The sequence below is a fragment of the Oncorhynchus nerka genome, linkage group LG6 (genome assembly GCF_034236695.1).
Source record: "Oncorhynchus nerka isolate Pitt River linkage group LG6, Oner_Uvic_2.0, whole genome shotgun sequence".
Lineage (NCBI taxonomy): Eukaryota > Metazoa > Chordata > Actinopteri > Salmoniformes > Salmonidae > Oncorhynchus > Oncorhynchus nerka.
This window is the reverse complement of record NC_088401.1, coordinates 24,404,880-24,512,880: the sequence shown is the minus strand read 5'-3', so window position 1 is coordinate 24,512,880 and position 108,001 is coordinate 24,404,880. Positions and strand designations below refer to the sequence as shown.

The 108,001-nt window shown below is 41.8% G+C and overlaps 2 protein-coding genes across 4 annotated transcripts in view; both read left to right on the top strand.

Moving 5' to 3' along the window:
- Window positions 1-21,337: 21,337 nt before the first annotated feature.
- LOC115130208 (guanine nucleotide-binding protein G(olf) subunit alpha) lies at window positions 21,338-94,133 on the top strand. 3 transcript variants are annotated; one of them, XM_029661107.2, is made up of 12 exons: window positions 21,338-22,152; window positions 41,617-41,689; window positions 42,851-42,905; window positions 43,056-43,175; window positions 59,862-59,959; window positions 78,556-78,610; window positions 78,840-78,913; window positions 88,064-88,122; window positions 90,468-90,588; window positions 91,104-91,234; window positions 91,761-91,828; window positions 91,950-94,133. In XM_029661107.2, the coding sequence occupies exons 1-12, from the start codon at window positions 21,711-21,713 to the stop codon at window positions 92,094-92,096; spliced, it is 1,443 nt and encodes a 480-aa protein (XP_029516967.1). In that variant the 5' UTR covers window positions 21,338-21,710; the 3' UTR covers window positions 92,097-94,133. The 3 variants fall into 3 exon arrangements, with proteins under 3 accessions (XP_029516967.1, XP_064875492.1, XP_029516968.1); XM_065019420.1 differs by lacking the exon at window positions 21,338-22,152 and adding an exon at window positions 33,103-33,136; XM_029661108.2 differs by lacking the exon at window positions 21,338-22,152 and adding an exon at window positions 41,080-41,386.
- Window positions 94,134-105,786: 11,653 nt separating this feature from the next.
- The window catches only part of impa2 (inositol monophosphatase 2), a 6,431-nt gene continuing 4,216 nt past the window's right edge, over window positions 105,787-108,001 (top strand). The window contains exons 1-2 of the mRNA XM_029661106.2: window positions 105,787-106,476; window positions 107,409-107,542. Coding sequence (XP_029516966.1) covers window positions 106,399-106,476; window positions 107,409-107,542 — 212 coding nt within the window. The 5' untranslated portion in view covers window positions 105,787-106,398. The remainder of the gene's footprint in view (window positions 106,477-107,408; window positions 107,543-108,001) is intronic.

Here is a 108,001-nt window from a genome sequence, read left to right as displayed (position 1 = left end):
TAACAAAGTTCACCTACGGGTAGTGTATGCCCATGGGCGACTTGTCTTGGTTTCCCCCTTTTCCCACCAGCAACAAACAAACACCATAACCAAAAACAATACTCACAGGTGATGACAAAGTGCTATGGAGGTGTTTAAACAAAAGAGAGGTTAAGACACAAAGCGAGAGTGAAACACAGAGACCTACAGACATGGCATTTACAGAGAGATTGAGCTAGAGATTGCTACAGAGCAAACAAATGATGGGGTTTTTAAACCATGGGGAAGGAACTGTGATAGGGTAGGAAATAGGAGGAGGTGTGTCTTCTGATTGATGATTGATTGTTGACTGATTGGGGAGTGATGGTTTTCACCTGTGAGGGGAGAAGGAGTGAAAAGAAACACACACAGGATACACACACACACAGGATAACTGTATCCGTAACAGTGCTCTCCCGTCCATTAGATATTTTGTCTGCGAGAACTCGCTCTTTTTCACTCGGTCCGTGTGCCGATGCATTTGTGGCATGATGTGACCAGTACGAACTTGTCACAACCAAAGTCTAATGGTTTTAAATGACTGTTTTGGATTGTCTGGAAACTCGTAGAATTCACTTGCAGCAACTCTCTTAAAAAAGAGAAGCCGTGCAAGGTTATTACAGAGGTGCCTAGTTATTTTGTTTATCAGGCAACGTGCAACCTGGTCGTTATATGCAATTTCTCCAAACCCCCTCTGATTTTAAATCTAGATCTGGTTTTGGTCATTTTCATTTCAATGAACGTAGCCGGTTGTCAAAATGATGGGGTTAGGATTTGGCCAAAATCAACAGATGCTGATGCAATTGTGTTTTCTGAAACCTGGCTCAGCAAGTTTGTTCTTGATAATTGTATTTGAAATGTTCATACTGATCGAGTTAAGGTGGTGGTGCGGCTATATATGTAGACTAAATTCCTTGTAAGTGTGCCAAAGTCTGAAACTATTGGTAAACCGTTGGAATTTCTTGTTTTGAATCCTGAGGTTTCAAAAGGTCTGTTATAGACCCACCTCCTGCTATCGGTGATGCCTTTACTTGTCTGATTTTTCTAAATGTATTGTAACGACCCTGTGTTCATAAGCACGGAAATCGACTCTTTCTCTCGAGCGTGTTTTTGCGGCACAGTCGATAGGGCGCCGGGGCTCGAAGGTCGAGGGTTCGAGACCTGCTCCCTGCCTGTTTCATTACAGTATTATAATTCTATGAATCTTACCCAGGTGATAAACTCACCCACCCGCCCAAATGTCCAGAGAAATATACCCTTATTGATTTGATATTGACAAATGTTCCACATAAATATTCTGCGGTTGGTGTTTTTTGTAATGATGTATGTGACCATTGTGCTGTTGTTGCTGTTCCTAAGATTCCTAAAACAAACCCACGCTTTATTCGTAAAATACATTTTTAGAGTTTTAATGAGCAGGCTTTCTTTCATGATTTGTTTTATTGTGACTGGAGAAAGATTGAGCTTATTCCTGACGTGGAAACTGCCTGGAAGTTCTTTCATGAAGGTTTTTTCCCAAATAGTAAACAAACATGCCCCATTTCGCAGGTTCTGAGTTTAAATGGGAGGATAATCCATGGTTTTCTTCTGAGCTGTTTTGTATGATTCACAAACGTAATCTAACCTGGGCTAAAGCAAGGAAATCATGTTCTGATTGGGTTCTTTTTAAACAGCTACGAAACAAGTGTTTTCTTCTCAGGAAGTCTGAATATTTTATGTCTGTTACCACTGATAACCTGAATGACCCTAAAGTTTTGGAAGGCGACTAAGTCGGTCTGGTAACAGTAATGTTAATGAATTACCATCACGCGTATTGAAGTACTCTGTTGCTGTATATGACAGCTGAATTGTTTCAATGAGCACTTTGTATCATTTGGTAGGCTGCTTAATTCAGTATCCTCTGGCTCTGTACAACCCTGTGTGCATAAACCAGTGAGAGTTGGTCAAACTTTTAGCTTTTTGCTGTTCTCAGTGCAGGAGGTACATAAAACCCTGAAATCCTTAGATCAGAGAAAGCCTGCAGGTCCTGATCTTGATCCCAGCTTTTTAAAACTGGCAGCTGATTTCATAGCTGAACCACTTACATATCTGTTCAATCTAACCCTGGAATATAATGAAATTCCAAAGATCTGGAAATCAGCATTTGCCCTACCACTTTTAAAAGTGGGAGATCCAACTCTTTTAAATAATCATAGGCCAATCTCAAAGCTGTTACCCCTGGCGAAAATACTTGAAATGCTTGTTAGCGAACAGCTAATAGTTTTTATATACTATAATTTATCAATGTACCAATTGGGTTTCAGGAAGAAGCATAGCACAATTACAGCAGCCATGAAGTTTTGAAATGATATCACTGAAGCCCTTGACAAAAAACAGCACTGTGTCTCACTTTTTATTGATCTCTCTAAGGCTATTGATACAGTTGATCATGCTATTCTGAGGCAGAGATTGTCGCACGTAGGTCTTTTGGAGCATGCAGTTGCATGGTTTGCTAACTGTCTGATAGAACTCAGTGCACTCAATTTGATGGGCTCATGTCTGTTAAATGGTCTAATGGTGTGCCCCAGGGCTCTGTACTTGGTTCCCACTTCACTATTTATATAAATAATTAAGACAAATTTGCAAAATGCGCAACTTCACTTTTTTGCTGATGATACTGCTATTTCTTGTGCCTCGTCTCTCACAAAAGCTTTCAAGAACTTGCAAACTGCTTTTTATACTGTTCAACATACCGTGTCAGTTAAGGCTTATCCTCAATACTGACTAAACTAATGGTGTTTTCTAAAGCAAGAAATAGACCTCTGAACCTTTCACCTATTACTACGTGTCAGGGTAATGAGATTGAGACTGTAACCTCATTTATATCTTGGAATTTTAATTGATGACTGACTCTTTTAAATTGCATATTCAACAACTTACAAAAAAATTGAGTCTGAAGTTGGGATTTTATTTTAGGAATAAGGCCTGTTTTTTTTGTTAAGCCAGAAGGAGGCTAGTATCAGCTACATTTATGCCTTTACTAGACTATGGGGATATTTTATATATGAATGCTTCCGCTCAGTGTTTGAGATCAATTGACACTCTATCATGGAGCGTTGAGATTTTATTTTAAACTGCAAAACCCTTACGCACCACTGCACTTTATACAAGGGTTGGCTGGCCTTCTCTAGTCAATCGTAGTCTCAGTCACTGGTATACTTTTATTTATAAAGCCATTTTGGGTTTACTATTTTATTTGGGCATTTTTATTTTTCAGAAATGTGGTGGGTACTCTCTTCATTCGCAGGACTTTATCCTGCTAGATGTTCCAAATGTCTGAAATGAATTTGGTAGAAGGGCTTTTATGTACTCTGCGTCATCTGCTTGGAACGCCTGAAATACTTTTAATCTGGAAGAACTTGTCCCAATTGGTGTTTAAACCATTGAAGGATTTTCAAGCTGATTCCCTGACCTGTCATTGTTTTTAATGATCTGTTTTATGATTTTGTTATACTCTTGTCAATTCTTAAAAAAACATTTTTTTTGTTACTAGATTACCTGTAGTTGGAGGGCACCCCTTTTGATGGGTATCATTATTGACACGCAAAGACCCAAACGGGGTGCCATGTTCTAGCTCGGGGGTGGCAATTCTGTCCATGCCGTTCTGTTAAGTGTTTTTATGTAAACTTAAATAAAATTGGTTCTGCAAATCCAATAAGGTGTGGATATCAAGTTGTTTAATTTCAATTTACTTTAGAATAAATATGAAATTGATTAAAGTGCCAGGGTGCCTATACAAAGTATTGTGGAAATTGCTGATTGAGCTCAAGATAACACTATGACAATATAGGAATTGAGGGAGCTTTCACACTTATATCTGAACACGTGGAAGTGCAATGGAAATTAGCATTGTGTACAGTACTGTTACGAATTCAGTGTCAAGCTTCAAGGAAACCAAAAAAAGTATTTGATACAAAAATGAAGTACAAAATATTCTATACAAAAATGCTGAGTTGGAGCGATATAGTAGTCACTGCATAAATAGATTCTAGTAGTGGTTGGAGTCGTGATCTTGCCATCCGGGTCTGATGACTACTGCCTTTTCTTGAGGCTGGTGCCATTGGTCGAGGCGGAGTGGCCATTTGGATGACTGGACTTGATGTGGCTCTGCTCAAAAGTAAGCTTATCGTCTTTGCTGGGCCGTCTTTTTCTGTAGGTCTAGGATCAAAGCATTTGGACTCCAGTCAACGTCGAATCATTGAGAAACCAACAAACATTCAGCAATGCCTTTAAATCAAGCCCTAATGTAACAAAGACCATGGTTGTGTTTGTTAGGCACCAAATGGACAAACAGGGAGGGACTACCTGGACTTTTCCAATAACACATTTTCTGTTGCAAAACATAAAGCATTTTTCTTGTAACATGACCCTGTTTAAATCCACTGGCCATGTGAAGTTGGCCCCAGTCATTACTGTACCTGAATGTAGACGTTGACAAAGAGGATGACGAGGGTGGCCATGTAGGAGACCTGGATGAGCAGGCGTCTGATGGGAAAACCACAGGGGACGATGACTGCACTCAGGGTGTGTATGATGGACAGTAGAAACTGGACCTGAGGCAGAGGGAAAGTAAAGAGTTATCATTCCTCTAACATGATTGGATCTTATCATCCCATGTTGTTGGTTAATGAAGACACTAAAAAGCATTTCTTAGTCTAGAGGGGTTCCTAAACTAGAGATTAGAAGGGTAGCTCCCTTAATGAGAGTTAAGGGGTTCTTGCATCCTGCCTAAATGCTGCTTGTTGACAGGATATATCTTTTTTTACATCCATGTGGATGCTGAAAGAGGGGCATCATTATCGTTCAGACAGAAAAGTGAACTAGAGGGACCAGTGTACTCACCAGCTGAGCCTGAGTCAGGTAGCGCTTCTACCAGAGGTAATTCTGCATGGAGGGTGTTGTGGACAGGCTGTAATAGGAGTACATACACACATGGATGAAACTGTTCAGAGTTGGCCCAAAGAAACCTTGAAAGAAGACATTGGAGATATTTGACCAACCCTTTCATTGAAGTCCTTCAGTTTGGTCTGTCACTGTCACAAAGGCAACAAAATGTGAGAAAGGGAATAAACCAGAATTTGCAAATTGCTTGAAGCAGGGAGGGACATTTTTTAAATATATTTTTTATTTCACCTTTATTTAACCAGGTAGGCTAGTTGAGAACAAGTTCTCATTTGCAACTGCGACCTGGCCAAGATAAAGCGTAGCAATTCGACACATACAACAACACAGAGTTACACATGGAATAAACAAAACATACAGTCAATAATACAGTAGAACAAAAGAAAACAAAAAGTATATATACAGTGAGTGCAAATGAGGTAAGTTAAGGAAATAAATAGGCCATGGTGGCGAAGTAATTACAATATAGCAATTAAACACTGGAATGGTAGATCGGCAGAAGATGAATGTGCAGGTAGAGATACTGGGGTGCAAAGGAGCAAAATAAATAAATACCAGTATGGGGATGAGGTAGGTAGATAGATGGGCTGTTTATAGGTGTAGTGATCTGTAAACTGCTCTGACAGCTGGTGCTTAAAGCTAGTGAGGGAGATGTGAGTCTCCAGCTTCAGAGATTTTTGCAATTCGTTCCAGTCATGCGCAGCAGAGACTTGGAAGGAAAGATGACCAAAGGAGGAATTGGCTTTGGGGGTGACCAGTGAGATATACCTGCTAGAGCGCGTGCTACGAGTGGGTGCTGCTATGGTGACCAGTGAGCTGAGATAAGGCGGGGCTTTACCTAGCAGAGACTTGTAGATAACCTGTAGCCAACCTCAACCAACGAGAGAGTACAGGTCGCAATGGTGGGTAATGTATGGGGCTTTGGTGATAAAACGGATGGCACTGTGATAGACTGCACCCAGTTTGTTGAGTAGAGTGTTGGAGGCTATTTTATAGATGACATCACCGAAGTCGAGGATCGGTAGGATGGTCAGTTTTACGAGGGTATGTTTGGCAGCATGAGTGAAGGATGCTTTGTTGCAATATAGGAAGCCGATTCTAGATTTAATTTTGGATTGGAGATGCTTAATGTGAATCTGGAAGGAGAGTTTACAGTCTAACCAGACACCCAGGTATTTGTAGTTGTCCACGTATTCTAAGTCAGAGCCGTCCAGAGTAGTGATGCTGGACGGGCGAGCAGGTGCAGGCAGCGATTGATTGAAAAGCATGCATTTAGTTTTACTTGCGTTTAAGAGCAGCTGGAGGCCACGGAAGGAGAGTTGTATGGCATTGAAGCTTGCCTGGAGGGTTGTTAACACAGTGTCCAAAGAAGGGCCAGAAGTATACAGAATGGTGTCGTCTGCGTAGAGGTGGATCAGAGACTCACCAGCAGCAAGAGCGACCTCATTGATGTATACAGAGAAGAGAGTCGGTCCAAGAATTGAACCCTGTGGCACCCCCATAGAGACTGCCAGAGGTCCGGACAGCACACCCTCCGATTTGACACACTGAACTCTATCAGAGAAGTAGTTGGTGAACCAGGCGAGGCAATCATTTGAGAAACCAAGGCTGTCGAGTCTGCCGATGAGGATGTGGTGATTGACAGAGTCGAAAGCCTTGGCCAGATCAATGAATATGGCTGCATAGTGATGTTTCTTATCGATGGCGGTTAAGATATCGTTTAGGACCTTGAGCGTGGCTGAGGTGCACCCATGACCAGCTCTGAAACCAGATTGCATAGCAGAGAAGGTATGGTGAGATTCGAAATGGTCGGTAATCTGTTTGTTGACTTGGCTTTCGAAGACCTTAGAAAGGCATGGTAGGATAGATATAGGTCTGTAGCAGTTTGGGTCAAGAGTGTCCCCCCCTTTGAAGAGGGGGATGACCACAGCTGCTTTCCAATCTTTGGGAATCTCAGATGACACGAAAGAGAGGTTGAACAGGCTAGTAATAGGGGTGGCAACAATTTCAGCAGATAATTTTAGAAAGAAAGGGTCCAGATTGTCTAGTCCGGCTGATTTGTAGGGGTCCAGATTTTGCAGCTCTTTCAGAACATCAGCTGAACGGATTTGGGAGAAGGAGAAATGGGGAATGCTTGGGCGAGTTGCTGTGGGGGGTGCAGTGCTGTTGACCGGGGTAGGAGTAGCCAGGTGGAAAGCATGGCCAGCCGTAGAAAAATGCTTATTGAAATTCTCAATTATGGTGGTTTATCAGTGGTGACAGTGTTTCCTATCTTCAGTGCAGTGGGCAGCTGGGAGGAGGTGTTCTTATTCTCCATGGACTTTACAGTGTCCCAGAACTTTTTTGAGTTAGTGTTGCAGGAAGAAAATTTCTGCTTGAAAAAGCTAGCCTTGGCTTCTTCTAACTGCCTGTGTATAATGGTTTCTAGCTTCCCTGAACAGCTGCATATCACAGGGGCTGTTCGATGCTAATGCAGAACGCCATAGGATGTTTTTGTGTTGGTTAAGGGCAGTCAGGTCTGGGGAGAACCAAGGGCTATATCTGTTCCTGGTTCTAAATTTTTTGAATGGGGCATGTTTATTTAAGATGGTTAGGAAGGCATTTAAAAAAATATCCAGGCATCCTCTACTGACGGGATGAGATCAATATCCTTCGAGGATACCCTGGCCAGGTCGATTAGAAAGGCCTGCTCGCTGAAGTGTTTCAGGGAGCGTTTGACAGTGATGAGTGGAGGTCGTTTGACCGCTGACCCATTACGGATGCAGGCAATGAGGCAGTGATCGCTGAGATCTTGGTTGAAGACAGCAGAGGTGTATTTAGAGGGCAAGTTGGTTAGGATGATATCTATGAGATTGCCTGTGTTTAAGGCTTTGGGGAGGTACCTGGTAGGTTCATTGATGATTTGTGTGAGATTGAGGGCATCAAGTTTAGATTGTAGGATGGCTGGGGTGTTAAGCATGTTCCAGTTTAGGTCGCCTAGCAGCACGATCTCTGAAGCTAGATGGGGGGCAATCAGTTCACATATGGTGTCCAGAGCACAGCTGGGGGCAGAGGGTGGTCTATAGCAGGCGGCAACGGTGAGAGATTTGTTTTTAGAGAGGTGGATTTTTAAAAGTAGAAGTTCAAATTGTTTGGGTACAGACCTGGATAGTAGGACAGAACTCTGCAGGCTATCTTTGCAGTAGATTTCAACACCGCCCCCTTTGGCAGTTCTATCTTGTCTGAAAATGTTGTAGTTTGGGATTAAAATTTCAGAATTTTTGGTAGTCTTCCTAAACCAGGATTCAGACACAGCTAGAACATCCGGGTTGGCAGAGTGTGCTAAAGCAGTGAATAGAACAAACTTAGGGAGGAGGCTTCTAATGTTAACATGCATGAAACCATAAAATAGCATCAAGGTATAATGTACAGACAAAGGTATGGTAGGATGTGAATACAGTGGAGGTAAACCTAGGTATTGAGTGATGAAGAGAGAGATATTGTCTCTAGAAACATAATTGAAACCAGGAGATGTCATTGCATGTGTGGGTGGTGGAACTAATAAGTTGGATAAGGTATAGTGAGCAGGACGAGAGGCTCTACAGTGAAATAAGCCAATAAACACTAACCAGAACAGCAATGGACAAGGCATATTGACATTAAGGAGAGGCATGCTTAGTCGAGTGATCAAAAGGGTCCAGTGAGTAGAGAGGTTGGTTGGGGGTCACGGCGATTTAGACAGCTAGCCAGGCCATCGGTAGCAAGCTAGCATAGGATGGAGGTCTGTTATTAGCCACCTCTTGCATTTCGTCAGTAGATTAGTGGGGTTCCGTGTGGTAGAGGGGATTAATGCAAATCACACAACAACAAAAAACAATAGATATAGTTATAGAGGCCCAAGAAGAAAAATAAATAAATAAATAATAATAAAAATAAACAAATAAATTGTAAGATTGTCTATTCAGATTGCAGCCGATAAGACAGCTAACGGTGCGCCGTACAAAACTGGCGATAGATTTTCGAGCTAAAGGATAGCTGATGACCACAAACCGTGGTTAGCTGAATACTAACGATTAGCCAGTAAAGAAGCTAACTAGCTTCTGATTAGCTTCTGGCTAGCTCCTGGCTAGCTTCTGGCTAGTTTCTGGCTAGCTTCTTGGAGGATTACAGATTTGAGGTAAATAATACTTTTTTTATAAATATAAATTGATGAGGCGGGTTGCAGGAGAGTGTATTGAAGATGAGTTTATGGAAAAAAAATATATATATATACATTTACATTACATTTAAGTCATTTAGCAGACGCTCTTAATATAAAAAGGTATGTTTAAAAAGTTGTAAATATATATATATATACGGGACAAGACGAGGACAAAAGACGTCTGAACTGCTATGCCATCTTGGAATACTATACAGTGCCTTGCGAAAGTATTCGGCCCCCTTGAACTTTGCGACCTTTTGCCACATTTCAGGCTTCAAACATAAAGATATAAAACTGTATTTTTTTGTGAAGAATTAACAACAAGTGGGACACAATCATGAAGTGGAACGACATTTATTGGATATTTCAAACTTTTTTAACAAATCAAAAACTTTAAAATTGGGCGTGCAAAATTATTCAGCCCCCTTAAGTTAATACTTTGTAGCGCCACCTTTTGCTGCGATTACAGCTGTAAGTCGCTTGGGGTATGTCTCTATCAGTTTTGCACATCGAGAGACATTTTTTCCCATTCCTCCTTGCAAAACAGCTTGAGCTCAGTGAGGTTGGATGGAGAGCATTTGTGAACAGCAGTTTTCAGTTCTTTCCACAGATTCTCGATTGGATTCAGGTCTGGACTTTGACTTGGCCATTCTAACACCTGGATATGTTTATTTTTGAACCATTCCATTGTAGATTTTGCTTTATGTTTTGGATCATTGTCTTGTTGGAAGACAAATCTCCGTCCCAGTCTCAGGTCTTTTACAGACTCCATCAGGTTTTCTTCCAGAATGGTCCTGTATTTGGCTCCATCCATCTTCCCATCAATTCTAACCATCTTCCCTGTCCCTGCTGAAGAAAAGCAGGCCCAAACCATGATGCTGCCACCACCATGTTTGACAGTGGGGATGGTGTGGTCAGGGTGATGAGCTGTGTTGCTTTTACGCCAAACATAACGTTTTGCATTGTTGCCAAAAAGTTCAATTTTGGTTTCATCTGACCAGAGCACCTTCTTCCACATGTTTGGTGTGTCTCCCAGGTGGCTTGTGGCAAACTTTAAACAACACTTTTTTATGGATATCTTTAAGAAATGACTTTCTTCTTGCCACTCTTCCATAAAGGCCAGATTTGTGCAATATACGACTGATTGTTGTCCTATGGACAGAGTCTCCCACCTCAGCTGTAGATCTCTGCAGTTCATCCAGAGTGATCATGGGCTTCTTGGCTGCATCTCTGATCAGTCATCTCCTTGTATGAGCTGAAAGTTTAGAGGGACGGCCAGGTCTTGGTAGATTTGCAGTGGTCTGATACTACTTCCATTTCAATATTATCGCTTGCACAGTGCTCCTTGGGATGTTTAAAGCTTGGGAAATCTTTTTGTATCCAAATCCGGCTTTAAACTTCTTCACAACAGTATCTCGGACCTGCCTGGTGTGTTCCTTGTTCTTCATGATGCTCTCTGCGCTTTTAACGGACCTCTGAGACTATCACAGTGCAGGTGCATTTATACGGAGACTTGATTACACACAGGTGGAATGTATTTATCATCATTAGTCATTTAGGTCAACATTGGATCATTCAGAGATCCTCACTGAACTTCTGGAGAGAGTTTGCTGCACTGAAAGTAAAGGGGCTGAATAATTTTGCACGCCCAATTTTTCAGTTTGATTTGTTTAAAAAGTTTGAAATATCCAATAAATGTCGATCCACTTTATGATTGTGTCCCACTTGTTGTTGATTCTTCACACAAAAATACAGTTTTATATCTTTATGTTTGAAGCCTGAAATGTGGCAAAAGGTCGCAAAGTTCAAGGGGGCCGAATACTTTTGCAAGGCACTGTATATATACACACACAAACACTTTTTTGGTTACTACATGATTCCCTATGTGTTATTTCATAGTTTGATGTCTTCACTAATTGTAAAAATAAATCAAAACCCTGGAATGAGTAGGTGTGTCCAAACCTTTCACTGGTACTGTATATAAATAAATGAATCTAATAAATCTAATAGGATTTCTATGACCTTTACACACTGTAGATTCCTTTATTGCCAGAGGGCCTTTTCACACACACACACACACACACACACACACTGTAGATTCCTTTATTGCCAGAGGGCCTTTTCACTCACACACACACACACACACACACACACACACACACACGTTTGGAGGGGTGAAGAAACATCACTTTGAGGCATCATCTCTTTGTTTTCAGAGTGAATAATTTATCGAAGCATCAGCATCACTTTCGCCCACTGTATAATACTAGGATGTTTTTAATATAGATGTCTTCCGACTTGTCTGACAGTCAAAGGCTCTTTTATACCTACAGTTTCTCAGTAAGACACACTCTACCACCAGATATCCATTCTCGGGGTATTGTTTATTAGGGCATGCCATGGAAAACATTTTAAAACATTTTGCAATGTAACATTTAAATTAGTCTTTCTTATTGGAGAAGTCTAGGTAATTCCTGTTTCAGTCTTTTTCTTCCGTTTGATCCCTAATTAACATGACCCAGGGTATCAAGGCACTCAATAGCCCCAACTCATCCACAGAATTCTCTCTTCATGCGGTTTGTCTTAGAACAACTTACCTCAACCAGCATGTAGAGGGAGAGCATGGATACAGAGAAGTTGTACACTAGTAAAACACCCTTGAGTGAGTACGATGGTATGTTCCTAGTGTATTTTGGTCCCAGGTATACTATGAGGAGGTAGACGATGGTGAAGGAGAGGGTGGGGAGGTACGAGTCCAACAGAAGCCATCCTCGTACTCTGGAGTCTCAGGAAAAGAAGGAGAACACAGTGAACGATCGCCGTTTGCCACACCCTAATCTGTTTCACCTGTCTTTGTGCTTGTCTCCACCCCCCTCCAGGTGTCGCCCATCTTCCTCATTATCCCCAGTGTATTTATACCTGTGTTTTCTGTTTGTCTGTTGCCAGTTCGTTTTGTTTCGTCAAGCCTAGCAGCGTTTTGTCCCGTGCTGATGTCTGTCTCTAGTGCCTGTTTTCTAGCTTTCCCGGTTTTTGACCATTCTGCCTGCCCTGACCCTGAGCCTGCCTGCAGTTCTGTACCTTGTCACACCATCCTGGACTACTGACTTCTGCCTGTCGTTTACCTGTCCCCCTTTTTTTTGTAAATTTTGTTACATTGAAACTGTCTGCATCTGGGTCTTCTCCTGAGCCTTGACACCGCTGGTATTGTCATCCAATCACATCTCATTATTACTCCATTGAAACCGTGACTGCTCAACCGGTCATAGGCAAAAAGATCTGATATTAAACTCTATTTGAACTGATTATAAACATATATAGTCTGTTGTTAATATGATTTTTATATGATTAGAGTCCCTTATAGTAGCCTAGTTGAATGGTTTATAACTAAATACAAGATACTGCTATAAAGGATAACAAGACTGTTGACGAATTGTTAACAAACTTCAATATAAATAGAGTCGTGTTTATACATGACCAGAAACGTCCTACACATGATCTATGTACCAGATAATGTACATTCAAATCAGTTTATTGAATTTCACTATGTCCTTGTCTATGAACTTAATGGTTCATAAATTGAATATGAGAAAAATCTATAAAAAATAACAAGACGGACTAATTGTTAATATAAATAAAGTATGTCACCATGTTCGTGAACTAATGGGGCGTGAACAAGCTGCTTTGCAATCTGTCACTGCTTTTATTTTCATAGTTATGGGTGTTGTTTTCCTACTATTGGGGGGGGGGGGGCGCATTTCTTTTCCATAGCAGCTTCGCCTTGACTCTGGCCAATGGATCTTGTGGAGCTGAGTGGAGGCTATGACTATAAACTAATTACCATCACAACTTTCAGGCAGCACTTCTATCGTAACTTTCCTTGAACCTGTTATGTGCAGATAGGTAGTTACATATTACGTCTTTATCAAAAGTAAGTATTCCATAAGTGTATGTATTTACTCCTCTATTAGAGTTATGACATAGGCTATTACACCTTAATTACACAGGTATAAATCCTAATAGGTTTACTTAACAAGGTGATAAGGCACCGCTGTGGAGATTCCTAGTATTCAGAAGGGCCAGTCTGATGACATACAGTTTCCTGGATCTAGACTGCTACTCTCCTGCATGAGGTGAGCCTTGAAGGACTCTGTAATGTCAGTCACACATCAGCTGATGCTACGCTGTAGTCTGAGCAGACTTATTTTTTCAAAAAACATATTTGTAGTTTTTCAACAGCCATATTTGCAGTCTTCCTTGGGAAGTACATACCTCTCGCTCCAAACACGTAGTACAAAAACGTGTTTAACCGCTTGTCCAAACTTTCTAAATGGTTCGGAAAGCAAAAGAAAAATGAAGTCACTTGCAATAATTTTAAGTCAGTTAAGAACACATTCTTATTTTCTATGACGGCCTGGGAACAGTGGGTTAACTGCCTGTTCAGGGGCAGAACGACAGATTTGTACCTTGTCAGCTCGGGGGTTTGAACTTGCAACCTTCCGGTTATTAGTCCAATGCTCTAACCACTAGGCTACGCTGCCGCCCCTAAATGAGTGCGTATGTGCCACCGTGTGTCTGTTTCTATGGCATTTATCAAAATAATGCACATTACATGATAGAACCCATTTTCATGTAAACAGTCTGATTTTAGATGCCATTATGCATTGGATTACAAACGCATCAAGGTCCTCAAATGCATGGGATAAATGCCTAAAAAGTGGTCTATGTCACATTCAATGATGACTCCTGTTCTTTAAGCATCTTTGGGTTTTAGCAAAGCACTATATAAATGCTATGTATTATCAAGCAATGGACAACATGGACTCTAGCCATGCAGGAGAAGGAAGTCCTTCCTTCCTGTCTGACCTCCCACTCCTCTCCTCCGCTCTCCTCTCCTTTCTTCTCCTACCCTCTCCTTCGCTCTCCTCTCCTTACCTTTCATACCCTCTCCTTTCCTCTCCTACCCTCTCCTCCACTCTCCTTACATTTCCTCTCCTACCTTCTCCACTCTCCTTTCCTCTCCTCCACTCTCCTTTCCTCTCCTACCCTCTCCTCCACTCTCCACTCCTTACCTTTCGTCTCCTACCCTCTCCTTACCTTTCCTCTCCTACCCTCTCTTTTCCTCTCCTACCCTCTCCTCTCCTTTCCTCTTCTACCCTCTCCTTTCCTACCCTCTCTCCTATCCTCTCCTTGCCTCTCCTCTGCACTCCTATGCTTTCCTCTACTCCATTCTTGTCTACTCCTCTTTCCTCTGGTCCAGGGAGCTGGCCAGACTAGGCCTACACTCTGGACAAGTGACCTTCAATTATCCATTGATCTATGGCCCCCAGCTCTGACATGAGCATAATCAGGTTAAAACACCTGCTTATTTCCATGAAAACGATCTCCCACGTATAAGTGAAGTGTTATCAGAACAATGCATTCCACCTCCTGTGGAGAGATGACCCAACCGACCAAAGCTGTTATGGGGTGATGGATTTCTGATACAGAGGTGAGGAGTACAACTTGTGGCCTGTCCTCGGCTCTTTGGTGTCACCATATTGACAACTCCTGTCCTGTCCTGTCCTGTCCTGTCCAGCAGCACTTAGTGTCACTTATCTCATTAAACTAAGCTGAGAGGTTAAACTATCCCTTAGGCCTACAGACAGACAGGCAGGCAGGACTGGCCACTTCGATAGAGAGCCATCAATGAGAGTCAGAGCACACCATTCATTTTACTTTCTCCGAATAACCAGATTTCATATTGTTGATAAGCCATAACACAGTTCAGCAAGAACTATTGAGCATTTTGTGAAGAAAACAACTGGGTTATTCAAATAATATATCAATGAGAAATGTCATCTCAGCACCCAGAAACAAATCAGCTGTGCAGTCACGAGGAGATAAGTAACTTTTTCATACATTTTGGTACACATGCCTGTGGTATTGGCCTGAAATACATACCTTGTTGTGAAGTAGGTCTAGGTATGAAACTTTGCCATATGGTGTTCTCTTTTGTTCTCAGATTCTTTACATTGTTACTTGGCTGTCTTGTCTACTCTTTGTCTTTTTTTTTACCTGGCTTAGCTTCTAGCAGGTACTCTAAGCTATAACTACTCAAATTTGGTTCAGATTGTCAGTGTCTCTCCCTACACGAAGTGCAGTGTTTCCGTAAGAATTCCCCCATGGGCATCGACAAGGTAATAGTTAGCCCAATTTTTTTCCTTTGTATTTTTAATCAAGGAATGAAATGGTGGTATGTATTGGTAAGAACCTGAATTGGTGGTCACATCTGAAGGGCCAGGATTTAGGATTAGCTGTGACTGGAAGGACAGGAAGCATTTTAGTGTGCATCTCAGTAGCCCAGAGCAGCTTTGTAATTCCTGATTTCCCAGCTCCTGGCTGACAGCATCTACAGTATGAAGTCACTCTGGCTCTTGTTTAAGGTGTTTAATAACTCATTCAGATGGATTTGGAAGTATTGTTGTGTTTGAACAGGGTTTGTTGTCAATGGTCAACCAGGCCATAACCAACAAAAATGTTGATTCCTTGAAACAATGTAATTGGTTCTTGCTGATAGAAGCACTCAACTAAAAGTGACCAACAAGCAATACATTGCAAGGCATGATTTTAAAAAAAATACTGTATTAAATGTTTTCATCATATCTAGTATTTTATATCTGATAGAAGACTAGTTGACAGTGAGCACACTGCACGGATTAATAGGCTACATGCCTCAGCAAAATACATATGATCTATGCGCCATGCAATAATAGCAGGCTACAACGTACACGTCTTTTAAATCAAATATGAATAGGCTAATTAATATATTTTTTATATGTTCAGCCTTCTACAGTAAACAAAATCAGTGCCAATGTAATAAACATGTAGCTAAGTATTGATTCGAGTTTGCAATTTGCACTTCCTATTACCTGCTTCCCAATTGCCCTGACCCTCTTTCAAGTGAAATGGGAGGTCCACATTCCTTGCTGTGACATTCAACTTTTCAAAGTGTTAAAAAGAGATACTGACTCTAGTTCAAGTCAGACAATACTTCCACCTATTCAACGCACATTTAGACAAGCACAAGAATCCAGAGCAATCAAATCCCTTAACAGTACCCCTTGTTGATGTGAGAGTGTATCTTCCCTAGAATATGTGGGAAGTCTGTGCCAAACATCACTTTACGCCCAAACATTTCCAATAGATGCCGACAGTAGGCTATAGCCTATAGGCTAGTGTGCTTACCATCTCTTTTTGCTGGGTGTAAGAAGACGAGTATTTGGTACAGCGGAGGTCAAATAGCGTTAAGATTGTGAGGCACGTTACCCTGAAGAGAGACAGATAAGCTAAAGGAAACAGAAGGTGCGCTGTTCGGGGTATCTCGGGATCTGCCTTTATAGCTCGCTGTGGCACGCTTCCACAGACCCTACGAAGTATGGCCCATCATATGCCGGTCTGTGGAGCCACGACTGGGCGGTTGGGGGATGCTGAAATGACCGACAGGGACCAATCAAGGCGCACGCCAGCGTGGGCGCGGTTCCAGCAGCGGCGGCAAGGCAATCTAATCATACCTTGGAGGCTGCCGGGGTTGGACATGACGGAACAGAAGGGATGGATGGGACGGCATTGTTTTTGTATTGACGTCGATGATGCTACTGAATCGGGTATTCACGTGTGAGAGAGAACCACTGGATGGATGACACCTGAGCATAGGCTGCGGGCAGGAAAAAGGCAACGTTATTGACCCGACAAAGACAGGACACTTTGCGGGATAAACCTACTATGCTCATTTTCTGCAATGTGGGATGTGAACGGCTGTATCTCCCCTGTAATGCAACTAGTGCATTCAGATGGCCTTATCCAGCAATGTAATATACTATATTTTTCAGTGCATTCAGGCAGCTTAGCGTTCATACCTCCAAATGCATTTCAGACTGTTTTCGACTGCTCGGGGAATATGAAAAATTAATGGAGAAAACATGATGATGATGTGGGCTATTTTTGCAATAGGAATATTTTTTCTAAATTCTCTTACACATTCCATGGCTTAATATCGTCCTTTAGGATTAATTTGAATAGGCAAACTTCCCAAACATGGAATCTTTACCCATGACCAACAAAATGTCCATTGACCAATGAATCGAACTTCAAGGTGTGGTTGTTAATTTGAAAACACTTTGCATAGTGCCAAGTGTTGCCATAAACCCATTCTCAATGCTGTCAATCAGTGTAGTTCTACCCCGACAAGACAATTACCAACGTTTATAATATATTAGCCTAATATGATTGGCATTAGTATATATGTTTAGAGTTTATGATTTATTTATGAAATACAAGACTAAACATAATGGAGAGTGCATAAGAAAATATTTACAAGAAAGTATGTTCCACTAGGGCAGGGCTCTCCAGCCCTGTAGGTTTTTACTCTAAGCCTAATCTACCATACCTGATTCTAATATGTAGCTGGTTGATAAACTGATTCAGGTTATTTACCAATTGGGGTGGAGCGAAAGCCTACAGGGCGGTAGCTCTGCAGGAATAGGGTTGGAGAAACCTGCCCTAGGGCCTATGCACGGAGGTAAGATCTTAATTGGCTGTCAGTTGTTGCTGAAAATGACACTGCACTGCGGGAAATGCAGGTGAGCTTTGTGATTTACATAAATGAACTGAAAACCCGCACTCACACGCTGTTGTATTAACACTATTGCACTGTTCATGTAGTCTACTTTTGGCCGGCTAATAGCCTAACCACCAAAAAAAGCAACATTATGGACTAAACGTTCAAATCCTGTTGGTGTAGGATTATTTTGCTGTGAAAATATAGGTCAAATTAAGATCCTACACCTGTAAATGCTGCAGTGCAGGCTGGGCTGATCATAATGTGTGCGAGCTGATTGTAATGATCTGGGAGGAGTATATGATCTGTAGCTTTGATGGTGCTGCCACCCTGTGGATATGCAGCTGAAGGTCTTGTGGTGGTTACCAGTTGACAGTCACATGCATTGGAAGTGATGTGTTTGGAATGAAACTCAGTTGTCGGTCAACTTAGCCTGGTCCCTGGTCCGTTTGTGCTTTTGTCTACTCCGCTGTCATTGTCAAGCCAAACATGTTAATTGACTACAGCTCAGCATTCAACAACACAGTGCTCTCCAAGCTAATCACTAAGCTAAGGCCCCTGGGACTGAACGCCTCCCTCTGCAACTGGATCCTGGACTTCATGATGGGCCGCTCTCAAGTGGTATGGGTAGGCAACAACACATCCGCCACGCTGACCCTAAACATGGGGCCTCTCAGGGGTGCGTGCCCCCTGTACTCCCTGTTGACCCACGACTGCATGGCAGCGACTCCAACACCATCATTAAGTTTGTTGACAGCACAGCGGTGGTAGGCAGTGTGGTGCCAGGACAAAAACCTTTCCCGCAACGACAACAAGATTAGCAGCCGATCGTGAATTACAGGAAACGGAGGGCCGAGAATGTCTCCATTCACATTGATGGGGCTATAGTGGAGCTTGTCGAGAGCTTCAAGTTCCTTGGTGTCTACATCACTTAGGATCTATCATGGTCCACACACATCAACATAGTCGTGAAGAGGGCATGACATGGCATATTTCCCCTCAAGAGGCTGAAAAGATTTGGCCTGTGCCCTCAGATAGCTGCACCATTGAGAATATTTTGGCTGGGTGCATCACCGCTTGGTATGGCATCTGCTTTGGCATCCAATCATTACTCATTGTGTATTTATTATTAGGTTTTATTATTTTTCCATTAATGTTCTCTGCATTGTTGAAAGGGCCCCCAAGTAAGCATTTCATGTGACAAATACATTTTTATTTTATTTGAGTTGGCAGGAGAGCAGAAACAGACTGGGGCCCAGGCTAATGTAAACCCTCATGAGTAATTCATTTTTGTTTACTTTGGACAATTATTCTCCTCCGTTGCGTTCAATGTGTTGCTTACAAGAAGAAGTGTGCCTTGACATGTAGAAACTAGGCTTGCATGTACAACATTTCTCCACAAGGTGACAACAATGTATCGTTTTAGAGCATGCACCTGTGATGGCCTCACCACAGACACAGAATAGCCATTCCATGGGAATCCCTTTATGACCTTTGTACTGTGACACACCTCACTCTCTGCACTGCACTGGCCCATCCACACAACATAGTTTATTTTCCAAGATATGAGTTATGGTTACCAATCAACAGGACTGTATACTGTCTAGTCATGGAACTGTTTCGATAAGGAAGCTACAGTGCCTTCAGGAGGTATTCATACCCATTGACTTATTCCAAATTTTGTTGTGCTCAAAGGGATATTCAATGTCTGCTTTTTTGTGTGCCCTTCTATGCGAGGCAAGGGAAAACCTCCCTTGTCTTTGTGGTTGAATCTGTGTTTGAAATTCACTGCTTGACTGAGGGACCTTACAGATAATTATATGTGTGGGGTATAAAGATGAGGCAGTCATTAAACAATTGTGCTAAACACTCTTATTGCACACAGAGTGAGTCCATGCAGCTGTGACTTCTTCAGAATTATTTTACTCCTGAACTTAGTTATGCTTACCATAACAAAGGGGTTGAATATTGATTGACTCAAGACATTTTGGTTTTTAATTTTTAATTCATTTGTAAAAAATTTGAAAAACATAATTCCGCTTTAACATGATGACTTATTGTGTGTAGGCCAGTGACAAATCTACATTTCCTCCATTTTGTATTCATGCTGTAACACAACAAAATGTGTGTGATGGCCCCATGGACTCAGATGATTATTCTTTCTGAAGTAACTCAAGATATCTAGAAAGATGACGTTTATTTTTCTTAGTAATATGATATCATCATAGTCTTATAAAACACCCCCGATAAATGTATGGTCTTATGAGGAAAATGAATTGGTGCCAACCTCTCACTTATTTTCTGAGTGCTTAAATTGCATATCCAAAGAGATCAATCCACAGACCGACTGAGTAGAACATCTATTCTCAGAGGTGTGGGTGTCACACCTCTACCAGGCAATACCAATCCCTTTGGCTCCAAGTTGCTCTTCTTATCTGTTCAAGAGTCTACTGCCCTGCATTACACAACTAGTTGCTCACACTGTAAAAAGTCAAGGTAGTACATATGTGGTATCATAATTTGACCTATATTGCCACAGCAAAATAATCCTGCAGCAACAGGATTTTAATATTTAGTCCATAATATTGCTTTATTGGTGGTTAAGTTAATAGCTGGCCAAAATTGTAGGCTACTTTAGGTGCAGGACAATTCTCAGCAACAAAAGTGTGATCAGATTAAGATCCTGCACCTGTAGACAGAACATTCTGGATATCTCCTTTGGGGAAAGTTCACAGACAATTCAGGCAATCAACACCTATCAGTATTTGGTGCTGACACAATGTTTTATTACCCCTGCATTGTACAGTCTACTTCAGCCCTGTGGTATCAAATAGGCTTTATTGGTGAACTGCCCAATAAATGTTGAGATCACCATTCAAGGCTGACAGCCTGTGCTGAGCTGGAACTTTGGTCATTGCTACAGTAGGAATGGTGTAGACCTACACATGAATCTACACTCATACATGTAGTGAGAAGTGCCATTTGAGTTTTCTGGTAACATTTGACTTTAAGCTGACCTGTATAATGCATTGGGATGCTGTTATCTGCATTGTAATACTTGTCATAAGCATGTATGATCCCCATAATGTCTTAAATACCACCTCATAATGTGTTAAATAACATATATTTTCACATTTCTATCTTTGGGCAAGGTACAAATGGAAACTAAACCAGCAACCAGAGAGCTGATGGTAGGACCCTCATCCAAGATAGCCTACCAATCACTGCCATTGTGCCCTTGAGCAAGGCACCCTACACTTTATCCTGAAATATGTGTGTGGTTGGGTATTGTGACAGCAGAATTATATATTTCCATAGAAAAATATGCCGTAAAGTGTGTATATATTCTGTTTTATTATAAATGACCTATTATTTCGGTATATAATAAGATCATATGGGCTCATACAAATAACAAGTAATAAATCATATCTCTTGATAAAGTGTTACCAACATATTTAGGTTAGGCTATTGTAGGAGAGCATTTGAAAACAATTCTAACAACTGAGCTTTTACTTTGTCCTGGCACACGAATAGTTAAAGTCCATGACTACACCAGTAGTGAATTTAACGCTGACGCCTCACACAATGAGGGGGATGCACATACTACTGGCGCCCCTAGAGAGTATTATAATTCGAGAGCCAGTCCTGGGCGCACACTACCTTGCGTATTTTTGGGGTTGTACTTTAGATTTATTTACGGTAAGGTGGACCAGCGGTGGCCACTGTCACAATCAGGTTATCCACCAACTACAGGCTGGCATTGACAGACGGGACAAAATGCAAAATGGCTCACATGGTGACAAGTCCAGGACCGTGATTAGATAACCTCTGCAGTTTGAATTCAACAAGCATCCCAGGACAGGGGAAATGCCACAATGAGTATAGGCGAGCAGGTAGGCCTACCATCTCTCGAGGAATTTTGCGCTTTTCACTTGAAAATTTCCCTTCCATTTTACTAACGGAACAAACCCCACAATGGGACTGTGCTACAGCCTGCGTCTTAGTCTTGACGAATCCAGTGACACCGAGAAACCGGCGGACTGCTCTGTATCGTTACGCTCCAAGGACCTTGACCACGAGGATACAGAGGCATATAATGACATGACACTGCTCCGTGGTTGTTGGTGTCGCAGCGGGGGCCCTAGCAAAGGCAAGCCGAATGCACGAGATGCCGGTAGAGGGGACACGACTAAAGGCGTGCCCATACAGAATGGGGACAATGTTGGAGCTGACCGCAGCCAGCGGCAACATTTGCTGCAGAAGAAGCTCAGCAAACAGAAACAGAAAACCTTGGACAAAAAGTTATCGGAGGAGAAGGAGGTCAAAAAACAGGCGAAGAAAGTCAGTAAACATATTGACCGAACTCTGAAGGAGCAGAAACGGGAATACGAGCAGACGCATCGTCTGCTTTTACTCGGTAGGTGTGTGAGATAGATGGCTGGGGCTAATACATTGACCAGCCCAGGCTATGTTATCCTTCTACAAACCAATGAGATGTATGTCAGGTCATGAATAGGCTATAGGCTAATTTATTTAATCTATACACTATCTTTATCAAAATAAATAAATTAAATGGAATAGGCTATGTCCACCAGGTTCGAGAACCCCTCAACCTTGTATTCCCACGCTATGAAAATTAACTGACAGTGTAATTAACCCTCTACTGCGCACATTTGTTTTTCTGGGAAAATAAATATTCCATCCTATTTTAATTTGATGTATCAAAAGTAATAAAATACTTTTACCCCCCCCCCCCCCCCCACCCAGAATTAGTTGTGTTGCCTCAGGGCAATGATGTGCCATAAGGGTACTAAAAAACAAAGAACATCTTGATATTTTAATATATAAATTCAAATTGGGCATAAACTAGTATTTCACTTCCTCTCAATCCTGATTCTGGGGCCCATTCTTCCTTGCTGCCACTGTAGTCAAGCTCACTGTTCTTACTATCAGAGGATATGAGCGAACTAACTGATTAGGGTCCTATCAACTATATAATGTCCCCGTGTCCACTGCCTGTGAATGTCAGTGGATATGTTGGCAAAAACATTGACCAAGGCCATAATTTTACATCAAATTGCTTTCAAATGGTATTTCATCGAGCATGATATTTCCCTGAAATGTAGCCTAACTGCACAATGTTGCTCTGAATATATATATATATATGTGTGTATGTGTGTGTGTGTGTTCAAAACCTATCAAATATGCTTCTTTAGAGGTTACTACACAACTTGACAATAGGGTTGGAGCGAGCAGTCGCATCCGCACTTCGGTCTGCACTTCGGTCTGCAGGTAGTATAACTTTTCATTACATTTCATTATAGTACAACGGTTTGATTTGTCTAATCTTAGCAATTTCTTCTTAGCTAGCTACATAGCCGTCTTTGTATCAAAGATAATTGCGTAATTATCGTATTTCGTCGTCCTAACGTATCTGCCCAGCAGCTAGCCAGCTAGCTAACGCCCACCGTCTACATAGCTAGCTACATAGCCGTCTCTGTATCAAAGATAATTGTGTAGATAATTGTGTAGTCTAGAGCGATTTTCTAGGTTACCTAGCCAGCTATTGTCGTTCTTTTAACGCAACGTAACGTAATCAACACTGCTAGCTAGCTAGCCAGCTAGCCCCTGAATCAACAACGCAGCCAGCTATTTGTCGTCCTTAACGTAGGAGACACTGCTAGCTAGCCAACAGCTAGCCAACGTCTACCGATTAGAACTCAACAACCCGGTCGCATTCCGCCTCGCTCCACAGGTAGTATCACATTTTCATTTCATTTCATTACAGTACAACGGTTTGATTTGTTTGATCGTAGCTAGCTACATAGCTAGCTACATAGCCGTCTCTGTATCAAAGATAATTGTGTAGTCTAGAGCGATTTTCTAGGTTACCTAGCCAGCTATTGTCGTTCTTTTAACGCAACGTAACGTAATCAACACTGCTAGCTAGCCAGCTAGCCCCCGAATCAACAACGCAGCCACTGCCAGCTAGCCTACAAAGTCAACAACGCAGCCACTGCCAGCTAGCCTACTTCAGCAGTACTGTATCATTTTTAATCATTTTAGTCAATAAGATTCTTGCTACGTAAGCTCAACTTTCTGAACATTCGAGACGTGTAGTCCACTTGTCATTCCAGCCTCTTCTGTAGCCTGTCAACTATGTGTCTGTCTATCCCTGTTCTCTCCTCTCTGCACAGACCATACAAACGCTCCACACCGCGTGGCCGCGGCCACCCTAATCTGGTGGTCCCAGCGCGCATGACCCACGTGGAGTTCCAGGTCTCCGGTAGCCTCTGGAACTGCCGATCTGCGGCCAACAAGGCAGAGTTCATCTCAGCCTATGCCTCCCTCCAGTCCCTCGACTTCTTGGCACTGACGGAAACATGGATCACCACAGATAACACTGCTACTCCTACTGCTCTCTCTTCGTCCGCCCTCGTGTTCTCGCACACCCCGAGAGCTTCTGGTCAGCGGGGTGGTGGCACCTGGATCCTCATCTCTCCCAAGTGGTCATTCTCTCTTTCTCCCCTTACCCATCTGTCTATCGCCTCCTTTGAATTCCATGCTGTCACAGTTACCAGCCCTTTCAAGCTTAACATCCTTATCATTTATCGCCCTCCAGGTTCCCTCGGAGTTCATCAATGAGCTTGATGCCTTGATAAGCTCCTTTCCTGAGGACGGCTCACCTCTCACAGTTCTGGGCGACTTTAACCTCCCCACGTCTACCTTTGACTCATTCCTCTCTGCCTCCTTCTTTCCACTCCTCTCCTCTTTTGACCTCTCCCTCTCACCTTCCCCCCCTACTCACAAGGCAGGCAATACGCTCAACCTCATCTTTACTAGATGCTGTTCTTCCACTAACCTCATTGCAACTCCCCTCCAAGTCTCCGACCACTACCTTGTATCCTTTTCCCTCTCGCTCTCATCCAACACTTCCCACACTGCCCCTACTCGGATGGTATCGCGCCGTCCCAACCTTCGCTCTCTCTCCCCCGCTACTCTCTCCTCTTCCATCCTATCATCTCTTCCCTCTGCTCAAACCTTCTCCAACCTATCTCCTGATTCTGCCTCCTCAACCCTCCTCTCCTCCCTTTCTGCATCCTTTGACTCTCTATGTCCCCTATCCTCCAGGCCGGCTCGGTCCTCCCCTCCCGCTCCGTGGCTCGACGACTCATTGCGAGCTCACAGAACAGGGCTCCGGGCAGCCGAGCGGAAATGGAGGAAAATCTCGCCTCCCTGCGGATCTGGCATCCTTTCACTCCCTCCTCTCTACATTTTCCTCTTCTGTCGCTGCTGCTAAAGCCACTTTCTACCACTCTAAATTCCAAGCATCTGCCTCTAACCCTAGGAAGCTCTTTGCCACCTTCTCCTCCCTCCTGGATCCCCCCCCCCCCTCCTCCCTCTCTGCAGATGACTTCGTCAACCATTTTGAAAAGAAGGTCGACGACATCCGATCCTCGTTTGCTAAGTCAAACGACACCGCTGGTTCTGCTCACACTGCCCTACCCTGTGCTCTGACCTCTTTCTCCCCTCTCTCTCCAGATGAAATCTCGCGTCTTGTGACGGCCGGCCGCCCAACAACCTGCCCGCTTGACCCTATCCCCTCCTCTCTTCTCCAGACCATTTCCGGAGACCTTCTCCCTTACCTCACCTCGCTCATCAACTCATCCCTGACCGCTGGCTACGTCCCTTCCGTCTTCAAGAGAGCGAGAGTTGCACCCCTTCTGAAAAAACCTACACTCGATCCCTCCGATGTCAACAACTACAGACCAGTATCCCTTCTTTCTTTTCTCTCCAAAACCCTTGAACGTGCCGTCCTTGGCCAGCTCTCCCGCTATCTCTCTCAGAATGACCTTCTTGATCCAAATCAGTCAGGTTTCAAGACTAGTCATTCAACTGAGACTGCTCTTCTCTGTATCACGGAGGCGCTCCGCACTGCTAAAGCTAACTCTCTCTCCTCTGCTCTCATCCTTCTAGACCTATCGGCTGCCTTCGATACTGTGAACCATCAGATCCTCCTCTCCACCCTCTCCGAGTTGGGCATCTCGGGCGCGGCCCACGCTTGGATTGCGTCCTACCTGACAGGTCGCTCCTACCAGGTGGCGTGGCGAGAATCCGTCTCCTCACCACGTGCTCTCACCACTGGCGTCCCCCAGGGCTCTGTTCTAGGCCCTCTCCTATTCTCGCTATACACCAAGTCACTTGGCTCTGTCATAACCTCACATGGTCTCTCCTATCATTGCTATGCAGACGACACACAATTAATCTTCTCCTTTCCCCCTTCTGATGACCAGGTGGCGAATCGCATCTCTGCATGTCTGGCAGACATATCAGTGTGGATGACGGATCACCACCTCAAGCTGAACCTCGGCAAGACGGAGCTGCTCTTCCTCCCGGGAAGGACTGCCCGTTCCATGATCTCGCCATCACGGTTGACAACTCCACTGTGTCCTCCTCCCAGAGCGCTAAGAACCTTGGCGTGATCCTGGACAACACCCTGTCGTTCTCAACTAACATCAAGGCGGTGGCCCGTTCCTGTAGGTTCATGCTCTACAACATCCGCAGAGTACGACCCTGCCTCACACAGGAAGCGGCGCAGGTCCTAATCCAGGCACTTGTCATCTCCCGTCTGGATTACTGCAACTCGCTGTTGGCTGGGCTCCCTGCCTGTGCCATTAAACCCCTACAACTCATCCAGAACGCCGCAGCCCGTCTGGTGTTCAACCTTCCAAGTTCTCTCACTTCACCCCGCTCCTCCGCTCTCTCCACTGGCTTCCAGTTGAAGCTCGCATCCGCTACAAGACCATGGTGCTTGCCTACGGAGCTGTGAGGGGAACGGCACCTCAGTACCTCCAGGCTCTGATCAGGCCCTACACCCAAACAAGGGCACTGCGTTCATCCACCTCTGGCCTGCTCGCCTCCCTACCACTGAGGAAGTACAGTTCCCGCTCAGCCCAGTCAAAACTGTTCGCTGCTCTGGCCCCCAATGGTGGAACAAACTCCCTCACGACGCCAGGACAGCGGAGTCAATCACCACCTTCCGGAGACACCTGAAACCCCACCTCTTTAAGGAATACCTAGGATAGGATAAAGTAATCCTTCTCACCCCCCCCCCCCCTTATAAGATTTAGATGCACTATTGTAAAGTGGCTGCTCCACTGGATGTCATAAGGTGAATGCACCAATTTGTAAGTCGCTCTGGATAAGAGCGTCTGCTAAATGACTTAAATGTAAATGTACTTCTCTATTTAAACATGTCAAATAATGAAATGTGTTGTACCCTTCACTCACACCATGCACTAACATCGCTCTGCTTTCCCTGTAAGAAGGTTCCTGCCCCAATCCATACATCATACCAACTTCTGCACCTCATTGGATTGTTTACAGACATGTCATCACATATTGTCATGTATAGGATTTTTTGAATATGGTGGGCGGGTGAGGGGGGGAAAGGGTTTTCTGTTGCCTGAGGGCGATGATGTGCAGTAGAGGGCTAATGCACGGCATACTTCCAACACACGTCATGATGGTCCCTGAGGCCTATGGTCTAGTTCTCCTCTACCAATTAATTCAGCTGTAATATTTCATATATATTTGCATTAATGAATGGACATTTTTCATTAGGCCTGACAATATAGCCTACCAGTGATTAATACAGTCACAGGAGTATGGACAGTAATGCATTGATAACAGAATATTAACTAGGCTACTGGTTCTCATTCCAGGTTGAAGCATTATACGTGCAAAATGTCCTTGAAAATGCACTTGGACTATAGGACAACAGATAAGCGATGGGTTAATCATTATAGCACAATGCCGTACAAGACACACAGAAGATTTTAAAGGGACACTTCACCCCAAACCTTCAAATTATATTTTCAGTTACTAAAGGAAATTCTACCCTAGGCTAATGCATGTATGCTAACATATGTATTCCACATTTTGTTGTGTTACAGCCTGAATTCAAAATTGATTAAATATATTGTTTTCTCTCACCCATCTACACATAGTGCCTCATAATGACAACGTTAAAACATGTTTTTAGACATTTTTTCAAATGTATTGAAAATTAAATACAGATATCTAATTTACATAATTATTCAAACCCCTGTGGCAATACTTTGTAGAAGGACCTTTGGCAGCGATTACAGCTTTCAGTCATCTTGGGTATGTCTATCAGCTTTGCATGTCTGGATTTGGGGATTTTCTCTTATTCTTCCTTGGAGATTTTCTCAAGCTCTGTTAAGTTAGATGGGGAGCAGTTGTGAACAGCAATCTTCAAGTCTTTCTACAGATTTTCAATGGGATTCAAGTCTGGGCTTTAGCTGGGCCACTCAAGGACTTTCACATTCTTGTTCTGAAGCCATTCCAGCATTGATTTGACTCTATGCTTGGGGTCATTGTCCTGTTTGAATGTAAATCTTCACCCCCGTCTAAGGTTGTTTGTTCCCATCAAGGATGTGTGTGTATCTTGCGCCATTCATTGTTTCTTCTATCTTTACCAGTCTCCCAATCCCTGCCACTGAAAAGTATCTCCATAGCATGATGCTGCCACCACCATGCTTCACGGTACGGATGGTGTTAGACAGGTGATGAGCTGTGTCTGGTTTTCTCCAGACAATGCTTTGCATTCATGCAAAGGGGCAACATTTTTGTCTCATCATAAGGCAAAAGATGATGTGGTCCCATGAAGTCCAGATTGGTTTAGTGCTATAGAGACTGTTGTCCTTCTGGTAGATTCTCCCATCTCAGCCAAGGAACTCTGTAGTTTTGCCAGAGAGGTCATTGGGTTCTTGGTTACCTCCATGACCAAGGTTCTTCTTGCCCAGTTGCTCAGTTTGATCGGAAGGCCAGATTCTGGGCAGTTCCATATTATTTCCATTTACCAATGATGGAGACTGTTCTCTTGGAAACTTTCAGCATTCTAGAGATTGGTTTATACCCTTTCCCAGATACACTGAGTGTACAAAACATTAAGTACACCTGTTCTTCCATGACATAGACTGACCAGGTGAATCCAGGTGAAAGCTATGATCCCTTATTGATGTCACCTGTTAAATCAGTGTAGATGACAGGGAAGAGACAGGTTAAATAAGGATTTTTAAGCCTTGAGACAATTGAGACATGGATTGTGTATGTATTCCATTGAGGGCGAATGGGCCAGACAAAATATTTAAGTGCCTTTGAACGGGTTATGGTAGTAGGTGCCGGCACACTGGTTTGAGTGTGTCAAGAACTGCAACACTGCTGGGTTTTCATGCTCAACAGTTTCTCATGTGTATCAAGAATGGTCCACCACCCAAAGGATGTCCAGCAAACAACAGATCAGTAGACAAAAACAGGTAATTGATGAAAGATGACAAAGGAGGCTGACACAAATTGTGCAAAGCAACAGACGGCTACAGTTAGTCAACTGACAGTCCAGTACACCATTGATGCCCAAAGACCCATAAAAGAATGCACAACCCGTCGTGCCTTGACACAAATGGGGTATGGCAGCCAACGACTAAGAGTTCCACTTCTTGCAGAAAAATACAATAAACTGTGGTTATAGTGGGCTAATGATTGAAAACTCTGGACACTGGAGAATTGGAAAAACATTGCCTGGTCTGGTGAATCCTGGTTCCTGCTGTTTCACGCTGATGGGAGAAAACCACATGAGTACATGCATCCACCATGCAGCGTGTCAACATTGAAGGCTTGTGATGGTGTGTTCAAATTGGAGCAACGTTTGAGTGCCACAGTATATCTGAACATCATTACCAATCAGGTGCATCCCATCATGACAGTATCCATTTGCAAATATATATTTATTTCAGCAGAATAATGCCCCCGTGCCACAAGACGAGGATTGTCCAGGAATGGTTCCACAGTCTAATTGAGCGTCTATGGGATGACATGGAACGAGCAATTCGGAGTAGAGATCCACTACCAGCCAACTTCGCACAACTGTGGGAAGAATCGGTGTCAACATGGACCAGCATCCCTGTGGAACGCTTTCGACACCTTGTAGAGTCCATGCCCTGACGAATTGAGGCTGTGCTGAGGGCAAAAGGAGGTACAACTCAATATTAGGAAGGTGCTCCTTATGTTTTTACTGCCAGTGTATATGCCTCATCACAGTTCTATCTCAGAGATCTACAGACAGTTCCTTGGACTTCATGGTATAGTTTCTGTTCTGAAATCAATCAATCAATCAAATGTATTTATAAAGCCCTTTTAATTTTTTTATATTTTTTACATCAGCCGATGTCACAAAGCGCTGTACAGAAACCCAGCCTTAAATGCCAAACAGCTGGCAATGCAGATGAACCTTATGTAGACAGGTGTGTTTCTTTCTAAATCGTGTCCAAAGAATTGAATTAGCCACAGGTTGATTCCAATCAAGTTGTAGCGACATCTTAAGGATGATCAAAGGAAATTGGATGCACCTGTATTTCTGTATTTCATTTTCAATAAATGTGCTAAAATGTCTAAAAATCAGTTTTCACTTTGTCATTATGGGGTATTGTGTGTGTGTGTGTGTGTGTGTGTGTAGCTGGATTAGAAAAACAAAAAATTTGAATTCAGGCTGAACACAACAAAATGTGGAATAAGTCAACGGGTATGAATACTTTCTGAAAGCACTACATGCTATCCTGAAGTTGTGGCTCACAGGCGTGAAGCACACCAATGGCAATATGCAGTCACTAGTCATTTGTTAGTGACAGTTATAGCCTACCTCACATCCCAATTCATCATGAAACCTCTGATATAACATGAGGTCTAACCATGTCATAATGACAGCCCTTAGGATACCTAGCCTAGCCCCAGATCTGTTTGTGATGTCTTGCCTTAGCGGGACAATTATCATATAGCTGTTGCAAGACTGCGGTAACAGATCTGGGACCAGGCTATGTGTAACCGTCACAGTGGTAGTATCTCAGCATTCCAAGAACTAGCTTATCAAAGACCAAGAAGCACACATCAAGAGCTGCTTAACTAGCCATAGCAGTAGGCTAGTGCATGTGACCTGCTAGTGTCCTGGAACATGGCAATCGGTCAGTCAGTCAGTTCCCCTTATGACCTCAGATGGAGTCTGGATTTTAAATTAGGGTAGCAATCTGTATTTACTGTTTTTGAATAAAAAATTAATTGAGAGCTGGCAGTGAATATCAGAAAATACATTGCTGACTAATAAACTCACATGGGCTATTGAGAAATGACCTATACCATGATACTATATATCTGAAGCTTAGTTGGCAGTGCATGGTGCTTGTTATGCCAGGGTTGTGGGTTTAATTTGGGGTGGCAGGGGTGGTTAGAGTGTTGAACTAGTAACCGAAAGGTTGCAAGTTCAAATCCCCGAGGTGACAAGATACAACTCTGTCATTCTGCCCCTGAACAGGCAGGCACTGTTCCTAGGCTGTCATTGAAAATAAGAATTGGTTCTTAACTCAATTGCCTAGTTAAATAAAAAAATCCTTGGACCACCCATATGTAAAATGTATGCTGTAAGTTGCTTTGGATAAAAGCATCTGCTAAATAGTTTATATTATTATATACAGTATATATTATACAGGAAAGTGGCTTCCATCTGGCCATAAAGGCCTGATTGGTGGAGTGACTTTTTCCACACAGACAGTTCCTTGGACTTCATGGTATAGTTTCTGTTCTGAAATCAATCAATCAATCACATTTTTCCACATTTTACAGCCTTACAGAGGCAGGGTAGCCTAGTGGTTAGAGCGATGGACTAGTAACTTAAAGGTTGCAAGTTCAAATCCCCCAGCTGACAAGGTACAAATCTGTTGTTCTGTCCCTGAACAGGCAGTTAACCCACTGTTCCTACACTATCATTGAAAATAAGAATTTGTTCTTAACTGACTTGCCTGGTTAAATAAAAAAATTCTAAAATGTATTAAAAGATTTTTGGGACACACCAGTCTACACACAATACCCCATAATGACAAAGCGAAAACAGGTTTTAGAAATGTTTCCAGATTTATTAAAAATAAACAGCAACACCTTATTTACATAAGTATTCAGACCCTTTGCTATCAGACTCAAAATTGAGCTCCGGTGCATCCTTGAGATGTTTCTACAATTTGATTGGAGTCCAGCTGTGGTAAATGCAATTGATTGGACATGATTTGGAAAGGCACGCACCTGTCTATATAAGGTCCCACATTTGACAGTGCATGTCAGAGCAAAAACCGAGCCATGAGGACAAAGGAATTGTCCGTAGAGCTCCGAGACAGGATTGTGTTGTGGCACAGATCTTGGGGAAGGGTAGCAACATTTTTTGCAGCAATGACGGTCCCCAAGAACACAACGGCATCCATAATTCTTAAATGGAAGCAGTTTGGAACCACCAAGACTCTTCCTAGAGCTGGCCGCCCGGCCAAACTGTGCTATCGGGGGAGAACATCCTTGGTCAGTTAGGTGACCAAGAACCTGATGGTCACTCTGACAGAGCTCCAGAGTTCCTAATGGAGAGATGGTTGTCCTTCTAGAAGTTTCTCCCATCTCTGGAGCACTCCACCAATCAGGCCTTTATGGTAGCATGGCCAGATGGAAGCCACTCCTCAGTAAAAGGCACATGACAGCCCGGTTGGAGTTTGCCAAAAGGCACCTAAAGACTCAGATCATGAGAAACAAGATTCTCTGGTTTGATGAAACCAAGATTTAAATCTTTGGCCTGAATGCCAAGTGTCACGTCTGAAGGAAACCTCAGACCATCCCTATAATGAAGCATAGTGGTGACATCATTGTGTTGTGGGGATGTTTTTCAGCGGCAGGGACTGAGAGACTCGTCAGGATCGAGGGAAAGATGAACAGAGTAAAGTACAGAGAGATCCTTGATGAAAACCTGCTCCAGAGCACTCAGGACCTCAGACTGGGGTGAATGTTCACCTTCCAATAGGACAACGACTCTAAGCACACAGCCAAGACAATGCAGGAGTGGCTTCGGGACAAGTCTCTGAATGTCCTTGAATGACCCAGCCAGAGCCCAAGACTTGAACCCAATCAAACATATCTGGAGAGATGTGGAAATAGCCACTAGACATAGACACTAGAAATAGACACTCCCCATCCAACCTGACAGAGCTTGAGAGGATCTGCAGAGAAGAATGGGAGAAACTCCCCAAATACAGGTGTGCCAAGCTTGTATCATAGCCAACAAGACTCGAGGCTGTAATCGCTGCCAAAGGTGCTTCAACAAAGTACTGCGCAAAGGGTCTGAATGCTTATGTAAATGTAATATTTCAGTTTTTTATTTTTTAATACATTTGCAAAAATGTCTAAACCTTTTTTTGCTTTGTCATTATGAGGTATTGTGTTTAGATTGATGAGGAAAAAAACAAGTTAATACATTTTAGACAGGCTGTAACGTAACAAAATGTGGAAAAAGTCTAGGGGTGAGTACTTTCCGATTGCGTGTGTTTGTACATTTTTATATATATATATATATATTGTAGTTCATTTTGTTATACAGTGCAGGCTGTAGCATTTTATTGCTGGGACTATAAGGACACTAGAAATGACACCATTCCTCTGCTTTTTATGCAGAATGGAAATCGAAGGAAGTTGACAACTTCAGCTGGGTTTATATGACTGGCGCCTAGCAACCATGGGTGTCAGGACGTTAACATATGGAATTTAACGTTGAGAGTGGTCAGAGTTCTTGTGTGGCTCAATTGGCAGAGCATGGCACTTGCAACACCAAGGTTGTAGGTTCGATCCCATGGGGGAACAGTACAAATTTAAATGTATCCACTCACTGTTGTTAGTTGCTCTGGATACATGACCCTTTCCACACTACTGAGCTAACCCAAACAGAGTTGTACTGCGCTAGCCTGGTTACTCATCCACCATATTGCTGGAACTGTGGTGAGAAGGGAAATGTGAAAAGAAAATATCAGATTTGTGGTTTGTCTCGTAATAGTTAGAAAATGGTACAGACATGAGACCTGTTGGTACTCATATCTCTGGGTTGCCTGTGTGCATCTAACCCAATTTCTCACCCCACATGTTCTTTCAGGTAGGGGAACAAGGCCACAAATGCAGCCTCTAGGAAAACTGACTGAAATGTTTAACACTTCATTTGATCCTTTATTTGAACAGCTAGCAATTTTATCCTATGTGGGTGGGTAAGTGACATTAACTGTTAGTGTATGTTACACATTATCTCCCACTCTCTCTCTCTGTCTTTCTCTCACACGCACACATCGCCCTGTCCCCATTCTACTACTCTGAAAAACTCTATGATTGTGTATTTAGGCATTACAGATGTAGGATCTTAATTTGATCACTATTTTGTTGCTGAGATTGCAGGAAATGCAAACTTGTAGTGTATTAGAGGTTTAAAAATCCTTCTAAAGTTAGTCATTTCCACTTTTAAATGTCAGACTTGATTTTGCCATAGTGAAACATTTATCAAATCCTACAAAAATGTCCATGAATTATAATCCACATAATAATTTACAATTCCCGTTGCTGCAGGATTATTTTCCTGCTGTAGCAAACTGGCTCAACTTAAGATCCAACATATGTACCCTTCACTGCATACAGTACACTTGTCCTGGCGGGTATGTATCAAAGTTTTACAAATATTGCTACTTTACCTTGCTACTGCTAGCATACGTTACTGCTGGCATGCAGGTCTGTCTGAAATTATTACGATTAGCCCTATTCTTTCCTTGACTAAGAACTCCAAACTCTCATTTTGTAATGCACGTGTCATTCTTATGATATTGTGTTTATTGAGAGTGGGGTCCATCCTTGTGTCATGATGCCATATATAAACTCAAGTGGGAATAGTCCAAAGTCTGTGCTATTTTTGCTGCCGGCCCATCCCATAAACCCTTCCCCACCTTGCTTTCTCAGTCTCATGACCTGAACATAGCTGCCACGTTTTCAGCTATTGTAATCTTTCATATCTGGGATGACCAATGGCCAATGATAAGAGATTGAGGGGAAAGGCTTGGCCTCAGAGCGCCATAGTGCATGTTCATTGATCATTCATACAATACATTTTCCTTCGTTATTAATATGGAGTTTGAGTTCAAGTGTGGTGTGTGTGTGTGTGTGTGTGGTGGAAGATGTTTGTGAGGCAACAAAGGGAAGAGTAAATGCGTCTGAGTGCAGTTTAACATGTCTGTGCAGTGTAACACGTCTGTCTGCAGTGTAACACGTCTCTGTGCAGTGTAACACGTATGTGTACAGGGTAACACGTCTGTGTGCTTTGTAACACGTCTGTGTGCTTTGTAACACGTCTCTGTGCAGTTTAACACGTCTCTGTGCAGTGTAACACGTCTCTGTGCAGTGTAACATGTCTCTGTCTGCAGTGTAACACGTCTCTGTCTGCAGTGTAACACGTCTCTGTCTGCATTGTAACACGTCTCTGTGCAGTGTAACACGTCTCTGTGCAGTGTAACACGTCTCTGTGCTGTGTAACACGTCTCTGTGCAGTGTAACATGTCTCTGTGCAGTGTAACACGTATGTGTACAAGGTAACACGTCTCTGTGCTGTGTAACACGTCTGTGTGCTGTGTAACACGTCTGTGTGCTGTGTAACACGTCTCTGTGCAGTGTAACACGTATGTGTACAGTGTAACATGTCTGTGTGCTGTGTAACACGTCTGTCTGCAGTGTAACATGTCTATCTGCATGCATGTGTTTTTCTGCACGCTAAGGGGCAGGTTGGCTCTGTTATCATTCCATATCAGAGCTGCAGAGAGAGACGCTCTCTGGGGGGGCTATTTTTAGCCCAGATGGAATCTGGGTTACGGAATTTCAAGATATGGAACAGAGATGCTCTCAAGCAGGTTCAGGTTCCATCCAAATATGCAAATGTTCAGAGATCATTTGGGAAAGATCCTATCCCCTCAAGTAGCTGTGATTTACCTGAATGGATATAGCAGCCATCTTTTGAAAAAGTAACATTAAAGTAATATACATTCAACCTTCTAAGTGAGAAAGTAATCAACAATTGAGAGCTCTTAACAACACCACATTGTCAGGGCTCGGCTAGCTAATCAGTTCCGTGTTTCCCGGCGTCACTTAATTGCAATATTCATTAAGGATAGTTCTGAGCTAAGAACTTGCCATGTGAAAAGGCAAAATATGTCTCCAAACGGTTTTATCTATTGTTCATGCCTTCTCTGTTTGTTTGGTAATAGGACAAATAGCACTGTCATTTTATTTAAATTTTTATCGGCATGTACTGCCGGTCTGGTCATTGGGACAAAAGCCTCCTTCTCACTGCTGACTTCTTCTAACGTCCTTTAATGTTCTTTGACGTCAACGTCCCTAATCAGTTTTCACCCTCAGTCACTAGACCAGTAGAACTGACCTGGGATCCAAAAATGTTCTAAGATCATTTAGTCAGCTATTTAGGCTAATTATCAAGGCTGACAGACATGCACACAGTTAAATGTTATTCTCTGTCTATATATTGAAACGTCTGCTGGTTACACTTAAGTGGAAATCTCAGTCACAAGGGTTACATATAGCTGTCCCTTACAGAAAAACATGTTTTCACATTTTTATTTAGAACAATTCACATGTTTATACATGTAGCTTCATGTTATCACATTTTGCTTTACATGTTGTCACATTGTGATCACATGAAAGTGTGTTTTTGGAACACTGAACATGTGTTCACATGAAATTCATGTGTTGTTCCGTAAGGGGTGCTTATGTCAACTGACTTTACTCGTGACATAAAATAGCACCGAGGTAAGCAAGTTGGCTATCATTAAACCTTGGGATTAGTTCTGTTTGCAAGCTGACAGCAATCCAGCAGACAGATATATTTATGACATCCGTTACATAATTACTATGTCAGTGATATGTAGCCCTTCCTATGAAGGGTTCATGTTAAGGTGACTTAATTCTGGGTGGATGTTTTTGTAAAGTTATGTCTTCCCTGGAAATGGTTTCACTTTCTCAGTCCTGTGCCGCTCTTGTCATACAGACAGTGGTGGTGAACCTACCATTCAACCCACCAACCAGCAGCTATGACCTCATCTTGACCTCATCAGACCTCTCTTACACCTCCCGTTCTCTGGGGAGAAAATGTGCATCCTGTTTTTTTTTTTACTCTCGTTTTCTAAATCGGGCCCCACGTCCTACGGAAACTAGCCCGGGGCTGTCCAGCGGGGTTGAAAGTTCACCCCGAACCAAAACAAATCAAAAGATCACGCACCAGGAATGTGTGACAAAGGACAGTAATATCCCAAATTCACTCATTTGGCCACCAGCCTGCTGACAGACTGCCCTACTATGAAAAAGGAATGATTGTCTTAGATGCACTCTCAACTCAGTTGACCGAAAGCAGTTGCTTTTGCAATTTGCAAGTTTATCTGGTCAATACTAACCTGCAGATCTCCTCGGTCATGTTCAGTAGGGCACACCATAGCAAAGCGTTTTGAAAACCGAAAACAAAAATGACTGTTTGTTATTGGACAAGTCCAGGTAGTCCCTCCCCTTGTCAAGCCGTTTTATTCCATTTAGTGCCTAATGAACATGACCCTGCACTGGGCCTTTGGGAATGCCATGTTATGACTACGGAGAGCTTTTAGAAAGCTAGCTACCATTCCAGGTATCCTCTTAATCTCTAACCTTCTCTGTGTACTCACTGGAAAGAGAAACTAGAATACCAGTTTTCCAGCCTAAGGTATGACCTGAGCTATATACTAACTTATCATACACAAGCTATTTTTATCCAGGCAACAGGGTACAAGGAGGAAGGGTGAAAGTCATACAGTCATAGCTTTCTAGTAAAGGATGCATGTATTCTTGACCATTCCTTTGTTGTACATGCATATTTTCATCAAGCACGCGCACACACACACACACACACACACACACTGAAGTGTATAGTATTAATCTAAACCACAAGAGGGAGACAAATGGCAATGTAAGACGATAGTCAATGGGCTGCTCTACGTTGACACTATAGAGAGAATTCGATAAGATGATGGTGATCATTTCTAGTGACTTTAAAAATATGTTTGTTACTTAACTCCGTGTGCCTAACAGGGAAAGAACTTTGGCTCTGTAGTTCACATAGTTGTGACTGGGAGCGATGCAAACAGGTGACAAAAACCAAAACAAGTGAAAGCAAAGATTGTCTTAACTCCCCATGGCATTGTAGGGAGACATACAGTAAATTACTCATTTCTGAATAGTAGAACGGTAGGTTAGCCTCGTACAAACCATCCTGATCTTGTGAGTTTACATTCTGTAACAGAGCGTAAGCTCATGAGATCAGGATGGTTTGAACGAGGCTAGAGGTAGGTAGAGCCGACACTCTCAACCAACACACAACATTAACAGTTAGTAAGCTCCGCGGGCTAAATTTGCATCCAGAGGAGCCACACACTGGCCAACTCGACCTATAACATCACATTTGCATCTTGTTTTCATATTTTTTTTGTACTGGAAAATCTTTCCATTGTTCTGGAGGCTGCTAATGTTCTAAACAGTGACACACCACGACAGATAACCATCACATATGGCCCCTCAGTTGCCAGTTTGCCTCACACTACTTTTGATATAATCCATGTTTTGATATGTCTGATTTATTTTTTAAATGTTTTGAAATCAATCAGTCGTTCAATTGATGTAATTAATTCTAGTCCTTCCGAGTCTGGTTTGCCACTGAAATGGTCAAACACATCTACCTCACTTACTTTAGATCACAAAGTACTACTTTAGTCATTGTATCTGTCATCTTTGAATTAGTTGACTACATCTTATTGGGGTTTGAAAGGACTTCATTAATGATTCATTTTCCCAACAATGCTTTACTTTGAGGATGGCTTTGATTGGTTGTCAGGGCATGTTCATCCACACTAACCTTAAAATGACCCAGACACCACCTCCATCCTATCATATTGGGAGATTGTCTTTGGCTCTCACTCACTACATGGATATACTCTCCACTGTTGATGGGAGCACTGCCCAGCTGTGCTGCTAGAACATGGATGCTGATATGCAAACACATGAACTCGTTTGCATATATTCCATTGCATTTGCATTGTGACTTTTTTTCTCAAAGCTTGAGGTGATGTTATATTCACACCTTTGGATTCTCTACTAAACTCAGCAAAAAAAGAAACGTCCCTTTTTTAGGACCCTGTCTTTCAAAGATAATTTGTAAAAATCCAAATAACTTCACAGATCTTCATTGTAAATGTTTTAAACACTGTTTCCCATGCTTGTTCAATGAACCATAAACAATTAATGAACATGCACATGTGGAACGGTCATTAAGACACTAACAGCTTACAAACGGTATGCTAATAAGGTCACAGTTATGAACACTTAGGACACTAAAGAGGCCTTTCTACTGACTCTGAAAAACACCAAAAGAAAGATGCCCAGGATCCATGTTCATCTGCGTGAACGTGCCTTAGGCATGATGCAAGGAGGCATGAAGACTGCAGATGTGACCAGGGCAATAAATTGCAATGTCCGTATTGTGAGACACCTAAGACAGTGCTACATGGAGACATTACGAACAGCTGATCGTCCTCGCAGTGGCAGACCATGGGTAACAACATCTGCACAGGATCGGTACATCCGAACATCACACCTGCGGGACAGGTACAGGATGGCAACAACAACTGCCTGAGTTACACCAGGAACGCACAATCCCTCCATCAGTGCTCAGACTGTCCGCGATAGGCTGAGGGAGGCTGGACTGAGGGCTTGTAGGCCTGTTGTAAGGCAGGTCCTCACCAGACATCACCGGCAACAACGTCACCTAGGGGCACAAACCCACCGGCGCTGGACCACAGGACTGGCAAAAAGTGCTCTTCACTGACGAGTCGCGGTTTTGTCTCACCAGGGGTGATGGTCAGATTCGTGTTTATCGTCGAAGGAGTGAGTGTTACACAGAGGCCTGTACTCTGGAGCGGGATCGATTTGGAGGTGGAGGGTCCGTCATGGTCTGGGGCGGTGTGTCACAGCATCATTGTTGTCATTGCAGGTAATCTCAACCCTGTGCGTTACAGGGAAGACATCCACTTCCCTCATGTGGTACCCTTCTTGTAGGCTCATCCTGACATGACCCTCCAGCATGACAATGCCACCAGCCAGACTGCTCGTTCTGTGTATGATTTCCTGCAAGACAGGAATGTCAGTGTTCTGCCAGGGCCAGTGAAGAGCACGGATCTCAATCCCATTGAGCACGTCTGGGACCTGCTGGTTCGGAGAGTGAGGGCTAGGGACATTCCCCCCAGAAATGTCCGGGAACTTGCAGGTGCCTTGGTGGAAGAGTGGGGTAACATCTCACAGCAAGAACGGGCAAATCTGGTGCAGTCCATGAGGAGGAGATGCACTGCAGTACTTAATGCAGCTGGTGGCCACACCAGATACTGACTGTTACTTTTGATTTGGACGCCCCCTTGTTCAGAGACACATGATTCCATTTCTGTTTGTCACATGTCTGTGGAACTTGTTCAGTTCATGTCTCAGTTGTTGAACCTTATGTTCATATTTACACATGTTAAGTTTGCTGAAAATAAAAGTAGTTGACAGTGAGGACGTTTATTTTTTTGCTGAGTTTATTATTGTAGTGTGTCATTTTGTATTGCTACAGATTAAAGAGAACCTACTAGGTTATAGAGTAGGCCAATGTCAAGTTAATAGGCTACTTCAGGAGAAATTTGAATAGCAGCAAACTACAGTGTTATTATTTGGTTTTGTAATATGATCCATATGGTTTGTGTGATTATACGCTGGTGCGCGGCCCCGATTGTCTACGGTCGTGCTCTCTGGTTAACCTCCATTTACCGGTGTTTGCAAGCACCTGTGAAATGATTTACGCGCGCAATGTGGATTGGGAAATGATTTGTGTAGGAAACGTGATTAAAGTGTTTGTCTGGATCAAACATATACCCGTTTTTGGAAACAATTGTACTATATTATTCACCAATTATTTTACACTGAACAGCATATTGAAACGAAACTTTTCGGCGCACATTTTATTAGATAAACGCAGCCTATATTTTTGTTTGTTGTACATGTGAAATTAAGAAATGTTGTTTTAAACTGGGTATTCAAACAGTGGCAAGGTGGCGCGCGCTCTGTGAGGTGTTTCTCTTTCGGTGCAGTGTGACTTCCTGGTGCTACAGAGAGAGGCAGTGCTGAGTTAAAGGGACCGAAACACAAACAGAATTTTAGACCGGAAAAATAGAGAGTGGGAAGCAGGAGCGAGAGAGAAGAGCAGTTGGCTGGCTTCCAGATTCAGCCCCGCTCCACTCTTTGCATATTTATGAAGTCAATGTATCTTTTTGTTCTATTTATGATGCACATATTTATTAGAATCGACTGAATCCACCGGGTTGGGTTTGACAAGGGGTTAAAACGAAATTGTAACGGGGAAGATTTTTTTTCTGAGCGACGGAGAAGTGGCGCACGGATTTTTCGCCCTATTTCTTCTCCTTTTATATTGAAAGTAGGAATTGCATTAGCTGTTATTTTATACTTTCTTTTTACGAGAAGAGCTCAGCGGAAGATGGGGTGTTTGGGCAACAGCAAGACTGAAGATCAACGCATCGATGAAAAGGCACAAAGAGAAGCGAATAAAAAAATCGAGAAACAATTACAAAAGGAAAGACAAGCATATAAAGCCACACATCGACTGCTTTTATTGGGTAAGGTCCAGAAGGTGGATATGATAACGGATAGGTATCATGTATGTTTTCAGATTCGCCCCCAGCCCACATATGTTGACAGGTCTCGCAGGCGAGCGCTGACTGAATCGTCAGATGGATTGTACAATTGGCATGGATTTTAAACACCAGCATATGCGGCACCCAAGTACATTCTTATATTTTAGCGATGGCTCCATTTCCTTATGCTTCATCTGTGTTTTATTTCGAAGGGGCCGGAGAGTCTGGGAAAAGTACGATTGTCAAGCAGATGCGGATTCTGCACGTCAATGGCTTTAATGCGGAGTAAGTACCCGTTATTTCATTTATTTTAAATTATTTACGTGCAAAATTGGACGTATTCCTGTTCTATTTTGATAGTGTTGAGTATTAAAATATATTTTCTTGTTGTCATTTTGATTTGTTTGATGTAGGATAAGAAAAGGACCGAGGGTTGGGTAGACGTTTCTTTGCTCTGTAGCACTGCAGTGTCCATCGGGCCCAATGGTTTAACAACAGCATGGCAACAAGCCTGCTATGTCCAACTGATTTCAAATAGCTGTCACAGTGATAAAGACGACATAGTAGCAGATTTAGGCCTACTTGTGGTCGAGATTATGTGTGTCAAAACACTGACATATACATGTTACGCTTATTTACAGTTGCTATTGCATTATAATGTGGACCGAACAAACAAAATCTCAACTGAATTCATGTGTTTAAAAAAAATCTGTTCTGCGACAGTAATGTGTGCAGTGGTATTTTAAAACGGTGCTAAAACGATGTATCTTTATATGTATGTGTCAATGTATCCCACTGGGCACAGGCGTCAATTCAAGGTCTATTCCACGTTGGCTCAACGTAATTTCATTGAAATGACGTTGGAACAATGTTGATTCAACCAGTGTGTGCCCAGTGGGATCTTTCTATGGTTTATGATATCCTACTATATTCAATCTAGACTTTGGTTACATTGTGCACTGAAATATATGCTTCTGTATAGACTGTAGTGTACTGAATACGTTTTTTAGGAAATGAATGAATGAATGAATGATACCCAATCCTAAACTGTCCTCAATATTTATATCTTTAATAATACATTTGATATTATTTGAGGAAATGGACCAAGTAAATATAGGCTATGCTTAATTTCTGTCCACATTTAGTTCTAAATGAGACTCATCTCGTTGAATATTGTTGTAGCATAGGCTTGCCTAATGTAATAGCTTAAAAAGTAAACTTTCAAATAACATTTTAGCACAAAACATCCTTACTGTTAATTTACAAATAGTGAGTATTACTAAATAGGCTATTAGGCCTATGATGGTTTGCATTAGTGGTGATATGAGACAACTTTTCCTTTCTGTGGGGCAGCATAAAGATTCATTTAATGAATGCAATTATAATTTTTAAGGTATTTAATTCATGTTTAACAGACCCATTTGTATATGTTGTTTCCCCATCCAGAGAAAAGAAACAGAAAGTCCTGGATATTCGGAAAAATGTGAAGGATGCCATTGTGGTAAGTTGATGATGTGCTGAGATTTGTATGATAGAATATGGTCACACCCTATGAGATTTTTTCCTGCAATCCCATTTTACTGATTAGACTGGCTTATCCCACATTTATCCAGCTTAATGTCTAATGTTTTTGTTTTTATCTGCTTTTTAGACGGTAGTTTCGGCGATGAGCACGTTAATACCCCCAGTTCCAATAGGCAACCCATCGAACGAGTCCAGAATTGACTACATCAAAAGTATAGCACCTCTCTCGGACTTCGACTACACAGAGGTAAGGGCGACTGACCGAACACTGTCATTAATGCTTTATAGTCTTTGAAGCTGATTTCTGTCTTTGTCACTCTACAGCCTGTTAGTTATGCCCTGAGAAGCAACTTTAAGGCATTGATCAGGCCTGCTATTGATAGACTATCCAACTGATTGAATTTACTCATTCAGTGGAAACTCTAATACAAACTTTTTCCAAGTTTATTTATAGTCAAGTTGTTCAATGTGGAGTCTAAATGCTGATGCCAAATATACGGTCACCATGAAAAAGTGGTTATGTAGGCCTATACTCCAAGAGCAGTCATCTAAATTAGCCACATTCACTAGTGTCCTTTTTTAACGCTGTAGTCAGACTAGTTTAGTAGGCCTGGTGGATGGACATTTTTGCCAATGGGGAGGAGTCATTTGCTTCAGACAATCAACCACAGCACTATTTGCAATTACTTCCTTGAGGAAACAACGAGAAGCGAGTTATTCAAGTTTGTTCAGAGAAGTGTTCAGATCCTACTCACAAAGGATCAGATTCCAGTCAAAACCACAAACTTCTGAGCCATAAGCTACATGATTTGGTAATTTATAAATGTATGAACCATTGCAGGGTTGAATCATTAAAAAAAAAAGAAGTTGTAAATGCTTTACTAAATTGTGTAATATGTATGACTACCTGAGCTCTGCAACAGGTTCTGCAAATGCCCAGTAGTAGGCTACGGTGGATACCTTGATGTTTTCTTTACTTTGGATTTGAATGAAAGGGCCTCATGTGGGCAAATAGATGACATCACTCCTAGTGTTTGCTTTCAATGATATCTCCCAGCTATGAATTGAATTGTTGTATGAACTTAACAGTACTTTGAATGAGTACCCAAGAAAATAGATAGACCTGTATTTGACTCCCTGGAAATATATGATATTTTAGAAATGTGTAATTTTAGAAGATGCTGTTATCCAGAGCGATGAGGGGTTATGTACATTACTCAAGGGCACATGGAGGGGGTAAAAATCACCTTGTCAGCTCTGGGATTCAAACCAGCAACCTATCAGTTACTGGTCCAATATTCTTAACCACAAGGCTACCTGCCGCCTTATACACAGTATATACCCTATAACGTAGGGCCCAGGGGTTTTGTTTGATCATGTCACATGACCTTGAGCTTACCCTTATCTTTAAAGCTTTTTCATCGAACTGTTCACTATTGCTTTCATTAAAAAAATATGTCGCTCTGGATAAGAGCATCTGCTAAATGTAAATGTTATTTTGTGGTAATTCTCATTTCTGGAAAGGCTTGAAATAAATAACAACGGGTAACATGACATGATTGAACTAAAACAAGAGAGTTACTATTGGCTGTGATATTTGTTGTTACGTCCTCCCATTGGAATGTCCACAAAATAGGACATGTCCAAAAGTTTGCTCCAATCAGTAATCTTGTTTTTTCAGACAGTGAGTAAGGGGAGGCTGGCCCAGTGTGCAATCTGGGCACATCTGTTGGACTAGATAAATACTAATCAACTGTTACATGATGAGTCTGCTTCCTAGAAAAAGCTTTTAGTAACCTAATTTGCCTTTTTTGGAGGAGGGGTGAGTTTGGGGGAGCGCATCGTTAGACATTTAAATTAAAGCGTCCCTTCTTCCTCACAAGGAATTGTTTGATGCCTTCTCTGCGTTCACTGGGTCAAGGCAAGGCAGACAAAGCGTTGGTCTGTTGGTGCCGAGGTGTTACGAAAGAATCCAAACAGTAGTTTCTTTTAGTGTTTTAGATTCCCTGTGTTAGTTCTGAGACGTTGCAGACGACATGAAACGGATGACGAGAGTGTGGTTCTGCTCCAGGTTGTGTTGATGCTGAGTTATCTAATGCTTTTAACTGTGTACTGTACGAGCCCTGATGAAGGCCGTTGTGAATTTGACATTGGCTTGCTAATGATAAGCACTGGTTGTGATTGGCCGACAAACTTGAAATATGGAACTTTCAAAAGTTTATTTGACCCCAAGATGAGGATATTTGTTATTAAGAGCTTACGTTTCCTCAGTTTATTGCATTGTGTCTCAAACATGTCCACGTTGTTCAAGTCAGACATTTTGAGTTGGATCGGATATTTCAACCGAGTGCTTTTGCTTTGGCGTTCAAACTAAAGCTGTTTAGAACGCCATTTCAGTCCTATTCTCTCATGTTGCCCAGTTGTTGGAGGTGTCGGTCCGTCCGTCTGTGTATTTATACTAGTGGAGATGCATACTCTATACTAGTCTGTCAAAACATGGACAGTAGAAACAGTAGATGTTTTGGCTGCAACACACAGGCTTCATTAATTAGGCCTATTATGTAATGGCACATCGATTTCTCTTAGTAAACATGCTGGCTAGAGCCTGAGACAAAGAGAGGCCCTCCCAGCAACCAAACGACTTAATAATTTCCCTCTAAAGCAGGTCTGTGTTTTATGTCTGGCCTCCCATGTCACATGTACGGCCCTGTTTCTGCTGGGACTCAAAACCTCCTTTGTCTACCACAGCAGAGATTCAAAATGCCATTTTTCCTCATCTGATTTTTTTTTTAATTACAAAAATAAATTTCAGCATTGGCCTCTGCTGAAGATTTGACATTTGATGTGATGTCTTTACTTTCATGCTAGGCTATATAGGCCTTTAGGTAAATCATATCATCCAATTAGCTTTTTAATGTTGCTAAAAACAGACTTTAAAAAGAGCAATTGTCCAGTGTTTAAGTTGAGAAATAAATGGGTTTAACCACGTTTTTTCTCATTTAAACCTGAATGAATGAAATTATGCCGTCAACTTCATTCACCATGCCCGCAAGCACGCACTTTCAAAATGGTTCCCTTCAGATTATTAAAACAATAAAATGCAGAGTCTGCATACCATACTCTTTAATCTCTACCCACCCGCATTCGTTGATAATTGAGAATCACAGTAGTCCATTTTTTCATACTGCAATATGAAACCGCAAACAGACGTGTTTATTTTATTCATAGATTGGTCAGTGATTATTTAGGCAAAAAAAGAATATAGCACAATATATGGCCTGTGTTGCTGTGGCCCTGGCTCAAATGATTATTTTGGCAGCAGGTGACATACACCCTTGGTTAAAAACCACTGCTTTAAAGGCCCAATCAACAGTTGAAACAATAATAAAGTGCATCACCCCACATCTGTTTTTTTTTTAAAGCTGAAGGATGGTCCTGGAGAAATGTAATTACTCTCAAATTCATAGATAGCACTATGGACTGACCATCCATGATATCAAACATTGGAGTAGAACAATCTTATACCTTGGGTTCTGACCGGGTGCCGCAGTTGAACTAAGTTCATGAGGAATTTATAAGTTATATATATACCCATTGATTCTTGAAAAATATATAATTAATTTATAAGTTTAAAAATGGATGTAGCAACTACAGATTGCCCCTTCTTTAAATAACGCCTCAGCAGTTGAGCATTTGATTGTGGTTACATAATTGAAGAGCATTAATTTTTTCATCCATTCCAAGATTTCTTGACATGGTGCCAGTAGCGGCTAGACTAGAATAATCGTAGATAGTATTTGGGGCCTGCGACTTGGCTCCAATGCATTCTCGTGTTCAGTTTGCTCTGCTTTTTGCATTTGCCTAAAGTTGACATGTGATTCTTCATTATGCAACATCACGACTACACTTTATCTACTTGTCTGTCTATTCTATTTAGGGGAAATATTGATGGCAGATGCAGATAGCGGAAACTATCAATGATATAAAACGCACGTTAATATCTCCTGTAAATTGCGGAATCTACCAATGAATACATTTATTTGAGACAACTACATAATTGTCAATACAAAACATAGAAATATGGTGAGAGTGTGGTACCCGGCCAGAGGTATGAAACGGTTAAGGAGACGTAAGCTAAGTACACATTGTCCCGTTTGCTGTCTTTCATGGGCCCCTCCATTAAGAGACCGTAAACTGCACACTGCGTTTATTCAGGCTGTGTCACGAGCCTCCCTAAACCCGAGCCCTGAGGAGTGTCTCCTGCTTCTCTACACACACACAAACAGCTTGATCATATTAGGCCTCCTTTGTTAAGCCATCGGAAGAGGAGAGAGAAGCGCCAGTGGGTTTTTAGATTGTCGGCTGGAGGGACGCTCCAGAGTGTAATGGACGACAGGGTTGGAATGGTGAACGGGATTGATACCATACAGTACGATATGGAGTGAACTGCCTCTCTTTAACTTCATTAACCCTACATAGTATACATACAGTATATTGGGCATTGGTCACCACGAACCAGAATAGCTTCAATGCACCTTGGCATATATTCTACAAGTGTCTGGAAGTCTATTGGAGGGATGCAACACCATTGTTCCACGAGAAACTCCATTATTTGGTGTTTTGTTGATGGTGGTTGAAAATGCTGTCTGAGGCACCACTCCAGAATCTCTCATAAGAATTCAATTAATTGGGTTGAGATCTGGTGACTGAGATGGCATATGGTTTACATCGTATTCATACTCATCAAACCATTCAGTGACCACTCCTGCCCTGTGAATAGGGGCATTGTCATCCTATGGGGGCTTAGCCATGGTAGCAAAATAATGGCCTGCCCACTATCATATTACATGACCCTAAGCATGATGTTATTTGCTTAATTAACTCAGAAACAACACCTGTGTGGAAGCACCTGCTTTCAATATACTTTGTATACTCATGTGTTTCCATTATTTTGGGGCAGTTACCTGTAGTATGTGTAAACCGTCAGATCAGTCCTACGTGCTTTAGTAGGCCAATTGAATGGCAAGTTGAAGACCGATATGCTTTAAAATCCAAATAAAATGATCATATGAGAGACAGACCTCTCGTCTTCAGACATGCCTCAGCAATGGCGTTTTGTAAGGCTTGTTGAAGACACTGAATACTACTGTATAATTGTGTGCCCTCTGAACTTTCTGAAACTCGATTAAAAGCGACCATTGCTAATTGTGGATTAATCCTGAAGTGCTGTGTGACATGTTGGTAAAATGTTACCTCATATGGCTTTTTTGGTCTAAGGGGTGTGTATGTCAGGCTAGCATTTCAACACATTGTCACCAACAGATCCATTTCAGTGCTATTCTTCTCTTTGTCTGCCAGTGAAAAATTCATACATCAAGAAGAGTTGGTAACAGGACCAGATGTTCTCTTACTCTCTTCTCTCGTTTTCTCTCTTGGGCTCCCCTTCTCTCGCGCGCTCTCTTGTTTTCTCTCTCTCTCTCTCTCTCTCTCTCGCGCTCCCCTTCTATCGTGCACTCCCCTTCTCTCTAGATCTCTTCCTGTTAATCCTTTGTCTGGGGCTCCTTTGCTCTGGCCTGCATCACCATTTCCTGACGGCAGCCATTTACACCAGATTATTTTAGTGACAGACTGACAGACAGGCAAAAGAGCAGAGAGACGTGTGTGTGTGTGTGTTTGACAGGAAGGGGTGTTTTGAAGTGTAACAGGACGTATCTGAGAGACGCAGGATCATGCCTCGCTGGCGTTTTGACCAGCATTATGTCTCCCCTGACGGTTTTGTCTGAGGGTGTGTGTTGTGTTCGAGAACTATTAGGAGCTAAAAATATCCTCTTCATTTTGTTGATGACTCATCGTAGCTTTATGTGTGACAGGAAAGCTAAACCTGGGGCAAAAAAGCAGGCTCTGTGATAGAGTGGGATTCCTGAGAAATTGCATAATGCATAGCTGTGGGTTGACAAATATATCTAAGAATTCTTTGTCTGATTGTACTCTGAAATTTGGTTTCTGAGCAGAAATTATTTCAAGGGAGTTGTTCTTGGGACTTCTTGTTTTGATGTTGTTTTCATAAAGTTGATGAACCATCTCATTCAAAAAAGGATGGCCATGACTAACAATGTGGAAATTGCAACGTGAGTTTTATGGAACATGCATACAATTGTATTCAACCCTGCATCCATACGCACAAACAACTGAAAAACTTGAACATTTAATTGAGCATTTAGTGACAGCAAACCGTAGCTGACAGGCAGGCTACCAAAAAGGCTTTTTATTTCATTGTAAGTGTGCTCATTACTTGTTACACATGGCTGAGGATGTCGTCTCACCAGAATTTAGATTCGTCTGTGAAAGTTACCATAACATTGTTAAAGTGTTGCAGAAGACACGGCTAGTAACCCCCCCTCTCCCTCCAACCACCCACACACACACTTGTTTTGAATGGAACATCTCCAGTGAAAACAGCCTTCCTGGGTTCTCGGTCAGGTACCAGACCACAGCCACTGCCTGAACCCTGCCTACCCCATCACTTAGCACCCACCTGGACAGAACTGTGGCCCTAAAAATGAACAAACACGCCATAGATTGAGACCCTGCCCTGGGAGCTCAAATGTTGTGGCACTAAAGACAGTGGTATCCTAGCACAATCTCCCTCACTGATCCACTGGAGGGTATACAAGGGGGAGTGTTGATAACTAGGGTAGCGGTGTGGAGGGACTGGAGGAAGCCCCAAAGTAGCCAGGGACGCCATTAGCCAAAGCTCCTTGGCACAGGACTAGCTCTGTTTAACACACTCCTAATTACTCTTTTTGCCATTGCTTCATCGCTAATGAAGGCCTAGGTACAGTAAAGGACATACTGGTTAAATGGGCATCAGGGTTTTGTTAACGTGTTTTTGTGTCACCAGGTGTTCCCCAGGGCTCAGTGTTGGGCCTTGTGAGTTTTGACTGTGGGGACCCACAGTGCCGCTTTAGTAATCCCCAGCCCTGTGATATGCTGCCTGCCACAGGCTACATACGTTCTTTACAGTTCCTTTGTTTTTAGCTCAGGTGTTTTTCTAGCAATTTAAACTGGTGTAAATTTGGATTTCATAAACAGCGTTTAGACAGGCAGCACAATTCTGATATTTTTTCTACTAATTGTTCTTTTGACCAATCAATCGCATTAGATCTTTTCACATCAGATCTTTTTCAGAGCTGATCTGATTGGTCAAAAGATCTTTTTGTGAAAAAAATATCAGAATTGGGCTGCCTGTCTAAACGCACCCCCTCATTTCTACACTCCACAATGCTTGATCATTCACTTGCTATGTCAAAAACAATTTGACAATTTTAGAAACAGATGGGCTGTGTGTTTGTCACTTGGAATTAGCAGTTGTAAAACATTTTAGAGCACCCTCATTGTGCTCCCTGTTTTGGTCCAGTGCAAGTAATAACTCATTAATTTGGGAAAAAACATATAATTTTCCTCAGTCACAAGACAGATAGAACCTGGCTCAGTGTTGCTGTAACATAATAACATGGCACACATTAAAGCAACATCCCTGTATCTTCTGATACAGGCAGCAGAGCATATGAACTGGCTCGGTGTCCTCCCGCTTCTTTCCTCCTCTCCACTTATCAACTTCCTGTTCCCGCGGTAAGATCATCAGCCTTGACTAGGAAACTGCCCTGGCAGACAGACGCACTCTTGCTTTGTGGAGAACGAGAGATCCTGACTCTGCTTTGCATGTGGAGAAAGAGATCCACACTCTGCTTTGTGGAGAGAGCGAGACATCCTGACTCTGCTTTGTGGAGAGAGCGACTCTGCTGGGTCAGTACATCAAAATGTCACCTGGGACTAATGGAGGCAAAGAGGAAGTCAGAGAGGTGCGGTTGTGATCATATACAGAGCTATATTTCAGTGGAGACATTAAACCTGATAAGTGACGCTTAGTAAGTCGTTTTTGGAGCGTTTTTTTATTTATGAAATATCATAGGAACTATGTAGGAATTTTTTCTTGCAATTTGCACATTCCAGTGTGTGGAAGGATGTTTTGTTTTCCCTCTGATGGCAGCTTTGAGGCGTGCGTGTTGAAAACCTTTCTCTACCACCGTATGAAAATAAACTATGACAATATGACTAAATGTCCTCCTACTGTGTTGGGTTTCTGGGGAATGGTTGACACATGGTAGATAGTAGGGATGTCCATCTTTTCCTTTTAAGACCAATCGATACGTTTCTAGATAGATGGGCTCTGATATGATACAGGAACGATACGTTTTATACTGAACAAAAAATATAAACACAACATGTAAATTGTTGGTTTCATGAGCAAGAAATAAAATATCCCAGAAATGTTCCATAAGCACAAAAAGCTTATTTCTCTCAAATGTTGTGCACAAATGTGTTCACATCCCTGTAAGTGAGCATTTCCATCCACCTGATGTGTGTGGCATATCAAGAAGCTGATTAAACAGCATGATCATTACACAGGTGCACCTTGTGCTGGGGGACAATAAAAGGCCACTCTAAAATGTGTTACACAACACAATGCTACAGATGCCTCAAGTTTTGAGGGAGCGCACAATTGGCATGGTGACTGCAGGAATGTCCACCAGAGCTGTTGCCAGAGAATTGAATGTTAATTTCTCTACCAATGTATTTTTAGAGAATTTGACAGTATGTCCAGCCGGCATCACAACCACAGACAACGTGTAACCATTCCAGCCATGACATCCACATATGGGAAAAAGTATATTTGATTGGCCTGGCCTGGCTCCCACCCATGGCTGCGCCCCTGCCCAGTTATGTCAAATCCACAAATTAGGGCCTAATACATGTTATTTAAATTGACTGATTTCCTTATAGTAACTGTAACTCAGTAAAATCTTTATGGTTGCATTTATATTTTGTGCAATTCGTTTTGATTAGAGAACGAATCGATGCGATATGATTCGATGCACTAACATTTGTTGCATAAACACATTTTCCATTGTACATTAACATCTGCTTCTGATGGAGCTCATGAGCTAGGCCTCTCTGAGCTGTGTGTGTGTGTGTGTGTGTCTGTGTCTATGAATTGGGAAAACAATGTCTATGTACTAAGTAGGCAACTGATCTGAGCTATAAGGTAGACTAGGGATCTACCAACCCACTACCAATCAGATTAGGGGGGGGGGCAATGTTTTTCTTGTCCCCCCCCTACTTTGGTTCTGAAATCACCATCACCACTATATGTAAATATTTGTTTACAAATTAGCTATGACATATGAATATATATATAGCACACCCCCATCTCAAAATCTAATTGTTTTGACTGTTTGGAAGTTTTAATGAAGTGATCTTCTCTCCCTTCGGCCATGCAGTGTGCCCTTGCAAAAGTGATCGTGTTCCCCATTATGAAATTATAAGCTTTACCTTGTACAGTATATCTAAAAAAATAGCATATACACTGATTTGTTTAAAGCAAAACTACCAAAACTATTGCCTATGGTAAACCTGAACAATCCAAATCAAATATATTGTAAGTCCTGATCAGCAGGTATAGCCAGATGAGTTGTCTCCGATAGCTTACTTTTAATTACGGTAAAATATCATTTTCAACGGCACATAGATAATAATAACCTAGCAAATAATATAGGTTGTCACTCAACTAATAAAGCCTAATATCACACAAGCCATTTTGGGGTGCAACACAGATGTGCAAGATCAGGAACAGGCCGCCTATCTTGCACTGTTCAGCCTGCGAAGCTGGGCACAGTGCGCAGTTTGACTAGGCTACTGAATAGTGAAAATTGCTTTGGGTTGTTCAGCATGCAGAATTACTTGTAGATTAATGACTATCAACAGATACATGCAGTTCGACACTAAAGGAGAGAAAGCATCAGTTGTCACAACATAAGATTGAAAAAACAACAACAATTGGACGATAGAAAGAATGTAATATGAGAAAAAAATCAAGTGAATTGCATGCTACATTTGGATCGGTTTGGGGGCTGCGGACCGGTGCACTTGTAACTTTAAATATTTGAATTGGGAAAATAATGTTATATCCCTAGTAGATAGCAGATACATGGTCGATACTGCACAGTGGTTCAGTACAGACTGTTTAGCAGAATCGTGAACAAGGCTGGATCAAACTTTGCTCAAGTCCTTGTTGCATCGGTGTCAGCGACTTTAGCAGGCCTTGACATCAGCACTTGTCTGGGTCAATTAAAACAAATTGTTGGACAAGCTTATTTATTTATATATATATATATATATATATATACATACAATAAGAAAAATAATAACGAGACATTGGATCACCTGCCGTAGGCTACATATTATACATTACGTGTGAAACATTATGTGAGGATTATATATAGATTCAATCAATGAGATGTGGGGGGAGATTCTCCATATAGTCAATAAAAGGTTGCCAAATTCTGTAAAATGTCTTTAACTTATTCCTCAAGCAGTAAGTGATTTTCTCCAAAGGGATACAACTGTTAACTTCCGATAGCCACATTGCAACTGGCAGGGAGGAATCCAATTTCCATTTCAAGGCAATACATTTCTTGGCAATCGCTAGCAATATTTCTGTTCGCTTTATAGTATGGCTTTGCCTAAGATTGGTGTTAGTAAAGTTGCCCAGTAGACAGACCTCCGGGTCTAAAGGGAATGCAACCCCGTGAATTGAGGATATGGTATCGCATACCCCCTGCCAGAAACCGTGTAGTTTTGAACACTGCCAAGTGGAATGGAGGAATGTTCCTTCATCTGAGCCACATCTAAAACATAGGGAGGAGATATCTGGGTTGAACTTGTGCAGTCTAGATGGGGTGCTATAGAGCTGATGGAGGAAATTAAACTGGATCAGTCTGTATCTGGAGTTCAATGTGGATGTAACACCATCCCTGCATAGGTCACTCCATAGATCCTCATCAAGATCAATACCCAGATCTTTTTCCCATCTAAGTCGGGGTTTATCTAGCCCAGGCAGTGTTAGTCCTGACATAAGAGCATCGTATACACAGGAAATGGTCTTGAACAGTGGTTGGTCTGCGTGGCAGAGTTGTTCAATAGGTGACATCTTAGGTAGGTTCCATTGTCCCTTGAGAGTCACCCTTTGTAGTTGTAGGTAGCTAAAGAAGCTAAAGAAGTCCCTGTTAGGCAAGTGGTATTTCTGTTTCAGCTGATCAAAAGACATAAGAACTCCCTCCTCGTAACAATGTTCCAGAAGAGTGATCCACTTTTCAGACCATGGTCTAAAGTTACTATTCTGGAAAAACATAGGAATCAATCTATTGTTCCATAAAGGGGTTTTAGGGGAAAGGAATCCCCCTCGTCCGAACAGCTCAGGTAGTTTGCACCATGCCAGGACAGAATGTATGATTAACTAGTTGCTCCTACCCTCTACTTTTTTGAACATTTTGTTAAAAATCGCGCAACATTTCAGCGCCCTGCTACTCATGCCAGGAATATAGTACGTTCATATGGTTAGAATGTGTGGATAGGAAACCCTCGGACGTTTTTAAAACTGGTTAAATCACGACTGTGGCTATAACATAACGTGCGTTACATCGGAAAGCGCAGGAAAACCTGATCACAGAAAATGGAAATAAATATCCTTGCGCCACTTCCAGCAATTGTTAACAGTGAGCCGAATTAGATAAGACCGAGCATTCAACTCCCACAGCATCCCCATGTTGTCTAGAGTCTTGTGAATTGAATCATCTTTGATTCTTGGTTGAACCGAAACAGGGGCACCACTTACCTCCGGTCTCCGCCCAGATCATTCCGGAAGAGCTCTCTCGTGAAATTTTTTCCAAGACGACAGCTAATGATTTTTACATCGCCTACGGATGATTTTTATCGCTTATTAACGTTTACTAATACCTAAAGTAGCATTACAAACGTATTTCGAAGTGTTTTGTGAAAGTTTATCGTCTACTTTTTGAATTTAAAAAAATGACGTTACGTTGTGAAATCGCTGTTTTTTTCGTTTATCACACAGTCTACATATAACGATATCTTGGCTTTATATGGCCCGATTTAATCAAAATAAAGACCCAATAGTGTTTATGGGACATCTAGGAGTGCCAACAAAGAAGATGGTGAAAGGTAATGACTGTTTTCTATTTTATTGTGCGGTTTGTGTAACGCCGAAATGCTAATTATTTTGTTTACGTCCCCTGCTGTGCTTTTGTGTTGTAGTGTATTGGTGCATGCTATCAGATAATAGCTTCTCATGCTGTCGCCGAAAAGCATTTTAAAAATCTGACTTGTTGCCTGGATTCACAACGAGTGTAGCTTTAATTTGATACCCTGCATGTGTATTTTAATGAACTTTTGAGTTTTAACTAATACTATTAGCATTTAGCGTAGCGCATTTGCATTTCCAGAGCTCTAGTTGGGACGCAAGCGTCCCAAGTAGAAGCAAGAGGTTAAAGGGTTGTCTGTGATGGCATTTATAGATTTTCTGTCCCATTTGTAAAACAATTCTGCCCCAGTGTCATCATTTACCTCAAGCTTTTCAATGTTCAACCATGAGGGAGAGGGACCATTGTCAAACCTCTGAGCCAGAAACCTAGACTGTGCAGCCCAGTAGTACATTCTAAAATTGGGGAGGTTTAAGCCCCCTTGACTGTAATCAAGGGTCAGTTTATCCAGGCCAACCCTAGGGGTTTTGCCGTGCCAGATAAACCGTCTGGTCAGCTTGTCGAGAGAGGAAAAAAATGCTGCGGGAACAGGGATAGGGAGAGATTGAAACAGATATAGAAACCTGGGCAGGACATTCATTTTAATTACATTGATTCTACCCAGTAGAGTGAGAGGTAAGTCCATCCATTTACAAAGGTCACCCTCCACCTTTTGCAACAAACTGGCCAGATTGAGTTTATAGAGTTTGTTCAGATTACCATCCACAATTATGCCCAAATATGTGAAGCCCATAGGCGCTAAAAGGAAACTTGTGCTTGATGGTATGATGGTCAAAGACAGACAACGGTAAGATTTCGCTTTTATCAAAATTGACCTTATAGCAGATTATATATTTAAATTGTCTGAATGGACAAGTAAAAAAAAACACATCACAATATCAAAAATGTGGCTACCCCGGTCAGAATCGGATCAAAGTGCGACGTGTTCAAATCAAATTCTATTAGTCACATGCGCCAAATACAACAGGTGTAATGCTTACTTACGAGCCCCTAACGAACAATGCAGTTTCAAAAAATTACGGATAAGAATAAGAGATAAAAGTAACAAGTAATTAAAGAGCAGCAGTACAATAGTGAGACTATATACAGGGGGGTACCGATACAGTGTCAATGTGCGGGGGCACTGGTTAGTTGAGGTGCGGGGGGGCACTGCAAATAGTCTGGGGAGCTATTTGACTAGATGTTCAGGAGTCTTATGGCTTGGAGGTAGAAGCTGTTAAGAAGCCTCTTGGACCTAGTCTTGGCGCTCCGGTACCCGCTTGCCGTGCGGTAGTAGAGAGAACAGACGTAACTCGTCGATTTTATTCTCCAAAGATTGCACGTTTGCTAGCGGATTGCAGGGAAGTGGGGGTTTATTCAATCGCCTATGAATTCTCAAATAGCAGCCTGACCTGTGGCCCCTCTTTCTCTGCCTCCTCTTCACACAGATCACGGGGATCGGGGCCTGTTCCCGAGGAAGCAGTTTACCCTTCGTCAGAGTCGTGAAAGGAAAAAAAATATTCTCTAGTATGTGCTGAGTAATCGCAGTCCTGATGTCTAGAAGTTATTTTCGGTCATAAGAGACGGACGGTAGTGGCAACATTATGCACGAAATAAGTAAAAAATAAACTGCAAATAAACAAACAAAAAACAATCGGCTGGGGGCACGTAAAACCTCTACATTCTCCAGCGCCATTTGTCCTCCCAATCTTTGCAGAGCGCATCGCTGTAACATTTATTGTAGGCCTTCATTGACAGGCACGAGCAGTCTTTCAATCATGAAGTCGTGACTAGAGGTCAACAGATTTGGATTTTTCAACGCCGATACCGATTTATTGGAGGACCAAAAAAAGCCGATACAGATTAATCTGCCTTATTTATTTATTTATTTGTAATAATGGCAATTACAACAATACTGAATGAACACTTATTTTAACTTAATATAATACATCAATAAAATCAATTTAGCCTCAAATAAATAATGAAACATGTTCAATTTGGTTTAAATAATGCAAAAACAAAATGTTGGAGAAGAAAGTAAATGTGCAATATGTGTCATGTAAAAAAGCTAACGTTTAAGTTCCTTGCTCAGAACATATGAAAGCTGGTGGTTCCTTTTTACCTGAGTCTTCAATATTCCCAGGTAAGAAGTTTTAGGTTGTAGTTATTATAGGAATTATAGGACTATTTCTCTCTACCATTTGTATTTCATTAACCTTTGACTATTGGATGTTCTTATAGGCACTATAGCATTGCCAGTGTAACAGTATAGCTTCCGTCCCTCTCCTCGCTCCTACCTGGGCTCGAACCAGAAACACAACGACAACAGCCACCCTCGAAGCAGCATTACCCATGCAGAGCAAGGGAAACAACCACTCCAAGTCTGAGTGAGTGACGTTTGAAACACTATTAGCGCGCACCCCGCTGACTAGCTAGCCATTTCACATCGGTTACACCAGCCTAATCTCGGGAGTTGATAGGCTTGAAGTCATAAACAGCTCAATGCTTGAAGTCATAAACAGCTGCTGGCAAACGCACGAAAGTGCTGTTTGAATGAATGCTTACGAGCCTGCTGGTGCCTACCATCGCTCAGTCAGACTGCGCTATCAAATATCAAATCATAGATTTAATTATAAAATAATGACACACAGAAATACTAGCCTTGGGTCATTAATATAGTCGAATCCGGAAACTATCATCTCGAAAACAAAACCTTTATTCTTTCAGTGAAATACGGAACCGTTCCGTATTTTATCTAACGGGTGGCATCCATAAGTCTAAATATTCCTGTTACATTGCACAACCTTCAATGTTATGTCATAACTACGTAACATTCTGGCAAATTAGGCAGCCCAAACTGTTGCATATACACTGACTCTACGTGCAATGAACACAAGAGAAGTGACACAATTTCACCTGGTGACCTGGATTTCTTTTATTTTTAGGTTTAAAAATATATACTTCTGTGTATTGATTTTAAGAAAGGCATTGATGTTCATGGTTAGGTACACATTGGAGCAACGATACGCACCGCATTGATTATATGCAATGCAGGACACACTAGATAAACTAGTAATATCATCAACCATGTGTAGTTAACTAGTGATTATGATTGATTGTTTTTTTATAAGATAAGTTTAATGCTAGCTAGCAACTTACCTTGGCTTACTGCATTCGCATAACAGGCAGTCTCCTCGGAGTGCAATGTAATCAGGTGGTTAGAGCGTTGGACTAGTTAACTGTAAGTTTGCAAGATTGAATCCCCCGAGCTGACAAGGTAAAAAATCTGTAGTTCTGCCCCTGAACGAGGCAGTTAACCCACCGTTCCTAGGCCGTCATTGAAAATAAGAATGTGTTCTTAACTGACTTGCCTAGTTAAATAAAGTTTAAATAAAGATTAAATAAAGGTGTAAAAAATTGTTTTTTTTTAAATCGGCCAAATCGGTGTCCAAAAATACAGATTTCCGATTGTTATGAAAACTTGACGTGTGCACATTTGTTGATTTTCATTGCTAGTTAGTGAGTTATTTACCCAGTTATAACACATTTTAGGTCAGCAATGAAAATCCTTGAAAAGTCATGGTGTTGGCATCAACTGCGTACGTGCCAGTGTGCTGTTGCCTGGGAGGGGGAGAGAGTTGATGAAACCAATGCTTCATACTCCGGTTGTAAAACCGTCTCTCAAAATTGGGTGTTGAGAAGTAATGTCACCATTTTAGCAAACTTTTGGGGTTATTGGGACAAGTGAGCTTGTTGGGACAAGTGACTTTCGAAAGTGATAAATCGGTCCTAACTTGTTTGATGGACAAGTAGATAAAAAAGTTGATGTCAAGCACTGTTTAGCATTTGAGTTTGTTTTGAGTGTCTGTTGCCATTTGTTTGCCTGTGTTGTGGTTATTATGTGATGACCCCACCGGGGGACTAATTATTTTATACCCATCTCTCGACTCTCTCTAAGGAACGAGCCTCTGTTTCTCAGAACCTCCCTCTCCTCTGTTCGTCTTCCTGCCTCCAATCATCCCTCCCTTCTCCCTCCCTCCCTCTTTCCTATTGGTATACTTCTGAGGCAGAAGACAGCGAACAGTGTGTTTGTGTTGTCCAAAAAAGCGTTTTGGATTTTAGCGCTGGTTTGTCCCTAAAAGTTCAGCATTTTATTGTCTTGTCTTTCTCTGTTTGGATATTAAAAGTTCATCTTTATACAGTATGTCTCTCTGGCTCTCTAAAAGCCACCGGTATCATGTGAGATTAGCCCTGTCCTCATATGATACAAGTTTCCTTCCCAACCTCCTCCACCACACACCTTCTGTCCTTACAAACCACAGACTGCTCCTCCACTCACTAGCCCCTCATTGAATTGGTAATTATGGGGATGCTCTTTCTCCGCGAGCGGTATCGTTTTTACCCCCCTTTTTCTTGTTTTTGTGTTCACGCTGTGAATGGATCAGACGTTTTCCACCATAGTTTGATTTATTTCATCCCTTACGACCAATCTTTTCACTTTTCACGTGGTGCAACACGTGAATAATATATGATGGAAGACAATTGTGATCATCTAACCTGCTGCTACAGAGGGCACTTACATGAAATGTACTTTAATCTATCATGCAAATATACATGGAACTCAAAAGTGACGATAAGTTGGCTCTCTTGTCTTAAACAAAATCCCCTGTTGAAGACACTCTGCTTTGACAACAGGTTTCTCCCTGGGCTGTCACGTGTCTCTCCTCCTCCTAACCCTCTGTTCTTCACTCTTATTTTAATTTGTGGAAAAACAGGAGTTCTTCGAACATGCCAAGCAGCTCTGGGACGATGAAGGCGTGAAGGCGTGCTTCGAGCGCTCCAACGAGTACCAGCTCATCGACTGCGCACAGTAGTGAGTAACCCCCCCCATCCCTCATGCCCTCCCTTTCTCCCATCTCATCCTTCTTTCTCCATCCATCCCTCGTTGCCTCTTTCATCCTCCATCCCAATCATTCTCCCCCCGTCCTCATCCTATCTCCCCTCTCTCTTGTCCCTGTGGACTCCCCATCTCTCCACTGACATTGCATGTAAACTATTACAATTTTATCAACCAGGAAATGGAGAAGTGATTTCTACATAGTGCAACTTCAATTAAGCCTGTCCGGTTGTGTTACGGGTGAGAATATCCATTGTGTGTGTGTGTGTGTGCATGAGTGTTACTCAAGAATCCTCTTTAATGAAAGCTGGGTCCTTACAGATGTAGTAACTTAATTTGAGCTAGTTTTCTTCAGCAGGAAAATAATCCTGCAGCAACAGGAAATGTGGATTATAATTGATGGATCTTTTTGTAGGAGTTGATACATATTTAGTAAGGGAAAGTTCTCAACGTTGATCCAATTAAGATCATACAGCTGTAGAAGAGTTCTGTGGTTTCCATCCACTCACAGCGCTGGTTGTTTTCTCAGCCAATGACATGTCTCCATTGACTCTCCTCATGTGTCCTGGACCCTCACTGCATTTTGATTTGGCCTTTTAGACCTCACATAAGCACCCAAGTCCTCAGATGTGCTCCTTAGAGATTTAATGGAGATCGATGTTTTAGGCATTTGTGTGTGTGTGTATGAGCGCGTGTGTGTATGCAGTACCAGTCAAAAGTTTGGACACACTTACTCATTTCAGGGTTTTTCTTTATTTGACTATTTTCTACATTGTAGAATAAGACATCAAAACTATGAAATAACACATATGGAATCATGTAGTAAACAAATCAAAATGGATTTTATTTGAGATTCTTCAAAGTAGCCACCCTTTGCCTTGATGACAGCTTTGCACACTCTTGGCATTCTCTCAACCAGCTTCATGAGGTAGTCACCTGGAATGCATTTCAATTAACAGGTGTGCCTTAAGTTAATTAGTGGGATTTATTTCCTTCTCAATACTTTTGATCCAATCAGTTGTGTTGTGATAAGATGGCCCTATTTGGTAAAAGACCAAGTCCATATTATGACAAAAACAGTTCAAATAAGTAAAGAGAAACAACAGTCCATCATTACTTTGACTGACCTTCATGTCTTAATCTGGAACATTTCAAGAACTTTGAAAGTTTCTACAAGTGCAGTCACATAAACCATCAAGCGCTATGATGAAACTGGTTCTCATGAGGACCGCCACAGGAAAGGAAGACCCAGAGTTACCTCTGCTGCAGAAGATACGTTCATTAGAGTTACCAGCCTCAGAAATTGCAGCCCAAATAAATGCTCCACAGAGTTGAAGTAGCAGACACATCACAACATCAACTGTTCAGAGGAGACTGCATGAATCCGGCCTCATGGTCGAATTGCTGCAAAGAAACCACTACAGCATTCTGCAGCGATATGCCATTCCATCTGGTTTGCGCTTAGTGGAACTATCATTTGTTTTTCAACAGGACAATGCCCCAACACACACGGCCATGCTGTGTAAGGGCTATTTGACCAAGAATGAGAGTGATGGAGTGCTGCATCAGATGACCTGGCCTTCACAATCACCCGACCTCAACCCAATTGAGATGGTTTGGGATGAGTTGGACTGCAGAGTGAAGGAAAAGCAGCCAACAAGTGCTCAGCATGTGTGGGAACTCCTTCAGGACTGTTGGAAAAGCATTCTATGTGAAGCTGGTTGAGAGAATGCCAAGAGTGTGCAAAGCTATCATCAAGGCAAAGGGTGGCTACTTTTGAATAATGAAAATATAAAATATCTTTTGAAATTTTTTTGGGTTACTACATGATTCCATATGTGTTATTCCATAGTTTTGATGTCTTCACTATTATTCTACAATGTAGAAAATATTAACAATAAAGAAGCCCTTGAATGAGTAGGTGTGTCCAAACATTTGACTGGTACTATATGTGTATACACTTTTTTTGTGTGCACTTCGCAGAACACGACCCCTTATTTGGTCTTTATTTGACCCTCATTAATAACCATACCATTTCCATAGGCGATGGTACAGCCCATTATGCAACATACATATTATGCAACATACATGTTGTTGTCGATGATTTGCTTGAATGAGAAGCACTCCTTTGGTGGTAAGCCACTTGGCTTACCGCGGTCTAGTCTCTGTTTGTGCTCCCCTCTTTGCTGTGAAGCAGTGTATTCTACCCCTGGCAAATACTGTGACTGTGAAATACAAACAAGTTGTCCTCCTTCTAATCTCCAGTCATTCTGTACATGGCAGCGGGTTGTGTCGAGTGGAGTGAAATATGTGACGTCAGACCCCCTTGTTGTTCCTCTCCCAGGAAGTCACCCATTATGCTGAGGCTTACTGAAGGCAGACACACACCCATCTGAGTGTTTGCTCTGGCTGAGTGTGTGTGTGAGTGTCTGTGTGTGTGCACGCACATATCGCTCAATGCCATGACGCACAGTAGCTCCACTGTATCCATGTTCAACTGCTCACCGGCTATCTCGTTTCCATTGACACCCATTGGGCTAGGAGGAGGAAACTGCCATCTGTGAGGGCCCATAACTGATGGTTAGCGCTAAGTTAGCACAAGCTGGCATTTCAACTTCCTGTTCCTGTCCATTTAGCCGTAGCTAGCATGATAGCGTGTTTCTTCTAGTCCGCTCACTTTGTTTAGCTTTAAAGGTAGATTTAGCAATATCACATCATTATAGTCAAATCTGACAAGACTGCCACTATTTTCTGTTTTAAAATCTGTTGTTGATGACTGTAAGCAAGAAGTCGCCCTTCTGTTATGATTATGTCATATTGCTGAGTCTAAGTTGTGATGGACCAGTGGTAGCTGGTTCAGAACACATATTGTATCTAGGCAGCCAGCATAGCCTACCCTCTTCTCTGTGCTGCATTTAGCCTGTGTAGTATCCAGGATGGCTCCATGGTGCTATTCTTAAGTCCTCCAATGACCTATGTAAAGCAATGGAAAATGCTCAGTAGTCAGTGTCCAGTAGCAGCCGCTTTTCAACTTAGCTTTTTCAGTTAGCCGCTGCTATCTCTCAACCCCAATTTAAACTCTAAATGATTATGGGCAGATAGGCAAGTCGGCAGATCCAAGTGCTTGTGTCAAAGAGGAGGCCCATATTGACATTCCACAATCCTATAAGCCAATCAATACCGACTGTACATTGTACATTTAGACTGTACATAGTGCATCTAGGGTTTTTTTGGGAGGTGGGGGAGATCCGTTTTCTGTTTCATTTAAATTGATTTCAATGTTCTGTTCTGTTGTACAGTTTGAAGCCGTTGGGCCGTGCATTGATGCATGGTTGTGTGCCTTTGAAAGCCCATAAATGTCATGGAATGGCTAGTTTGTTTCATTCCACTTTGTTTATCCATTGGAGTGTTGTCAGGAGATTGACTCAACTTGTTGGGAAGTGTCTTGTTTAGTAACAATCATGTTACGTATTTACTTTACTTCCTACTATATCAATCCCAGAAAACGGTCAGTTTGTAGGCGTATCACACTGCATTGAAACTACAGTGACCTAAATGCCATGTACAAACGACCAAGCAACTGATATAGGGGGGCAGTCCAACATTTTGACTACTTGCCAACAACTATACAAAAGATTCATATATTTTTCTAGTTTTCTATGTAATTTGTTAGCATACTGTACCGTAGCTTGAAGGCTAGCATCTAGACACACTGTCGTTTGTGTACCATTGAGTTTATCCATTAGCTTGCTGTATATTTCAGTAACTGATATCATACCAGCACAAGTACACAGAGGGTCCTCTTACTCTCTGGTAATGTTAGCTTCAGGCTAGTCGATTACTTTATCCTAATATACAAAACTGAGATTTAAGCTCGTCGAAATGGACCCCGTCTGTGACTTCAGGTTTGAATTTGCATAAAAACAACCTAGCACAATAGTTAATGTAAAACAAAGAAATAAGAATTGGCATATGCAGAATTATTACGACTTTTGTGCTTTATGACACATTGAATTCCTGACGCTCACTGAACTTTTTGTTTTATGCTTTCAACTTTTACTGTGCTCTTTTACTTTTCATTGTAGACATCTTGCATATTCGCACTGTTAATTAGTGGTGGCAACTATGTACATTCTATGCATGGACTTGGTGGGGTGGCCCTGAGGGCTGTGTTGCATAACTGGACTTGCTTATGGACTATTGCTGATCTATGGATTGGTGTGAGAGAAGTCTCCATGATAATGTGAAAATGTCATGTGTGTCTGAACCTTGTTTTCCTAAATAAAAACATAATTTCCACAACAACATGTATACAAATATACGCATAGCAACCGTATGGTGTACTCTCAAAGCTACACAGCAACTCCCCTCGAGTATGTCACTGATGCTCAAGTAGCCATGTATTTAATAGCTACCATCGCCACAATAGCAACAGCATCGCCACCTCAAAAACTTTAGCGTTCGCACGATAAACGTTAGCGTTAGCCTAGCACGCTAAAGCTGTCTGCGCTAGCTGCATATCCTGGTTTGTGTGGGCAGTAGCAAGCAGAGGACACTGTTGATGTTGCAGTCTGATAAGGCCTTAATATAGTCCTGTGGGAGCACAATAGGAATCCTGTTCTGACTGGCCTGTTCTGTTCCTAGCTGGGGAGAGCATTGTGCATACACAAACGCTCGCTCATGCACGCTCTCGCTCGCTGTCTCTTTCTTTTTGTCCTCTCTCGCTTTCTTTCTGTCCTCTCTCACTTTCTTTCTGTCCTCTCTCGCTTTCTTTCTGTCCTCTCTCGCTTTATTTCTGTCCTCTCTCGCTTTATTTCTGTCCTCTTTCGCTTTATTTCTGTCCTCTCGCTTTATTTCTGTCCTGTCGCTCGCTCTCCCGGCTAGCCTAGTTAATCTAGTTTGTTTTTCCTTGCCTAAACCAGGTTGGTATAAGGCCTTTAGTTGAGTTAAGGTTTATGTCTCAGCTGTATTTCACCCTTAATTCTGGTAATCCAGGGAGTTTGGTATGAACTTTGGCTAAACACGTATAGCCTACATTGTACAAAAGAAAAATATCAAAACACAATCTTGAGATTTCAACTTCAGATCAAATATTTATTTTGTTGAAGTGGGTGCGATTGCTTGTTTTCTCAATGAACTCAGGAATATCAGGTTTCCTATGCAAATATTTGCCGTACAAGGCAGGGACGGAATAGTCCCAGTAAGTCCCAGACTTTAAAAAGAAGTATTTTACAGACGTTGAAGTTGGGTTCAATTTCAGTTCTGAATTAAAGGTATTTTCCCTATGATTTTTTTAAAATACACATTTTACAGTACGTTGAAAAGGCATCTTAAACAGATGTTAAAAAATACGTATTTCCCGGACAATTTTGGTTTTGAATGAAAGTTGAAAATAAGTAATTTATAGATGTCTATGATTGGACCAAATCAAGGCTGGTCTAGACCGGACAAAATCTGAACCAAACATAAACGGACCAAAAACAAATATCAGTGGATGTGGATATCAAGGCCGGTCCTGAGCTGCACCAAAAAAAATATGTCAAAGGCATCGGCCCGTGCTTACTGAGGTGTAGCCTACAGTGTTGCCTGAAATTGAATTTTAGGAATGCCCATATATCTACTGTACGTGGTAAGCCTAGTAGTTGTAAAACACCAAAAAACTACTTCCGGACAAGACCAAAAAAAGACGTTGGCTCGTGCTTACTGGGGTGTAGCCTACCACGTCGGACCGCAATATCATTTTATGAATGCCCATCCATGTGGTAGGTCCACCGTTTTTAAAACTGGCAATTGAATTGACTTTATTAATCCTGATTCCTGTGACTAATCAATTTGGCTAAATAAACTCTGAATATCATCTACCTAACTGTATCAGGAGTTATCGCGAGCACATTTGCAATGTATTTACACAGCGGGAAATGCAAGAGTATTTTCTGTTTCACTATGATCAGCTTGTCAAAAAATGTACAGATACAAACTTAAAACCACTGATCATGACAATGAGGTGAAACGTCTGGACAAAAGTTGATTGTCCATTCAACTTTGACCTGTCCTGTTTTTAGGATATGTTTGTTAACATGACAGCACATTTTTTTTATTTGATTGAGCGCCATTTAAGTTTAGGCTATTTGATCAGAGAAACCTGCATGATGTAAAAAGCGTAATTTATACAATGTATCTCCAGCCTGTAGGCTACAGAAAAGGTTACATACTCTTTCTACCATATCCTAGATCTGCTACATGATTTATGTTTATCATTTTTGGCGGAATGTTGGCGCAGTGTCGCAGTGCTAGAAGCGTCACTACAGACCCTGGTTAGATTCCAGGCTGTATCACAACCGGCCGTGATTGGGAGTCCCATAGGGCGGCGCGCAATTGGCCCAGTGTCGCCCGGGTTAGGGTTTGGCCGGGGGTAGGCTGTCATTGTAAATAAGAATGTATTCTTAACTGACTTGCCTAGTTAAATAAAAAATAAAAAGATTCATCTCTCCAACAGCACCCTGGATGGACGCACTGGGAATAGACAAGCTAAATCATTTCCCCCCCTGTCTTTGACAAAGTGGGCACAGCTTATCAAAGGGTGGCATCAGTGCTCACCTAAAAAGCCCACATGCCACTGGTTGAGAGAAATTGTCATTGGCAGAATTTTGTGAGGTTTTATTTGTTGTTTGAGGTGCATCTTGATCAGTTTAGCCCAGAAAATCTGTCAATCTGCCATCATAGACGGCCACCTAATCCTGCCTAATGTGCAGGCCGTAATACAAGGGCTCCCTAGCATGTGCAATGCAGCCCAATTACTCAGTACAGTTGAATTCAATCACACTATGTCATTGTTCTACCATACTGTTCATGTGGTTCTGCCGTTGCACTGGACTTCTTCCAGATTATACAAAGAGGTGGCACTCACACAAGTGTGTAGCCTACACACCAGAGGTGTGAAATGCCAGGATAGTGGGTTCGATTCCTGGGACCACCCATACGCAAGAAGTGTATGTACACATGACTGTAAGTCACTTTAGATAAAAGCATCTGCAAAATGGCAGACTGCCTGACTTGTTTTAAAGACCATTGAGTTGCAGTTGTTATTTTTCATTCTGATTGGAACATGGTGCTTGCAACAGCTGGGTGGTACTGACTCCTACATAGGCCACATACTGGATATACAGTTAAATACATCAAAATGACCATATATCATGATAATACTGTTCATGACAAACTATTCCCACCCCTCTTGTTGGTGGAGAGAATTTAGCAGTTTTAAAGCAATTTTTTTTTGCAATTCTATTAATTTTGTCATGTCTAATGTGTATTAATATGATATTTGAGTAACAAAAACAATGATATGGATTTAATATTTGTCCAATTATTAGGGATGTGCTCAACTCATAAGCATCAGAAATGGTCCTTATTTAGCATATTAAGATTCTGATATGGACCTCAGTCAAGAGCCTATGCCTTGTATGTGCTGAGAAAATATACTGTGAAGGCTGAGCGTCAGTGTCATTCCTCATATAGGCCTATCTGGACATTGTATGTGCTGAGAAAATATACTGTGAAGGCTGAGCGTCAGTGTCATTCCTCATATAGGCCTATCTGGACATTGTATGTGCTGAGAAAATATACTGTGAAGGCTGAGCGTCAGTGTCATTCCTCATATAGGCCTATCTGGACATTGTATGTGCTGAGAAAATATACTGTGAAGGCTGAGCGTCAGTGTCATTCCTCATATAGGCCTATCTGGACATTGTATGTGCTGAGAAAATATACTGTGAAGGCTGAGCGTCAGTGTCATTCCTCATATAGGCCTATCTGGACATTGTATGTGCTGAGAAAATATACTGTGAAGGCTGAGCGTCAGTGTCATTCCTCATATAGGCCTATCTGGACATTGTATGTGCTGAGAAAATATACTGTGAAGGCTGAGCGTCAGTGTCATTCCTCATATAGGCCTATCTGGACATTGTATGTGCTGAGAAAATATACTGTGAAGGCTGAGCGTCAGTGTCATTCCTCATATAGGCCTATCTGGACATTGTATGTGCTGAGAAAATATACTGTGAAGGCTGAGCGTCAGTGTCATTCCTCATATAGGCCTATCTGGACATTGTATGTGCTGAGAAAATATACTGTGAAGGCTGAGCGTCAGTGTCATTCCTCATATAGGCCTATCTGGACATTGTATGTGCTGAGAAAATATACTGTGAAGGCTGAGCGTCAGTGTCATTCCTCATATAGGCCTATCTGGACATTGTATGTGCTGAGAAAATATACTGTGAAGGCTGAGCGTCAGTGTCATTCCTCATATAGGCCTATCTGGACATTGTATGTGCTGAGAAAATATACTGTGAAGGCTGAGCGTCAGTGTCATTCCTCATATAGGCCTATCTGGACATTGTATGTGCTGAGAAAATATACTGTGAAGGCTGAGCGTCAGTGTCATTCCTCATATAGGCCTATCTGGACATTGTATGTGCTGAGAAAATATACTGTGAAGGCTGAGCGTCAGTGTCATTCCTCATATAGGCCTATCTGGACATTGTATGTGCTGAGAAAATATACTGTGAAGGCTGAGCGTCAGTGTCATTCCTCATATAGGCCTATCTGGACATTGTATGTGCTGAGAAAATATACTGTGAAGGCTGAGCGTCAGTGTCATTCCTCATATAGGCCTATCTGGACATTGTATGTGCTGAGAAAATATACTGTGAAGGCTGAGCGTCAGTGTCATTCCTCATATAGGCCTATCTGGACATTGTATGTGCTGAGAAAATATACTGTGAAGGCTGAGCGTCAGTGTCATTCCTCATATAGGCCTATCTGGACATTGTATGTGCTGAGAAAATATACTGTGAAGGCTGAGCGTCAGTGTCATTCCTCATATAGGCCTATCTGGACATTGTATGTGCTGAGAAAATATACTGTGAAGGCTGAGCGTCAGTGTCATTCCTCATATAGGCCTATCTGGACATTGTATGTTCTCGATCTAGGATATCTAATGAGTCAATATCCAGCTATACCATGTATGATATCTAGACGGAATCGAAAAATGATTTGTGAATAATAAATATGGATTTTATTTCTAACAAATTATTGAGTATGTGCTGAAAACTCAGAAATGATCCTTATTTTCAGCATATCGAAAATCCTATCAAGATCCGGATATGGACCTCAGCCAAGAGAAGCATATCTGAAATCAAAATAGCTTCATATCTTGAATGTGCTGAGAAAACACATATGTGATGTATGCAGTCAGTTTTTGTCAACATGAAGAGAGAAAATAGGATGTCACATATCTCAGGATATGGAATGAGTCAATATCCGGCCATAGTAAATGTCCATGTGTAATATTCTGAGTAATCCCAATATCATACAGTGCCTTCAGAAAGTATTCATACCCCTTGACTTATTTACAGCCTGAATTCAAAATGGATGAAATATGTTTTGTTGACATCTACACACAATACCCCATACTGACAGTGAAAACATGTTTTTAGACATTTTTGCAACTGTGTTTTAATATGAAATACAGAAATATTTCATTTACATAAGTATTCACATCCCTGAGTCAATACATGTTAGAATCACCAGCAGAAGCAATTTCAGCTGAGTCTTTCTGGGTAAATCTGTAAGAGTTTTGCACACCTGGATTGCACAGTATTTGCACAATATTATTTTAAAAATTGGTTGTTGAGTGTTGCTAGACAGCCATTTTTTTAGGTCTTACCATAGCTTTTCAAGCAGATTTAGAGTCAAACTGTAACTCGCCTACTCAGGAACATTCACTGTCTTCTTGGTAAGCAACTCCAGTGTAGATTTGGCCTTGTGTTTTAGGTTATTGTCCTGCTGAAAGGTGACTTAATCTCCCAGTGTCAGGTGGAAAGCAGACTGAACAAGGTTTTCTTTTTTATCCTTAACACCCAGTCCTTAACGATTACAAGCATACACATAACATGATGCAGCCACCACTATGCTTGAAAATATGTAGAGTGGTACTCTGTAATATATTTGGTGCAAATCCAATACAACACTTTTGCTTTGCCATGTTGTTTGCAGTATTACGTTAGTGCCTTGTAGCAAACAGTGCCTTGTAGCAAACAGTGCCTTGTAGCAAACAGTGCCTTACAGTGCCTTGTAGCAAACAGTACCTTGTAGCAAACAGTGCCTTGTAGCAAACAGGATGCTTCTTTTCACTCTGTCAATTCTTTAGTATTGTGGAGTAACTACAATGTTGTTGATCCATCCTGAGTTTAATTGCTGTGATTGGAGAAAACTATGTAATTTGTTTTAAAGTCACCATTGGCCTCAGGATGAAATCCCTGAGTGGTTTCCTTCCTCTCCGGCAACTGGGTTAGGAAGGACACCTGTATCTTTGTAATGACTGGGTGTATTGACACACCATCCAAAGTGTAATTAATAACTTCACCATGCTCAAAGGGATATTCAATGCCAGGTTGTCCCCCCCCCCATCTACCAATAGGTGCCTTTCTTTACAAGGCATTGGAAAACCTCCCTGGTCTTTTTAGTTGAATCTGTGTTTGAAATTCACTGCTTGATCTTACAGATAATTGTATGTGTGAGGTACAGAGATGAGGTAGTCATTTAACACTTTTATTGCACACAGAGTCCATGTGACTTGTTAAGCACATTTTTTTTACTCCTGAACTTATTTAGGCTTGCCATATAAAACGTATAGTTGAATACTTATTGACTCAATACATTTTAAGCTTTTAATTTTTAATTAATTAGTTAAACTTTTGAAAAACATTATGGGCTATTGTGTGTAGACCAGTGACGTAAAAATCTCAATTAAAACATTTAGAATGTAACAATTTCGAAAGGCACAGTACATGTATAAGACACATCTGGATTCATCATTTGTAAGGATATGGTGCAAATCCACAAAACTCTAAATATGCATTTGGAAATGGTCTGTATTTTCTAGAATATCAAAAACATGTCATGTAAAGATATCCCCTGATATGGATCCTTTTTTCACAAGTGAATGCTTACTGTATCAATTTATGACAGTTTAGTAGAGTTTAGGACTACAGACGTTACTCCGGCACGATACAAGCTACAGGTGTAAGACCTTAATTTGACCAATATTGTCACAGCAAAATAATCCTGCAGCAACAGGATTTGAACATTTTAGTTCATAATGTTGCTTGATCAGTGGTTAGGATATTAGCTGGCCAAAAATGAGGCTACATGAAAAGTGCAATAGTGTTAGTGTGGGTTTTCAGTGATTTTTCAGTGATTTTATGTTAATCACGATCTGCATTTCCTGCATTGCAGGACAATTCTCAGCAACAAAAGTGATCAAATTAAGATCCTACACCTGTAGTTTGGTTGATTTGGTACTTTGACACATCTGTGGTATGTGATTGGTTGTGCTTAGCAGCAGAGTAACATATCACCATAAGGACAGACTAGGGGGTCGATTCAATAAGATCAGCTTTAGCCAACATCCGCATAGCGCTGGTTTTGGAGGTGTCTGATGAGGAACTGAGTTAGAGCTGAGAAATCCAAAAATGGCTCCCGGCATTATACCTAAAGCGGAAATTGCCATTGGCTGTACGCAGTCGCATTAACAGAAATCCCATGCAGCGTTCTTTACAAGTTTGAAAACTGGAATGTGAGATGTAATCTATACCTTGATTAGGATGATAGAAATTCTCAATGTTTTGTTGAATTAATATTACATTTGAGCATAATTATGTCTACAATATATAGCCTACACTTTCTCGTTCTGAACTTCTAACACAAGTGGGACGGGTGTGGCTGTGACAATGATCAGGAGTAGCTGCTCTCTGATTTGTCGGCTCCAACACCAACACAGCCACAACATCCGCTATGCGGGTGTCTGCTATCGCAGGTGAAAGCTTGATCTGATTGAATCTAGGCCTAGGTAATGCCTCCTGTTTCAAAGCAGCTATGTTAAATGAGGTCAAGTAGAGCACCTCCCTATAGCGCTAGCTAGCACAAGGTACAGAGGCACAGGCAGCAGGGTGTCTGCATCTAGAGTGTGTTTGTGTATGTGTTTCTGTGTCAGTCTGTACGTGTGCGTGCACCAGGCCCCAGCCCACGAGTACAGAGAGAAGACTGGAGAGTGAAAAAGAAGGAGATCTTAAGGAAGGAAGAGAAGGGCAGAGCAGCAGGGCTGCATTTTAGGCCCCAGCCAGCGCCTGTGGACTTCTGTACAATGCTCCTGTCCTCCCTCATCCCCTTCTCCCCTCTTCTCCACGGGGTCTCTCCTCCCCCTTCCTCAGAGCTTATGTAAACGAGCTGTGGAGCCGGGGCAAGCTGGAGCTATTTTTAGCCACTCGGTGCTGCCGAGCACAAACTGGCTACAGGGTCACATGGCTGCATGGCCAAATCAAAGGGAGAAACCCACCAATAGGCTCTAAACAAAGGAAGGTCAGCCACAGAAGGAGAGAGAGAGAGAGAGAGAGGGAGGGAGAGAGGAGGGAGGGACTATGCCACCGAGGTGGTCTGCACACATACTAGATAGTATTCCATGGTGTTTGGCAGATTAACAGACACAAAGACTGTACTACTTACACATATGAGGTGGTCTGCAGTGCACACACACTAGCATAAACACACACACACCTACACTCAGACCGAGAGACGTGCACATACACATAGCTTGGCTTGTGCACTCACACAGTCCTGCCAAACACTCCAACCATACGGTTCACAGAACCTTCTTCTGTTCACGGGCAGAAGGCCTTGAGAGGATCTCATTGTGACACCGTCTCTGATTATAGCAGCACATGCACATTTGTGATGGTCGTGAAGAGGGATCGGTAGGCCTTTTGAGGTGTGTGCGTGCTCAGTCTGCTCATCCTTGTGTGAAGCCTCATCAGTGATAGGGAGCCCCCAGTGCCTTCCACCCCCTCCTCTGTCACTCAGGAGTGCGACAAGGTGTGTGTGTGTGTGAAGGAGACGTGAAAGCTAGCTGTTTTAGGAAAGTGGAGGGGACGGCACCACACAGGCTACATACACAGAGCATTTGCTATAGTCATATAGCACAGGCAAACACACACACACACCTACTGCATGATCAGCAGACATGCTGCGCTTTAGGATTATATACATATATATATTTGACTCTGGTTTGACTAATGTGTACGGCAACTTCTGTATATAGGCCCCAAATGGCAACTATACTATATAGCTTCTTTTCACTCTGTCAATTATTTAGTAATGTAGTGTAACTACAATGTTGTTGATCCATCCTCAGTTTTCTCCAATGCTAGCAATTAAACTATGTAATTGTTTTAAAGTCACGATTGGCCTCATGGTGAAATCCCTGAGCCTTTTCCTCCCTCTCCGGCAACCGAGTTAGGAGGGACACCTGTATCTTTGTAGTGACTCGGTGTATTGATACACCATCCAAAGTGTAATTAATAACTTCAAAGGGATATTCAATGTCAGGTTTTTTATTTTTTTATTTTACCCATCTACCAATAGGTGCCCTGCAAGGTATTGGAAAACCTCCTGTTTTTGGGTTGTATCTGTGTTTGAAATTCACTGCTGGTAATTCATCTAAAATGGAGGATAGAGTAGGCCCGTCCTTCTTCTCTACCACTTGGTCCTCGTCAGCTCATTCCTTCTCTAGTTTACCTTCATCATTCCCTACATATCTTTTGGTCATTGTTTGTCCATGTGCAGATGTTTGTAGCCAGATAAAATCTGAAGACCGTGTGTGATGTACACTGTGATTCTTTGGCTAGTTTATGACTTCTCTCCCCAGTCAGCTAGGCCCAGCTGTTATGGCTTCTTTTCTCATATTGTTGGACTGAATTTTGACATGCTTGCATTCCTCCCGAGGTGGAGTAGGAGAGTGTGGTGCAGGGCAAGAGATGTGTGTGTGTACTCGCGAGTGTGTCTTTGTTTACATTTAATTCTGATCTAGGCTATTGTAGACGTGTGGGTTTGTTTGTGATTGTTTCATTGCCTATGGTTGTGTGTGAGTGAGCGCAAGCCAGCTAAGGAAGAGGAGGAGCACTCTCTATCGACCCAGCTGACAGAGGTTGCCATGGCAACCCAGCTGCAGCTCAGAGCAGGCACAGTTAGTCACTAAAGGAGGTGCTCTGGCTTCACCCATCTCAGTCAGAGGGTGTGTGCCACCCAGTGGCCACTAGAGGAATAACACAAACAGAGCCTAGCCGTCTGCTGGGTTCGGTCAGTTAAGAGTCAAGAAGCTGGCCCTGTTCCTTTTGGATAAATCAAACATCCTATCACAGCTCTGCTTCTATTTCCGTCCCTGTTTTATTTATGGAAGTTAGTGATTGGACCAACTGTAGAGATACAGACCTCTCTCTCCTTCTCTCTCGCTTTTTCTCTCTCTCCATGAGCAGTTTCTCAAAAGTGTGTCTATAAATCTAGTCATTTGTGTGTATGTGTGTCAAACTGGTGGGGCCTGCGCAGTGTATGTGCTGAGCTGTACTTCCCTAAATAGAATGTTTTATAACATTAATATGCAGTCCACAAATGATCCTTTAAACTACTACTACTTTTTATTTTACAATTTTTGTGGGGGGGTAGTCAGCTTTAAAATTGCAGATAAATTGTGGTTTCTATTAATGTAATTGTCTGTATTTCCAATCCCCTATATAATTTTTTATATTTTTCTTATTTAAAAAATTTTTTCTTTCTTTATTATTTTCCCCTCCTTCAGCTACCCTCAACCCCTCCCATCTATCTCTGAAAACCATCGAGTTGATTTCTATTTGCCATATATATTTTCAAATGTTCTGTAATGTTTGACAAAAGTTCTAAACCTTTCTATTCTCATAGTTTCTACAGATTGTAAATTAAAGATGACCATTTTTACAAAGAGTATTATTATATTAGTGATCAAATGAAAATGGATTTTCAAGTCACCCAGCTGTGGTATTTGCAGAGTTAGCATTAGGTAATTGTTGTGTTGCATCCTCCATATACATAACATTCTATTGGTTAGAATTATTTTTTATAATTGAAATTGAAAAACGTATTTGTGTATCAGTTTATAAACCATGGGCGATGGAATCGGCACATCGCAAATCTCTTTCAAACTATTTAGCTTGTATGGCGTAGCTGTCACTTTCCTGGTCTTTATGTGGAAGTGGTATGCTTTTTTATTTATCTCAACTAAAACATTTCACCAATTCTAGTCTTTAATGCAGGGCTGACAAGTTCACTAGCTTCTTCTACTTTCCTCCTCCATTTTTAGCTGCATGCCATGACAACTCCAACAGTCTTATTTATGATATAATTGACAGTAACAAAAATCATATCTAAAAAATAATGTTTGATAAAAAAAACAATTGGTATATTTGAGTTTAACCATAATTGTTTCAGTGTTTGTTTAGTCTTTTCTGGTGGATTAAACTGAAATTGCAATCAGCTTTTCTATGGCTTAAAAAATAAAAAAAAAGCTATATTTTGGAGATTATTTAATTGTCAAATTAAGTTAGAGGTTGTAATCTGAATGAAGGGAAAGAGGCTATTTTTGAACCTTAGGTGAGCCATTCTTACTAATCTGCTGGAGAACCAGTTCGGATTAACTTTTGCATGACTGAAGCTTTTAGTGAGAGGTTTAATGCTTTAATATTTAATCATTTTGGCCCTCCAAATTCATATGCATTATATAAATAGGTCATTTTAATTTTGTCAGGTTTGCCGTTTCAAATCAAATGGGATATTTTTTAGTCATATAATTTTAAAAAGTTGTTCCATTTAGGCAGGGCCATAAGTAAATGAGTAAACTGGGATATGACTAAATAATTAATAAGGGCGATTTTTCCACAAATAGACAGATTTACCTTTCCATGGTAGCAAGATCAACTACTACTACTAGTTTGATGGTTTTCTCCATCAATTGTCCCATTAACAATTTCCCTAGAATAGAGCTACTTATCGTAATGAACAATATCAGCAAAATGCCTGTGATAAGTGATGGTCCGTGTCGAAAATGTTCCGTTTATCGTCCCAGCTCTAGTGTGTGTGTATGTGTGTGTTTATATGCCCGCTCGGGGATTGTATAATCTGTCTTTTTCGGAGCGGATCCATTCCCAGGGATATTTTTAGCCCCAGCTCCCCTGCAGCTGGGTGTGTGTATGTGTGTGTGTGTGTGTCTGTCTGTGTGGTATCTGTTAGGATGCAAAATGGCCCCGTCTTTCCTCGTATAAACTCTCTCTATTGCCAGGGAGAACGAGAGCGCCTATCATAGCTTCTAGTAACACTAAGACTCCTAACATCAATCTTGTCAACTAAATCTTCATGTTCTTCCCTCATTTCCCCCCTAGACATCAATGGCAACCTATTTCCTATATAGTGCACTACTTTTGACCAGAGCCCATATAGGTCAAAATAGTGCACACTTTATGAAAATAGGGTCTATAATTTCAGACTAGCATTCATTTGGACCAGAGCTGGGCTTTGGTGAAAAGTAGTACACTATAGGGTTAGGGTTTAATTTCAGACACAGACCTGGATGGAGATAGAGTTCGTAATGTTAAACGACTGCTGCTACCAGGAATATAGGAGTTGTGTAAATTTCTGTCGTTTTCTGGCAGAGCCAGAGATAAGCAGGCCAGACTCACACACATAAACACCCAGCAGCTATTCAGACATGTAACACTAGAACCAGACAGAGCTATTTTAGTGTACTGCTCTGGTGTGTAACTGAGAATGTGTGTGTGTGTGTGTGTGTGTGTGGGGGGGGGGGGGGGCTCAGTTGGTAGAGCATGGTGCTTGCAACGCCAGGGTTGTGGGTTCTATTCCCATGGGGGACCAGTATGCAAAAAGTATGAAAATGTATGAACTCACTACTCTAAGTTGCTGTGGATAATAGCATCTACTAAATGACAAAGTACAAATGTAACATTTCAGCATCCTAGTGTTCCTAGTGTGAAATGGGTTCAAACTCCTCAAGCTTACATATTTGCCTTTATACTATAACTTGTGGCATAAAATACAGCCATTTTCTTCAATTGATTAATAGAAGTAGAAAAGACTACAGTATAGGCCGTCCAGATCCATTGGAAAAAGGTCTCTATTTCTTTGCCTGTTATTTGGAACTGTCAGGCTCTGAGAAAGACATTCCCTGTACGTTGTGTTGTTTTGGTGACTGACCACATTTTCACATCAACCCCAACAGCCACTCAAAATGTGGAAACTATTGATTACATCTTTCCATTCAACCAATTAATAGCATCAGTCCAGTAGATCTAGGCTATGGACAAGTCTGAGTCAAAAAAGCAGGGTAGCATTGGTCTGTTTGTGGATTAACAGGTCAACCTAGCGGAGTGTTGGTAGCAGGGGATGATGGGGGGGCGGGTCACTTACAGTCATGGATAATTCATTATGAAACTTGGCTGTGTTGCTGTAGCGTTTACAGGCCCAAACTCCAGAGGAGGGCACTTTTTTGTTTGTGTTTTTTGTGTAAACAATCTGGCACTTGTATCAGAGGTTTGTTAACACTTTTTTAACTATGGTACTTGCTAAAGAATTATATTGGTAACTGCCTTGTACCAAATGATGCCGACGGGTGCTAGTTTGAATATTTCCAATATAAACCAAAACGTAAAGGTTATTACCTTTTATATCATACGCTGTACATTCTGAACCTCAGTAACTAACTGGTTCTTTCTTTACAGTAAAATAAAGGTTTTAGTGGATCCAACTGTCTGTGAACAGTGACTGGTTAAATAACTTTATAATATACCCGATTGGCTCTTTTCTAGGTACTTAGAGATGAGGACTGAGTCAGTTGGACTTCCCTAAGGCTCATAGTGTGATCATTGTCATCACACAAAGACCTACATATCAGTCAGTTCCTAGAACTGAATTCTGAGGTAAAAACACAACGTCAAATAAACCTGTACAGAACTGCTCTGTGTTGTGGCTGCTTCCTAGAATACAATAGAACGGAATAGAACAGAACAGAATAGGGATTTGTAGTGTGGTATCTGCTGGTTTAGACTGGTGACAGTGCTGGTGATATCACCATGCTGTTCAGTGGTTACAGGCTGCCCTGTGTGTGTGTGTCTTTTCCCTCCGTCTCTTCTACCGCGGGGACACACACTCACACACACCCAGGGAACATACAGCTCATGCACAGTGCACACCAGAGCGAGAGGCTCTCGTCTAGCTCTGGCAGGAACTAATTGCGGTCTTATGTAATGGGACAGGAAAAGGGGGACATAAATAGGCGGGGGATGTACTCTGATGCCCTCTGCTGGGGAAGGATGGTGCAGTGCTGGGATCACCCCTACAGTAGTATTCTAGTCCGTTGTCATAGGGATTTAGCTATGTACTGAGGTGAAACATTCAAAAGGCTATAGATAGAAATGCACTGGATAGATTGGGCTCCATTCTATATCTTACAATATAGTTCTGCTCTATGTGATGAGATATATTCTGGATATGATTGTTCTATGCTAGTGCCTGCATTAGTTCCTTTTCTTAGTTTAAATGTGTAGAGTCAGATCTTAAGCTATATCTACTGTAATGACAGTGATATTTACTGTTCTTAAGGTCCAGACCAGTGTCATATAATGATGATTTGTGTTTTGCAGCTTCTTGGACAGAATTGAGTCGGTGAGGTCGAATGACTACACACCAACAGATCAGGTAAGATTACTTTTCAACGCTCTAGAGCATGGCTAAAAATGTAGTGATAAAATGACATGCCAAATGTTACCAACCATAGCTGTAACTGTATTGCTTAATCAATAAGCACTGTGTAGGAAAACATCATACACTTTTAGTCTCTCCGTCTCTCGCTCTCTCTACCTCTCTTTTCTACTCATTCCTTTAGTGCATATCTTCATCTCTGTGCTCCTCTTGTTTTAAACCCCAGGACTTGCTTCGCTGCCGAGTTTTGACTTCAGGGATTTTCGAAACAAGATTTCAAGTCGACAAAGTGAACTTTCAGTAAGTGATGTTATGGTGCCCATTGTCTGTTTTATTAACTTTATAAACAGTGTACTGTAAATGGCCATTGTCTGTTTTATTAACTGTATAAACAGTGTACTGTAAATGGCCATTGTCTGTTTTATTAACTGTATAAACAGTGTACTGTAAATGGCCATTGTGGTTTCATATTATATTGGAAATGTCCCCACCTTTTGGTCACTTAGGGTTGTTTTTCATTTCAGTTTGTTACGAACCGGCTCGTATTCCGTAACAAAGAGAGAGACAACGCCGAGATAAAGAAGTAACAAAAATATATTTTAAAAAGTAAACTATATACAAATAACATTTTTTTTGTGTGTAGTGTAAGTGAGTGGATGACTGCATAGATGGTGATAATGAGGGGTGTTGAGAGGTGCCAAAACAAATGAACACAAAGAAGCTCCAAAATGCCAAAAACAACAGCGCGTCTGCGTGGAGAGAGTCTCCTCAATGTATGGGGGGAAAGGTGTATTTATCCCCGGGACAGACCCTAGCCCAGGTAAACGCTACCCCACTGCCACAGCCCACCTCAGCCTCCCCAGAACTCGGCAACCTTTGCGCACAGGAAGCAACCTTTTAAAAGGAAAGGAAAAAATGAAGACAGCAGGGAACAGAAGACAGGCACAACAGGACAACACAAAATAAACAGTGTCCGGTCACGTTGACGACTGGCATACACCCTCGGGGACAACGCGTATGAGAACGCATGTCCACCCATCAATAGGAACAGGGCGCACGAGAGTGTGTCAGCAACGACATGTGCCGCACATCCAGATGGAATGCCTGTAAAAACAAACACCATCTCATTATCCTCAGGTTAGCACACATCATAGACCTCAAGAAGGTGAGAGGGTTATGGTCAATGTAGACCGCAATAGGTACTACACCCAACCCGACCTACACCTCGAAGTGTCGTAGCGCCCATATGAGTGCTAGCGATTGTTTTTCCAACACGGAGAAGTTGAACTGATAACAATTAAACTTCTTGGAAACTTAACTAACAGGCCTCTCAACACCAGACACATCTGCTTGCACCTGCCCCCATGTGACTTGCATCCACCTGCAAGGTAAATGACAAATCCACACGAGGAGCAGCCAGCACCGGAGTTGAGGTAAGTAACCTCTTTACAACTTCAAAAGCCTGTTGACAGAGAGGAGACCTGAGACCTGAAAAGTGGCAGGTGCCTTACGCAGGCCGAAACTCATAACCAAATAGGTGTACAGACCTGAAGGTGTAACAAAGGCAGAGCTTTCCCAAGCCCTATGCGTCAGTGGCACCAGCCAATAGCCCTTTAACAGGTCAAACTTGCTCACAAACCTCGCTGCTCCGACCTGATCAACGCAGTCCTCCATCCGAGGAAGAGGAAATGAATCTGGCTTAGTGACACTGTTTACCTTATGGTAGTCCGTACAAAATCTGTTTGTCCCATCCGGTTTACTGACCAAGATACAGGGAGAAAGCTCAGCTGGAGAAAGAAGGCTCTGCAATTTCATTCGCCAGCATGTACCCGATCTCAGCATCCAGATAACGCCGTTTCTCTGAAGAAACTATAGAACCGCTGACGGATGGGGTCAGCATCCCCAACACCAATATCGTGTTCTATTACGTTTGTACATGTTGGTGTATCAGAAAACAAAACTGGAAAACTCAGACTGACCAACTCGTCTCGCTTATCAGCAGGTAGATGAGCAAGAAGGCTTTCCAAAACATCCACTGACTCTGTATTTTTCTGTATCTACCCTGCAGTACACAATAGTCAGGACCAAGGACATCCTCCTCACCATGCACGGACATAGCATGACAGAAAGGACCCAGCAATGTAACAGTACTGGCCAAAATAACAGGTTTTACCGTCCTCTGCAAACTCCCACTCTTCGTCCCCAGAGGAACGTGTGTAGTAGGGTTTTAGCAGATTGACATGACACAGATGGTGCTTTTTTCCCCCTCCGTTCCCGAAGTGGCAACTAGATAGTTTTGCTCAGTGCACTGGCGCACTACCGTATATGGACCTTAAACTTGGCTTGAAAAGGAGAACCAACAATTGGCAGCAGAGCAAGAACCTGGTCACTTTAGTCCAGGTGACGAGGCTCAGCTCGCCGATCAAATATTCCTTTCATCCTCCCCTGTGAAGATGATAGCTTCTCTTTGGCCATCTCACCAGCGGCATACAGGCGGCGCCGGAAATCACACTCATAGGATAACAGGACTGAGGTGGCTTAGGAGACTTTCATTCATCCTGGAGCACTGCTAGAAGCCCACGTACACTATGACCGAACACTAGGTCCTTTGGACTGAAACCTGTGCACTCCTGTGAAACCTCCCTGGTGGCTAACGGTAACCATGGCAACCCCTCCTCCCAATCCTTATCCATCTCCGTACAATAAGCTCTCAACAAAGACGTGTTTAATGGAAACGTTCCAGCGCGGGACAGGCACTAGACAAATTGTTTTAATATGGAGCTGTTGGAGAACCTGACCAAACAAATTAGAACCTTGGTCACTGAATAAACTTATGGATTCCAAACAGCGAAAAACTGAGTCAAAGCTTTTAGCACGGACTTAGTTGTGATAGACCGGATAGGCAACAGGAAACCTAGTGGTCTGACACGCATCACAGTGAACAGGTAACTACTACCTTAGAGCGAGGCAGAGGGCCAACACAGTCAACAATCAGATACTCAAAAGGCTGGCTGACTACGGGAATAGGAAACCGCAGTACCGGCTTAATAGCTTGAGTAGGTTTACCTGTTAATTGACAGGTTTTGATGAACGCAGAAACATCCCTCTTTAACCTAGGCCAAAAGAAATGTCTCAGTATGCGATTGTAGGTTTTCCTCACACCCAGATGACCAGCAACATCTCACACAACTTAACTGGTACAACAACCAACTCACACAACTTAACTGGTACAACAACCTGACTAATAGCCTCCCCCACAAAACTACTGAGGTACCCACTTTCTCATCAGGACATCATCTTGGAGAAAATAGCCATGGGCGACATCTCCAAACTGTTCCACAAGCACAATTTGGTCACGCAACTCTTCTAATGTGGGGTCAGACCGTTGCTCCTTGATTAGATTACCATTTTGTCTAACGTATGCACACTAAATAGGAAAGCGGTATCTGCTCTAGAACACCACGACACAGGAACTCAACATACTGTCAAGTGGTTTACTATAGTGGTTAACTTTACCCACAGGAGCTCTGTTTCCATCATCACTCCATGTAGAAAACTAGTCTAATCAACTGTATTGCAAGGTTTTTATTGAGAAATCCCTATACTATAAGTCACCTACAGTGCATTCGGAGAGTATTCAGACCCTTACACTTTTTCCACCTTTTGTTACGTTACAGCCTTATTCTAAAATTGATTAAATTAAATGTTTTCCGCATCAATCGACACACAATACCCCATAATGGCAAAGCGAAAACAAGTCTCTCTCGAAAAAAAAAAATCAAATGTATTAAAAACAGAAACCTTATTTACATAAATAGTCAGACCCTTTGCTATGAGACTCGAAATTGAGCTCAGGTGCATCCTGTTTCCACTGATCGTCCTTGAGGTGTTTCTACAACTTGATTGGAGTCCACCTGTGGTAAATTCAATTGATTGGACATGATTGGGAATGGTGCACACATGTCTATGTAAAGTCCCACAGTTGACAGTGCATTTCAGAGCAAAAACCAACCCATGAGGTCGAAGGAATTCTCCGTAGAGCTCCGAGACACGATTGTGTTGAGGCACAGATCTGGGGAAGGGTACCAAAACATTTCTGCAGCATTGAAGGTCCCCAAGAACAGATGCCTCCATCATTCTTAAATGGAAGACGTTTGGAACCACCAAGACTCTTCCTAGAGCTGGCCACCCGGCCAAACTGAGAAATCGAGGGAGAAGGGCCTTGGTCAGGGAGGTGACCAAGAACCCAATGGTCACTGAAAGAGTTTTTCTGTGGAGATGGGAGAACCTTCCAGAAGGACAACCATCTCTGCAGCACTGCACAAAACAAGCCTTTATGGTAGAGTGGCCCAATGGAAGCCACTCCTCAGTAAAAGGCACATGACAGCCCACTTGAAGTTTGTCAAAAGGCATCTAAAGACTCTCAGACCATGAGAAACAAGATTGTCTGGTCTGATGAAACCAAGATTGAACTTTTTAGCCTGAATGCCAAGTGTCACGTCTGGAGGAAACCTGGCACCATCCCTACGGTGAGGCATGGTGGTGTCAGCATAATGCTGTGGGGATGTTTTTCAGAGGCAGGGACTGGGAGACTAATCAGAATCAGGGTAAAGATGAACGGTGTAAAGTACAGAGAGATCATGATTTTTTTTAAACTGCTCCAGAGTGCAAAGGAGCTCAGACAGGGGCAAAGGTTCACCTTCCAACAGGGCGACGACCCGAAGCACACAGCCAAGACAACGCTGGAGTGACTTTGTGACAAGTCTCTGAATGTCCTTGAGTGGTCCAGCCAGAGCCCGGACCTGAACCCGATCAAACATCTCTGGAGAGACTTGAAAATAGCTGTGCATTGACTCTCACCGTTCTACCTGACCGAGCGCGAGAGGAACTGCAGAGTAGAATGGGAGACACTCACCAAGTACAGGTGTGTCAAGCTTGTATCATCTTACCCATGAAGGCTCAATGCTGTAAATGAGCTAAAATGTCAACAAAAAAATTGCTTTGTCTTTATGGGGTATTATGTGCAGATTGATGAGAAATGTTTTTTCAGCCATCTTAGAATAAGGCTGTAGCATAACAAAAGTTGGAAAAAGTCAAGGGATCTGAATACTTTCTTAAGGCACTATATTCAAGTCCAATCAAGTCTAATTGTATTGGTCACATACACATTATGTGTGAGCAGATGTTAATGCGAGTGTAGCGAAATGCTTGTGCTTCTAGTTCCGACAATGCAGTAATATCTAACAAATTCACAACAACTACCTTATATACACACACATGTAAAGGGATGAATAAGAATATGTACAGTTGAAGTCTGAAGTTTACTTACACCTTAGCCAAATACATTTAAACTCAGTTTTTCACAATTCCTGACATTTAATCCTAGTAATAATTCCCTGTCTTAGGTCAGTCAGGATCACCACTTTATTTTAAGAATAATAGTAGAGAATGATTTATTTCAGCTTTCATTTCTTTCATCACATTCCCAGTGGGTCAGAAGTTTACATACACAATTAGTATTTGGTAGAATTGCCTTTTTAAAATTGTTTAACTTGAGTCAAACATTTCGGGTAGCCTTCCACAAGCTTCCCACAATAAGTTGGGTAAATTTTAGCCCATTCCTCCTGACAGAGCTAGTGTAACTGAGTCAGGTCTGTAGGCCTCCTTGCTCGCACACGCTTTTTCAGTTCTGCCCACACATTTTCTATAGGATTGAGATCAAGGCTTTGTGATGGCCACTCCAATACCTTGATTTTGTTGTCCTTAAGCCATTTTGCCACAACTTTAGAAGTATGCTTGGGGCGATTTTCCATTTGGAAGACCTATTTGCGACCAAGCTTTAACTTCCTGACTGATGTTTTGAGATGTTACTTCAATATATCCACATATTTTTTCCTTCTCATGATGCCATCTATTGTTGTTCCTCATGATGCTGCCATCCGTGTGCTTCACGGTTGGGATGGGGTTATTCGGCTTGCAAGCATCCCCCTTTTTCCTCCAAACGTAACGATGGTCATTATGGCCAAACAGTTCTATTTTTGTTTCATCAGACCAGAGGACATTTCTCCAAAAAGTACGATCTTTGTCCCCATGTGCAGTTGCAAACCGTAGTCTGGCTATTTTATGGCGGTTTTGGAGCAGTGGCTTCTTCCTTGCTGAGCGGCCTTTCAGGTTATGTTGATATAGGACTTGTTTTATTGTGGATATAGATACTTTTGTACCGGTTTCCTCCAGCATCTTCACAAGGTCCTTTGCTGTTGTTCTGGGATTGATTTGCAGTTTTCATACCCTAGGAGACTATGCGTCTCCTTCCTGAGCGGTATGACGTCTGCGTCGTCCCATGGTGTTTATACTTGTGTACTATTGTTTGTACAGATGAACATGGTACCTTCAGACGTTTGGAAATTGCTCCCAAGGATGAACCAGACTTGTGGAGGTCTACAATTTATTTTTCTGAGGTCTTGGCCGATTTCTTTAGATTTTCCCATGATGTCAAGCAAAGAGGCACTGAGTTTGAAGGTAGGCCTTGAAATACATCCACGGGTACACCTCCAATTGACTCAAATGATGTCAATTAGCCTATCAGAAGCTTCTAAAGCCATGACATCATTTTCTGGAATTTTCCAAGCTGTTTAAAGGCACAGTCAACTTAGTGTATGTAAACTTCTGACCCACTGGAATTGTGATACAGTGAATTATAAGTGAAATAATTAGTCTGTAAACAATTGTTGGAAAATTACTTGTCATGCACAAAGTAGATGTCCTAACCGCCTTGCCAAAAGTATAGTTTGTTAACAAGAAATGTGTGGAGTGGTTGAAAAACAAGTTTTAATGACTCCAACCTAAGTGTATGTAAACTTCCGACTTCAACTGTACATATAAATATATTGCTCTGCGGCATAGGCAAGATGCAGTAGATGGTAAAGAATACAGTTTTAGTTATGAGATGAGTAATGTAGTATATGTACACATTAATAAAGTGGCGTTATTTAAAGTGACTAAGTGATACCTTTTATTAAGTCCTTTTTATTAAAGTGGCCAGAGATTTGAGTCTGTATGTGGGCAGCAGCCACTCTGTTAGTGATGGCTGTATAACAGTCTGATAGCCTTGAGATAGAAGCTGTTTTTCAGTCTCTCGGTCCCAGCTTTGATGCACCTGTACTGACCTCGCCTTCTGAATTATAGCGGGGTGAACAGGCAGTGGCTCGGGTGGTTATTGTCCTTGATGATCTTTTTGGCCTCCCTGTGACATCGGGTGCTGTAGGTGTCATGGAGGGCAGGTAGTTTGTCCCCGGTGATGTGTTGTACTACCCTCTGGAGAGCCTTGCGGTTAAGGGCGGTGCGGTTAAGGGCGGTGTGGTTAAGGGTGGTGCAGTTGCCGTACCAGGCGGCAATACAGCCCGACAGGATGCTCTCGATTGTGCATCTGTAAAGTTTGTGTGATTTAGGTGACAAGCCCAATTTCTTCAGCCACCTGAGGTTGAAGATGCGCTATTGCGCCTTCTTCACCACGCTGTCCATTTCAATTTGTCCATGATGTGTACCTCAATTACCTCGACTAACCTGTACCCCGCACATTGACTCGGTACAGGTACCCCCTGTATATAGTCTTGTTATTGTTATTTTGTTAAAATGTTTATTTTGTAAATATTTTCTTCAAACTGCATTATTGGTTAAGGGCTTGTACAGTGCCTTGCGAAAGTATTCGGCCCCCTTGAACTTTGCGACCTTTTGCCACATTTCAGGCTTCAAACATAAAGATATAAAACTGTATTTTTTTGTGAAGAATCAAAAACAAGTGGGACACAATCATGAAGTGGAACGACATTTATTGAATATTTCAAACTTTTTTAACAAATCAAAAACTGAAAAATTGGGCGTGCAAAATTATTCAGCCCCCTTCAGTTAATACTTTGTAGCGCCAGCTTTTTCTGCGCTCACAGCTGTAAGTCGCTTGGGGTATGTCTCTATCAGTTTTGCACATCGAGAGACTGAATTTTTTTCCCATTCCTCCTTGCAAAACAGCTCGAGCTCAGTGGGGTTGGATGGAGAGCATTTGTGAACAGCAGTTTTCAGTTCTTTCCACAGATTCTCGATTGGATTCAGGTCTGGACTTTGACTTGGCCATTCTAACACCTGGATATGTTTATTTTTGAACCATTCCATTGTAGATTTTGCTTTATGTTTTGGATCATTGTCTTGTTGGAAGACAAATCTCCGTCCCAGTCTCAGGTCTTTTGCAGACTCCATCAGGTTTTCTTCCAGAATGGTCCTGTATTTGGCTCCATCCATCTTCCCATCAATTTTAACCATCTTCCCTGTCCCTGCTGAAGAAAAGCAGGCCCAAACCATGATGCTGCCACCACCATGTTTGACAGTGGGGATGGTGTGTTCAGGGTGATGAGCTGTGTTGCTTTTACGCCAAACATAATGTTTTGCATTGTTGCCAAAAAGTTCAATTTTGGCTTCATCTGACCAGAGCACCTTCTTCCACATGTTTGGTGTGTCTCCCAGGTGGCTTGTGGCAAACTTTAAACGACACTTTTTATGGATATCTTTAAGAAATGGCTTTCTTCTTGCCACTCTTCCATAAAGGCCAGATTTGTGCAATATACGACTGATTGTTGTCCTATGGACAGAGTCTCCCACCTCAGCTGTAGATCTCTGCAGTTCATCCAGAGTGATCATGGGCCTCTTGGCTGCATCTCTGATCAGTCTTCTCCTTGTATGAGCTGAAAGTTTAGAAGGACGGCCAGGTCTTGGTAGATTTGCAGTGGTCTGATACTCCTTCCATTTCAATATTATCGCTTGCACAGTGCTCCTTGGGATGTTTAAAGCTTGGGAAATCTTTTTGTATCCAAATCCGGCTTTAAACTTCTTCACAACAGTATCTCAGACCTGCCTGGTGTGTTCCTTGTTCTTCATGATGCTCTCTGCGCTTTTAACGGACCTCTGAGACTATCACAGTGCACGTGCATTTATACGGAGACTTGATTACACACAGGTGGATTGTATTTATCATCATTAGTCATTTAGGTCAACATTGGATCATTCAGTGATCCTAAGGGGCTGAATAATTTTGCACACCCAATTTTTCAGTTTTTGATTTGTTAAAAAAGTTTGAAATATCCAATAAATGTTGTTCCACTTCATGATTGTGTCCCACTTGTTGTTGATTCTTCACAAAAAAATACAGTTTTATATCTTTATGTTTGAAGCCTGAAATGTGGCAAAAGGTTGCAAAGTTCAAGGGGGCCGAATACTTTCGCAAGGCACTGTATAAGTAAGCATTTCACGATATAGTCTACAGTGCATGTAGTCTATAGTCTTCAGCGCATGTGACAAATAAGATATGTTTTGAGATCAAGACATGTTTGAGTTAAATAGGCACCTTCACACATTGGATCATACAGAAGTCTGTTAAAACGTTTTTTTTCTCTTCCCTCCCAGTATGTTTGATGTAGGTGGCCAGAGAGACGAGAGGAGAAAATGGATTCAGTGCTTCAATGGTAAGTTTGGATTATGTGGACAATTTTGCTGCCCACAATGTTGTTTTGCAAGTGTCCTGTTGGTGGTTCAGTGAACCATGCTTAATGAGTAACCTGAAACCGGAAGACCTGCCTTAACTCCTGACCGTCTTGTGGTGGAACGGGGACTGTGTCACAGTAGCTTAGCATTGCATACCATCTGGATCCACTTCCACTAAAAAAAATCTATTTTGGTATTTGTTTAATTAGTCAATTCAAAAATATATATAATTTTACACTTATGTATTAGTTCCAAATAAGACGGTCAACAGTTACAGAAATACAATTATTTTTCACCCAACCCAAAGACAAAAACTTAACAATCCAACATTAACAACAGATAAACGGAAGAGAAAAAAAGTCCTCTCATTATCATGCGGATTACGCTTGAACTATAGCCAATATTCATATACATTTCTTTAGAATATACAGATATACAGTTCCAATGCTTCTACAATATCACCGGTTTATAGGTGGCAGGTAGCCTAGTGGTTAGAGCGTTGGACTAGTAACCCGAAAGGTTGCCAGATCGAATCCCTGAGCTGACAAGGTAAACATCTGTTGTTCTGCCCTTGAACAAGGCAGTTAACCCACTGTTCCTAGGCCGTCATTGAAAATAAGAATTTGTTCTTAACTGACATGCCTAGTTAAACAAAGGTAAAATAAAATTGTAGAAAATAAACAGATCCCAAATAACATTAAACTCTGGAGCTATCAAGGCACAAGGTGAGACCCAGATGTAGACACAGGAGGCAGATGGTTGGAGTCTTACAATGTTTTATTAATCCAAAGGGGTCGGCAAGAGAATAGCCATGTACAAGAAAAAGGTCAACCGGTTCAGAGTCCAATAGGTACCGAAGGGCATGCAGATTGAAGGTCAGGGCAGGCAGGATGATCAGGCAGGTGGGAAAGTAGTCCAGTAGTCCAGGCAGGGGTCAAAACCAGTTCAGAGTCCAATAGGTACCGAAGGGCATGCAGATTGAAGGTCAGGGCAGGGAGGATGATCAGGCAGGTGGGAAAGTAGTCCAGTCAGGGGTCAAAACCGGGAAAACTAGCAAAAGAGAATGGAAAAGGAGTATGGGGAAAAACACGCTGGTTGACTTGACTAAACATACAAGATGAACTGGCACAGAGAGACAGGAAACACAGGGATAAATACACTGGGGAAAATAAGCGACACCTGGAGGGGGTGGAGACAATCACAGGGACAGGTGAAACAGTGACCGGGGCTTTTTTTATTTCTTTTTTTTTGCTATATAAGTGAATTTTTCAAGAGCTAGGCTTGACGTGAATTATTTTAACCAATGACCAAGTGAGAGAACTGACATACTTGCAAATGAGAGAAATTGAACGCCTAGCTTGTAATAGACAGAGGTAAACTATTTTCTTCTCTCTCTCCTATGTAAAGAGATATTCCCTGGGTAAAGATTTAGGTTGCAAAGTTTACGGATTAATGGTATTGGGGTAGAAGTAATCTCAGAGATATAGCGCAGCACTGAGCTCCAAAATGTTTATCTCGGCACACTCCCATAGGCAATGATACAAGGTGCCTAGATGTGTGTTACAATTAACACACAGGTCTGGGATATTGGGGTGTGTGAACGGGTTGGTTAACAGGGGTGATAGTGTATGTTTAGTAACCACAAGGACCGCATTAATCCTTTGTAGTGAGGAAAATATGTAAAGATCTGTTGAAACAAACATAAATCTATACTAACCGGAAAACACTGAACCCCATTCCCTTGTCTCCCTAACCGAGACACCCAACGCTTCCTCTCCCACCTCCCTCTAATCGTAGAGTGTAGTCTGGTGGACGACTGATCCGTTACAGGGAGCAGTCTAACCAATGTGACGCTCAACAAAACAAAGTGTCTCCTGCCTTCTCTCGGCCATTACTCCTCATGAACAAAACAAAAGGCATATATAGCAACTTGTTACGTGAAATACTACTTGGTCTTCGTTTGAAAAGTAGCAAAGAATATCTCCACTTAAAACGTAACGTTAGTTAGTGAAGCCTGAGATTAACGTTAATGTTACAGCTTGGACAATCCAAAATAGTTGTAAATGATCCGCAACACAGGGTCTGTAGCTAGTTGCTACCAAGTAACAACAAATACAGAAGGTGTCATAGTATGACATTTTTGGACTGTATCAACAGTGGACTAATGAAACAAATGACTAAAGATAGTCTGTTAGTGGAATTTTCCTTTAACATGACATGGTTTACGATGTCACTGCGTCTGATCCTCATAATGCACACCATTATGCACCAATATGCACCATTTCATGCTTAAAAAAAACATTTAATGTGCTCTTATTTCTTTTAGATGTGACGGCGATCATCTTTGTGGCGGCAAGCAGCAGTTATAACATGGTCATAAGGGAAGACAACAGCACCAACAGACTCCGGGAATCCCTGGATCTCTTCAAGAGCATCTGGAATAACAGGTTGGTCATGGTCACCTAATCAGGCTCTCTGCCCTCTCCCGACTCAATTATGCCCTACTTAAAATTTCACACCAGATTTAGTAATAGGCGAATGTAACGTTTGCATTCCATTTTGTTATGATTTCAATATACTTGCAATACAGTTGCAAACTGAATTAATTTTAAACCAGCTTTGTTTATTTTCTGTAGCAAATTCTTGGTGAAAATGTGTTTTAAAGTACATTGCAACACTACATGTATAATAATATGACTTCTGGAGTATATATTATTGTAAGAGGATGTACTTTTAGCGATTGACAGTAATAATGGTAACAGACTGAAGCATGCTTCCCATTTTAGTTTTAATCAGTCAACGTGGTGATATCAGTGTGAATCGGTCAAACGGAAGCAACACATGAGTTGGATAGAGATATTTTACTTTTAAACCCATCCATTCACATTCCAATAACTCTGACACAGTGTCATTGTTTAAATGCCTGTCTAGTCACGTCATTCTTTACAATCTTTCTTTTCAGATTTTTACGGACCATTTCAGTCATCCTGTTCTTGAACAAGCAGGACATGCTGGCTGACAAGATCTTAGCAGGGAAATCCAAACTTGAAGACTACTTCCCTGAGTACGCTCGCTATACTGTGCCAGCCGAAGGTGGGTGCTGAGATGTGCGGAAAACACTGTTTCTTTAAATAAAACTTGATCATAATAATTAAGAAGATCTACTAACCTAAGAGACCCACACATTACGCTCTTCCAGCAACGAAGCGTGCACCAAATCGTTGTTGTTGCTTCACAGTGAAGGACCTCCAAACCGATCCACAAGATGTATACAAAGATTAACCCATTTTGGCGACTCACACTTTTGAAATTTGTGACTCAAATGGAGTCATTTGCGCAGGCCCTGGAATAAACCTTTATTTAGCCCTCATATGACCCTCTAACTTCTAGATATCCCAGGTACTCAATTGCAGGATGTAATAGCATCAACATGCCTTTCTTCCCATCGTCAAATGAAATCACAGAATAGTTTAGAGCACGGAGAGCACTAGTTAGAGATGCTCCATAAACATTTGATTGCAGATACCATCATCAGGCACTGCACTACATCCAGTCCTAATGATATGGTATCCTTGTACTGATGAACCTGGATTTCTTCTGTTTGTCTCTTTCTGAACAGCCGTTCCAGACCCCGGAGAGGACCCTAAAGTGACCCGGGCCAAGTTTTTCATCCGAGATGAGTTCCTTGTACGTAGTTTTCATTCTATGTACTGACTGTAGATGCTTGTATTGTAGTGTTAACCATTTCAGGTTTGGGCTCATTTTCTGTTCCAATTCAGGAAGTTAACAGAAATGTGTCTCCCCACAGAGGATCAGCACGGCGAGCGGCGACGGAAAGCACTACTGCTACCCCCACTTCACCTGCGCCGTGGACACGGAGAACATCCGCCGTGTCTTCAACGACTGCCGAGACATCATCCAGAGGATGCACCTGCGCCAGTACGAACTCTTGTGATTGGTCGTAGCCCACCATCCAGTCGGCTCTGGGCCAATCCCGGTGCAGTTTGTTTCCACTCCAAAAACACAAGTTCCTTTCAACACAGGGACCAGGAGAACTACTGAAGCATCACAATGCTGTCATTTTGTTTGCCATTTTTGGTTTTATTTTGTTCTTTAATTTTGGCCCATTTTTTTACTGTTATTTTGTAGGTATAAGCGGGGATGGGAAAGGATGTGTGTGTGCCTCAGTCTTATTTCAAATGCCTTTATTCTGCTCATTCCACTAAGCCTTTTTAGACATCTTGTTTTGTGGGTTTTGATTTGAACTAGTCTTCTGTAGTTTCTGTTGTAGTTGGACCTGGACCAGCTGATGTTGTCAGAGGGTGTGTGTGTGTACGTTTGTGCGTGAGAGAGTTGAGGTATCTAATGAGGTAACTCCTGTGTGTGTTGGTTCCAAAGTTGGAATCAACCTTCCGACACTCCTTTGCATGGATTACTCCGCTTTGCTCGCTCTCTCCCTCCCTCTATTCTGCTCTGAGTACTTGATGAAGGAGTGGGGCGGGCAGGAGATGTAATGCACTTTGCATCAGGTAACTTAACGCCGTCAAGGAAGTATACACATGATGTAGCACCAAGATATTTATTACTCTGTCACTTTTTATTTGGGTTTGTTTGTTTTTATTGCAACATGGAGAGAGAGGCTTTCTGACTGCTTTTGTGTGGATGCTGAGAGCCGTAGAATTAGCATAGAGGGGGTGGGGCTTGTGGGAAGACCAGGAGGATGCTGGGAGTTTGAGTCCAATGCACCTCCTGTCGTAGGGCAGCAGCATTCTGCCACGTGTCTAGATGGAAAGAGAAATACCACACTCACTTTGATTTGCCCACAGACAGTCCTTTTTGACTTAGATCCTCTTGGGCAATAGTTATATATATATATATAAATATATATAATATATTTTTGTTTTTGTTATCTTGCACACTGTGCAAGGTTGATTATCTTGTACAGACTGCAAAATGTAATGTTATTTTGTACAACTTTATTGAGAGAAAAAACTTCTTGTAGAATATCTTTGTGCCTTGATAATGGCTGTACCTGTAAATTGAGCTCTGATGTATGTTTTTGACTGCGCTGTACAGCTTGATGTCAAACTCTATCTGACAGTAGAGACTGCAGGCAGGGAGTTTCTCTCTCGCTCTCGTGCTCTCTCTCTCTCTCTCTCTCGGTTAGTTTTTCTGGTTTATAAAAAAAGAAAATGTTCTTTAGTAGAAAATGGCGGAAAAATTTGTGCGGTGTAAAAAAAAAATCAAATCCTGTATACATTATGCAAATTAACCACTTACCTACCGCAGTGACCGCAGGTCGCAGCCAGAGACATGCCTTCATCCTCTTTCGTTTCGACGGTGAAAATGTATATTTTTATTTCTGATTCTCAGCTTTAATACATTGGAAGATCCATTGACGTGTCCAAATCGCAACCTGGCGTTGTTTTACTACAGTAGGAAGCATCTTTTTAGATATGAAGTGTGTATGAGATGTATACATGCGCGTGCCAGTAAATGTGTGTGTATGTGTGCTTCAAAGCATGCATGTACTGTAAAACATATATACACACATGTACTCATGCATTGTATATCTACATTGTACATGTGCATTTTGTATTAATATATATGTACATATACATTTATAAAGATATACATATATTCTATAAATCTATATGTACAATTATACATAGTAATGTGTGTACCTATGCGTATACATATTTATGAATGTCTAGAACGTATGTATGCATACAGATGTATAGGCATCAACTTATATAGAATGAGACGAGATGATAAAGTAGTGATCCTTCGGTCATAGAGATCCCTTCACAATGGCACAGGCATTGTGAGCGTGTGGGCACAGTTAGACAGGATATTCTTAACACTGAACAGAAGCTTTCAATGTGCAAGTCTATTCTGAGAGCGAGGAGGTAGATGTGATAATGTTTGTGTTTTCAGGCCTTTAAGGAATACAAAAAGTATTTTTATTTTAATAAAGAGGCACATCAGAAGACCTTTGTTTTTTTTTTTTGGTTTGTCTAAACTGAATATGTGGGGAAATGATACTTATGTACACTTTGTATATGCATAAATTACAGTTGCAAGAAACCCAGTTCTGCCCTCGACTGTTTTCGTCCGGGTCACATTTAAAGGTCAATGATGGCCCTGCCATAGCTTACTCACCGGGATAAAAAAAATAAAAAAACATTCAGTTGCCAATAATTTATAAAGAGAATGAACGGATAACATATCATTGCACGCTATTAAAATGCACCAACAAAGAGTGACCAAGGCCTTTAAAAGGTGCTGTTGGTTTGGATGTCAGGAGTGTCAACCCTATTACGGTCTCTTTGGTCTCAGGGATGAACATGGTCAGGGTGAGGAGGTCAAAGGTGGTCGGTCACACAGATGAGACCTACCGTTACTTTGATTTCAATCACACTTTTGGTGTATTTGCTAACCTGAATGCTGCCCTTTTTTTTATGTGGCCTGCCAAGGAAATAATTATTTGATCTAGGGGAAACACTATAACAGTCACAGGCCCTTGTGCTTGCCCATGAGGCTGGTGGCTAGGAGCATGAAGCTCTTTGAGAAGTGGAGGTGGGCCATGAGCATGAGGGAGACAACCATGCCTGTGGCGCAGTAGATGGCCACCACGCTGCTCTCCTCTAGCAGGAAAGAAGGTGCCCTGCAGAGAGAGGGAGTGGGAGGTTGTGTCCCGATTCTCTACCCTTCTAACACTATTTAAATTCATGAAGTAAACTTAAATTGAAATGGAATTGACCCCAACCCTGACAGTTACTAGGATGAAGCTGAGGTTGTTGCAGTTTCTCCAGCTGAAGGAAGGAACGCTGATCTCTCGGTGCTTGTTGTCATGAACCACCTTATAGGCACTGGGTGTGGCCACTCAGGATAAGGGGGAGCTGAAACTAGCAAAGTAACTGTAGAGTGAAACCAAAAGAATCCATCATATTTCTCCAATCACAAGCTTGTAAGTGACAACCTATTATTGTTTTCAGTCAGAAAGATATCCTTCAGAATTATTCTTAGGGATTTATCTCAGTCTGAAGTGGCTTCCTCTGTCGGGACCTTTCCTTCATCTGCACTGATCTGGAAAAAACGACTTATGAAAGCAAGCAGAGGCCACTTCAGACAATAGAGATGAATCCCATGTGTGAGTGATAGTCCTGAGTATTTAAACTCACCCTTTGAGAAGCTTCCTGGTATAGCATGTCATAATGCTCATGGAACACCTGGTGGCGCTCTTCAGGAGAGGCGACATCCTTCCCAGTGCACTCTGCATCGTTCAGGTGGTACACAGGGTAGTGCTGCCCACAGAAAAGGTCAACAAACAGTAAATAGATGTTTATTGTCACATACACCAGATAGATGCAGTGAAACGTGTTGTTCAAAGAGTCGGCCATATTAGTCAAATCAAACTTTATTTGTCACATGCTCCGAATACAACAAGTGTAGACCTTACTGTGAAATGCTTACTTACAAGCCCTTAACCAAAGGTGCAGTTCAAGAAGAGTTAAGAAAATATGGGGCACCGGTACCGAGTCAGTGTGCGGGGGCACAGGTTAGAGGTAATTTGTACATGTAGGTAGGGGTGAAGTGACTGCATAGATAATAAACAGCGAGTAGCAGCAGTGTTCAAAACAAATGGGGGGGCAATGTAAGAGTCCGGTGGCCATTTGATGAATTGTTCAGCAGTCTTATGGCTTGGGGGTAGAAGATGTTAAGGAGACTTTTTGGTCCTAGACTTGGTGCTCTGGTACCGCTTGCCGTGCGGTAGCAGAGAAAACAGTCTATGACTTGGGTGACGAGTCTGACAATTTTATGGGCTTTCTTCTGACACCGCCTATTACATAGGTCTAGGATTGCAGGAAGCTTGGCCCCAGTGATGTACTGGGCCGTACGCACTACCCTCTGTAGCGCCTTACGGTCAGATGCAGAGCAGTTGCCACACCAGGCGGTGATGCAACTGGCCACGATGCTCTCGATTGTGCAGCTGTAGCACTTTTTGAGGATCTGGGGGCCCATGCCAAATCTTTTCAGTGTTCTGAGGGGAAAAGGTTTTGTTGTGCCCTCTTCACGAATGTTTGGTGTGTTTGGACCAAGTACGCACCCTTGGAGAAAATTAGGATTAAATGCCTTGCTCAAGGGCACATCGACAGATTTTCACCTAGTTGGCTCATGTATTCAAACCAGCAACCTTTTAGTCATTGGCCCAAAGCTCTAACCTCTAGGCTACCTGCCACACTTAGAACATTACATGAGTGAACTATGCTAATGAATGCTAATGATACAGATGTGGTCAAATACACTGTGGCCACTGTATTATGTACAACCATTTAGTACTGGCTTGGACCCCCCTTGCCTCCAGAACAGACTGATTTCTTCGGGGCATGGATTCTACAAGGTGTCGGAAACATTCCACAGGGATGTTGGTCCATATTGACTCAATGGCATCACACGGTTGCTGCAGATTGGACGGCAGTACATTCATGCTGCAAACAGCCCATTCCTTCTCGTCCCAAATATACTCTTGGGTTTGGTCAGCAACAATGTTCAGATACCCTGTGGTGTTCAATCATTGCTCGATTGATATCAAGGGACCTAAAGTGTGCCAGGAAAACATTCCCCACACCATTATGTCACCAGCCTGTACCGTTGACTCCTGACTCTGCCATCAGAATATGCAATAGGAACTGGGATTCGTCGGACCAGGCAATGTTTTTCCAATCCTCAATTGTCCAGTGTTGGTGATCGCGTACCCACTGGAGCCCAGTGAAGGTTGCTGAGGGGAGGACAGCTCATAATATTGACTGAAGTGGAGCAAATGGAATGGCATCAAACACATAGAAACCATGTTTGATGCATTTGATACCAATCCACCTATTCCGCTCCAGCCATTACCACGAGCCCGTCCTCCCCAATTAAGGTCCCACCATCCTCCTGTGCTGGAGCAGCTTCTTTTTGCTTGTGGCTGATAGGAATGTAACCCGGTGTGGTCGTCTGCTGCAATAGCCCATCCATGACAAGGATCGACGAGTTGTGCGTTCCAATAGGCACACTACCGTAGTACTGTGCCGTAATTTGTCTGTTTGAGGCCCGCCAGTTATCTTGCACGATTCTTGCCATTCTCGTTCGACCTCTCTCATCAAAAAACTATTTTCGCCAACAGGACTGCCGCCACCCGGATTTTTTATTTTTGTAGCTCCATTCTCGAAAAAGCCTAGACACTGTTGTGCGTAAAAAGCCCAGGAGGGATTCTGAATCCGGCGCGTCTGGCACCGACGATCATACCATGCTCAAAGTCACTTAGGTCACTTGCCCATTCTAATGTACAATAGAACAGTAACTCAATGCCTCTGCCTATCTGCCTGCTTTACAGTGCATTCAGAAAGTATTCAGACCCCTTCACCTTTTCCACATTTTGTTCCGATACAGCTTTATTAAAAAATGTAGTAAATCGTTTTTTCCCCACATCAATCTACACACAATACCCCATAATGACAAAGCAAAAGCAGGTTTTTAGACATTTTTGCAATGAGCAGGACAAGATTGTGAAATGTCAGAATAATAGTAGAGAGAATGATTTATTTCAGCTTTCATCACATTCCCAGTGGGTCAGAAGTTTACATACACTCAATTAGTATTTGGTAGCATTGCCTTTAAATTGTTTATCTTGGGTCAAACATTTCGGGTAGCCTTCCATAAGCTTCCCACAGTAAGTTGGATGAATTTTGGCCCATTCCTCCTGACAGAGCTGGTGTAACTGAGTCAGGTTTGTAGACCTTGCTCGCACACGCTTTTTCAGTTCTGCCCACAAATTTTCTATGGGATTGAGGTCAGAGCGTTGTGATGGCCACTCCAATACCTTGACTTTGTTGTCCTTAAGCCATTTTGCCACAACCTTGGAAGTTGGAGACTTTTATCTCCCTCACCAACTTCAAACATCTGCTATCTGAGCAGCTAACCGATCGCTGCAGCTGTACATAGTCTATCGGTAAATAGCCCACCCAATTTGACCTACCTCATCCCCATACTGTTTACATTTATTTACTTTTCTGCTCTTTTGCACACCAATATCTCTACCTGTACATGACCATCTGATCATTTATCAATCCAGTGTTAATCTGCAAAATTGTAATTATTCGCCTACCTCCTCATGCCTTTTGCACACAATGTATATAGACTCTCTTTTTTTTCTGTGTTACTGACTTATTAATTGTTTATTCCATGTGTAACTCTGTGTTGTCTGTTCACACTGCTATGCTTTATCTTGGCCAGGTCGCAGTTGCAAATGAGAACTTGTTCTCAACTAGCCTACCTGGTTAAATAAAGGCAACAACAACAAAAAGTATGCTTGGGGTCATTGCCCATTTGGAAGACCCATTTGCGACCAAGCTTTAACTTCCTGACTGATGTCTTGAGATGCTGCTTCAATATATCCACATAATTGTCCTCCCTCATGATGTCATCTATTTTGTTACGTGTACCAGTCCCTTCTGCATCAAAGCACCCCAACAACATAACGCTGCCACCCCCGTGCTTCACGGTTGGGATGGTGTTCTTTGGCTTGCAAGCCTCCCCCTTTTTCCTCCAAACATAACGATGGTCATTATTGCCAGACAGTTCTATTTTTGTTTCATCAGACCAGATGATTTCATCAGACCAGACCAGCTGATTTCTTTGTATTTTCCCATGATGTCAAACAAAGAGGCACTGAGTTTGAAGGTAGGACTTGAAATACATCCACAGGTACACCTCCAATTGACTCAAAGTATGTCAATTTGCCTATCAGAAGCTTCTAAAGCCATGACATAATTTTCTGGAGTTTTCCAAGCTGTTTAATGGCACAGTCAACTTAGTGTATGTAAACTTCTGACCCACTGGAATTGTGATACAGTGAATTATAATTGAAATAATTTGTCTGTAAACAATTGTTGGAAAAATTACTCGTGTCATGCACAAAGTAGATGTCCTAACCGACTTGTCAAAACTAAAGTTTGTTAACAAGAAATTTGTGGAGTGGTTGAAAAACACGTTTTAATGACTCCATCCTAAGTGTATGTAAACTTCCGACTTCAACTGTATTTATTAGGTCAATGTGGCTTATATGATTAATATGGTCATAATGCTTCTTGACAGTGTCATAAAGTGTATTTTCTTAGTCCAAGTAAAGTGACACGGGATGGTCATAATGCTTCATGACATAAAGTGTATTTTTTTAGTCCAAGTAAAGTGACACGGGATGGTCATAATGCTTCATGACATAAAGTGTATTTTCTTAGTCCAAGTAAAGTGACACGGGATGGTCATAATGCTTCATGACATAAAGTGTATTTTTTTAGTCCAAGTAAATTGACACGGGATGGTCATAATGCTTCATGACATAAAGTGTATTTTCTACATGTTATTTAAAATATGATAAAGAATTCATTACAACAACAACAATAAAGGAAACTTCATGGCAGAAAAAAATATAATTTTATTACATGTGGGTTTTGACACTTATGTAGGTGTCATAAAATAATGCAATATGTCATAACAGGTGGAAATGTGGGTCATGACTGTGTTATGATCATATTATTATTATTTTTTAAATATTTATTTTGACCTTTATTTAACCAGGCAAGTCAATTAAGAACAAATTCTTATTTTCAATGATGGCCCAGGAAGAGTGGCTTAACTGCCTGTTCAGGGCCAGAACGACAGATTTGTACCTTGTCAGCTGGGGGATTCGAACTTGCAAATTTAAGTTACTAGTTCAACACTCTAACCACTAGGCTACCCTGCCACCCCCAATTATGACAGGTTCCGAAAAGTTATGTTATGACATATTATGACATGGTTCTGACTGTCATAACGTGTTATGACACTCAGTGTCAAGTAAAGTGTTACAGAGAAGTTTGAGCTGGGGTATCAACATCTGCCTTAACCCCTCAGCACTATACACAGTAGGATGTCTCCATCTCCTCCCAACACAAACCATTTGGGCCTCTACTGTTATTTACTTCCTCAATCACTTGAATTGGGGTTAAATCATACCATTGTGTCGTAAGTGGGAGATATAATATAATTAGGAATTAGAATAAATGGACACGGTTGGTAATAAGACCACACACATACACACAGATCCCCTTATGTGCTAAAAGACATGATCACATACTATCCTGAGTAGTCCAGCTGGTGGGGCTGTGTGTGGTCTAATAACCGGCAGTGTCGATCAACAAACCTTTGAGGAGCTCCTTTTCCCCTCAGTCAACGATGTCTCCCAAAATGAAGACCACCTCTGGCTGTAGGAGCCCCAGGGCTGTCCGGAAAGCCCTCTCCATCTGCCCTGCTCTATCAGGAAGGAACGTACAGTACATTATGATTAGGGCAGGGAGTTTTATTGACCATGTGGAAAGACCACTAAGAAGGACAATTAGGAGAAACTCTGGGTCCTGACTATAGTCATAGCCTGCAATAACAACCCAGAGTTTTCCTTGGTCAGGCCACATAAGGAATATCCCCTGGCCCTAATAATGATCTTTAGGCCATGACTGCCCAGTACTACCAAGAGACAACCACCGATTTAAAGTATTCTTGTCTATCATGCTGTATAATGCACAATGTCCTGGTAGCATCCTGTCTCAATGAAGAAAACTATTGAGACTGACCACTAGAACTTATTTTGTGGCCCATGTGAACATGAGACATTGGAGTCACAACGGGGCATTTGGTTTCCCTAGCTGGTGAAGTGGATGTCATGGTGAATTCATAGAATCTGATATTAAGACGATTCATTATATTCCTGTCCTAAAAACACTAATAATGCCCACTATCCAACCCAAAGTGTTCAGTGCACACAGGATCAAAATGATGTTTTCCCACAATATGCAAATTCCAATAGTCCTGACTCAATCAGCTATGAACAAAATGTGTGATTTATGCTTTTTGTTTTCAAGGACTTGATTTGTGTAGTCTGTGTCTGTTCATTATTTCAGAGTTTTATTTTTCCTGTCACATGATCTGAGATGAACATTAGAGCTTTGACCAATGAAACGTTTTAAATGCACTTCCATTAAAATATTCAACAAATGACAGTCCTAAATTAATGTAAAACACAAATAATATGAGGGTTATGTAAACTTTCTTCTTTATCACTTATCAGTATGATAACTAAGTAATAAACACATAAACCATGACATTGGAACAGGAGTGCACAGCCTACCTTAGCAGGTGGGTACACGAGAGAAACAAATGGCGAAGCTGTGGAGGTTGGGGAGTCCTTTGCCGCCGTTCCCATTCAACTCCGACCACGAACAATGCAAAATTGCAAAATATCAAATATTCACAGAAGATTAACACGCAAATGACATAAGAACAGAGTGAAAATTACGCCCTATTTACATTTGCCACTCAGTCCGTGCATGTCTGAGAACGAAATGTGAATCTGTTCCACACGGGGACGAGGCGAACTAAATCGTGCCTTAGATAACCGTATCCCTGGCAAAGAAATACGCATATTCGTCGGTGTTAATAGTTTGTTTGGTCCGTTTAGGATTGCCATGCGACAGCAATCTCCCAAATTCGACTCGCGTGCGATGTGCGCACCCTAGTCGAGAGAATGCGGACGCGGAATTGTTGTTGCGTGCTTAATGTGGCTACAAAGTATGCAAAGCATGAGTGAGAGACTGTTTAGCCTGGTCAACAACAAAAATACGGTGTAGCCTGTGTGTGTGTGCGTGTGTGAGAGGGAGAGAGCTGTTTTGACTTCTAAAAAAGGCAGGACGAGCAACATTCCTCAGAGATCGATCTGATTCCCAATGGTGCACGCCTGACTGGTACGTTACTTTGTTACGTGCATTTCCCTTGATTTGTGACTAGCTACATCGTTTTAATTTCAACATGATAAGGTTTGTATTTTTCAACCATTCTATCATCTATCCTCCTGATGATATATAGCTTACTGAAAGAGACCTAAAGTGACCTGAAGACCCAACGTGACCTGTCTTGTTTCAGCCACCACTGAAGTCTTTCTATCTCTTATTTCACTGAAGTGCAAATGACATTGTATTTCAATGCATACTAGAGAGTACACTAATCCTTGAAAGACAAAAACTACCTGATACACTTCGGACACACATAGTGACATGATTAGCAAGAATTCTCTTTAAGGTTTTGGAAATCCAAGATGTGAGATATTAATAAGCCTATTATTTTTATGTGATTTCATGTCATTTCATTTTGGAAATGAATAAGACTGTTTTATACTTAATTTTTCATATTTAACCGTTATTTTACCAGGTAAGTTGACGGAGAACACATGCTCATTTACAGCAACGACCTGGGGAATAGTTAGTTTTATTTCCATCTCTTCATTCAAAAACTCCACCATGGACACTCTTACTGACAGTTGTGACTGCTTCGCATGATGTATTGTTGTCTCTGCCTTCTTGCCTTTGTGCTGCTATCTGTGTCCAATAATGTTTGTACCATGTTTTGTACTGCTACCATGTTGTTGTCATGTGGGGTTGCTTCCATGCTGTGTTATGTGTTGCTGCCATGCTATGTTGTTGTCTTAGGTCTCTCTTTATGTAGTGTTGTGGTGTCACTCTTGTCGTGATGTGTGTTTTGTCCTATACTTTTATTTTTAATCCCAGCCCCCATCCCGGCAGAAGGCCTTTTGCCTTTTGGTAGGCCGTCATTGGAAATAAGAATTTGTTCTAAACAGACTTTCCTAGTTAAATAAAGGTTCAATAAAATGAAATAAACAGAGGAGAGGAGGGGGATGAATGAGACAATTGGAATCTGGGCATGATTAAGTGACCATGATGGTATGAGGACCAAATTGGAAATTTAGCCAGGACACTAGGGTTAACACCACTACTCTTACGATAAGTGCCATGGGATCTTTAGTGACCACAGAGTAAGGACACTTGTTTAAGGTCCCATCCAAAAGAGGGCACTCTACAGGGCACACTACACAGTTCATTTTTTAAAATTTTTAGACCAGAGTAAAGAGTGCCTCCTACTGGCCCTCCAACACCACTTCCAGCAGCATCTGGCCTCCCATCCAGGGACCATCCCACTGCAAGCCAGCAGTGGGATGAAGAGTGGTATGCTGTTTCATGAGTCCTATTATGTAATCTCAGACAGAAACCTTTCTGTATTGTTTCAGATCCAGTCAAGCCAGTTAACCCACCATGTACTGGGTGCACAATGGGAGGATTAGTCTATTGAGGCACCCCACTATAGCCACTGCTGCTTTCAAAATATCTTGTAGAATGCATTTCTGCATGTGTTTCCACCTAATTCTAACCCTTGGGGAATATCTATCATATATGCCTATATTACCCATAGATCTGTAAGTAAATTAATAAAAATGGCTCTAAATCCATCTCTTTAATCGTCCTTTCTTAAATCTTCAACACTATCCAGCAATGCATTGGGACTATGGAGAGAATAGTTTACAAGCGTGCTCACCCTGACAAGATCCTTCTCTAGGAATTGCATTGGGATTATGGAGAGAATAGTTTACAAGCGTGCTCACCCTGACAAGATCCTTCTCTAGGAATTGCATTGGGATTATGGAGAGAATAGTTTACAAGCGTGCTCACCCTGAGAAGATCCTTCTCTAGGAATTGTCAGACTCTATTTGAGTAACATTTCATTCATCAGAATTTCGGCTGATGTTCTTTTCTTCCTATTAGGAATATTACAAAAAAAATATATCGCTTTGGTACTATTTTTACAAGTATGTTGCACATCTTCACAACTCTTAATTCCCTTTTGGGGGTGGCAGGTAGCCTAGTGGTTAGAGCGTTAGGCCAGCAATCAAGAGGTTGTTGAATTGAGTTGACACGGTAAAAAAAAATCTGTCGTTCTGCCCCTGAACAAGGCAGTTAACTCACTGTTCCCCGGTAGGCCGCCATTGTAAATAAGAATTTGTTCTTAACTGACTTGCCTAGTTAAATAAAGGTTCAAGAAATTATATAAAACTGCAAACTGGTCATACTTGTAACGCAGCCAGTTTTTTATTCAAAACCTGTCATTGTGCATTCATTTGGATTGTCAACATATTTTGCCACATAACCATTGATTCAAAATCTAAGTTTATTGTGAAATGTACTGAGAACATTGGTTTAATATTGGTTTAAACACAACATAATGCTATCTTTTCAATTTAGTTGTTTTATCTACCAGTTAATCCAAAGGCAAACAATGCAAGATACGCATTTAAAATCACCCATAGAAGTGCCGAAAGTAATATGTTACACTACTGTAAATGACAGTAGATTACAGTTTTCACATGAATCAATACACTTACATTACCCAACAAAATTGACAGAAAATATATCATTTCCATAATATCTATCCAATGTGTAATCAAAGGTGTGATCAATGAAGACATCCTCTACAATCATTCATGCAAGAAAAACATTTTATTTTTCATATTTACAGTGCATTCGGAAAGTATTCAGACCCCTTGACTTCTCCACATTGTTGCCTCATTCTAAAATGTATTAAATACATTGCTTTCTTCATCAATCTACACACAATATCCCATATAGACAAAGCGAAAGCATATTATTTTTGTTTGAAAATGTATTACAAATAAAAAAACTTATTTAATAAGTATTCCAAATTTAGTCCATTCAATTGAATTTACCACCGGTGGACTCCAATCAAGTTGTGGAAACATCTAAAGGATGATCAATGGGAACAGGATGCATCTGAGCATAATTTCAAGTCTCATAGCAAAGGGTCTGAATACTTATTAAATAAGATAATTCTGGTTTTTATTTGTAATACATTTGCAAACATTTAAAAAATAACCTGTTTTTGCTTTGTCTATATGGGGCATGTTGGTGGCAGAATCATGCTGTGGAGATGTTTTTCAGTGGCAGGGACTGGGAGACAAATCAGGATTGAGGGAAAGATGAACGGAGCAAAATACAGCGAGATCCTTGATGAAAACCTGCTCCAGAGCGCTCAGGACCTCAGACTGGGGTGAAGGTTCACATTCCAACAGGTTCAACGACTCTAAGCACCCAGCCAAGACAATGCAGGAGTGGCTTCGGGACAAGTCTCTGAATGTCCTTGAGTGACCCAGCCAGAGCCCGGACTTGAACCCGATCTAACGTTTCTGGAAAGACCTGAGAATAGCTGTGCAGCGATGCTCCCCATCCAACCTGAGAGGCTTGAGAGGATCGGCAGAGAATAATGGGAAAAACTCCCCAAATACAGGTGTGCCAAGCTTGTAGCATCATACCCAAGAAGACTTGAGGCTGTACTGCGTAAGGTGCTTCAACAAAGTACTGAGTAAAGGGTCTGAATACTTATGTAAATGGTATATTTCCGTAAAAATCTGTTTTTGCTTTGTCATTGTGGGGTATTGTGTGTAGATTGATCAATTTTAAAATAAGGCTGTAATGTAACAAAAGTCAAGGGGTCTGAATACTTTCGAATGCACTGTACATATACTAAATATTTTAGATGCATTGAGAGACCTCACTTTGATCTTCAAGCACAAATGTAATGCAGTCTACTAGGCTAGGATACATTCTTGGTCGTGAATACAATTGTAGGCTATCCCTTTAGCAAAAGGGTGTTGCAAGTGACAACCATTGTTGACCGCGGCAACAGCATGCCAGACATGATCACGTGGTGCAGTGGTAGTTCCGCTTACCTTTCTCACTGCTGCATCTCTTTTGTTATTACTGGAGAAAATGCGTCTGGCATCATCTTCTGGATACATCGTTGTTACCTGCAATATATTTCATTCTACGTGCCGAGCTAACTTGAGTTAAATACAATATTGTTTAATCAAGAGTTTTCCTCGACAATTTTTATTTCTTTGATTTATTTATAGGCTACAGGTTGACAATGGCTGTCAATAACATGGAGTTGTTTTTATTTAGTTCCGAACAGACCATGTCTCATCGGCGTTGACGGGACTATTTTAGAGATTTGTTTTGCGCCTATCAAGGCCCTTCGCATCCGATGTAGAATCGTACATTATTTACAAATGTTGTTGTATCGAAGGTCGGAGATATAGGCCGCACAAATCCACTCAATAACAGGACAGTGGAGGCGAGAGCACCCGTCTGCAGCACCGAGTAAGTCGACAGAGGACAACGGCCATTACGGGACCATACCAGAGACCGTAGCATACACCGCACGCAAGCCACATAATAGGTTATAATTTGCTGACTCTTGGATGTCTAGAATAAGGTGATGTAAACGGCAAAACAATAGCATCTGTTCCTCATTATAAAATGGCAACCTCGGAAAGCGACAAGTGCTGGCGGGAGTGCATGGATGTTGCTGTAGAAGTTGCATGTAGAGCTGGCAAGGTAAATCAAGGGCGCCGTAATCCATCAATTCCATGATGTATCTGTGTTGCTCTTTGTAACGTTTTTTTTTAATGTAGGTAACGACATTTTATATTTTTGCAAACCTGGCTACAAGGTTTCGACCCTGGCTAAAATGTTTGTAACGTTTTTTTTAATGTAGGTAACATTTTATATTTTTGCAAACCTGGCTACAAGGTTTCGAACCTGGTTAAAATGTTTTTAACCTGGCTACGTTTAGAAGGCTACAATGTTTTAATTTATTTTGTACCTTTATTTAACTAGGCAGGTCAGTTAAGAACATATTTTTATTTTGTATTGAGGACCTGCAGGGGTTATTTTGCCCCACAGACCTAAGTATGCATCAGTGTGCTATTATAAATAGTCTGCACTGTATTGAAATGATTAAACACTTGTTGAAATACAGTGTTACCATGTAGCTTAAATATATATTTAAGCTACATGGTAACACTGTATTTCAACAAGTGTTTAATCATTTCAATACAGTGCAGACTATTTATAATAGCACACTGATGCATACTTGTAAGTTTACCCATTGCACTTTACTTTAGATAGCCCAATTGGCCGGCAGATGGTGGTATTCTTCAATTGACGTTCGTTTGGGCTATACTTTAGACACAGCACATGTTCATGACCTGCTATGCCTCACCGTGTTGACACATTGAGGTTGGCAGAACTTGCCACTCCGATCTTCCTATCCTGTTTAATCAGGCAGACCAAAGCAGACATTGTAACAGTGGACAAGATAACCTGGCTCGCTTTATGTGAAGTGACTCTAAGACCTATTCATTAATATATTGATACTGTATAAACCGGGTTTACCCTAAAAAATTGCTTGGAAAGCCCATGTCCTGATTCCCAGTCTTGAATGTTGGTGGTGTGTGTTTTATGTTACTTGTTCCCTCTCCCTCCAGGTAGTACAGGAGGCAGTGAAACATGAGAAGAGTGTGAGCACGAAGAGCACTCCAACTGACCTGGTGACTGAGGCAGACCAGCAGGTGGAAGAGCTCATCATCTCCACCCTCAGGGACAAGTTCCCCTCACATAGGTATGCAATGGTATCTTCCCCCCCAAAATATTGAACCTTTATTTAACCAGGCAAGTCCGTTAAGAACAAATTCTTATTTACAATGACGGGCTACACCGGCCAAACCCAGACGACGCTGGGCCAATTGTGCACCGCCATATGGGACACCCAATCACGGCCGGTTGTGATACAGCCTGGATTCGAACCAGTATGTCTGGGTTTGGCCGGTGTAGCCCGTCATTGTAAATAAGAATTCCAATTGTCTACTCAAACATGTATGCCAATGGTATCTTCCCAACGCAGGGGTGGTTCTATTTTGGCCCTTAGCTAGCCCCTTAATCTAGTCCCTTTGCGTTTCCAGATCTGAAAGATCTCTTGTGTTTACTGAATACGTGTTAGCTGTATTGGAGGGCTAGGTGGAGCCACAGCCATGTAGCCATCCCTATATTGACAACGTCCTTTACAGTCCATTCAGATCTG

Coding starts and splice junctions, on each gene's coding strand:
- LOC115130208 (XM_029661107.2), top strand. CDS start 21,711: ATGGGACTGTGCTACAGCCTGCGTCTTAGTCTTGACGAATCCAGTGAC. Junction 78,914..88,063: donor GTCGACAAAGTGAACTTTCA/GTAAGTGATGTT, acceptor CTTCCCTCCCAG/TATGTTTGATGTAGGTGGCC. Junction 91,235..91,760: donor CTATACTGTGCCAGCCGAAG/GTGGGTGCTGAG, acceptor CTTTCTGAACAG/CCGTTCCAGACCCCGGAGAG.